The sequence below is a fragment of the Callospermophilus lateralis genome, chromosome 7 (genome assembly GCF_048772815.1).
Source record: "Callospermophilus lateralis isolate mCalLat2 chromosome 7, mCalLat2.hap1, whole genome shotgun sequence".
In the NCBI taxonomy this organism is placed as follows: domain Eukaryota; kingdom Metazoa; phylum Chordata; class Mammalia; order Rodentia; family Sciuridae; genus Callospermophilus; species Callospermophilus lateralis.
The window spans coordinates 10,427,081-10,569,433 of record NC_135311.1 but is presented as its reverse complement, the minus strand read 5'-3'; the positions used below and the strand labels follow the sequence as shown (position 1 = coordinate 10,569,433).

Here is a 142,353-nt window from a genome sequence, read left to right as displayed (position 1 = left end):
AGAGAAAACCATCCGTATCTTTGTTTTGCAATGATGAAACTGAGCTTCCTAGGTGACACAGCTGAAAAGGGACAAAGTGAGATTAGGTCCTTGGGTGGTCTGTTGTGTTACAAAGTCTGTACTGATAAGTCCCAGGCTGTGATGGTTAACAGCTGTACTTCCTCAAAACATTAAATCTGAGTACCTTACTTTTAAAAATTTGTTTTGTGAAACTAAAATATAGTCCCCTAGAGACATAGAGTCAAATTGCTGTGCTTTAAGTTCATTTCAAACAGCACCTGTCTCTGTGGTATGTCACCAACTCAGGAAGCCAGCGGTCCTGCTCAATTTACATTCTCTTTACAAGATTTAGGAATTGATTTTTGCTGGATTTAATTTTAATTTTACAAAATATACATTGCAGTTGGACTTCCAGAGTGGCAGAGGAAAGAACAGGTATCCTTTCCCCAAAACTCAGGGTTAAAACAGGATACAATTCTCAAAATAAGACATCTCAGAATTAAGGAATGAGTGAGGGCGTACAACAAATTGAGAAGAGCTTGCTCAAAAATAACTACCAGAGCCCCCATAAGAACAGTGGGCACTTAACACAGGGAAGTTCACATCCTTCCCCTGGCCAGATGGTAAATCCAGCTGAGGTCTTGCTGGCACAGGAAGGGTAGACACAATTTGGAACTCCATAGAAAGGCCTCTCACCCAGAGAGCTTGTAGAAACAACAGCCACAGTGGTAAAAACCAAAGGTTGACATCACCGGCTGCCAGAGGCTGCAGAACTGGACAAAGAAAAGAAATACCAAGAGAGATTTAACAAAGACATCTGGGAGATGAGACACGCTTAGTGGACTCTGATCCAATGAAGTATTCACGGAATAGCAGCTCCAGGTATACAATCTCCTCATTGCTGAAGTTGCCCTTGGACCAGGTGTGCAGGAATATTATTGTGCCTGATTCACTTTCCCAGCCATGAATCTGCAACCCATCCAGCCAACCTGAGCCTTGATGCTTTGCCCAAGATTGGTTGGCGAAGGAGGAGATCTGGACGAGACGGAATGAGATCCGTTCCTGGACCACTGGGGATGGAAGAATGTCAAATAGTATAAGGCAAACATGAGAGCATAGCAGGATAGGGAGAAGATGGTAAGTGGTCCAGTTCCCAGAGAAAGAACCTTAGCCTTGACCTTCTCCATACACAGAGCAGCACGCCCTGTCACCATCCTCCAAAAGAATAAAAGGGATACTCAGATTGTAAGCATCTTGGTATTAGGGTCCATCTAGGGAAAGCCCACCATGCTCCACCTGGATCCCCCAAGCTGAGCAGCTGGCAGGTTCTTACCATGTGCACTGTCACTGCCTGGGAGGAGGAGAGCCAACGATGGAAGGTACAGAAGCAGCATTTCGTCTGCAGGTGTTTCCTTCTCTCTCTCAGCAAGACTGGTGGTCTTTGATGGCTGATGTCAACAAACCTCCCCTTCCATACTATTCTGGCTTCCTCCTCTCACTCGTCATTTTCTGCACCAGTCACTGATGGCAGCAAAGAAATTCTAGATTTTGCCTCAACACTGAGCCTCCTACTCAATCTCTCATTTCCCCTCCGGCTCTGAGCTAAAGTTATGCCCTCTCTCTGTATTTCAGCGGTTCTCCTTTTCAATAAGCCTCCATCGTATTTCTTTCCTCAAATGCACTTGGACAAAGTAGTGTGTGGCACCCAAGGGTCACCTCAACTCTTCGAGTCTTGCATTCTATCTGTCACATAAAAAGAAGAAACCGTATGGCTTCCTGCTTGTTTGAATGGGTCACAATGTTTCCCGTTTCTGCTCTGAGCTAGGCCTCATGCTCCTTCCTGTCCTCTTCTCAACACTCCCTGCTTCTCTGTCCCTTTTCATTGTCCTCCCAGTTTTCTCTTTCCCATTTCACCCTTTATTCCTCCACGATTCTCATTTCTTGATTTTCACTGGTTCTTTGATGAATTGGAAAAACTGCATTGCCGTGGCTCGTAGGACTTCTCCATTCACTCTCCACTTTTTGAGAGATGAAATTGTAGCTTTTCAAAGTATACAAGAGCTGACTCATGAGCCAACCATAACTCCAATTTCAAGTTCTTACCTCATGTGACTGTCTCATCCTTCCTGCAGCCCTTCAGAGCAAGGAGCTCCATCTCATTGCAAATGGGCAGGTTCTCCATATGTCATTGACAGATTTCCTAGCATAGGTCAAGGTCATAGATGAAAGAGACTTTGGGGACTCAGGCATCAAATGAAGCTGGCTTCCCTTCATATCCTTTCTTTATATTTTCCCATCGAATACACAAAGGACACTTACTTAGTTTACTTGCCACTCAATGTGTCCTTGCCATCCAGATACTAGAATGTGCTCTGAGTCATCACAGCCATGTGGTAGATTGGACAATGGCATAGTTCAGTAATGGAACTCAAAGTGGGCAGTCGGTCTCTTCATCAAGTCACAGAGTGGAGTAGCAGATTTTGCTGGTCATCTGACAATGTAGTTGTCAATTGTTTATGGGCATGACATTTGCTACTCTGGGACCTTGTATTGGAAATTTTTTTAAAGAAATTAAATAAAATATATTTTTAAAGGTAGATAAGACTATATAAGACTATAAATACATAAATAAGTCCTTCAATTGAGTTTAATCCGTACATTCAGCCACCAAAAAGAGTTTCTCAATATATGATTAGTATCATCAATCACAGGCATGTGAACATACAGAGATTAACAATATAATTTGACATATCAAGGGACTTTAAACTACAGAAACACATTTAAATCAAGAACTAAAATGTATAAAATTCATATATAGATTTCCTGAGACAAATCTGTTTTGAACAATATTTTCAAAGGAAGCATTTTGCCTGCCTAAATGTCCATCATTTAAAATCCCGAAGAACATCCTGCATTTCAACCTGGGGGCTAACTACTGTGCAGAGTGTAATTGTGTTTGGGCAGGAGGCTACGTGCCCGGGGAGACCATGAAAATCCATGTTTAAGTTACATTTTGTGACCTAACCAAATTGATTTTTTAAAAAGGCAGTATCTGTCAATGTTTGAATTTATCCAAGTTATTATGAGAGGTATTTAATGATTTGTCAGTAATATTGATTGGTTTTTCTGTGTGGACACATGAAAACAAAATCATTGTGAGACCCAGGCAATACAATTATTATTAAAATGACCTTAAAATAATATCCACCAAATACAGGGATCTATTACTTAAAATCCCATTTGTAACATTGTTCTTCTTACAGTGTATTTCATTGTATGTGCTTATCCTGTAAAACATGATGTTTTCATGTACATTATGTTTTACTTAGATTTTTCAACACTAATAATGAGGCTGGTTGTCACTCTCACAAACTCTTCCTATTATAGCTACAGATATTTGCATTTTCTATGAGATACAAACTCCTTTAAGAACAATTTACAGTTTAAGCCCTACCCAAATGCCTCACCAGTACCAGCTCTCATCTTGTCAATGGCAAGCAAGCTCTTGTGGTTTTAGGAAGTGATAACAGATAAAATGCCATGCATCTGTCACATTTATTTTCTCTGTGTGCCTTCAGGAGAAGCCCAATCCTCCTCTTCCCTTATAATGGAGGTAGAGCCAGGAGAGGGACTTACGGGCACTGACATGAGTAATGCCATTTCCATGCCTGACCTTGTGAAATATCCCATCTGGTCATCCTGCCCTGAAGAACCATCTTCCAAATAGCAGACAAGAGATGAAGGACTCCCAGTTCTACATGGAGTTTGCATAATGAGAAGCAAACTTCACCGTGTTCATCCTCTAAGACTCTAAAGTTTATGTGTAGCTTCAACACAATTGAGCTAGACTGGCTAACATTATACAGTCCTATAAACAGCACCCTTTCCAGAATTTAGAACCAGGTGAGATAAAGATAGCATGAGACAGATGCATCAAATTGCTATCTATTGCTTCAGATAGATATGCTGGAGGATTTCCCTTAAATGTGTAACCCAAGTAATCTTGCTTGTATTGAACCCTAAATGGAATGGCCATACTCCCTGTGTATGGATTGGGTATATTAAAGCCCCAATATCCAGTGTGGTTATGGAAGTAATCACGTTTAAATGAGATCCTAACGGTGGGGCCTTGTCTGATATGATTAGTGCCCTTTTAAGAAGAGACATCAAAGGACTAGTGTTAACTCACCGTGTGTGTATGTGTGTGTGTGTGTGTGTGTGTGTGTGTGTGTGTGTGTACCTACCAAGGAATGACCATGTGAGCACACAGAAAGAAGGCAGCTGTCTACAAACTAGGAAGAGAACCTTAGCAGAAACTGAATCCAGAATCTTGATCTTGAACATCTAGTTTCCAGAACTGTGAAAAAATATAGTTTCTGTTTTTTAAGCTACCTGGCCTACTGCATTTTGTAATAGCAGCCCACACAGACTAACACACTCAGCTTTTGCAATGTCAGAAAATCCCTAATTCTGTCCACCTGACAGGCCATTCCTGTGAGTTTGAGCATGGAGAAGGAGAACAGGGTGAACACTCTGGGAGCACCTTGGTTCCCAAGGTAAAGGGTGGAGAAAAGGTGCTGAAAGGTATATATACCAGTTTCTCTCATGGATTTACCAGTGAGGTAATTCACTCCATTTTCATAAGAGTCAAAGCTGAGAAAAGAAACAACAAATAATTGGGGAAAATTTCCCTCAAGGGAACAAACAGAGTCAGTACCCAGTTCACATGGCAATAACCCTTCAGTTACACAAAACTTGCAATCCTGCTTTCTTGGGAAACTTACCTCTCCTTTACTCCCCACAATTACCACATTGGCTCTCTCCATTTCTAAAATTTGGTTTTTCCTCTCTGGCCTCATTGACACCCAGGTCTGCTCCTATTAAGTGTGACGTAGATTATTGCCCGTGGTACCTTAACTGAGCACCACAAACCTGTGAAATTTGAACTATGTGAAATTTGAACTTGATCATATCAATCCGTTTTTAAAATATTTTAATTGCTCTCATGAAGAAATTCTAGCTTCCTAAGCATGTCAATTTTATTCAAAGAGCCTTTTGTATATTAATTCCCCCAAAGGGAGAGAATGTATGGATCCAGGCATCTGAAATGTATATAAAATTCCATGGTAAGAGAAGAAAGCAGTTATATAGGCTCTCTGGACACACACAACCCTAAATGGATAATCGGGAAAGAGGGGGACACCCTTCCATTAGAACTCAGCCTAAATCGAGGGTCTCCACTCCCACTGGGACATCCCGCACTCCTCCTCTGTCATAGCTCCCAGGCTCCTTCCAGTGTCCTGCTGGTACTCAGGCCGTGAGTGCTTGCCTGTTCCCCTTTGCCTGGTCTCCTGTGTGACATTCCCCTAACTCTGCTCCAGTGGGTGACTTTAGCCTCTGCTCAGGACTCTGATGTCGTGACCTCATGCCTCACAGCCTCTCACTCTGTTCTGTCAACCCCTTCTTCCTCAGAAGCAGAAGTTTTGCTCTCTGTTCACTTCCCTACTAGAGAAACCCACCATCACATGACCCTCTCGGGACCTTTCATTTCCCCTTCAGTGCTCCTTCAAGTTTTTCATTCCGTTTCCTGGATTCTGGCAGCAGTGCCCATCTCTAGCCCATCTCTTCTTCCCTCTCAGATTTACAACAGTGTATAGGTCCCAACCTGAAAACTAGGGTGTACTCCTGCCTGGATCATTTAATAGCAGAATTGATTCCTCACTGTAAGATGACTGCGTTGAAAGAACTCAATATTCTCTAATTCCATTTCAGCTTTACCATGTTTTTACTTGGTCTGTGTACCTATTTATTTCTGCTTACACAGTCTGTCTCTTCACTGTTTCCTCTTCCTCATTGATTTTCTGGGTTCTTATGTTGGTATCTATCCTTTATTTGAGTTTCCTGGACCTCCTTTTTGCCTAGGTACCCTACCCACTCAAGCTAAGCATGGCTTCCATTCTGGTTAAATTTGGAAACCTAAAGAATTATCTTATCTCTTGATTCTTAGATTTCTGTGTGTAAATAAATATATGAACCACAGTCAAGACATTTTTTTTTCTCATTGCAAGGTAGAAGATAAGCAAGCAAACAATTCAAAAGCTACAAAACACAAAGAAATACTAAATAAACTACACTTTTAAAAATTATTTGTACATGCATACAATACCCTCACAAGATAAGGAAATATGCAAGAAACAAAATACATTGAAAACTAGAGAAACATAAAGCTAACATTTGAACTTCCCAAGACATTGTTAAGAATCAATTACCAGCAGCTTTGTCTACAATATCCACCTGATAAATGTGCAAGTTGAACAAGATCCTCCATAATAACCTTGACAAAATTGGTTTAGGAAAAACCTGTCCATCTGGACAGAAAGATCACAAGGAATCTTGTGATTACCTTAAGGTCTATTTTGAATTTTTCAAACTTGTCCTTTCGAAACTTTTTAATCACAGGCTAACCCTTGCATGCTTTTGGAGCTTAAAAAAATAAATGCCTTAACTTTACTATGTACATATATGAATACATGACTGTAAATCTCCACATCATGTCCATCAACAACACTGGTATCCTAATCAGAATAAGATATTCTCCATGTTTGTATAAGTATGTCAAAATTGACTCTACTGTCATGTATAACTGAAAGAAACAAATGAATAACTATAGCAGTATAAATCATAGCAACAACAAATTAGGGCTTTTCTTTGTGCCAGAAATTTAAGGGGAAAAAATGACAGAATCAATAGTCGAAGTGAAAAAAAAAACAAGAATCATGTCAAAATACAGAAGATTATACAGAATAGAAAGCCTATAGATTTTTGTATAATACTTTTATGCTGTCTTTGTTTAGAATTTTGTACTGGAGGTGTCCTATGTGGCATGATATGGGATCTGATAACACCAATATTAGACAAGGGTACAAAGAAAAATGAGTGACAGGGAAAAGCTGTGGGAAAATGTGATTTGATCAAGGCACCTGTCCAAAAACAGAAGCTAAGATAAGAAGCCAAGTAGAGCTAGCTGAGAAAGCAGGTGAGGTGCCTGGAAACTGCAGATGGGTAGCAATCACTACTGCTGAGTGATAACGTGCAGGTTGACATCTCTTGCCTCAAGCTACTTTGCATGAGCCTGGAGTCTGTGGTATCTTATACTTCTTTGGCTGCATTGTGGTTTTTAGGTACTGCCCAGCATTTACCAGGAGAAAGATCTCTAAATTTCTGTGTCTATTATAGTGTCAGAAAGTCACAACATCACGGAAAGTTCTCTCACTTCTCTTTCACATCAGAGGAACAATGTCTATGCTGTTGAGGTACATTTCATTTGATAAGTTTCAAATGTTTTAAGAATCTCTTGTGAAACACCATAAAGGGGAAAAAATTCTCTGTGTTCTGCGCCTTTGTTGTCATAGAAACTATCACCAAGTGAAATTTAATACCACAATGGTCATAAGAAAGAAGAAAGGCAAATTTCTAATTTTTTTTCTTAAGAAAAGCAAGAAACAAATTGCAGAAGCAAATATTGAGTTCATTATTTTGCATATTTCCTCCAAAGGTTTTCATTATACTTTATGGAAATAGGCCTCAAATATTATTTAACTTGAGGAAGATAAATGTTTTATTATTTTTCAAATAAACAAGATTTCAATTTAAAAAATAAATGTCTTAAAATACCCAGTCCAAGAAATTAGCAATAAGAAATCGCTCCAAGGCTGCTAATAGTATTGTGTCATTCATCAGAAGCAAACACAAAATGAATTTCCAAGGATCCACAATTAGTGCAATCTTATTTTGCTAATATAATAATCTTTACTTTGCAAAGTTTCTGTATTCACAAATTTCAGTTGTCATGGCTTAGTTCAATAAAACCAGTCCCCGAACAGTGTGGCTCAAATTTCAGTTGCCCCAGAATGTAACTGTTAGAAATAGCACAATGTACAAATTTTACTACTAGCTGTTTAGTCTATGAATAATGATGGAAATAACAAATGCACACACAACTGGTGATCATGTGCATCCCTATTTTAAAGTTTTCAGGTGACAATTGTTTTGTTCTCTGCAAAGATAACAAACCATGGAGTTGTGTTGCCTCCTTGTATCTCAGTAATAAATATGTGTGACATCTTCCAGGAATGAATAATACAACATAGATTAAAGTGCAGAAAACTGATGATATTAGAAATGAGATTTTTTTATAAAATATAAAATAAGTTTATAAACTTCATAATATCAAAGAAGTTTAGAATAAGTAGCTTACTATAGGAATGCTGATACTGCCACTGTTTGAGATATGAACTAGAGGAACGTAGTAAAAGCAAACACATCAACCTAAATGAGGAAAGTGTAAAGGTATCCAAATGAAGAAATGCTGGCAGACATCTTCACCTTAAAGGAATTCTCAGAGAGTCCCCAGCAATGAAAGCTCAAAGCACAAACTAGTAGAAGCTGGCCCACACTTAGAATGGGGCACAATGCTACATTTTGAGAGACACCATATTCACATAACTTTTATTACAGTATATTGTTACAATTGCTCTATTTTATTATTAGTTGCTAATTTCTTATTGTGCCTAATTTATAAGTTAAAACTTACCACAGCTATGTGTATATACAAAGAGGCAGAGTCTGCACCAGGTTCTCTATCGTCTGCAGTTTCAGGAAGCTGGAGGTCTTAGAATGCTTCCCCTTGAAGTTTCAGAATCAGCATTGCAGAATATCACAGATTAAATTCTAAGTAACATAATGGTATTCACTTGACATCTTTATCATATATTCAAACGATGATTTTAATTTTATATTTATTTATATTTTTCAGTAAAATGCAATGTTTTATGGAGATGAAAAAGTAATACTATTCTTGTACGATGCTTTTAAAAACTATATTGAGATAGACTTTTACATTATTTTACTACCATTTTTTTTACCTTTATTTCACTTATTTGTTTTTATGTGGTGCTGAGGATGGAACCCAGGGTCTCGCGCCAGCAAGGCAAGCACTCTACTGCTCAGCCACAACACCAGCCCCTAATTTTTTAAAAACTAAAGTGCTCACATCAAAAAATGTAAATACCATATTTTTAAAAAGAATTTCAGACCCTGTCATTATATTTTTCATGAGTGGTGGCATTGTTTATCCCTGAATCCTCAAATCAGTTTCTGCCGTATTCATCACTTGTAACTTGTATATCAGTGATTTATACAGTCTTTTCCATTCATATTACACGATAGAAAAGAAAAATATACAAAATGTCTCAATGTGGAAAGATAAGCATTTAGTGAAACACAAATTAATAATAAAGACCTGTTTTTCTTGGCATAAATTCTAATCAACATCAGCAGATTCAAGTGTAAATATTCAACATCTCTTACCTTATTTAAAATTCTTTAATTCATCATAGTGGTCTGAATGTTTGACCTTGTCTTGACAATAACTGAATCACCCATACTGTTTCTACACTCACATGTCAATATTTTCACCTAGTTAATATACATTAAAAATGCATAAATAATTTGGGACCTAGAATAATGTTATCTTCCTCTGTATTCATTTAGGGCATTGGTAAACCAGAACTACTTTACCATTTTTAGATAATTAATAACTGTGCTGTAATCTCTGCAAAGATTACTCTCCTGCTTTGCATTTACACTTAAAATATAAACCTTTAAGTTCCCAACTTGAAGTGAGAGCTCCAATTAGATCTTTGAAAACTTAGAAGTCTGCTGAAAACTTTGCTGCTCAGTATCATAAACTGCCTCTCATGGAATCTGTAGATATATCTAGGGGTAAAGTAGTCACCAGTACAGGGGACTCCATGAATTTCTTCTCCCTGACATTGGTCTAGAAATGCATCTCTCCTTTGTTGGTTCTTCAATACCTTGAGGCAGATTTTATTTTATATTCTTCTTGCTTTTCCTAACTGTCCTTGATAAGATTCAAAGCACACAGTCTATTTCTGAAGGCAGAATCCCTCTTATTTCATTTTTGGTTGTTTATTAGTAGAATTTGCCACCCTTCTATGTATGAAGCCAACATGTTTATCTCAGAAATCTAAGCAATAATGAAGCTAATATAAGCAAATTGAGACTATCTAGTAGGACATGACTATTAAGCATCTGCATAAGGCACATATATTCAAGGTTAGTCCCTTCACAAGTCTCTTTCTTGACCCTGAAGCCAGTTCAAAATAGTATGCAGGAGAAATAAATCTGGGACATCTCCTCTAGCTGCATATCTGGTCTGGAATAAAAGTCAAGGGAAAACTGGCCCTAATTGTTTTGTTACTTAATGTGTTAAAAGAATCTGTGGCTAAGAGATCTCTGGTCCCATACTAGAATCTTTGCCTCATCCACTCCTGCTGAAGCAGTCTAGATGATGTCCATTGTTTATAGAATCCCACACATTTTGGCCTAGTGAACTGTGTTTTCAATACTGACTCTATTTCTGAAGGCTTTGCATTTATTTAAGGTCTGGCAATTATACCCTTACTTCCTTCTGTAAGAACAGTTTTACTCTAGTGGATGCTTGGGTTAGCCATCTATACCCCCTCTTCAAGACACACGTGTTCCATTTCCAAAGCTTCAGGGGATTTTCACTGCTGCCTGCTCAAAATGTGTCCTCTGCAACAATTGTATTCTGTGGAAGGGAGCTATTTTTCATAAGGAAACATCTCCCAACCAAAATAGGTCCTGAAGGTAGGAGGTCCTGGACTCTACCCTTTCCCATTGCCCATGAATCTTGGAAGGAGAAAGTAAACAGTGAAGCTCTGGGTAACAGTGGGTGGCAGAGGACGAAGATGACAGTGAACTATGGTTGAGTTCTGAGCTTTCATCCCTTCCCAGTAACTATAAGTTTCTGACTTTTTTCCTGACTGCCCAAACCAACACATCCTGCTTCAGTCTCTGATGACTGATTCACTCTCACTGTACCCTATAAAACTCAGAGCCCCTCTGTAACCAGCAGCCATTTTTTTATGCAGAAAGTGAGCTCCTCCCATGCCAAATTGATTGACTCTGCTGCAGAATAAAGGAAAGCTTGCTGAAATGTTTGATTTCTGCTTCTTTCCCTGTTATTTGTGTTTTCATAATGGTGCCAAAATTGTGCTGGTTATTTTTGCTTCCATAAACTTCATGCTTAGTAACACAGGCTTTTATTCTGAGTACAACTATGCAGGATTCTCAATTTATTTCATAGGTTTGCAAGCACCCTTAAAAGTTTTATGTTGAAGATATCCTCCATAATTAAAAGTAATGGTTGGATGCATGGATTAAAATAATCCATCCATTTAACAAATATTAACCACTTTCTAGGTACTCTGTTAGGTAGGGAGACAATATATTAACAATATAGAACTAAGACCCCAAGTGAGTCACTAATGTCAAAGCTCAGATTGGGAAAACATCAGTTAAATGTCATCACTTTGGAAAATATTGTTTCAAGCAGGATTTTTAAAGCCTAGAGTCTATATGTCATAGTACTCAGCACACCGAGATGCGTAGTTCTCGGTGTGTTTTTCTCCTTATGTAGACTGAATGCTTCTTTAATAAAGCAATTTCATTGTCAACCACTATGTACTCCTAAGTGTAGCAAGATGCTTCACTCCAGGCACGTGCTAAGAAACCATTCAGTGAGTAAATAAACATCAAAGCAAAAAAGTGAAAAATTTTCTTTATATGTGTCAATGTCCCTGTGGTTTCTGTGATAGCTACTGACTTTTCTTTAAGAACAATGGAGAATTGGTGATAGCTACTGACTTTTCTTTAAGAACGATGGAGAATTGGTGGTAGTTGATGTCCATTTTACAGGAAATTCACAGTTGGTTCTAAAAATGTAAATAAAGCAGCCAACAATGAGTCAGAGATGTGAATGTGGTCAAATGGGGAAGAGAAAAAGTTGGCTATTAATTCAAAAGGGCAAGTAAACAGAGTAATAGAAAATGTTCAAGGCCCTGTGCTCCATCTCCAGAGCTGCAAAAAAAAAAAAAAAAAAAAAAAAAAAAAAAAAAAAAAGTCCCTGGAGGTAAGGTGACTTTCAATCCCATGTGAAAATTGTTCCATAGCAGTTGAAATAGGAAAAGATGAACGGGATACAAGCAGGTGACACTGATAGGACCTGACAGCCTTAGAGGAGGGTCAGAACAGGTGGGGAAATGGAAAGCTGAGTAGGAGGCTCAGGGTTTTAGGAGGGAACAGATTTTCTTGGTTGCAAACAGAAGAGGTTTGTCTGATTGTTTGAGAAGGAAGTCAGAAAAGAGGTCTGTGGGATAGGTTTATTTAGAACAGGAACCAAATACCATCTTTTCCAACAGAAAGAAGTAGCATCTGCAAGTGCCATGCTGTTTCTGCCACTTCCCTTGCTCGCTGCTCTCTTCCCAGGTGGAGACGGTGAAGGTGGTGAGAATTAGGGCAACGGACCAATTGGATGTGTGTGTGTGTGTGTGTGTGTGTGTGTGTGTGTGTGTTGATGATGATGACAGTTTTCCCTGCATATATTTGGAAAGAAAATTCTGGTCCCATTCTGAGTGTCCCTGACTCAAGGGCCCAGCCATCTTCTGGAGGCTGGGACCCTATGGCAAGCAAATGTCTGCTCAAATAAACATGGCTCACCCTTTCTCCCTACTCTGTCACTTTCCGCCCCCCAATTCACTCTTCACCAATTTCTCATTTCTCCTATTTTGTCTTTGCATAGGATTCAAAGAGCCTGTCTCCTCCCATGTCATCAAGATCATAATCTTTGACAACCATTCATGGGTACAAAATCTGTGCTCAGGTTGGTTGAGTGAGGTACAGACTCGTATCTGGAACAGCCAGGCTAATACAAACATTTTCCTGTGTCCCTAATCCAAAGCCAACTTTAGTAAAACGTGTTGATCTATTTGGAAAACTTTTTCCAGGTAAACTTTATTAGATTTGTTCGGGCTGTTCACATTGGTCAATTACAATTCAAAAGTGAGTCCAGTTCCCTTGAGTGAGAGTGAGGAGGTGTGGGGGTAAGGAGTGTCTCTGAAGGAGAGATTCCTCTAGAAAAGAGCCTACTCTCTTTCTGAATCTTACTCCATCCTATGCACCATAAAACTGCAATCCTACTTTTGAGCAGGTTCTATAGACCAGACCCTGATTCTTCAAACATTTCAGTCTTCTGCTACTTATAAACTGCTCTCTCATTGACAGCAACCCTGTTTTTTACTATCTTTCCTTAGAGATATCCCTTGGTCACCCTTTTCCAAGGTCTCTGATCAGGCACCCTCAGCTTCCTCACTCTTCCGCCTTTTCTTTCACCCTGTCCTATCATAGTCCCAGCCCTCTCACACTACGTGCTCTCTCCCCCATACCATTCTCCTCTTCCTCATTTATTCTTCTCTTCCTCTACTCCCAACTCCTACCAATTTGGCTTTCTATGAACCTTGAATCCAGCAGAGCTTTGTCCCATTCCCTTAAATCTCCAAATCTTCTCCCTTTGGCCTCTATGGTCCTTTGCTTCCACTCATTCCATTTTCTTCTTTTTTCCTCTAATTGATTATTTTTCTTTCCCTGAACCCTTTGAGATACAGATGGCAGCTGGTTGTGAGCTGGGCTCTGTAGAGGACTTCATAGACTTCCTACAGATAGCTGTTCAAGGAACTGATTTCTGGAACTTCAAAAATGAATCATGGTTACCATCTCCAAAGATGGAAGAAAGTCTGGTATTTCTGCAGACTACTCAATCAGAACCAAGCCATCACATACAGTGATACCTGTCCACTTCTCACCTTGTCTTCTTAAATGTGAGGCAGTCTCATCTCCAGAGGCAACCTAAGTTCTGTGTCCTCTCCCTAAGAATTTTCTCTTCTCTTCTCAAATCAAAGATGGGAAGGAGACAAGAGAGGGAGAAGACAACAATGAGTGACATTTTTAGGAGATTTTCTACCTAGGCTGATGTGGAGCTGTGAACCTCCCAATCTATATATGGTCCTTGTCTAAATATCTTTTTTGACCTTTGCAGTGAAACCTGAGGCTGCACCGACCAGAGGCCCCAGTCCTAGGCCTGGACATCTATTGCTGGTGTGCCATGTCTCTGGCTTATATTCCCAAAGCCCTTGTGGGTGATGTGATCATGAGGTGAGCAGGGCATTCAGCAAAGTGACTTCCTATCCAACACTGGGACGTGGTATCTCACAGCAGCCTTGGATGTGGGAGCTGAGGAGGTGGCAGGCCTAATCTGATATCTAACCAGGTGGAGCGTGCTAGGACTGTATTCCATTTAGAGTTAAAATTTGAATTTTAAAGTTCCAGAAGTCGGGTCAGAACAAATCCTTTCCAGTTGACATTGTGCATGTGTCCACAACTGATCAGGAAGCAGAGACAAATCACAAGTGTTTCACAAGGAGAACTGAGGGATGCCATCACCACAAGGTGTGCAGTTAGACAGCAGTCTAGGAGGGCAAGGTCTCTTCCTCTATTGGGATGGTAAGACCTGGGTCCCACCTGAAGAAGGAGGGGGGTGATCCTCTAGCAAAGCCTGAGGACCAGCTAAGAAATTTGAGATTTTAAGAAATTCTAGGCCCCTAAAGAGAGAAATTGGTTAGCCCAAGGAATAGAAATATTTAAAATGAGGGATCTGTAGATGCAGCAAAAAATTTGTGGATAGATGGATTCATCTCTGAAGACGTATGAGAGAAAAAATAGGAAGAAAGCAGATTGGTGAGACACTCAAACAAAAGAAGCCAAGTTTAATTCAGTAATACAGAGAGTAAATGGTAAATCAGGAGGTGGCTATAAAGCATCCTCGGTGCCCACTTGAATCTGCAGAACACCATAGTTGCCTGGGCTTGATCTTCCAGGCAATCATGGTGGCTCTGGCTCTTGCATTTTGGTTTGCTTCTGACAGGCCTTGCATTTTGGTTTAGGAAGTGCTGGTGAGTTCTTTGTATCCATTTTTCCTGTGGGTCCCTCCTCCCCACTGGTCTTTCCATCTTCTCTGTCTCTTAACTCACCTTTCCTTCTCCCAGCCCCATTCCTGCGTTCCCCTCTGTTCTTGCCTCCAATTTCTGAACTTCTGTTATTTAATCTGTTCTCCTTTGGTTCACTTTAGACACACTGTGAAGTTCCCTGCAATGCTCTCCCCTCAAAGTGAGGATCCACATCCCAGGTGCTCATCACACACCTGCACACCTTGTGGTGATGACATCCCTCGGCTCTCCTGGTGAAACACTTGTGATTTGTCTCTGCTTCCTGATCAGTGGTGGATACATGCACAATGTCAACTGGAAGGACTTGTTCTGACCTGACTTCTGGAACTTCAAAATTCAAATTTTAACTCTGAATGGAATAGAATCTTAGCAGGCTCTACCTGGTGAGATATTAATGAATCATTAGATGCATTGAAGATGTCAGGTCCACCAGAGGTCCTTCCTAATTCACAGTGGGAAGCAATCTGTCCCCCATCTGAGATCTCCCTGTATTTCAACTGTAGTTTAGTAACCATACTCCTCAATCCCTATCCTCTATGGAAGCTTTGCTTGTTCCTTCCCCCTTTGAATTTGTTAGAATTTTGGGAGCAGAGCACATGCTTTTTTAATATTCATAACCCTGGTGAATGTCTATCCTTGATAAAAATCTGTGATGAACAGATTTGTGAATTTGTTATATTCTCTCCTTTCTGATACCTGTGTTGTAGTTTAAGATATTCGATGCTTCTCTTGTTAAAAGTCTTCTCATTTGGCCAAAAGAAGTCACAGACTATCCTGGTTATATAGTTTCTTCTCTGATCTCTGGGTAGAAACACAAATTTGCTTCTTGCCACTTTTGTTGTTCGTATAGAGAACTATTAGAATGAAACTAATCCTATTAGTCTAAGGATTCCAAACTAAAAAAAAAAAAGCCACATGATAAGATGATGAAGGCCCTTGATATTCAGTGTGGCTCAGGGTCAGGCACTATCACATCAGTGCTTGTTACAAATGTAGAATTTGAGGACTGACCTTAGATTTACTGAATTATTTAAAAAACGGTTAATGAGAGTGTTGCTCCTCAGAGTAGAAGTACTGTCTTGGAGAGGAATGTGTAAACACAGCGTTTTCATTCTTCCCAGCAATTTTTTCCCATACAGTTTGTTATGGTTTAGATAGGAGATGTCCCCCAAAAGGTCGTGTGTGAGGCAATGAAAGGATGTTCTAAGGTGAAATAATTAGTCATAAGAAGTTTAACTCATAATAGATGCATTATTTCACCTATTATTAACTGTGTGTGGGGGGGGGTAACTGTAGGCATGTAAGTGGTGGCTGGAGGAGATAGGTCACTAGGAGATGTGCCTTTAGGTTTGTATTTTGTCATGGATGAACAGAGCTCCTCTCTCTCTCTCTCTCTCTCTCTCTCTCTCTCTCTCTCTCTGAGTGGCTTTCCTCCTCCACACCTTCCCATCCTGATGTTCTGTCTCACTTTGGACCCAGAGCATTGGCACGGGCCATCTATAGACTGAGACCTCTTAGACCATGAGAGCCAAATAAAACTTTCCTCCTCTAAAACTGTTCTTGTCAGGTATTTTGGTCACAGTGGGGAAAAAAAAAAGAAAAATCTGACACATTTACTGCAAACACTGGGTTAGTGACATGAACCATGTTCCAAAAGCAATAAAGGGCCAGGTTCTAGTGAGTTCCTGTTCATAATAATTTTGTTGACCAATGAATATATAACCTTATTTTATATGTATTTGGTTCAAACCTTCTTATTTAATATATATGCTTAGGAATAATTTATCATAAGCAGTATTTCTTTATACTGAAACATTATATGTGAAGTGTCTGATCTGAATAATGTGTTTGTGAATTTCTTTGTGTTTCATTCTTACTACTATGATGAATACCATACTTAAAAAAATCTTTTGTCATCTCAAAAAACAAAATAACATTTTTGTTGTTTTTCCATATCTTCATCATAGCATTTTACACATTATTTTATAAAGTAGCCTCCACCCACAACTTGGAAAATTTCCTCTTTTCCTAATGTACTGTATTGCTGATTCATTAATATCAAACTCAGAGCCATCAGCATTACAACTGTAACACAGATTACCTAAAACTCTTATTTATTCTTAAGTTATATCACAGCAGAGTTTAAGAACAGTAAATAGCACTTCTGTAGTATGTTTTCAGGTCATTTTAACTGGTAAAATCTGTAACAAAGAGCACAAAAATGACCAGGCATGGTGGTGCACATGTGTAATCCCAGTAGCTCAGAAGGCTGAGGCAAGAGGATTGTGAGTTCAAAGCCAGCCTCAAAAAAGTGAAGCAAGCACCAAGAAACTCAGTGAGACCCTGTCTCTAAATAAATACAAAATAGGGCTGGGGATGTGGCTCAGTGGTCGAGTGCCCCTGAGTTCAATTCCTGGTATCCTCCTCACCAAAAAAAAAAAAAAAAAAAAAAAGCACAAACATGTGGAAAACATGGCACTGAACAGACCATACAGATCTCTTTATGCTCATCCTATGGTGAGGAATGAAACCAGAAGTCAGGGCATCTATTCTTGTAACTGTTGTAGGGAATGTGTTCTGCATGTGTCTCAAGTGTCTTAGCACTCAGCACAAATCCATGAATGACTGAAAGCATTGTGAGTATTGATTTGGAGCTACAAATGAATTTCATTGAATAGTCAAATTAGCAAATACAGAAATCTTGATTATGGAGGTTGACCAATGACCCCAAAAGCCAGTATGAGTCAAGATATCCACAATTAAGTTCAATTTCTTTAAAATTCATAAATCAATACAAGAGTTCTTAGGCACTTAATATAGACTTTTTCTGCTGCAGGTACATATTGAGTATAAGGTAATGGAGAGATAAAAAGATCATTACTGGTTTCTGAGCTTGAAAATTTTGTCTAATAAATTTTATTTCCAGTTTGCTGGCAGAACAACTTACTTGAGTGAAACTTGGGGAAAGGGACTTAGCCTCATTTTGCTCAGGGAACTGAGAAGAGGGGGCCCAGGGCAAAGGGAACATCCAGAGAGACCAGGCCTTGTAAGACATTTTCCCATGGTTTTCCTCCTGAAAACTCCATCCATTTATTCATTTGTTATGATTTGGATGTGAGGTGTCCCCCCAAAATTCACGTGAGACCAAGCAAGATGGTTCAAGGGAGAAATGACTGGGTTATAAAAGTCTTTATCCAATCAGTGAATTAATAACTGATGTGGTAGAGTGTGGCTAGAGGAGGTGGGAATTAGGACATGGATTTGGAGTATATATATTTGTATCTCTGTCTGCTTTCTAATCACATGTGAGCTGTTTCCCTCTGCCATACTCTTCTGCCCTGATGTTCAGCCTCACCTCTAGCCCCGAGGAATGGAGCCGGCCTTCTATAGAATAAGACTTCTGGCTGAAACTGTGAGCCCTCCAATAAACTTTTCCTCCCCTAAAATTGTTCTGGTCAGACCCTTTAATCACAGCAGCGCAAAGCTGACTAAGACATCATTCATCACACATCAGGTCTTTACTATTTGTAAGACAAACATTCACTGAGAGTAGTTCCAAAATGCAGGAAAACTTTTGAAAAATGAAGCTGTGATGAGAGAAGAGGAAAACATGAAAAAAATGGGATGCAGGAGAGCAAACAGTGGCACACTTCAGTCTTTCTGCTTAGAATAGACATGGCTGGTTCCAATCTGCCCAGCTTCCAGGTCTGTTTGCCATGTTCATATTGCAGCCATTGGTTTGCTTGGTTGAATGCATTCAACTGCAGCGATCAGCTGAGGGCTCATGAGAACCCACCCTTGAGAAAGTGGTAGGCTAAAGAATGGACCGGAAACCTGTAATTTAATATAATAATTATATGATTCTTACTTATTTTGTTCAGAGGGGCGAGTCTGGGTATGCACCTGTTCTAAGGTGGCTCATTTTATGAGAAGCCTGATTCTTGTGTTTGTTGGTAAGGAGAAACAGAGTTTTTTCTAATACTGATTGTTAACGTGATATCCAAAGCTAGAAACAGTTCCAATTATTTTATCAGCACCAGAGGAGTGAGCCTGTTGTTGAAGTCATACAGCCAAAAAGGCAGAGACAACAGACTCACAGAAGAGTTCATGTTAAACTATATCAAAGGCTGAATGACCCATGTACTTCTCAGCCACGTCGGTCAGTCCATTTCCTTTATCTTTTCAGCTCATTAAGTATGTGTTCTCTTGTGGGTGACTGGAAGGATCCTGCCTAAGGTAAACAGACATCAGGGGACTCAGTTGATTTCTATTTTCTTCTGCAAAATCCTTTTACTTCCCTCTTTTTCCTCCTCTCCTCCTGAGATTGGCTTTTCCTGAGTATTGATTTTTTTTTCCTCATAAGTGTCCTTGTCTTGTTAAACATGTATACTGCTTAGATTTTATTCCTGGCATTTGGATCAGTCCCTCTCCTTCACTCTTCATGCATTTTTGTCAAGATATTTACCAGAAATCAAAGTGGTGGTTGTGGTGCTGGATAAGAGTGATTTGGAAATGTTCCTAGATTTTCATTCTTGTATTTAGTATTTAAAAATTTAGGAAGCAAAATATGTATTCTCTCCAGGATTTCATGAGAGTGACAAGAAAATCTAGCACCAGTATTTAATAAACATTTAGACGATCAACATGTAAGACATTTCCCCAAGGATGTCTGTCCAATTCCAGGACTAAACACTCAAGGTCACTCAAGGTCAAGGTGAACTGAGCTGGCATGAAATAATCACATAGAGACAGAGAAATACCTTTTTCTTTGGGTCCTATGACAGCTCCTCTGACCTTAGGGGTCTGTGGAAAGAGAGAGAGGAACACATGCTGAACCCTTTTATTGGGAAGAAGCCATTCAAATGAGGCAAGGGGTAGGATTACAAAGGAACAGGTGAGTGTAGCTCAACCCCAGCTGGTACACCTGAAGATCCTCCTTGCTGTCGGAGCTGGGACAAAGGCCAAGTCACTACAAAATGTAGTAATTGGTCAGAGCCTCCATGCTTCAGGACTGGAAGGCATGGTCCATCATTCAGAGTGCTCCTGCAGATTTCCTCCTAACAAATTTTATCAATTTATTCTCTGTTCATTCATTCATTCATCATGCATTCAGTTTTACTACTTTTGTGGCAAACATATTGATTTAGTAGTTCTGAAATATAGGAAAAGCAGCCATAGGTTTAAGATATTGAAAATATATTTAATAATTTCTAACTGCAAACTACTTCCATATTTGGTGCTTAGATTTTATCATGTAGAGTCAAATTTCATAAAGTTTTATTGTCTTTTTCCCCCAGGGTTTTACTAAGTAATTTTCTGTAAAATCTCTAAAAAAATTCTTTTTTCTCTACTCTATTGTTGAGCTTTATCAACATCAACATAGGATAAATAGATTATAAATAATCTCCCTGATTTTATATAACAGAATAAATTATATATTGTAATAAATATAATTATGTAATCATATAATCAGATATATAATATAGAGTGTGATGAATATAGAGAGTCTAATTGAAGGATAATTTTACCTTCCTTTCCTTGGGCCTCACCCTAAACTTCTCCCGTTACCTGGCCCTTCCCACCAAGAGGGTCAGCCCAAAGTAACCAGCCCCTCAAATGACCTGGCTCTGTAAAGGCCATATAAGACCCAGATCCTTGAGGTGGCCTACCACCATATGTCCCCCAAAGATTGCCCCTTGAGATCTGCCTCCATTTCCTTTTTTCTTTTTGTATTCTCTTTCTGTGCTTTCATAAATAATCTCTCTGATTATATATTCATGTTCACTTCCTAAGCAAGCTCCCTGCTTCACAACAGGGGGCTCTTGTTTAGAGAACAGAAATTTTCTGTAAATAGAAAAAAAAGGATGGAACCTTCAGCTACAAAATGTGAAGCTGGCTTGCCCTGGCTGACATGTAACCTCTCACTGAGATTTCACAACTGGAAGGAATTGGCTGTATCCTCAGAATTGTTGGGCAGGCTGGGGAAGTGGGGAAGTGAGTGAGGAGGAAGCATCTCCATTTGTGAAACCATCTAAGGAGCTGGGTATTGAGCCCCACTCCTCCTTGTTCCATCCCCTGGATATGTGATGGAAAGTAACTTGAAAGATGATATTTTAAAAATATGAACTTGTGTTGAATTATAAAAGAGTGTGTTTTAGTATTTGTTATGTTTTTGTAATTTATTGACTAATTAGATTTTAATTTTGCTCTAAACTATTTAATGAGATGAAGAGATTTCCTTGATGTTAGAGTACTGTTACTGTTAGCACAAAATGACCAAGTTGGGCATGAACTTCACAGATCACCACAGCATTTATTCAGTGATAAAATCATGCATCTGGTGGACCCACTTCCCTGATGGAAAAATGAGCCACAGTCAAAGGAGAAATCTGTGCTCATATAAGTTACATTGAGAGGTGACTTAATTATTGACAGAGCATGTTAGTTTGGGCACTAAGGAAAGAAGTTTGTGAGAATTTGAAATTTGTTTTTACTGGGCAGTGTTTTTACTCAGGGAATAATGGAGGGTCTGGGGTCAGCATTCAGTGCTTAATTCTTTCCCTTCAGGGTCCCACTGTACTGTCACCGGGAAAGAATTTATTTGGGGAAGGATCCAGCTTTGGCTTCCTCCCAGAGACTGCCATTTCAGGCTTGATGGATAGCTCCTTCCTTGTCTTGTCACTGGATGATTTTTGCTTCTTTCCAGGGATTGTCTGTCATTAGGAAAGGTGTATGGGGAAAGGATCAATGTTATCAATCTGTTCCTTCTTTCTCACTCCCTCTTCCTAGGCCACACTGTTTTGGGGTTTGTCATTTTCCATATCCTGTAAGTACAGTCAGGTGCCAGTGATGAGTTCTGCTTCCCCAAATGTTGAAGTTTGAACACCAAAGAAGCTCCAGGGCAAGTGTAGCAAGCAAGTTTTATTTAAAGAATAGTAACACAGACTTCTCCCAGGGGGAAGAAGGGGCCCTAGCTGTTATCCTGGCATCTAAAGAGTTAAGAGCACCCTGCCCCTTTCATACATTTTAGATTTTTTTTGTTCTCTTGCCCCCTTCCCCACTATCTCCCCCCATCCTGCATAGGTGACTAGGCCCAGGAGATCCCCAGAAGGTGAGAAACAGATGGGCTAGAATAGTGGAGTGATCCCAGCAGGAAGGGAGTGGCAGCCCAGGAGGCAGTAATTACAACACTTACAACTCCCTGCAGGGAAGGACAATTCCAGGGGACAGGTTACCCTAGCAACAGGTTGGAGCAGGAGCAGGGGGAAGGGCTTTGGAAGAAGGAGGAGGGAAAGGGCAGCACTTGATTTTCTTTCCAAATAGCCTCCACCTTTTGGATCAGACCCAATTATTTATAATATATATTGATCGTCTTTTTGTCCCCCCCCCCGACTAAGGACTTAGATTTGTAAATATGAGATTTAACAGATTATTGCATAAACAAGGGACACACTGAGTAATATTAATAAGAAGACATCTAAGAAATGGATTTGGAATCATAAAAATGAAATTGGTAAATACGCACATACTTTTATGGTACTTTTGCATATACAATAAACTATATATACAATATTTAGCTATATATATTATATACAATATTATACATATGCAATATTTTATACCATATACATAATATTTTATATATAATATATTATATATACAATATTTTATTTATATAAATAGGTATATAACACAAACATTTTAAAATTTAAATTAATAAGAAAAGGAGAAAACACCTAAAAAATTACAAAATGAACAAAGTATGTGTGCAAACCTTTCACAGATGATAAGCATATGAATGATACTCAAACCCACTAGCAATTCAAGGAAATCAAATGCTCAGCAGTACAGTGCTTGCCTCATACGTGTGAGGCACTGGGTTCGATTCCTAGAACCACATATAAATAAGCAGATAAAATAAAGATCCATCAATAACTAAAAAATGTATTTAAAAAATTAAAACAAAGTACCTTTTTTTGGTGGGGGTGAAAAACCAGCTTCTACCTCAGAGCAAAGCCTGTCCAAGGAAGGGACATGGCCTTTGTCCTTGGAAAGACCCACAGAGCACTGTAGGCACATTCCCACCCTTCTAAGCTGTTTTTCTACAAATAACAGGAGAGATCTGCGGAGTCAGGTGTCCCTGACTCAGTCAGGCTAGGTGGAGACCCATAGTAACCCCCTAGCAGCCACCAATCAGCATGAGACAGGGAAATACCTGGGATGCCAGATGACCCTCCCAGTAGTTTATGGTGGTTGATAACGTGTTGGGAAACCATGTAGTTCAGCATGTACACCCCTCTTGGCTTAAACCAATCAGTTCAAATGAATTCCCCTCTTGTAGTAACCAATCACCCCTCCCCAACTTGTTCCCGCCAGTCAATGTGCTAATCATGTTTTAGAGTTGTTATTTGATTTTTCCGTGGTGTGTGATGATTTGCTAAGAGATGCTATGATGTATGTGGGGGTCCCTGCCTTCTCCAAAGAATGTATAAAACTGCTGCAAACCCTGGGCTCGGGCCTCTCAGCGTCACCAGTTGCCGTGTGTGTGTGTGCGCGTGGAGGACCGAGCTAGCTCGCAATAAACACCTCTTTGCTGTTTACATCGATCTTGGTCTCTAGTGGTCTTTTGGGGGTCCTGAATTTGAGCATAACAGGGGTTGCGTACTAGGAATTGGGCACTCAGTCACTGAGCCACATCCCCAGCACTATTTTGTATTTTATTTAGAGACGAGGTCTCACTGAGTTGCCTAGGGCCTAGCTTTTGCTGAGGCTGGCTTTAAACTCACCATTCTCCTGCTTCAGCCTCCAGAGCCATTGGGATTTCAGGAGAGCACCACCACACTGCATCAAAGTAGCATTTTATATTACCTACTTGGCAAAATCAGAAAGCTGGAGAGTTTGCGGGCAAGGGGCATAAGTGGAAATCTCTCTGATCTGATGGTGGTGAAGTGATTCTGGAGAGCTTGTGGCAGTGTCTTATCGAAGTATGTACATTTTGATCTTACAATTCCCATTCTGAACATATCTGCCAAAAATATTTACACAGTTTCATGAGGAAATATACCTAATAGTGTTTATCATGACAACTGAATGATACTAAGGTGTTGAAAGCACAAGATATTCACTCCTATGGGAACACATGCATAAAATGTGGTAACAGTCCTCTGTGGGAGCCTATGTGGAAGGTAGATACAGGTTAGACATAGAGTGATATGGGAAGGTTTTTACGGAGAGTCCTGAGTGAAATGCATTATGAAAGAGTATACTTTCTCTTTTTGCAGTTAAAGTTGTACATAAAAAAGAATACTGTAACTTAGAATAACACATAGAATAGAAAGATGGTACATTAATGCATTAAAATGTGGAGAAAGTAAAATGGGGATAAATAAATCAATTGACATATCAAGTAGTTTGATCAATCAAATAGAGAAAGCCCTATCATCCCAAGTGATATCTTGAAATGGCCTTGAGGCCACTTTCTGTGGTTGAAGCCCAGGAGTTCATAAGGAGCATTATCAGACTGTTCCTGCATGTGCCTGCTGTGAGATCTAGAGTGTGCCTGGCAAGATGCAAGTGAAATGGGCACAGAAAAGATGTAGCCAAGGGGACCTAGGCTGGGGATATGAAGCAGAGTGTGACTCTCTTTCTGTTTGTGTCTGGCAGTTCACAGGACTAGCCAGACAGAGTCCAGAAATTGGACAGGTGGGCACATTTGCACTCAGGTTCTGATACTGGGAGGCCCATATTTGTGGGCAGTTGGATATGTAAGAGCTGCAGAGATTTGGTCGCTTTGCTCTAAGAGTAGACCCAGACAACCAGCAGGGATCTACCTAGAAATAGCATAGGGGGGCTTATTCTCTGGAGAGCAGATACCATCCAGCAAAACTCCAAATGTGGATCAGCGCTCAACAACAGCTGTCAGATCTTTATATTCAGAACTCTGAAACAGCCCTGCCCTGGGAGTACATCTTCCTAGTTTAAACAGACAAAACTCCAATTATCACTAGTTCCCATTCTGTCTTACCTGACACCGCCTGAGAAGAAAAGCTTAGAGATATGACACCAGATGTGGTTCCAGGATACTCCCGCTGGCAGCTTAGTGAGTGAGCAAGAGGATGGGTTTAAAACCCCGGTTCTTGCTCTCTCTGAAGAGTATTTTGCCAAAGCAGAAACATAAAGTAGGATAGTATGGTATAGGCAGAGGACATTGTTCCTTCTCAACAGTTCTGGTCACCTCCATGGAGACAGTCCCTTTGTTTTCCATCAAGATTGTGTTTGACTTTTTTTCTTTTTTTTCCATGGAATGTGTGTGTGTGTGTGTGTGTGTGTGTGTGTGTGTGTGCATACTTACTGTGCTGATTTAAGATATAAATAGATAGATATTCATCTTTTTGTCTTGTTGTTATCAAATTTTCCCTTTCTTTACCCACTTGTCTTTTTGCCTTGTTTCAATTTTAGATAAAAATAATAATGATAATAATGAACAAATTGATTTCCTGGAAAATAAAGATATGATGAATCCAAGTAAAAATTAATTTTAAAGTATCACCAAATGATTATATTGCATAGGGGAAAAATGATTTCAAAGACAGGGTATTTGAATTGAAACAGTAGGTCATAAAGAAAAAAAGAGAGACCATGGTCAGAATATTTATATATACAGAAACTCTGGGACTCTTAAGAGTCTTTATGAAGTCTTTATGAGAGAAGAAGGAATAGAAATTACAGGTTGATGGCATTAAGAACCATTCTAGTGACACAATAGCAAAAATAAATAAATAAATAAAAGAAAAGAAAAGAAAAGAAAAAGAAAAAAAAAATCCAAACCTTAGAAAAGGAATAGATATCCTCATATGTGTGTCATGTAGACTCCAAATAAAAATGATCAAAAATAACCCAAGACATATCATAACCAAAACATCTAACACAGAGAAAATGTTACTACACACGGAACAACAACAAAAAAACAAATCCCAGAGCTCTCACATGAATGAAGCATTTCACAGCAATTAAGTAAATGAGAATTAACAATGAATAAAATATATGAAAAAAACAGAATAGCTGGAAATAATAACTCTGAATGTAAATGGATCATTCCAGGGATACAAGGTTGGTTTGATGTACAAACATAAATCAATAAAAATAATACATCATATAAATAGAATCAAGAACAAAAAAAAGATATCTCAATAGATGCAGAAAAACCTTTGACAAAATTAAAAACTCATTTATATTGAAGAGTGAAGAGTGATGGGAGAAACTTACCTCAACATGATAAAGTCTATATGTGACAAACCAAAATCAAAGGACACTTTAGAATATGGAAAGACCAACCATGTTCATAAATAGGCAGAATTAATATCTTCAAAATGGCCATAGTACCAAAAGCAATCTGCCGATTTAATGCAATCTTTATTAAAATTCCAATGACATTCCTGACAGAACTAGAAAAAAAAAATAGTCCTAAAACCCATATGAAAGAATAAAAGACCCAGAAGAGTCAAAGCAATCCTGAGCAGAAAGAACAAGACTACAGGCATCACAATACCTGATTTCAAATTATAGTACTGACTTATGGTAACAAAATTGTATAGTATTGGCCCCAAAAGAAATATGAAAGTCAATGGAGTAGAATAGAAGACAGAAAGACAAACTCATGTAAATACAGTCATCTGAACTTTGGCTGAGGTGCCAAAAATATGTTGGAAAAAATACAGAATTTTTAACAAATGACACTGGGAAAACTGGATAACCATATTTAGAAGAATGAAATGATCCCTACCTCTTACTCTGCACAAAAATCAGCTCAAGTAGATCAAAGACTGGGAAATTAAACCATAAAAAGTGAAACTTCAAGAAGGAAAAATCAGCACAACCCTTCAACTCATTGAGGAACTGACTTCCTTAATAAGACTTCTAAAGCTCAAGAAATACAAACAGAAATTAACAAGTGAGGTGACATAATTGAATTAAAACTTTCTGTGCAGCAAAGAAAACTTTAAAAAGCATGAAAACAATGCCTAGAGAATGGGAAAACAAATCTTTACCAGGTACTCTTCCAGCAGGGGTCAATAGCCAGAATATATAGAACTCAAAAAATAACAAGCTAATGACCCACTCAGTTAATGGGCAAAAGATCTAAACAGACATATCTCAAAAGAAGAAGTAGAAAGGACCAACCAATATAGGGAGCCCCCTGTGTTCCTGCTTTGCTAGGGAAACAATAAGACTTCTTTTTCCTTCTCAAAACCATTATTATTGGATTGGCATTGGGGACAAGAAGAGAGTTTTTTGTATCATATGTACTCTTATAAAATCATATTTGGAGTCAGTGTAAATGTTTACCTTATATCTTTGGAAAGTCCAAGAGCTTTCGTCAGAGCAATTATGTCAGCTTTCATGTCTGATGTCCACAGGGCTAAAGCTTCATCTGCCAGCACCTGTTGCTCTGTGACCGCAGTTTATTTGGCTATCCATGGGCCACTCTCCATGAAGCTGCTCCCTTCTATGAAGAGGTCCCAATATGAATATGTGATAGGCTGACCAGACAAATCCGACCTGATGACGTCACCAAGATCTCTGAGGAGTCATATTGGCATTGCCCATTACCATGTACTAAAAGCAGGGATGTGGGTTGTAAGATGGACATAGTTTTAAGGTTGTTAATATTTGTGCAGTAGAATGAATGGCCTGGTATGGCTTCATATCATCAGCAGTCAGATAATGGTCACCCTTCTGTTTTAGTAGGACTTCCTGAGGCACATCACAAAGGAAATACCTAAACCTAGGAGTTGGGCATGTGTTAAGAAAAGCCTTCTGACACACCATCCTCAATCTACAAGCTAACTAGTGCTAGAGTCCACCATGCGGCCAGCGCAATGGTTTCATTAATGAGGTTCTTGGCATAAAAGTTCACTAGCAGAGATCAAAATAAACACACAGACTCAGTTACCTTTTTCTATGACCAGGTCCGAGACGGCTCCCCTCTCTGGTTCCCTCCTCTAACCGCCCGGCAGGGCAGCAAGGATTACTCAGGGCTAGCAGGAGAGAGAGAGAGGGAGCACGCCAGGGAGTAGCCTTTTATTGGGGAGCAAGAAATTCAGGGGATAATTCCATCCAATGAAGGTTGAAGGGGGGCCGCACTCCAAGGTCAGGGTCAGTGATTGGGCCTCCGGGGTCAGTGGTCAGTTACACCCCCACACGGACAGGTTCTCTCATCAGGAGAGGGCCGGGAAAGCTCCGACACAGCCAGAGCGCCTCAGACCCAAACTGGGAGTCACCCAGTCACGTGTGAGAATGGCTTCCGACACTAGAGAAACTCGAAGACTTGAAACAAAAGCAAATTACAAACCAAGTTAACTGTAGAATAGATTGCTCAAGCGCTCACATTATAAGCTTAGTAAAAAAGAAAGCATATTTCTTTCCAGGCCAAAAATGAGGTAACCCACAATTTTCATTTATACAGTTCAGTCTCTATTAGAATGATGACACCATTGGCATCAATATTATTTATCATCTAACATGTCTGCATTTGGGCAAAAAATTACTAAAACACATACCAAGAAAATCAAGCTTTGTTCAAGAAACTAAAATTTAATAGAGTTAAAATTAGAAATGCTTCATATGTTGGAAAAATCAGAGGGAGTATTTTAAGTCCTTTTGTTTCATGTATTAGTGGTTTCAATGAAAAAGAAACTTTCAACAACAGGAGGAATTTTAGCAAGCACGTGGAAGTTTTTTTTAAATGTTAAATAATTGTTTTTAAAAGAGTCATCATCCAACTATCAAAACACAGTCTTCTGAACAGAAATCCTACAGACCAGGGGACAGTAGGGTGATATATGCAAAGTGCTATGGGGGAAAAAAAAAAACTACTAACCAAAAATGCTTTGCAAGAAAATTTGTCTTTGAGAAGTAAACACCTTCCCAGACTAACAGAAGTTAAAGGAGTTTGTCATCATAAGTCTGCATTATAGGAAATACTGAAGGAAATTCATACATAAATTCAAACATAAAGCTGCCAATTAATAATATAAGACTCTGTAAAAGCACAACCTAACAGTATAAATAATGCAGAATAATACTCTAAACACTCTAGGACTATAATGGTGAGATGCAAAGTAATTTTATCCATAGTGCAAGGATTAAAGGACAAAACCATTCATAATAACTACACCTAAAATAAACTGTCAAAGGATAAGTACAGATAAATGATGTAAATTCAGACACCAAAACATCAAAGGGGGGAGGCAAATGTGTAGATTTTTTTGTATGCAGTCAAAATCAAGCTTATGTCAGCTTAAAATGGACTTTTAAAAGGGGTCAGACGTCCTAAGTAAGCACCATGGTAATCAAAACCAAGTCTATAGGAGCCACATACAACAGGCAATGAGAACAAAAGGATCTAAAGTACCACTTAAGAAAATAATCAAATCACAAAGAAAAACAGTAAGAGAAAAGAAGAAGCAAAGCACAGAAAAGGAAAGCACCAATTCAATGTCAGTAGTAACTGTTCCCTATCATTAATCACTTTACATGTAAATGGATTAAATTCTCCAATAAAAAGATACAGATGAAATAACTGAATAAAATAAGAAGGGTCAACTGCACGCTACATACAAGAGAATACATTCCCTTTTGAGAACCCATGTAGACTAGAAGCAAAAGGATGGAAAAAAGATATCCTATGCAAATGAAAACTGGTTCTGAAATTTCAGCCCTTGTTTCAGATGCCCATCCATTAATGAGGACAAGTTCAACCACCACCACCACCACCACCAAATAGAAGTCTCACAGCTTTGCTACCAAAGAAGAAAGTTGATGAACTAACATCACAGAGGCTGCCATTCTAACTGTTGGGTGAACAGAGGGCTATAAAGGGGGATACCAGATTACTGTTATCAATATATTTAATTATTTTTTAACTAATGCCCTTAAAAAAGCCATTTTTCCAATTTTCACATCCAGAGTTTCTTTATTCTTGTGAACAGCAAGCAAAAGGGCAAATAGCTTAGGACAGGAAAAATGTTAATATTGCTTCCACTGTAGTTGCCAAGGGGAAGAGAGAGAATAGGAAAAGGGGGGGCGGGAATCAAATCTCAGCTTTGGAAAAAGCCCCCCCATTCAAAAAAAAGGTGGTCAACCAGCAAGTGTCTATTCAAAACATAAAGTGGACCATGTTACCTGAAAGGGATCCCTGCTACATTTTCCCCACTGGCAATTTCTTTTTTTTTATTTTGGTGGAAAAAGGTTTGATGACATTTCCAAACTGCTTCCTACTGAGAATGGGCAATGAAAGGGGTCCCTAGAATGGAAGAGTCTTAACCTGTTCTTAATTTTTCTTCTGGACTTTTATCTGGAAGAGATAAAGAGGTGATTTCAAAGTTGGTAGAAACTGCAAGAAGCATAGGCACGTTCAGCAATTAATGTTTGTCAGACTTATTGTACATACTGCTTTAATGTAGCTCTTTCTGCAGTGCCAGACTTTTCCCTCTCCCTCAGTCTACCCGGAAGGTCTCCCATATACTAGTTTTATAGGGGCCAATTTAACCCCAATTTTGAGCTTTTCCCTCTCTGGAGGAGAGCAATTAACAACACATTATCTCACTACAAGTGGGTTTCTTGGTAGAATAGAGTGAATTTCTTTTTAAGGTAGGATTCATCTCTTCCATATTCCCTGTGTGTTGGGGTCTCCAGTTTCCATTAACTTACATTGTATATCCAATGCTTTGCTTACTTGTGGATTCACATTCGCAGTCAAATATGGTCAATTGTCACTTTGCTTGAGGAGGGGTGTCTATATCTTGGGATCATCTCCTCCAAGAGGATTTGAGTTATTTCCAAATAATTTTATTTTTCTTCTGGTGTAATAAGATTCATCCCCCGAGAAGATATCTACCAGTATAAACCAATATCTGAAGTTTTCCATGACATGGAATATTTGGATGAGATCTATTTTCCAATCTTCAACAGATTTTATTCCTACATGTTGTGTTCTTTTTACAGTAGGCTGCCTTTCTGTCTTCAGATTATTTCTGGTGCAAAATACGCTCTCTTGAGTCACCATCAGAATAGTGTGTTGGAGGCACGCCCCTCAAAATGGGACTTGGTGGGGCTGGGGATGTGGCTCAAGCGGTAGCGCGCTCGCCTGGCACGCGTGCGGCCTGGGTTCAATCCTCAGCACCACATACAAACAAAGATGTTGTGTATGCCGAAAACTAAAAATAGATAAATAAACATTTAAAAATTCTCTCTCTCTCTCTCTCTCTCTCTCTCTCTTAAAAAAAAAAAAAAAAAATGGGACTTGGTGAACTTTACCAAGGCATCCCTCGCGTAATGAATACTCTCAAGGAGCACCAGACCAGTTCTTCAGGCAGGAAAAAGAACACATGGGAATTCCATATCCACTAGACAGTGCCATCCCAGGAGTCAAAACTCTACTCTTTGACATATTTATCATCCTCTGTGGCTTCATGAGACTTTTCCTCAGTTTCCTGAACAGGGCAGTAAGAGGTTTGGAAATAAGACAAATAAACGTAAATATAGAGATGGCAGGATCTAGTGGATCAACAAAACTCCTGATAGAGAGATGGACCACTAGCAGGCTCTGCATGTTTATGACATAGGTTTAAACATCAAAAGGATTTACTGTGAGAAAGCTTCTTTAAGATAAACAAAAACTAGGTTCTGAGCAAAAACAGCCCAATTAAAGCTTATCTGCTTATGCCCATATCTCTTCTACCTCTGGGCACCTGGGGTTTGAACTCAAGGCTATTGAACTAATAAATTCCATGACAGACACAGAATTTTTCCTCTAAACAGAGGCCACCTCAAATGGGCAGTGTTCTCAGCACCTTCCCACCAGATGTTACCAAAGGAGGTATCACCTCTGCCCAGGACAGTTCAAAGCAATGATTCATTCATGGCTCCCAACAGTCCTCCTCAGTGCAATGAAGTTTGTATTTGTCTGATTCAAGATGAGGTATTAGAGCCTTGATAAATCATTTGTTCATTTGTTCTTCACAGCCATTTTGGATGCCCTAAAAGAGATCTTAATTTTATGATCATATAAGTGTCAATCTTTTAGTGACCTGGACAGTAGATGGTTGCCACCTGCTTTGGATTGGCCACAGCCTACATTAATAGCAATATTTTGAGGACATGCCGAAAGTCCTTATTCTAAGCTCTGAAGATCCCTCCTTCTTTCCACCTGTGGGTGTTCGATCATGAAAGCATATTTTGAGTCAGTGTAAATGTTTTACTTCTTCTCTTTGGACCAACTGAGAGCTTTTGTCCGAGAAATTAGAACAACTTTCCATTCTGATGTTCCCAATGGCACAGTCTTAGCTTCCAGCACCTGTTGCTCTGTGACCATGGTATCCAGCTCTTCACTGACCATTGTCCAAGAAGGTTTAACCTCTGGGAAGAGGTCCCACTCTTGCTCTATGATATGCTTATCAAACAAATCTAAGCTCCAAGATCTCTGAGTCTTCCTATGATATTGGCCCACTTATCACCTCGTGGTAACAAGGCTGCTGGATTTTAAGTAGATTTGGGTTTTCTGTCACAGTGATTTGGTATCTCTCATATTTTCAGCTTCTTCAAGTCAGCCAGTAGCTACCCTCCTCTTTTAGTTGGTAAGGAATAAAAATAGCAGTGGGTTGTCCTAGGGTATACGTCTCAGTCTCTTGAAGTCAATCACAGGAGCATTTGTTGTCTGAAATCAGGAGAGCTATTTTCTTGACACGTGATCAACCCATTTTGACAAGTAGGCTGCTGGTAGTAGTGAGCCTCACAAAGCTTGAAAGAGAATTCCAAGGGCTGTGCTGGGCTTCTCATGCTCATTTTTATTGTAAGTCAGACAGGGGCTAAAACAGAGGCTGTCATGAGATTGTGTTTTAACTTCTCAAAGGCAGGTTGGCTCTCTAGGGTTCAAATCAAGGGCCCTGGTTTTATTTCTGTTAAGGCCTAACACAGGGGTTTAGCTATTAGTTCAAAATTAGGGATCCAAATGTGGCAATCCTATCATTTCCAGGAACCCACAGAACTGGCTCTGGCTTCTGGGTTCTCTAAGGCTAAAGACAGTCTCCTCTGATCCGACAGCTAATTTCAGTTCCTAGCCTGATCTGTAATTCCAGATAGGTTACTTGTTGTTTACAAATCTGAGCCTTATTTGGGGGGTACCTTATAACCCACATGAGGTGAGGTGGTTCAGTACAGTGATAGTATTGGAAAGGCTGTGTTCATAGCCAAGGCTAGCTATAAGCATATCATCCACATATTGCAAAAAGGATTTCTTTCTTCTGTGATAACAGACCAACTTTAATTTCAGCACCTGATGGTATGGATATGCTCTATAAAGGTCATGCGACTGTTGTATACATTCAGTAAAGTGACACTGAGCAATACCACTTAGTATCTCAAAACCAGGAACGTACTTTTGAATTGCTTAAACATAATCCACAAAAGTAAAAAAAAAAAAAAAAAAAAAAAATCAGAAGTCATCCCCAGTTACACTAATTGTCAATTAAAAGTTTTACAATTAATACTTGATATAACAGCCAATATATAGCAGAGAATATTGAAAGTGATTTCAGAGTCTCATCCAGTTGTATTTACTAGGGAAGTTTTCTTGAATGTGGATAAAACTGTTCAGAGATAGATACAACCAGGATCAGACCAGCAAGTAAAAGTTCTACCACAATTTCTGTAGTTTCCATTTATTTTTCCTTTATGCGTTTACCTAGACAGGATATGCTGTCAAAGCATATTTGCTTATAAACATATAAAAATACTTGTTAATTAGTTTGTATAGCAAAAACATTAATTATCTCTGATTCTGGAAAGATCAATTCCATATTTTATATTACATCAAACAAAAACAGCCTTAGTTATTTGAATTCCTTATCCAGAAAACTTGAAAAGGAAGATAGAAATTATTCATTGTGCCCTTAGCATGGCTGTGGAAGACTTAAATTAAGAAATCAAGTACACATTGAGATGACTAAGTGCAGAATGAGTCCAAATATTTGACCACATAGAACATTATCATCTTCAAGAGGAGCAGTAATAATAGGTTTTATAAGCAGTGTTTAATCCATAAATACAATAGGCATTTTGGTATTCTGGCCACTGGGGGGAAAAATAAAGCTGTAGCATCAAAAAAGATCTGAAATGTCTTATTTGTGCAGATTCCATTCAGTGTATTTAAGGTTAACTAAAGTTGACATCAATTTTTTTAAAGATAGGCCAAAAATTCACATTAAAAAAAAATCCCTATACTTCTATTTAGAGTAACAGTAGGTAATGTGATTCCAAAAGTTAAAAAAATTATTTTATAACATACAAGTTCAGCTTCGCAAACCACTTAGGTTCCAAAATGGATTCATCCCTATTAAAATGTAAGCCCTTAAAAGAAAGAATCTGTCTGTATACATAGACATATACACAGGAACCTTAGTATGAATTTAAAAGGAATCAGCAGCCTAGTGTTTCCTTTAAATAGGTCTGGAAAGAATTATATATTAGCTTCATGGAAAGGATCAGTTGGCTTCCTGGTCTAAGGTAACATGGGTGATCTCTCCTTCAAGGCTAGAAAGGTACCAACATGATTTAATCCATAAGGAGAGAGGGAGGAGATGGGGGCTTTTCCTGGCAGTTGGTAACTCAAGGAATGCTCAGAAAGTGACAGAATGGCAACTTTTCTTGTCTTTTTCTTTCCTAGTTGGCTCTGGTGAAGAAGCACATTCTTGCTCTTAAAACGTCCATCTTACCTGGACAAGTTCATGAAAAGCTTGATTCACGATCATCCTAACCTTTTGCTGAGACTCCAGGTACATTACAGGTCTGATGATCCAAGTCTGCTTTAATGCCAATTAAAATGCTTGGAAACGCATCAAGATCCTTTACTCTGAGAATCTGTCTTGGAAACTTCCAGATTTCTTCAAAACTGCGTCTGTGACTGAAAAAACCAAAGGAATCCCTCACCAGTCCTCATGCACCGTTCCCTCAGGGCGCCAAACTCTTCTTGTCGCAGTTCTATCCAAAATAGCTAGCCAGATGCAATGTCATCTGTCACACACAGTTTTTTGTGTAGGAATCGCCAATGGTTGGATCATAATCTGTTACAAAGTTGGACACTTGAAGCAGACAGATCCGGCTGTAAACGCGCACCACAACCAAGAGGATACCAAGATCCCAACAATGCAGGGACTGCTGCAGCCAGCAGCTGATCTACACACACGGGGATCCTCTCTGGCAACCAAAGCCCTGCCCTAAGAGCAGGAAGCCGGGCTTGCAGCTCCCAGTGGGCTGGGCCTGGAATGAAAGGATAAGGTGGAATGGCGCTTCCACTCTGCTAACTCCGCCCTCCCAGCCACATTCCTGAACCGGCAGACTCCAGGGACAGGGACAGGGACCTGGAGGAGCTCTGTGCCCCGCCACAGCTTAGGAGCTCAGAGACAACCTGGTCTAAGGTAACATGGGTGCAGCCTCCAGCTACAAAAGGATTTCTTGATCCAGTCATAATCTTCCCATGGCTTTTGCTAGATTCTTATTTTAATAAGAGGAGGAGAGTTTTAGTCCCTGAAATAGGACAGCCCAACAATTACTTTGCATGATTACTTTAGTACTGGAGTCCTGCCATACAAAAGCAGTCACTGGGACTTCCTTTCCTGTGGAATACAGAAGAATGCATAGAGCCCAGCACTAGGAACCACCATAGTAACTTGACACCACAGTCAGCAGAATGTAGGGGTTTGATGCTGTGGGTTGAATATCTTGCACAATATTTTATAAAGCTTGCAAATCTTGCACAAATCAGTACTCTCAGTGTGAGGTTTCTTACAGGCAGAATTGGGGTGTTGTGGGGAAACCAGAAAGGCCACATCAATCCGTGTTTTAAAATTCTGACTAAAAGAGTCTGGATCCCTATCAATATCTCTTTCCTAAGAGGGTACTGTCTCTTTTTGAGGCAGGTTAGCTACTCTTTGAGTAAAATCTTGATTGGGGTAGTGTTAATCATCTTTCCTGGGGCCCATTGCTTCAAGAATCTTATACACACTCTGACAGAACTCCAGCAATATGGATTCAGCTTCTTTTTCCTGGTTGGAAAGTGAAAGCTAGAGACAGGTTGCATTTTCCAGTGGCACTTGCAAATAGACTCATTGCTTTTAGATGAAAAGGTTATTCGAGCATTTATTTGCAAAACAAATCTCATCCCATGGAAAGAATTGGACAATCTGGCATATACAAAAAGCTAAGGCTTTGCTTGATCAGTTTGCATTCAGGAGGTTGAAGCAATTGATGCTGCTGAGCCTGACCCATTGCTCCTACCACTGCTAGGGTGCTATATATAGCTCTTCAAAAGGTTAATTTATAATTTAAAATAGAATAGCTTGCACTAATGTCAATCAAAGACTCAATTGTGTTTCCACTGTCAATTTTACTGGGGTTACGTGTGGCTATTGGTATAGGAGCCTTCTCTAAATAAACCTAGATACTCCAACCCTGTTACTTCTCAGCTGAGCCTTGAATTTAGGAGGAGTGACATGATCCTGGGGATCTTGGCTTGGCTTCCATGGACAATCCTTTTTCCAATGTCTTTCCTCCTTTGTAGGCACAAAGATCTCTCTCCTCTCTCTCTCTCTCTCTGTATATATATATATATATATATATATATACACACACACACACACACACACACACACACACACGGCCCCTTCCAACCTTGTGTTAATTTTCCTAGAGGTTCTCTTTGCAGGGGATGCCAGTAAAACACTTGGTGGCTTTAGTTTCTGTTCCTCCTGAGCATATATACCTTAAAAACAATATCAACCCCCAATGAGGTGTTTGTGTCAATTGTCCCCTGCTGAAGCTTTCTCCTTGTGTCTGGACACTTTGCCCAGTAAGGGTCATGTTGACCATTCAGAGATTTTCAGGGGCTCTCTGATCAGGGTTAAAATGCAGGTGCCTCCACCATGCGGCCAGCGCACTGGTTTCATTAATGAGGTTCTTGGCATAAAAGTTAACTAGTGAGATCGAAATAAACACACAGACTCAGTTACCTTTTTCTATGACCAGGTCCGAGACAGCTCCCCTCTCTGGTTCCCACCTCTAACCACCCGGCAGGGCAGCAAGGATTACTCAGGGCTAGCAGGAGAGAGAGAGAGGGAGCACGCCAGGGAGTAGCCTTTTATTGGGGAGCAAGAAGTTCAGGGGAGAATTCCATCCAATGAAGGTTGAAGGGGGGCCGCACTCCAAGGTCAGGATCAGTGATTGGGCCTCCGGGGGTCAGTGGTCAGTTACACCCCCACACGGATGGGTTCTCTCAACAGGAGAGGGCCGGGAAGGCTCCGACACAGATTAGCCAGAGAGCCTCAGACCCAAACCGGGAGTTGCCCAGTCACGTGTGAGAATGGCTCTCCACAGGGGCCAACACACACAGAGGCTCTGGGGGACTCTTACATCTGCTAAGCCTGGTGGGTAGATTGCACCCCCAATTTTCCATACAATTTCCTTGTCAGAAGAGGAAGGCTGACAGATAATGCCCTCCAGATAACACTGGGTTGAAAAAGTTTAAATGTTTTGAAAATTTTTCTTCCAATGTTCTTCTATCTTTGCACACTGGTGGATTTGCTTTTCTTTGCACCACCAACATAGTTCATGGCCATTCATACTCATTATCATGTTATCTGCAAAACTTACCTCTGATAGACCAATTCCAACTCTGGATCATATGATATTTCAAAATACTATAGAATAGCCACCTTTCAAAATATATGTTAACCAGACCATTACAGTAAAATACCATTTTTTCCATTGTCATAGTCAAGTGGCACCCCCTTTCTCCACAGAGAAGCCGTCTTCACCATGGCTGATTTTAGGAGTGTCAGCAAAAGAGTCTCTACAAAAGAGTCCAATGTAGGTAGATTTCCTATTTTTGTGTCACCCTGTCTAATTGGCCACTGGCCGAGAAGATACCAGGACTCCAGGTGCTGGACACCCCTTACTAGTTTTCACAAACATATCCTGTATAGTACTTTAAAGAAATGTGCAAACAAGGCCTCTGACCTTGAGCTGAGCCTCACAGAGATGTCTACATTTTTAAGATAAGTTACAATTGGGCTCCATGATAACAGCTGGCAGGGGAGGAAAGAAAGGGGAGAAGAAGCTCTCCCCTTCTCAGGTGTTGTCCTTGAAGAGTTAACTTGCCCAGAACAGTGAAAGAAAAAGCTGCTTTTATGTGAACTTCTGCAGACTGTGAACTTCTGAGTCCCTCCCCTTACATGCTGGGTATAAAACTCTGAAACTCCCTGAACTCGGGGTTCAGGGGATTGATTGATTACAGCAAAAGCTGTGCCCTCTGAACCTGGCTGCAGCCAAATAAAACTGTTTCCTGCTGTCTTTGGTGCCTTGCCCCGTTTGTCCCTACAACAATAGATTTGTAGCTTTACTTGGCCTATTCAGCCAAGATCTTCCCTTCCTAAGACATTATAGGCAGGACCTGACACTGTGTTGCCTTGTCTTAAAGATAAAATACAACAAAAACACAGAGACAGACAACAAAAACCAAGACAAACAGATTGGAAACCTTTGAAAGGACAGATCAAATATGAGGTAAAACCCCTTGGTGCTCATTCTCATTTAACCGTGATCCTGTTATGCTCAAATTCGGGACCCCCAAAAGACCACCAGAGACCAAGATCGATGTAAGCAGCAAAGAGGTGTTTATTGTGAGTTAGCTCAGTCCTCTGTGCACACAGCCACTGGTGACGCTGAGAGGCCTGGAGCCCAGGGTTTGCAGCAGTTTTATACACTCTTTGGAGAAGGCAGGGACTTCACATACATCATAGCATCTCTTAGCAAATCATCACACACCACGGGAAAATCAAACAACAACTCTAAAACATGATTAGCGTAGCAAGTGGCGGGAAAGAATCTGGAAAGGATTATTGGTTAGTTCAAGGGGTTGAGGCACTTAAAATTGATTGGTTTAAACTGTGAGGAGGATGGGGGGTACGTGCCAAGCTTCAGGGCTTCTAGTTTAGATACTGGTCACCACACCTAGATGGGGGCCATCTGGAATTTCAGATATTTCGATATCTTGGCCTATCTTAGGTGATCACCATTTGCGGCTTTTCCGAGAACTGTTTCCACAGGGCTTTTCTGTGGTATTTTCCTGACTTTAGGACTGCAGGTGGTCAGAGGTTGAGTTTCAGAGCACAATGAGGTTCCAAGTAGAATGAGGTTGCTTAGGTCTTTCAATCCCTTCACCAGCAGTGCCACAGATGTCCCCAAGAAGAGAGACCAGATGTTTCTAGGAAGGGGAACCAGTTGTTTCTATGAAAGAGTTTTGCAGTGTGGAACCAAAGTTCTCAGTGTGAACACCAGGAGAGCTTACCAGATGGCCAAGGTGTCACAACTGTACTGTGTTCAGCTTCATGTTTATGAAAGAACTCCAAGTGGTGGAGCAAATCATACTCACTTGGGGGTGGGGGGAAGCAGAAGTTCCCTGAAGCAAAAAGAAGCTTCAGCTGCCCTGGGGCAGTCCCTTAGTCCTTCCTTATTTCTTATGGGAACACAATTCTCCACTAGTTGATTCTCAGCAAGCTCACACCAGAGTGCCAGACCTGACCAAGAAGTCCAGAGCAGGGTTGTTCTCAGGTCCCATCTGCTCAATTTGATACCAAAAGCTCAGTCCTTGTTCTCAATCCAATTCAAGAATGAGGACACGTTTTAAAGAAAAGGGAAAAATATCTTTTTTGCTTTTCTAGCCAAAGAGAAAGTCAACAGACTCATGTTAGAGAGGCTGCCATTCTGCCAGAGGGAGCAAAGGCCTTTAAAAAGGAGACATTTGGACTGTTCTCCAAATATTATTATCAATAGATCTTAAGTTATATCACTGGGGAAAGGAAAAGGCAAAAGAAGAAATTTTAAAAAGTCATTTTTGAAATAAGTCCCCAGTGGTCAAGCAGCAAGGTTTATACTTAAAGTGCAAAAAAGTACCCCTGTTTCAAAGCCACTGAATACCAATATGGTCAAGAATTCATGTGGTCTCACCTAATTTCCAAAGCCAAAGGCTGCTTAAATTGACTCTGCCAACAAATCTATGACACATTGATTTATTCTGCATAATTGTCTTATAACAAAGGCCTAGTATCCTGAGTTGCTTGCTTTCAGAATTCAATGTATTCCACTAAACTCCAGACATTCCCCTTTCAGCATACTTAAAATTATAGAAAACACATGCCAAAGATTTATCCCACCTCTTATTGTAGCTTGTAAATCCTTCTTGGGATTTAAGTTACAGCTATTTCCTAGATTCAGTATGGATGAAGTTACTTCTGCTTTGGATTTAACACAGTGAAATGAGTTGTGAGATAATCTCACTCTACCATTTCCCCAGAAGTTCACTGTGATTTCTAACACACTTCTTTTCATGTACATTTTAGAATGGCTAATTGAATTTTTCTCCCTTGCCTTTGAAAATACAGAGATAACTTGAGTGTGATTGTCAAAAGTCTGCTTTCGCTTTGACAAAAAATAAGTAGGCCATGTGGGTCACTAGAGTGAGGAGAGCAAAGAGCTGCAGGTGAACATTTCACAAAACCACAGCTGTCAGTCATTCTTGATGTTCAGATGACATCTGGATCCATAAGCATTAAATTTGGCTGCACGTGACAGAAAAATTAAACTGACAATAATGTCTAAAAGGTATAGTTATATTTCTTACTCTGAGAAAGATTGGAAGCAGGAAAGAAAGGGTTGTTAAGGGATTTCATTGTCTCAAGAATTTGGTCCCCAGTTTCCTTTTTAGTTTGGGGGAGATTTTACTGTTTTGTTATTCTCTGTTTTGTTTCAGACTTTATCATGCCTGGTCTGCATTCTGAAGGTCTTCTCATGGTTGGAGATGGTTGCCAGAGGTTGTGCAAGAAAGGTCGCTTTCAACCAGTAATAAGGAAAAATGTGTTGAGCTTCTGAATGTTCTTTTTATATTATCATTGATACATTATTAATATTATGTGCACTTCTGTTATTTTAAATTTCTTTTAGAACTATAAGTTGTTGTAAAATCCAAGCACAGATATGATGATTTAAGGGCCTAAGGCTTCAAATTTTTAGATTATAAATAAAGATGCTGAAGCTTTGTTATAATCTCTACTGCCACCAACTGGTAAATATACAAATTTATTCCACTCTACAGTCTTCAATAATAATCCTAAAAACCCTGACATTTCATGTAATTTTGATGTTGCAGACATCTTTATTCATTACTTAGAATCTAAGTATTTTATACAAAGTTACACATGTTTATCTGAAAAAGGTACCCATGGTGCAAATTTTTATCCCAATTCAGTATATATTCTATAGAGCATAATTATTTCCAATCTGCTTTCTTTTATTTTTTTATTTGTTCTAAATAGTTATAAATGACAGTAGAATGAATTATGACACATCATACATAAATGGAGAATGACTTCTCATTCTTCTGGTTGTGTCCGAGTCCAGCTCCAACAGGGGGTCTCAGGAGACGAATGGATGGTGAGGAGTCGGCAAAAGGGGGTGGAGAAACAACACAAACACCATAGTGAAGGTGCTGAATCCCCATCTTTACTTGTGAAGTTAATCATATATACTTTTCATTTTGGCAGGCTCACAGTACTTTGTGGTTACAAAACAGGAATCATTATTCAAAGAAACAAAATATTACATAGCTACAATTAGAATAGAAGAATGTATCTTGGCTTATGCATAAGCAAGCATTTTTCCTTTCAGTTCTCGTTTTGCTTTGAGCTGTTTCTGTTTAGTTAACTTTTAACAATAGTTAGAAAAGTCCCAACTATTGGCCTATACTTTGACTATTCTTTCTTGACTTACTGACTGGAACCGGTGCCATGGTTATGGCAAGTGGTTAACTTGTTATTGATTTTAATCAAACAAGAGTAAGAGCACAAACCATTGTGCACAGGAACAAGAACAAGTTGCTCAGTACTAAGCACTAATCTGTCTTCTTAACATTAATTCTTCTTCTCTAGATTTTAATTTAATTTCTCAAAAACTTCATTGACATTAATACAGGGAGTTTTTCATTAGACATTAACAATTTATGCTCCACAGCTGAATCATTGCATTTAGAGTAAATAGATCTATTCTTAGAAGTAGTTGCATTAATTGGGAAAGTCATGTTTTTTCCTTCATACTTAATGGTCATATGAGAAATTGCAACTATACTTATTAAAGGAATACAAAAACAAACCAGCCCATTCCCCGAAACATACTGCGCTCCTCTAGAGGATGGACGCCTTGCGCCATCCACCTCAGTAGGGCCTTGCCATTGCCTGAGTCAGGGGAGGGGCGCAGCGTGGTTGTACAAGATGTAGAGTTATACCACTCCTGTAATCACATATGCACATAGGGTAATAATGTCCAATTCTTTATTGTGTTGTGTTTTGTCTTTGGAATCTTTTTAACTGTATATTTTTGAGCTAATCATTCTCCTTTACTTATATAATCATTAACACACATTTGTCAGAAATTGGCTTCTGGGCCAGGCATGGTGGCACATGCCTGTAACCCCAGTGACTCAATGAATATCATTTGGTCTGATCAGCCTTCTTTTTGATAAAACTATTTGATTGATTGATTCTTTATACCAATTTTTTCTTTTCTCCACATTATAAAGTGTCATCCTTCTATTTCTATGTGTTCTTCTAAACTGCAGTGTTTCTTTGTGTGTGCAACAAAAGGTAGTATTTTATGTATTTCATGCTGCACTTGTAAAGGTAAAATTTCTAAGCTGATTCTAAGCCGCAGAGCCAGAGTTAAAGTGCAAAAGACCGGACATTGTGAAGTCTCTAACTGCAAGGCTTGGGTTAAAGAGTAAAAGATTAAGTATTGTTACAATTCCTCTGCTACCCCCGGAACCTGTAATCTCGGTAGCTGTTAGGACAATACCCGAACTGCCCAGTAAACATTCTCACTGGCTCCTCTGGTTGTCTAATAACTTGGGGTTCTGTGAAGCTGGCACATAGGCACCTCGGGCCCCAGAACCAATCAGTTTAAATGTTCACCCCACTTAGAAGTAACCAATCACCCCCGTCCAATCTGTTCTCGCCAACAAATGTGCTAATCAGGTCTCAGAGTTGTTGTTCAATTTTCCCACGCCCCGTGATGATTTGTTCTGATGTATGCAAAGCCCCCCGCCCTCTCCAAAAAGTGTACTTAAGCTCTGCCTGACCTCTGCTCGGGGCTCTGGGCTGCTCTATCTTCCTGAGTGAGCCTGGAGCCTCAGCATACTGAATCAATAAAACCCCTTTTGCCAATTGCATGGAGCCGGTCTCTTGTGATCTCTCCCTCCGACGCTTCGCAGGTCCCTTACACACTCTCTTAAAGACCTTCCCATACCAGTCCATATCTACATTCTGCACAGAGTCCCAGAATATGTAGCTAAGATAATTTTTATTTTTTGACTAGAGGTGGAGGTGAGTGTAGGGGCATGGGGAGTGTACCTGGGATTTAACTCAGGGGCACTTGACTACTTGACCCTAGCCCTATTTTGTATTTTATTTAGAAACAGGGTCTCACTGAGTTGCTTAGCACCTCTCTTTTGCTGAAGCTAGCTTTGAACTCAATCCTCCTATCTCAGCCTTGTGAGCTACTGGGATTACAGGAGTTCCCAGTCAACTACCATATTTTATGAATGTGTTCCATAAGGAGTGAACATTTAGTGTGCTTCCAACAGCTTAATACCATTCAATTGTCATGAGAAACATGATCAATTATGTTCCCTCATGGAACTGCGTAAACACTTTTTGGAAGATAGGCTTAGAAATGGATTGCAAGGTCTACATATACAAACTTAGACAAGAAACTGCCACAAGCTTTCCTGAATTAATTCACCACCATCAATGCATGAGAACTCCCACCTCTGTTCTTCCCTGAGGCACAGGTTTCTCACCCTTCAAGATTTTGCTCATTAGGTAAAGTAAAATGATACCTACTTGATTACAAGTTTTGTATTTCTCTAATTAATAATGAGTTTGAATAACATTTATATTCTTTTTTTTTTGAGAGAGGGAGAGAGAATTTTAATACTTATTTTTAATTTTCAGCGGACACAGCATCTTTGTATGTGGTGCTGAGGATTGAACCCGGCCGCACGCATGCCAGGCAAGCGCGCTACTGCTTGAGCCACATCCCGAGCCCCAACACTTATATTCTTTAGTTTTTTTATATCAACATCTGTGAATGGTTTGCTCACATACTTTGCTCATTTTGCAATCCTTAAGGTGTAGACCTTTTTCCTTATTAATCTGTGTTTTTATTGAATATGTATGTAATGTTGTGTGTATGTGATAGTAGAAGCAAATGTGACTCCATTTTGTTTTGTGACTTCATCCTGTAAAACAACCAAGTCAAGTAGAAGGGTCATGACTGGGGCAAGATGTTCTTTTCCTTTTGCTATAGAAACCTTTAAGAACACGGAACTACCTAATGGGGCTCTGTTTCTGTAACTGGGGTGACTGGGCTAACTGTGATTGGTTAGGCTTCCCTCCTCTTGACTGCACTGTCCCACTTCTGTAACCTGGCTTGCTTGCATTGGCTAGACCCCCAAACATCCCTTTTGCAGTTTTCAGGCTTATAAAGAGCGCCCTTACAATTGTTCAGGGCTGATCAGGGGAACAGCTTTATGTTCTGGTCAGCCACCATGGGTGTGCTTCAAAAAAGGCTTGATTCGATTATACATGAGTGATCTGGAAGTCAGTTTATGAAACCCCGGGACGAACCTTTAACTATAACATGTATATACATGCAAATGTACCATATATGTGTGTATACATGCACATATCATTTTTAGAATTCCAAATCCACTTTTCAAATTTTTATTTATTACTGTTTCTCAGTGTGTCCTTTGTTGTTGCAATGATTCATTAAATCATCTCTTATTTGCAAAGCCATTCAGTCACACATCTGTATTCCTTCAAGGAAATCTTGTTGTTGTTGTTGTTTTTTTTTTTTTTTTTTTTGGTACTGGGGATTGAACTCAGGAGCCCTTGACCACTGAGACACATCCCCATCCCTATTTTGTATTTTATTTAGAGACAGGGTCATTGAGTTGCTTAGCACATGGCAGTTGATGAGGCTGGCTTTGAACTCAAGATCCTCCTGTGTCAGCCTCCCAAGCCGCTGGGATTACAGGCATGTGCCACCATGTCCAGCATAAGGAAATCTCTTATTCCCAATAAAAATTTACACCAAAATTGAAACCTGATTGTAGGTGTTCTGACCATGGAAATAGACAGGGAAGTGTTCCCCTGGTGAGCAAACTCCATGGGGTGGGGGTGGGGTAGCTGGCGCCCTGATTCCCACTATTGGAAAGCCCAGCCTCCTCCCTCTGAGGGAATAGACAGCTATGTAGGCTCTACCTGGTTTCCTTAGCAAAGTCCTTGGAGAGAAGGGCTCTGTGTTTGTATTAGCCTGGACCTTATCTCAGCTAGCTAGCACTCAAGAAATACTAATTCGAATACAGTCATGGTAACGAAGGTATGTGTTCTTAAACTCCCAGGCAGCGGGGAGTGGACACTTCACTTCTCCACCACTTCACCTCACTCCTCTCTGCTCCTCCTGTCTGTCTGCTTGCACTGTGTGTGTGTGTCTGTGTCCATTCTTTTGTATGCCTCCTGCACAGGCATTCTTCTACAGGTGTTCCTTTACAGCTAGCACCCAACATTGGGGCACTAGACCCCACGTGTCCTCCCAGTCCACGGAGAATTTGGGACAAGGAAGTCAGCCCAGACAGAGACCCTTCCAGACATTCGGACAGATAAGGGGTGGGGGGAGTGGCTCATGACGTGCATCTTTACAGGAGCTGGTTCAGATCCCTTATCAGATGAGTCATGGGGAATTCTCTACTGCACAGTGGCGTGCCACAGAGCACAACTTTCCTTTCTGTTCTGCAAGGCTGGACATACTGTAAGTGATAGTGATCTGGCTGCCTTGCTAACTGAGATAAGCTCTTGCTGTCCCTTTTACCCAGAAAGTGGATGACTCAATTTGAAAGACTAGGAGAAGTAGTAGGTAAAATAATTCATGAAAAGCCACACATTTGTATACCCGTGTTGCAAACTTGGTGTCTTTGTAGGGATGCAATTGATAAAACCTTAGATTCTCAAACTTCATGCTCTTCTTTTTCTGTGCCTGGCTGCACTGTCCCTTTAAGGGACCTGCCTGCACCTCTCCAGACACTCCAGGACACTAGGTGATTTACTGTCTTTGTCTCAGGCCTGCCTGGAGCAGCTGCCTCACCTACAACTAAATCCAAGTTAAGTAAGTGTTTGGGACAAGCTGAGGAGGAAGGGGGATTTCATGATTTAGCTGTCTGTTGCACTGGGTTAAATTTCGCAGGTCAGCCAGAGCATAAGCAATTACCTTCTGCTCTATTCAACGAGTTGAAATGTGCCATTTTAAAAAATCACTAAATGTAACTCATAAAGCTGCCTTGCTTGCCACTGCCTTAAAGCCCCTGACTCAGACCAAAAGGAGGAGGAACTAATTGCTCTAATCCCCTCAGGATCCCATGACACAAGTGTTTCCAATATACAGAGAGACCTCTCAACCTCATTTCACAGATCCTTTTATGCTACCAGAGGGAGAGTTGGAATAGGTTTGATTACTACTAAAGACATCCAAGTGAGGGCTCCCAGGACTGGAACCAGAGTTCAGTTGATGAAGTGTTTGCCTCGCATGGACAAGATCCCAGGTTCAAACCCAAGCAATATTATTTAAATGAAAGGAAAAATAAAAGATTAGACTCTTCTGTTACTGAACATAACAACATGTTTGTCAATTACTGAAAGTAGACTGAAGTTCACCTTGTTTAATAAGCATTCATATTTTTAGGCTTATTGGACACAAATACTAATGTCATGGTCATAAGACATGGTATGTCTCTACACATGGCCTCAAGAGGCCACCCCAGTTTGGGGAAAATAAAATAAAAACAAACAAGTGTCCATTCATTCATGGCTTCAAGGGGTCACCCTGGTTTGAGGAAAAGAAAACAAAAACTGAACAAGGATCCAAAACCTCCCTGTGGCTACCACCTCTTCCCCTTTCAAACCACACAAATAATTGCTTATGTTCAACCATGTGTGGAAACTGTAACAAGATTTGTTAGAGTCTGTAAACAAGTCAAGATGGCACCTGGCATTTTGCCAGAGAAATGTTAGAGTCTGTAAACAAGTCTGGATGGTGCCTGGCAAAATGCCAGAGGGAGTGGTTTGTGAAGAAACACCAGCGAGTCATTAAGAGTGGAGATTTCTTATTGGTTGACTGCTGTATCTAGTTTATGCTAATTAAGATAAGCTGTGTGAAATGTATAAATACCTCTGTTGTCCTACAATAAATGGCTCCTACTCCTGCTGTATCAATCTACACAAGTTGCTCGTCACCCCCCCTCCCAAAGATTTGCAAGGTTTAAGGCAAAAAGAAAGAAAGAAACAAACAAACAAATAAAAACTTTCCAGAAAGCATATAAATTGGAGAGAAATACTCTTATAAAAGAAAGATGGGTTACAACATTTTTCCTTACTTTTCAACTTCTGCTGGATTCCTAACTTTCCTAGCCTCATATTTCAATGTGAATTTCATTCCCTATATGATTTACTAGAGTTGCAAAAAACTAGTTTAGACAAAAGAAGAAAAAATGTCTCTTCTAAATCTACACTGCTTGGCTGACTCTCCTAACTGTTTTTACCCAGTTTTCTTACACAGCTCCTCCCCCTTCTTAATGTTGAAGCACTAATAGAAAGGGAAAAGTAGAAAGATTCCAAATGTGCAAGTTTTCTTTTTCTTTTTCTTTTTCTTTTTTTTCAAAAAAAAGTTTTGTTTTACCTTATTTTTTTTCAGAATGTGACAGGCTTCCAACTGATTCTTGTCTGAATTTAAGGTATACTCTGACCCGATAAAAAATGTTGATATTACTGCAATGTAAGTTTTTAAGTATTCTATGTAAGTTGATGTGTTTTTCTGATTAGTCTGTTTTTATCTAACTATACAGATTTTTACATTCTGCCTTTACACAAAGGCCAATTTCCCCGGAGTTAACTCTTAAATACATTCAAAGATTTCTTTTAATAAATCCTAGGAAGATATAAACATGGCTGTGTTAGGGATAAGTCTTAATAACTATAAAGGACAAAAACGCTAGCTATATGAAACCTTAGATTTCAATGTCCACCATGGTTGTTGGATCTTGTACCTGACATTTCCAATTTCACAGGCCTGTCTTATGTCTATATATTATTATTAAATTGACATTTAGACAAACGAAGGCTCATAAATTAAAATTAAAAAAAAATAAATGGATCCAGATAACTTAATTCAAATCAAACAATTAAATAAATAAATAGATGTTTTTAAGGTGATGGCTCATGAGTGTTTATAGGTGGCCAAATAATAAAGTCTTAATTCCTAAAAAATATGTAAAATATAATATAATATTCATTACTTCTAAAATTTTTCTTCAACAGAAAAAGGATGATCAATACTATTAATCATGTTTTTATTATGTTTTTGTTTCAATTAAAATGAGTAAATTAAATTTAACATAAATGATATTAGCCTTCATAGTATGGTTTCTCAAATAAATAAATTAAAAATTAGGGCTGATGCCAAGCTGGTCTCTCCCTTTGTTTCCAGTTGTTAAAAACAAACAAACAAACAAACAAACAAACGGGATGCCACCCCATTCCTTTATTTGACTCCTTCTTTAAAACAGGCTTTACAAAGAATTCATGAAAAGTTATTGACAGTGATGAAGGAGCAACTTCCTGTATCTAATTCTAATGTGCTATTATCATTGATAGTTCTTGTTGGAAAGCCTTATGCTTTTGAAGCAGTAGTTGCTATTCTTAATAAGAAAAGATATATAACAAAATGGCTATATTCTCCTCATTTTTCAGGCTGTAATATTTTGCCTTTTACTAATATGTATGCTCAATTAATTGCTGATGGTCATATTAAAATTTTATCCTTAACAAGCATGGATATTCATGTTTTGTACCTTATGAAAAAAACTTTATATCTCTAATACTTACCATTCATCCTATTATCAAGCTGTATTAGCTAAAATTTTAGTGCTCATTGTGTTTCACAGGCCTCAAGATGAACAATTCTCTTTGTTATATCAGGTTCCTTAATTCTATCCATTTTCCTTAATTCCTACTGTTCCTTTGATAGATGAAATAATGGTGTAAACAAACAGGTAAACAAAGAGGAGTAATATCTGTTTTTATTAATGGTGAATGGACTATTATACTCTACCTCAAAATTCTCCACAGTGAGCTGAGTTAGCTATCTTTATCCTGATGCTGAAATTGTTTTCTACTATTTTAAATGTTATTACAAGTTCTCAATATATAGTTAAGCTTGTGCTTCATATTTCCATGGTTGGGTTATGCCCTCGTTTGGATTCCAATTCACTGTCTCTTTTTTAAACCCTTTAAACTCTTTTACAGCATCAAGCATCTCCTATCTTCCTTGCTCATAGATACAGCCACACCATGATTTCTAAACTTTTGGTGGAGGTTGACGCTCACACAGATGAAGATATGAAATCTGCTTATCCTTTTGTTTTTCAAATGCTGTGAAATCTCATGGATTTTTTTCATCAAAATACTCGATCACTAATGAAAATATTTTCCATATCTTCTCAAAAGTTTCATGCTATAGTTAGCAATTGTTCCCACTGTGTATACTTATGAACCCTATATAAAAATTTGTGAACCCAGGGCCTACATTTTAATGCACAATGGTAAATGGATGTTATTCATTTCGCTCCTTTTTTTCATGTTTTTATTACTACCCATTCTGGATTTATTTAAGCTAGTGCCCACAGGTATAAAAATGTATTTGCTTGCATTTCTCACTTATTGCTTTGCTTTCCACCATGGGAAAGCCTGCTTATTTAGAAAATGGATAATGCCCCTGAGTATACATCTTGTGCTTTTGCACAATTTTGTAATCAATGAAATATAATTTTAAATTATAAAGTTCCTCATAATCCTACTGAACAAACTTTGGTTAAATGAGTGCATCATACTCTTCAAACTTGCCTTTTAAAACTAAAACAAAAAAGGGGAAATCTAGCCTCTCTCATATTAATAATGCTTTAAATATTGTTTTATTTACAGTTAATGTGCTCAATATGGAATGCAAAGTTAATATTCACAATTGGTTGTCTGCTTGGATAGACATTTTATTCCTAAACAGCCATTACTAAGAATTTATGTAAAATATAGGGTTCCACCAGACCCAGGATGACAAGACCCTATGCCTCTGACCACATGGGGAAAAGGATAGACTGCTGTGCTCACACCAACAGGTCCTGCTTGGACTCCAGCTCCATGCATGAGCTCTATCCATTGTGAATGGACATCAGGAACTTCACACCTTGATTCCCAAGTTTATTTGATCCTGGATGAGGAGAGGCCCAGCAAACAAGAGGACAATGATCACTCTCCTCCAAAGAAAGGCAACATTAAAGAAGGATAATAAACATTAAAAGAGGATCCCAAGCTACTAGACTTCCACTGACTTGGGGATATATAAAATCATTAACAGCCTCAGCTCAACAGCTTTGGCTCAAATGGGCTTAAAATGTACTATGGAAAACTTAGTTACTGCTTTGTTTGCTAAACTCACGCAAAACTCTGTAAATGTTTTGATCCTTATGGTAATGTTATTCTGTTGTTGTACCCCAGTTGTGTGAAACTTAGTTAAGTCAGACTCCTGGACTTCTAGGAACCATTATAATATTTAGGTTTGCTTGGCTGAAATTGTTATATACCTGCAAGAATGTTGCATGGTACCCATTGTTGTCTCAGCAGATTAACTGTGTTCTCACCATCCTCACAGGATTTAATGGGCCACCATCCCACACAAAGTATTCATAAGAGGTCTATTCCCCTTGATGAAAACTATGATGATTCAGCAGAATTTGACGCTTTGACATGTTCCTTAATGGGTTTCCCTGAACTAGCTGTTGGGGCTTACAAAACCACTATGAACCTGGCCTGTGCTGTGGTAAAAAGTACTAATCCTACCTCTCTGGCCATTAATATGCTTAATGAAGAACAAAAACAACATCACCAAGCCCTTCTTGATAACAAGGCTGATATTGATTATTTGTTGTTGTTACATCATACAGGATGTCAGGATAAAACACATAAAGGATGTGTTGCTTCAATTTAAGTGACAGCAATAATTCTATTTTAAGAGCATTAGATTACCTTAAAGATATCATTAGAAGGTCCAGCAAGATGATGGTTTAGACTTGTTAGATTGGCTAATTTTGTGGTTACCCAATTGCATCTGGCTCAAACAATTATTCATAGGTGGAAGTTTGCTGCTATTGGGATTGTTATGTTGCACTTGCTGCTTGTCAATGGCTGACCTATTTTTGCCCTTGCTAGTATTAAGAAGAAAACAGATATTTTTCATCCAGAAGGCCTTAAAAAACAAAGGAGAGCTGTAGGTATCCAGACCATGGAAATAGACAGGAAAGCATTCCCCTGGTGAGCAAACTCCCGGGAATAACTGGGATGGGGGGTAACTGGTGGCCTGATTCCCACAATTGGAAAGCCCAGCCTCCTCCCTCTTAGGGAATAGACAGCTATGCCGGCACCAGCTGCTTTTCTTAGCAATGTCCTTGGAGAGAAGGGCTCTGTGTTTGTATTAACCTGGACCTTATCTCAGTTAGCTAGCACTCATTAGAATACAGCCATGGTAATGGGCGGTATGTGTTCTTTGAGTTAATAAACTCCCAGGCAGGGGGGAGTGGACAGTTCACTTCTAAACTTCTTCTTCACCACTTCACCTCACTCCTCTCTGCTCCTCCTGTCCGTCTGCTTGCACTGTGTGTGTCTGTGCCTGTTCTTTTATGTGCCGCCTCCACAGGTATTTCTCCACAGGTGTTCCTTTACAGTTAATTAATCAATAAGTTAGAAAAACACATCAGATAAAAAGTTACACTCTTACTATTCAACAACATTTTACATTTTGAGTGGGGGGACTGGGATTGTGGCTCAGTGGTAGTGCCCTTGCCTAGCATGCATGAGGCACTGGGTTCGATCCTCAGCACCACAGAAAAACAAAATAATGTGTCTTCCTAAAATTAAGATAAATAGATATTAAAAAATTTACATTTTTAACATCATCTTTCAATTTGTTCAAGTTACTTTCCATCACATGTCCAGGGGATGGAACAAGGAGGAGTGGAGCACAACACCCATCTCCTTGCATGTCTTCACAAATGGAGATGCTTAACCCTCCCCACTTCCCCACTTCCCCAGCCTGCCCAGCAATTCTGATTATACAGCCAACTCTTTCCAATTGTGAAATCTTAGCAAGTTAACATGTCAGCCAGGCAAGCCTGCTTCATATTTTGTAGTTGGGGTTTCCATCCTTTTTTTTTTTTTTTTTTTAACTTTATAGGAAATTTCTGTTCCCTAAACATGAACCTATGGTTCCTGGAGCACAAAGCTTGCTCAGGAAACCAACAAGAATATATGATCAGAGAGAAAAAGCTCTCTATTTATTCCATGTTGTTGATCAAGCCCAGAAATAGAGAAAGAAAGAACGATTTTTTTTCAGAGATCTTTATAGAAAATGATTCAGTAAGAAGAAAATCTGGGGAAAAGTACATAAAACTGCATGAAGTTTGACTCTGTATGATGAAATCTAACCATCAAAGATGGAACTAGCTGGGAACTAGAGATTATTAATTATATGTTCAATATCTTGGAGCTAGGACTGATTTTATAAATGTTGGAACTACTCTCAATGAATATGTTCCCCACACAAAAAGTTGAACTGATGAATAAATACATGGACAAATGAATAAATGAATAAATTTTGTCAGGAGGAATTCCATGAAAAATATCTTACATGTTGAACTGATGTTTTCATAACATTAAAATGGTTGTGCTAGATTATCTTTTATCCTTCTGAAGGCCCTGAGAAAGCACATTTTTGCCTATATTTAGATGGACAAAAGAATGAAGATCAAGAAAATGTTTCAAAATCACTCACTGACCCAGCAGCATAAAAAAACACTTTGGTTTCTGGGCACTGGTTGACAAAAACACATGAAGAGTACAGGAGGGGTATGGATCCAAGTGTCACAGTTAAAATCAAGTTAGTATAAAAGTGTGTAAGAAGAAGCAAATGATAAGAATCAATTTTAAGTAATATCCAATCTTAGAACAGAGAAGAAGGAAGAGGGAAGTAGAAAAATAATTTGCAACCAAAAGTAGAAATCGGCTGAGTTGCCCGATGCCTGGGTGCATTGGGCAGGATGCTTTTAGTCATCAACAAGAGGACACCATCACAATGAGCTGAAAATACTAAGGGAAATTTTACTGGGTGACATGACTGAGAATTCCAGGGATCATTCAGGCTTTGGATACTGTTTAATCTAAACTCTTCTGTGAGTCTGTTGTCTCCACATTCTTGACTATTTGATTAATACATAGACTTGCTGTTCCGGAGTTGAAAAAATAATTTGAGCTGGTTTAAGTTTTATATCCTACATGATAACATTCGGAAAAAAAAGAGAGTATCACTTTCCCCTTACTAACATCACAGATTTAGGCTCCTTATAAACCAAGCCAGCTTAGGACAGGTACATACCCAGACTCATTTATCGAACAAAGGTAAGTGGAAACTATAGAATGACTACCTTGAATGATACGTTGCCTGTCCATTCTTTAGCTTATCACTTTCTCAAGGATGAGTTCTCAAGATTGTCTTAGGCTGATCACTGCAGTTGAGAGTGGAGTTAATCGACCAAACCCCATGGCTGCCATGCAAATGTGGTAAAAAGAACGGGAAGCTAGACAGACTGGAGCCAATCATGTCTGTTCCAAGTAGAAAGTCTGAAGTGTCCCAATGTTTGGTCGCCCCCTTCTCCTGCTTTTCATGTTTGCCTTTTCTCTCATGACAACTTCACTTCCCAAAAGTTTGATTACATTTTGGATCTACTCTCAGTGCATATGTTTGCTATGCAAATAGTAAAAAATTGAATTGTGATGAATGAATGGATGGATGGATGAATTTTGCAGGAGGAAAAAAAACATAGGAAAATATCTTACATGGCCTGGTCTCTCTGGATATTCCCCTTGCCCTGGGTCCCCTCTTCTCAGTTCCCTAAGCAACATGAGGCTAAGTCCCTTTTTCCAAGTTGAGCTCAAATAAATTGCTCAATGAGAAAACTAAGAAAGGCCAAAAATATTAAAGAGCAGAATTCAAATTTTTAAAGAACATTTTCAAGCTCATACTTTGTGTGTGTGTGTGTGTGTGGTGCTGGAGAATGAACCCAGGCCTTGTCCATGCCAGGCAAGCACTCTACCAACTTAGCTACTGAACTGTATCCCCAGGCCCAGTGATGATCTTTTTTCTTTTCTCCATTATTTTATATTCAATATGCACCTGCTGCATAATAGATATATAGTAGGTGCCTAGGAGCTATTGAACCCATTTAGGAATTTTAAAGAAATTGAAGTTAATCATGGATATCTTGACTCACACTGCCACTTGGGGTCATTAAGTCCACCTTCACAATCAAGATTTCTGTATTTGCTAACTTGTGTATTTATTGAGCTTCACTTGTAACCCCAAATCAATACTCAGTTTTTTATGGATCTGTGCACTGTGGTGTGACACTTGAGTCACACGAAGGTCATGCTCCTTGGGCCCGTGAGTTGGGAAGTGGCCTACGTTGCCTATGTGAGAGGCTCTCCTGGTTCAGCACCCTGAATCTGGAAGTTGTGGTGAGCACACTAACCACACTCAGCCCCATCTCCGTGGTAACCTGGCCTCTCTCAGGTGCACAGCATGTTCTTTGCCTTCTGCTTTTCTGCCACTGACCTACTTAATCCATTGGTTACTGCTTGTAAGTATGTTGCTGGCTCTTTGGATTATTATAATCCTCAGATAAATATGCCCAGTGATAGGCTATGCTTAAAAGCTTGCCTATGCAATAATAAAGTGGATCAAGCTCTCGAAAACTGGTCTCCAGCGGTCTCTTTCCATTGCCACACCCTCCTCAGCTGTTCGGAGGGCTTCTGCAGGACCGAGTGAGCCCCCACACACTCCCTAGAAAAGTCACAGGAGGTGATGTTCTGCCTTCTGGTTTCACTCCTCACTCCAAGATGAGCATCTTTCTGTGGTCTATTCAGCACCATTTTTTTTCCATATTTTTGTGTCCTTTGCTACTAATTTTGTGAATTAAAATGACCCCAACATACTGCTGAAGTGATATCTACTGTTATTCAACTCAAAAAGGCTGAAATGTGCCTTAAAGAGTAAATAAATGTATTACATGAACTTTGGGTAACAGAGTGCAGTTGACTGTGACTTCGATATTAATGAATAAACAATATAGAACACCGGGGAAAAGAGGAAATCTGATGAGTAAGTGAGGATATTTTTTATAGTAACAGATATAATAATATGATTAAGCTTTGTAAAAGCAGCTAAATTTATCTTTTTCTTGAGACAAAGTAAATTTTTTGTAAGTAGAGACCATTGTAGCAAAGCTGAAAGCCAAAAAAATCTACAAACACATTATTCAAGTCAGGAAGTTTCATACACTTTTCAGGTGGTGTTTTAATACAAAGAAAAACTGCACATAAATAATCATTTGCAAACATATATTAAATAATATATTTTAAAACAAAATATACAAAAATCAAAGTTATTTATTTAATGTTTAACAAAAACATTATAAACTTCTAACCCTGTTTTTACCTTAGTAACATGGCTCATTATTCACTAATCCAGTATTTGCAGCAGCCACTGTATAGAATATAACTACGATGAATAATGACAACAATGTACTGTATGTACATTACTTACTTGGACCCTGTATTAATCCTGAGGAACAATACTCTCTTTTTGATTCTTTCCTCTTCAGTGACACACTTGTACCATATTCCAAATACCACCTATATCAGATGCCTTTCAAGTTTTAATGCACCCAGTGAATCTACTATTGATTTTTTTAAATGTAAAGAATAGTTCATAAGTCTAACATTAGAGGCCAGATTCTACCTTTCTACCAATCTCCAATGTGATCAATCTGCCACTTGACTATCAAAGCATTGAATATTGAAAAGCTTCATTCTCCCCAGCCCCTTCAATTTAAAATCTTTGGAACAATAGTTCCACTATACTAATTCTCTACAGTTGAATAACAAAAGGGGAAAGATGCAAAATTGTGTTTCTTCTCAGAGGCTCAGAGAAGAAATTGTAAAACTAGGATAGCTTGAAATATCTTGGCAAAGTGAGAAGACTTTTAATAAGAGGCACATCAAATACCTCAACTGTAACACAGATGTCAGGAAAGGAGAAAATGTTAAAAGATTAAATATTTGGCTTAAAGTCAATGCTGTTTTTATTAAGAACATGTTATATGCAGGCAAGACACTTCCCCAGGGATACAGACATTAAAAAGACATACACTTTGCTCTCAAGTTTCAAATATTAGAAGGGGGAAAGAACCTACACAACTTCCAGAGAAGCTAGGGAGTGAGGGGTATGGTTAGCAAAGTGCAGGTGAAATGTGGGGGAACATAGATGAGAGACAGACTGCTTTCCACTGGGAATCAAGGAAGGTCCTGGGAAGGATGTAAGCTGTGAAGGTGTGGGAATGCACCTAATGATCAATTAATATCTAACAAGGTGGAGTTAAAAATTTAATTTTAAACCCCCAGAATTCAAGTGAGAACAACAAATCCTGCAAGCTTACACTGAGCATTTCTTGGTTAACTGTTCATGAAGTAGCAATAAATTATAAAAGTTTCACGAGGAGAGTTGAAGTGATGTCATCACCACGTGGTGTTGAGGTGTATGATGAGCAGCTGGGTCACTGGGTCCTCATTTCAAAGGGAGAGCACTGCAGAGGTTCAGGGTTTGTCCTAAAGTGAACCAAAGGAGAACAGAGCAAATTACAGAAATTCAAAAAGTGGAGGTAAGAACTGAGGAGAAAAAAATTAAGGGGACTAAGGAGGAAAGTAAAAGTGAGGAGAAAGAAAAAAATGGTAATAAAAGTGGGGAATGAGGGAAGAATAGGGAAAAAAATGAATACAAAGAACTCACCAGAGCTTCCTAAACCAAATGCAAGACCTATCAGAAGAGCCAGGGCCACCACCATGGCCAAGATCAAGCCCAGGAGACTGTGATGCTCTGCAGATTCCAATGGACACCAAGGATGTTATTTTAAATCCATGCCCTGTTTGACCCATCTGCTCCCTGATTCATTGTATTAACCTGGGCTTCTCTGGTTTGTCTACCTCACCAATCTTTCTCCCCACTTTTTCTCAAATCCCTCTTCAGAGATGAATACTTTATCAACCCACAATATCCTCCTGCATCTACTCACCTCTCGGTTTTTAACTCTTCTAATTCTTTGATCAACTTACTTGTCTTTTTTTAGGTCTGGAATCCCCCAATCCCAAATTTACAGATTGTCCTTCTGGTCTTCTAGAGGATCACCTCCCCCCATCTCCAGCCTGGGTCCCACTCTTACCACCCCAGTGGAGGACGAGGTCCTGCCCTCCTAGGCTGCTGTGCTTCACCCTGCAGGCCAGTCCAGCCACCTCCCCAGCTGCCACATCCAGGGTTGCTCGGAGATACCACGTCCCATCACCATTGGGCAGGAAGTCACCTCTCTGAGTGCCCTGCTGCTCCTGGTCACCTGGCATCCACATCACCCACACGGGCTTTGGGTAGAAGCCAGACACGTGGCACACCAACAGCAGACGGCCAGGTCCAGGACTGGGACCAGTGGACAACTAGGCACTGGGCTTCACTGAAAAGGACAGAAAAGAGGTTCACAGGTGGACATGGAGATACCTGAGTGGTTCAGATCCCATCACCTTTGATAGGTCCATCTTTCCCACTTCTGAGCATGCCACTCACCCTCCTCTCCTTTGTGTCCCCTTCTTATTCTCAATTTGCTTTTAGATTACAAAGTTCTTGGAGAATGGGTACAGTACTGACCTTGTCACTGGAGATGAGCCTTCCCTAAATCAAGAAGATCCAAGATGAATCCTGGGTAGATGTCACTGAGAAGCCTGGGCATCCTGTGTGTGAGGGCTGGGTTCAGACTGAGTAGTCTGCAGAAATCTTGGGCCTTTCTTCCTCCCTCTGGAGAAAGCAACCATGTTACATTCTGAAAACTCAGGAAATCAGTTCCTTGAACAGCTAACTGTAAAAAGCCTATGAAGTTCTTCCCAGAGTGCATCTCACAGCCTGCTGCCATCTGTATATCAAAGGGACTTAGGGAAGAGGGATTCAATGAATTAAAGGACAAAGGGAATTTTGAAAGGATAAAATGGAATGAGTAGAAGCAACACAGAATAGAAGTGGAAAGAAGTTTCGCAGATTTATAGGAATGGAACCAATTCTGGTTGGATCACGGGTGCACAGAAAAGGGAACTAGTAGGAGTTGGAGGTAGAGGAAGAAATGGGTGATTTGAAAAAAGGGAAAATTGTTCAAAGGTACCTAGAACTGTGTGGGAGGGGAAAGTTGTGAGTCTGAGATTGTAACAAGCGAGGGTAAGTGGATCCTGTGGTTACAATGACTGTGCAGACAGGGAAGGCTGAAGAGATTCAATGGGGCAGAAGAAAATCGCACTTTAAAGAGTTAACCAAAGAGTGAGGAGGCTACCTAACTAGAGATCTGGGAAAAGGGTGGCTACAAGATATATCTCTAAGGCAGGATGATAAAATATAGTCCTGAAATCAGTGAGAAAGCAGATCATAAGTAGCAGAAGACAGAAGTGTTTGAAGGATCTGGTTTATAGAACTTGCCCAACCGCGTGATTGTAATTTTATGATGGAGAGAAAGGAGTAAGATTCAGAACAGAATATGCAATTTCCTAGAGGAACAAAAACTCACAGAGAGATACCCCATGCACCACCTTCCCAATTGAGGGAACTGAACTCACAATCAAATTGTAATAGACCAGTGTGAACTGCCTGAGAGACACTAGTGAAGTAGTTTCGTAAATATGTTTCCAGTTCACTCAACTCCTTGTTGCTGAATTTGCCCCTGGACCAGGGATACAGGAAAATGATAGTATCAGAGCTGCTGTCCCAGCTGCGAGTCTGCAGTTCATGCAACCCAACTGAGCATATGTCTTGAACCCAGGAATTGCTGTAAAAGGATGCAGTCTTGCTGATATGGACGGTAATAGGATCTTCAAACCCTGTATGTAGCAAAAGAACAGAAACAATGGGGAGAAATGAGGCACTTGGAAGGAGAGAATTGGGAAAGAAAGGCATCAGAATGGGAAGACTCAGAATGCGAAGCACAGAAGGAGCTCATTTATCTTAGGTGGCATTTGCTTATTACAGGGTCCCTGCTCTCTCTGTAGACACCCTCCAGAAGACTACAGGGACCTCCAGTCAAGGGCTTTTATGATAGCACCACCATGGCACTCTGACTCTCTAGATATAAACTACCAACACACACACACACACACACACACACACACACACACACACACACACACATCCTCTTGCACCTAACTGGTCAATTGCCCCAGTTCTTATCAATTTCACTGTCACAGCATGGCACTTGCACTTGTTATTGTTTTCTCTCTGAAAAGTTTTTCTTTGATTTCTGTTCTAAACAAGACCTATCCCCGCAGAACTCTCTTCTTACTTCCTTCTCCAACCAGCAGAAAAATGTTTACTGTCTGAAACAAGAAAATTCTGCTCCCGGCCAAAACCCTGAGCCTCCTACTCAGTTTCCCATTTCCCTTTAGTTTGGGCTTTCTTCTAAGATTCCAGCTTCTCTCACATCACCAGCTTCTTTCTATCCCATTGATCTTCTCCTATTTTGACTGCCATGGAACAAGTTTTATATGGCACTGAAAAGTCACCTTATCAATAGGAACTTTTTTGTTTTTGTTTTTTTTCAGTGCTGAGGATTGAGCTCCGGATCTTGTGCATTTTCTGTTACTCTGTCCACTTGCCCCTTTGCATTATTCCCCCAGGTGTTCTCTTCCCTTTTTGTTTTGCACATCTGGGCTGCCTCCCCAGAACTCTCAGTTGCTGGCTTCCCTGTGACCCACACTTTTGACCTTAGTGGTCTACTTTTTTGTCTTCAATTTTATGACTCCAAAGCCCAAATCACTAGGGTCCCAATTGCTGTCCACCCGCCTCCTCTGCTGTAGCAGCTTCAAGATCATATGCTTTGTGTAGTTTTTCATTTGTTCCTATTTGCTTTTGAAGGAGTACAGCTGCAGATCTACCATTTGTGAGTCAAACCCTAGAGAATGTGTGTCGTCTGTGCTTTTTCTGCAGTAGGACCTCTTAGGCTCATGACAGAAAAACAGAATCCTAGATTCCAGAGTTTTAAACATAGCTACACTTAAAAAATAAAAATAAAAACTTTCTACCTACCAAGAGATAATTACAAGCTTTCCAGTGTTGTGTCTCCCTTTCCTAACCACTGCGGGTCCTCACCCCTCGCCCCATGTTCTTACACAGTGTCCTTGTCCTTAGTAAATGTTCTAAGACCCCATATTAGACAGTATGAGATCTGGAGATACTTGTAGTTTGGTTACTAGAGCAGAAAATAAGGATAGAATTCCTTAACCTTAAGCCCAAAGCAGAGAATCGAGAAGGTTGGGCAACAGAGAGAGAAAGGAAGATGAAAATGACAAAAACTCACTACTTGAGCAATAGCTGGAAAAAAGCAGGCCAAGTTGAAACACAACAGGAACAGCAGGATCATTGAAGGAGATCCAGCAGTTGAACTCAAATTGTGGACTGAGTGCTATGCCAGGCATGACAGTCTTTTGGGCATAACAGCATCACCCCTCCTTCAAACAGCAACAAATACAACCAGGGGAAGTTCCTTTACAAGGAACTTGTAGAGGGATAATTACCACCTGAAAGTGGCTGAAACCCTCAATACCCCCCCATTATAAATAAGGGGAACGGGTTGAGGTAGGCCCAAGAGCAGGGCACTCCTAGGAAGTGTTTGGCTAGCCCAGCAGTCTGCACATGATCCATGGGCGCCTGGCAGAGATGGTGGCAGGAAATGAGATCTCAGAACCCAGCAGGGAAGGCAGTCTCTGTCCTCGGCAGTTGAGGGAAGTGGCACCCATGGTTCACAACCTTAACGCTGTGGGAACTAGAACCTAGGGGAACTGGCTGAGCCTCTTTCCTGGCAGCAGGAACAGTGCTCTGGCAATTTGTGTTGGTCAGGGGGATGCCTCTGTACCCCCCACCACCCATAGAGAAACACAACCACAAGTCTTACACTTGCAGACTGTCACCAGCCTCTTTGTCACTTTGAAGAGGACCCTGTGGAGAGGAACAGGTGTGTGATTACCTGCAGCAATCAAACCAACAGCCCAGAGCCCCGTATTCTGAGCTCCTGCACACAGAAAGAGCCAACAGATACAACACCACATACTCAGAGCATCCAGACTTTGGGCTCAAATGAGAACTGGCTGGTAGAGAGTTCATAGCAACTAGGAGAGTGGCTCCTGTACCCAGAATTTCTGGAGGAATCCAAATCTGAAGAGTGATGGACACTTTCTAAATCTCTCAGATGCTGATGAAATCCAAACTGGCATTCAATAAGAATTCTCTTCACCTGGCATGGTTTATCATAAATAGCTGAAATGTCAACTTTGATCATATATCACTCTTCCTCTTCATTTGACAGTTGTTACCCTACTATTTGATATTGTACCATCAGCCCATTTGATTGTATTTCTTCTAATGTTTTAAGGCATTATTTTGAATAATTCTCTCCTTGTTTTCCTAGCTTAGGTTCATATTTGCTTCCCTTACCTCCTTTTCCCTGTTATATTACCTGTTGATTTTCAATCTCCTCCACCCCACCAATTTGCTTTTCTCTTATTTTTACTTTTGGGTTCATCTTTTTTTCTCTTATATTTTTTTCTTTTTCTCTTCTTTCTCTCTCCTCTTTTGTCCAAATTTCTCTCTTCCCCTTTCCAACCCCTACATAATGTTTTAGCAGTTTGACTATGTTTGATTAGTAACTTTTCAACATATTCCAGAACTTTACAACAAGTTTATATCTGGGTTAGAGAAACTGTTGAGAACACTATCAACAAGTTTTTGGGTTTTCCTAAGATTGAAGAGTATGTGGATTTGCTCCGAAGGATTGCAGTAAATAGGGATCTGTGGCTTCTCTCCAAGTGGTACTGAACTGGGAACCACAAAGGACACAAATTGAATAAAATTATCAATACTTACACATTTATATCCTGGGCTCTTAAGAGGAAGAAGTTTACTATATAATCCCTTATGTTAAAAAAAGTGATAATCATCCCAGAAGATGGACAGACATAAGAGCCATATGAAAAACCAAGGGAACAAACCACACCAAATAGCCAAGACATTCCAACAACTGGTCCCGTTGATTCAGCAATGAGAACATATCAGAGAAAGGATGTAGAAATTTCATAGTTAGAATGTTCAACAAGCTAGAAGACGATGTAAGGCATGAACTTAGAAAACACAGGAAGTGAAAGGTAATTTCTATAAAGAATCTGCAGAAGAACCAAATGGAATTCCTGAAAATGAAAGATTGAAAGGAAAGCATCATCAATAGATTAGATGACATTGAAGACCAATCCTGAGGAGTTCAAGACAAAGTATATAATCTTGAAAATAAAGTGGACAATAAAGAACAGATGTTAAGAGACCATGAAAAGAATGTGTAAGACATCTGGGATAACATTAAGAGACCAAACTTAAGAATCATTGAAAATTATCATATAAGTGAAATAAGACAAATTCAGAAAGCCAAGGGTCAAATGTTTTCTCTAATAAACTGAAACTAGTCCAAAATAAGGGGGAAAAGGAGAAAAGAAAATAGAGTGGTAGAATTCCATGAAAATAGGATAAATATCAGTGGAATAGAGGAAGGGCATTGAAGGAGAGAGAGTAGGCACAGGATAATGGAAGACAGAGGAACAAATCGGACCTTAACATTCCTATTTACATATATGAATATACCACAGGGAATCTCACCATTATGCATATCCACAAGACACTAAAAACAAACAAACAAACAACAAAGAAACTGTAAGTAAATAGCCAGAAAGATCAATAGACTAAAGTCTAGAGGAAAGAGAAATGGGGAGGGGAGAAAGGAAAGAAGTAGTGGAGAATGAACTATAATAAAACATATCCTATGATTCTATAATTATGTCAAATTGAATCCTACTGTTATATATGACTAAAAATAACCATTTTTTTAAAAAAATATAGAACATTTATACAAAAATAACAGGTAGAATTAATGAATAAAATAAAATTTAGCTCTAAATAAATAAATAAAAAGGGTGCCAACCACGGTAGTGGTGCTGGGAAAACTGGATGTCCATATGTGGAAGCATGAAAGTGGACCCCTCACCCGGCCCACAAGTCGATTCAAAGTGGATCAAAGGCCTAGGAGTTAGACCAGAAGCTCTGCCACTGCAAGAAGAAAATGTAGGCTCAGCACTCCAACATATCGACACAGGCATCAAGATCCTTATGGAGACTCCTAAAGTTCAAGAAATAAAACCAAGAATCAATAAGTGGGATGCCATCAAACCAAAAAGCTTATGTAAATATACAATATCCCCCAGTGAATTTCACCTGTATGTGTATCTATAAAACACCAAGTATAAAAACAACAATAAATAAACAAATAGAAGAAATGCTAGTAAAGAAGACAAAGAGAAAAAAGGGAGAGGAAAGAGGGAGGGGAAAGAGGAAGTACCTGAGACCAAAATGAAGCAAATTATATTTCATGCATGTGTGACTATGGCAAAGTGCACCTGTGTATTATGATGACTAATATGCACTGAAAAAGTCGTTTTTGCAAATATGCTTGGAGATATTTTTAAACATATCTTTTGTTAGCAATTGACAGACAAAATGTCTAAGATCTGTATACAGAAGATTGGAACCATAATATCAACCAATATGACCCAATATATAACTATCAGACATTACACCTGAGCAACTTCTGAATGTGTTTTCTTTCAATGTGCACAGAACACTCACTGTGCCATTAAAGAAGTTTCATTCAATATGGAAGATTGAAACCACTGAATATGTTCTCTGATCACAATGAAAATGAACTTGGAATCAATAACAAGGAGACATCTAGAAAATACCCAACTAGTTGAAAATTAAACACTTCCTCTAAAGATTAATCAAGTTGATGTATCCCTAACAAGAATGATGAATAAAAAAAGAGAAAAATTATCAAAGTACCAGTATCAACAATAAAAGAAATAATATTAGTACAAACTCTATTATTAAATTGATAAGATGGGCATATAATTAAAAACTTGATGTCAATACATTTGGTAATGTAGATTAAATTTTTAAAAATTCTTAAGAACATAATTTACAGAAATTGAGAGGAAAAAGTAAAGATTGTAATAACTTTATGGTAATTTGTTATTAAAACAATAAATATCAAATAAAATAAATTAAAAATAAATATTAACATATTTATTTTTTCAACCCCACCAATAAAGAGAAATTTTGAGCCAGAAGGCTTAGTGAATTTATCAATGATTAAAAGGGAAAAAAAAATGCAAGTAATACATAAAATCTTTGACAAATAGAAAGGGAAACAGCTCTCAATTTATTTTATAAGTACAGCATATGCCTAACACTGAAACTTTACAAAGAAATTATATAAAATAAATTACAGACATATGTTATTCATAAACGTACACATAAAAATTCTTAACAAAAGAAGACTGGAGGAACTTTGATTGTTTAGATTAAAAATGCAGCATCTGGATCTTATTTTAGGCTGATCATAACTATGGAACAAAATAGGGGAGAAATTGCCCAGAGGCAGATAATCAAGTCTTCCATTTACAGCAAAATATCAACTACAAACCTCCCCACATGATTACAGTTTACTTAAAAATACCAAATTTAGTTTGTTCTTCTTAAAAATAGTGAGTTAAGATAAGGGTTCTAACAATAAACTTCAGGTTAGCAGTTCTACATCAGGCACCAGAATTTCAGTTTGAAATGGTGAAACAGCAAATTTTCTCTTTAAACACCTGATGATGTTTGTGAATGTCTGTGTTTTACCACTAGGTGGCGTGGAGTAACTAGGAGCTTCGGTAACTGTTACTGAGCATTGAGTATTTAGTTACTGAGTGTTGGAGGATTAAGACTTTCTTAGGAAAATAAGATTGATTTTCGGTTTTACATATATTTTTTGTTTGTCAATGTAAGAAGATAGTAGCAAGACACCTCTTTTACCCTGCCTTACATCAAGGCCAGCTCTTCCCTCCATCCCTAATGAAGCATTGTGACAGGCTCATTTCTGCAGCCAGGAACATCCTCTGTGCATTTGACCCAAGACTTTCTCATGATGTGACTGGGACACCTGAAGAAGCTACTTAGCATGTGTGAACTTAGCACTCAGAACTCCGCCTGTGGGGAGGTAACATCCCATGGGACCATCCTTAACTATTAATAGTGTGAGGTCATGAATATGTGCTCCTCCCAAACCCCTCAGGTGAATAATAAGAGGCACAATCGGTATGGAGGGCCAGGAAGTCCCAGCAAGATCAGATCCCAGTTTTTCACACTGGTGAAAGGCTGATAAGCACCGCTGTATTTCCTGTTTTACCCTTCTTAGTGTCCCCCCACCCCTGGTATCATGCCCCCAAATAAAGTTTTACCCATAAAACTTCTTTTGGCTTTATCTTCTTCCTGTTTTATGGTATTATTCCTGAAAGAAGCCCAGGTAAGATCCATCACCCTGAAAAATATTTTTAGCACCCAGAAGACTGAGTCATGGTTCCACTTTCCAGTCAACAACCTTTTAAAGGCAATCAATTTTCTGATCTCTATCATATTAGGTTAATTTTGATTCTGTTTTTGAACTTTGCATTAATAGAATCTTAATGCCCGTTCCTCATAGAACATTATTTCTGAGATCTATCCATGTTGTGATGTGTAGCAGTAGTTCAATCTTTTTCTTTGCTGTGTAACATTGCATTGTGTGTGACCATACAGCAATTTATCTATACATTTGAATTGTCACCAGATTTTAGTTATTTTGAATAACTAAAAAACTTTTAAATACTTTTAGACAAGTTTTTGGTTGGTTGTTTGTTTTGTCAGCCCTGGAGATTGAACCCAGGGCCTTTTGCAAGCTAGGCAAGTGCTTTCACGCTGGGCTACATCCCCAGCCTTTTTGAAATTTCACTTTGACATAGAGTCTCACTAAGTTTCCCATGCTGGCCCTGAACTTGAGGTTCTCCTGCTTCAGCACCACCACAACTGGTTTGTAAATGTCTTTATGAATATAAACACTCACCTCTTAGGATACACACAGAAATGAACTTTCTAGGTTAGAAGTTACAGATATTTTTTAGATTTATCATTTTATTAATTTTTACATTTTATTTTTACTTTTATGAAAACATATGAATTATACAGAATAGTGGGGTTCAGTGTGATATTTCCACACATGAACATAGCTTGCAAAGATCCCCTATCCACCCTCCCTCACACACACACACCCTTCCCAACTTCTCTTAATCACTGTTCTACATGACGTTTTTTAGCTTTCACATGTGTGAGGGCATATATAGTTTTTGTTTTTTTAGTGTCTTGGCTCAACATAACAGTGTCACTTAACATAATGTCATCTAGTTTCATCTATTTTGCTGCAGAGCACAGGATTTTCTTCAAGACTGAATATTCTATTATGTATATATGCCATATTTTTAGAACTTGATCATCTGTTGATAGGTGCCTAGGTCAGTTGCACATCTCAATATGGCAGATAGTGCTGCACAGAATGGACATGTAAGTATATTTATGGTATGCTGATTTAATTTCCTTTGGATATATACACAGAAGGAGGAGAGCTGGATCTTGTGGTATAGTTATTTTTTTTTTTTTAGTTTTTTGAGGAACCTCCACACTGTTCTTAAAAATGGCTGTACTAATTTCTTTTCCCACTGATAACATGTGAGAGTTTCTTTTTTCTTCACAACCTCTCCTACATAAGTTGCTTTTTATTTATTTCTTTTTGGAAATAGATATTCTAATTGAAGTGAGATGGTATCTCATTGTAGTCTTGATTTTGCATTTACCTGATGGATAATGATAATTGAGAATTTTTTTATATATTTGTTAACCATTGGTACTGTTTTAAAAACTGATTTCAGATTTCTAAGTGAATTACCTCTTTCATTTTTTGAGCTCTTTTGTAATTTAGATACTGACCTTCTGTGAGATAAATACTTGCAAAGATCTCCTTCCATCCTGTGGACTGTCTTCCATTCTGTTGACTGTTTCCTTTGATATGAAGAAGCTTTCTGTTTGACATTCCCATTTGTCAATTTTTGGTTTTCTTTCCTGTGACTTGGAGGTTCTCTCTAGAAAAACATTGCCTATACCAATATTTTGAAATGTTTTCTCTACAATTCCTTCTTTTAGTTTGAGGATTTTAGTTCTTACATTTAGGTCCTTAATCCATTTTGAGATATTACATGTAGGGTTAGAGATAAGGGTTGAGTTCATGTCTTCTGCATGGGGATATCCAGTTTTGCAACACTTTTTATTTAAGATACTGCCATTTCTCAACTATATGCTTTGGGGTCCTTTGTTGATAATAACTGGGGTGTGCAAATTGTTTGTTTATTTATATGAGATATCTATTCTGTTCCACTGGACCGGGTGTCTTTTTTTTTTTTTTTTTAATGCCCAAACCATGCTGTTTCGATTATTGTTGTTCGGTAGTATGTCATGAAATCAGTTAGTATTATGTTTCCAGCTCTGTTCTTTTGGTTGAAGACAGCTTGGGCTAGTCAGGGTCTTTTGTGCTTCCAAAAGTAAATTTTAGGACTTTGTTTCTAGTTTTATGAAGAATGTCATTGGAATTTTGGAATTTTAAATTGAATCCATAAAACATTTTGGCTAGTATGGTAATTTTAATATTAATTTTTCTAATCTATGAACACGAGAGGTCTCACTGTGTGTGTGTGTGTGTTCTTTAACTTGTTTAATCAGTGCTTTGTAATATTCACTGTAGAGGTCTTTCACTTTCTTGATTTAGTTTAATCTTTGGGATTTTGTTTTGTTGGTGGTGACATTTTGTTTCTTTGTTAGTTTGGTGGCTAGAATGAATGAAATTGATTTCCTGGTTTCTTTTTCAGCAAATTTCTTATAGGTGAATAGAAAAGCTATCATTTTTTTCATGTTGGTTTTATGTTCTGCTACTTTACTGAATTTGTTATCATTTCTAATAATCTCTTGGTGGGGTCTTTAGACTTCACCATATGGAGAATTATATCATCTGCTACTAAGGGTAATTTGACTTCCTGCCTTCCTGTTTGTAGGTATGTATTTTATTTCTTTCACTTGCCTACTTGCTCTGGCTCAAAATTCTAGTATTGTTGAATAATGACAGTCTAGTTCTGTCTTTTTTCTGATTACAGAGAAAATATTTTTAGATTTTCCCCCTTCAGTATGATGTTAGCTGTGGGGTTGTCAAATGTACCCCTTATTAGTTGAAATACATCTAGCTATTTTGTTCAAGGCTTTCATAATGAAGGGATTTTGAATTTTTATAAAATACTTTTTCTGCAACTATTGAGCATACCACATGGTTTTGCCTTTAATTATATTGACATGAAATATTATATTTAATGATTTGCACTTCTTGAGCCATTTTTGAGATTTTTACATATTGAATCATCCTTGTGTCCCCAGATGAAACCAACTTGATAACAGTGAATTATTTTTTGATATGGTATTAAATTTGATTTGATAGTGTTTGGTTAAAAGTTTCTACATCTAAAAAGAAAAAAAAAACAAATAAGTAAAACAATTTTTTCACCCAAGCTCACTGTGGCTATTGAACCATAGTTAGTTTCTTTTGCTGTTGTTATTGTTGCCATGTCCTTGCCTGGTGTTTGTAACAGAGCAATGTTTGTTTCATAGAATGAGTTTGAAGGGTTTCCCTCTCTCTCAGTTCTATGGAATATCTTGAGAAAAACTGGTGGTACAGTGGGTACAGTTTCAAAGTGGTGCCCAATGATAGCAGCTTAGATCGTGGCACACAGAGGGCACAAAATGTGGGCTGGTAAAATTGTCTGAGGTTTGTGAGTTCTGTGGAAGTCGCCTGTAGAGTCATCTGTGGTGGCAATGGGGACCATTGGGGATCTCCAGCTTACATTTTTTTTTTCCATAAAAAGTCTGTCTTGGCCAATCCAGGTGGGGAAGACTGTGGTGCTTCTAGAGTGTTCATCCTTTCTATAGTGTCACCTTGGGCTTTTCTGTACTGGGGGCATCTTGTCACTTCCCTGCTGCTCTCTGGCACACTTCCTTAGTTACTCTCTCAGAACATATTCGTTTATTTGTCGCTGTGTTTCTTTTTGTGGAGAAGAATAAAGACAGGACACTCTACTTGGCCATCCTATTGTCATCAAATTTTAATTGTTTAAAATGACTGTCAACTAACTAGTACCACTGATATGTAGGACCAACATTCTTCTAATTTGAAGAAATGTACACACACACTCCCACCTAGATTGGTTTAGAACCAACACAGATGTCTCCTTATGGGGAAAATGCAAGCTAGAGATCCCCCATGGTCCATTGCCACAGCAGATGACTGTGGACAATGTTATATATATGTTTTGAGCCTCTAAAGCATTTTTGTTTTCTTTTAGTTATCACACACACACACACACACAAAAAAAAACATAGGGGTTACTAAAAGGAAACTAAATAGGAAACTCCATATTACAGGCATGCCAGTCCCCTCAAATTCAACTAGAAAACTGTGAATACACACACACACACACACACACACACGCATATGTGTGAGAATATATATATATATATATATATATATATATATATATATATATATATATATATATATTGCATTTTTTAAGTACATCTTGGATATTCATGTTCCTTTCCTTGCTCACAATTATTTTGAGTATGGCTTGTTGAGTTCCGTGGGAATACCTGCTGGATTTGATTCAGATTTCATAGTTGTCTAGTTGAATTTGAGGAGACTGGCTTGCCTGTCAAATGGAGTTTCCTATTTAGGTTCCTTTCAGCAATCCTTGTGGTTTTCTTGTGTGACATCACTAAAAAAAAAAATGTTTTAGAGGCTCAAGGTAGAAGAATACAAAGGAAGAGTCCTGGCATCCATGTCTTGTATTGTTGGGAAACAATTTGCATCTTGGACACCATGCATGGAACAATTCTGGGCACAAAAATCTAGTAGGGATTGTAAGAGAACAAGTGAAAACAAGGGCCAATAATTCTCATCCCTATAAAAATATGTAACAGTTTGAAGAAGTGAGTAGGAAACGCTGTGGACCCTCTGTACATCATCCTAAAAGTTCATAAATAGGAGAAAATCTGATCAGTAGAGACCTATTTGAGATAAGAACAGAAAATAGGTTTTCAGAAAAAAAAAGGACTACAAGTCAAACCAAAGAAAATTTTCTTTCCTTTTCTTTTTTCCATTGGTGGTGGTGGTGCTATTTTTCAAATTATTTTATTGTGAAATATAAAAAGAGATAAGGCATAAAACCATTATACAAAATTAATTGAACAATTATGCACTCAACTCCAGTGCAGCAAAGTTGATTGGTTTCTTGAAATCATGTCAAGAAACACATTATTGCAGTGCTGTGATTTGGTGTGGTTTGTTCCTCAAAGGCTCATGCGCTGGCATCTTGGTCCCCAATGTAAAGTATTGAGAAGTGACAGATCTTCAAGGGGTGAGGCCTAGTGGAGGGAGATGAGGTCATGGGACACACTGTAGTTTGGATGTTGAATGTCCCCAAAGGCTCATGTGTTAAATGTTTGGTTCCCAGGGTGCAGTTAATGGGAGGTGGTGGGACCTCTGGAAGGTTAAGTCCTTGGTCATTGAAAGCTTGTCCTTGAAGGGGGTTGGAGGACCTCTGCCTCTTCCTCTTTCCTGTCTTGCTCCTCTGGGCTCCTTTGGTTGTGATGCATGCTCTGCCATGTTCTCCCACCATGATGTGCAGACTTTCCGTAGACCCAAAGTGACGGGGCCACTGATTGGGGACTGGAACCTCTAAGACTGTGAGCAAAAAGAAAACAAAGTATTTTATTTTTCTTAGAAGTTAAAAACACCAGGTAACTCAGGTTTTTCACTATATTGATGGAAAAGTAGCTAACACAGAGTACCACCCTGTGTTAGTCTCTTACTGAGGAGTTAGGAGAAGCTGATACCTGAACTCTGAAATCATCATGGGTGGCATTTAGTATGTCGGTTCAATTTCAGTCTTTTCTGATATCTTCATAAATTTCTGAATTAAAAACACTTGAGATGTATTCTCTGCGTTGGCCATATCTAATTTTTTCAGCCAAAATTCTAGTGGTTACTGTAAACAAGGTCATGAAAATAGTAAATATAAATAAAATATATTTATTTAAACTCACTTATTTCTGAATGCTTTCTCTCAGGTGTTATATATATGCTTGGTTTATATGTGTTCTTCTCTAGCTTATGAGTTTTTATTTCTCTACTCTGTCTAATGTTACCATGGATGTTATTTATCCCTTGGTGTAGAGTAGACATTAATTGAATGCATATTTAAGAAATGAAAAATGCCCCCAAATAATTTTGTTTTTCCTTTGCTTATATTCTGAGTTACCTATATCTCTTGAGTTTTTTCTTCCCTATGAAAAGCGAAGATTATTTTTCATAATTATCAATTTTACTTTGGTGTTTGTGTGTCTTTTCTAAATCCCAAAATACATGTTCTGAAAATTCTCAGTCACAATTGCTTGAAATATATCCTTTTCCCATGTTCTGCCTCCTTATGAAATTCCTGCTGCTGAAATCTCAATTTAGTTTTGATTTGCATTTCCCTGATTGCTAAAAATGTATTGGGTGTTTGCCTTTCCAGTAGCCTCTATTCCAAGTCTGACCTTATTGACCCAGTACTGAGTCCTTGGAAATAAGAGATCACTGTAGCCAAACCCCTGAGAACCCATGTACAACAATATGTTGTTTGTAAGGTATCAGATTCTATTTTTCTGGTTTAACATTTCTTCATCATTGTATTCCCAAGGGGGCTTCCTTAAATTCACTGTAAGTGTATCTCTGTATTTAGGAAGAGTTTATTATTTTACACTTGGTGCTGTGTTTTTTTAGCAGTATGTCTTTTTAAGGTATGCAGGGTGTCATCTGGGCAAAAACAGAATTCACAACTGTGTCTTCTATATTTACGCGGAGAATTCCAAGGATTGGGTGATGAACTAATGTCCTAGAGAGGGGAGCCCAGCAGTTGTCCAGAACATCACTGCCCCAAGTGATCCTGGCCCGCCGTCCCTTCACGCTCAGGGTTACATGGAAGGACACTGAGGCCGCAGGGATGACATGCTGTTTCACTTCAGCACAGGTGTCCCCTGCAGGAGAGCACCATGACTCAGTCTGAAGCTCCTTTCACTGCAAGAAATTTGCTGTGAGAGAAAAAACACACAGGTCATATGTAGGGGGAAAAAAATCCCGAGGAAGTGTGGGAGGGGGGAGGAGAAGCCAGTGCAGGCAAGAAGTCCTGACAGACAGTGGGTTTCCCTGGGAGGGAGACTGAGGTTGGTGTTGGTGAGGTGGGAAGTCGGAGGGCACAGTGAGATCGTGTGGGGCGGGCAGCTCGCATCTGGGTTTTGAGGAAAGCCATGTGGGGAAGGAGACATTCGGGAGTCCTGGTGGGGTGAAGGGGAGCAAGTCTTAGACATGTTAGTGTTAGGGCACAGATAGGTGACAATAGTGGGAACATGAGGTTAAGAAGAGCTTTCTACAAAATGGGCCCACAGTGTGGCTCCCCACATGCTTTCTTTGCCAAAAAAGCAATTCACCTGCAGCCCTGACTGGCCTAAGTGGACAGGATAGGTCACCTTCCTAGGCAAACTGAGGCAGGGGCAAAGGTCAGGCAGTCAGTGGAGGTAACAAATGGTGCAGTCCACAGAGTGACAAAGTGGTTATCAAAGACAGAACTTCCTTCCATAAAACTTGCTCTCTGCTCCTGCCTTGGCAACCCGCAGGTGTTGATTCTTCAACACCAGGTAACAAGAACCCATTCCTGACCTCCAACAGGTGGGTATCATTAGGAGGAACACAAGCCAGTTTGTAGCCTAAGCAGCAATGCTTCAAGAAGAGGAATCCTGAAGGAAGGTCTTGTGATAAAGGAAAGAATCCTGGGTGCCCCTAGGAGAACCTAGACACCCTGCCCAGCTGAGCTTTAAGGGCATATATCTTATTTGCTCAGGCTTTTCCTCATGATTTCCTATGACCAGGGAGGAACTAATCAGTGAACTGTATAACCATCTCCTCCCTCAAAGACTTTCTTTTTTTCTGGTCCTGGTCACCTCCCCAAAAGGTCAAAAGACCTTATCCTACAGTCTCCACATATATTTAATGATGCAATTCTAATCCTTAATTCTATTTGTGTGGTGAATTAATTTTTTAATTTGTGTTGAACAACCTTGCATCACTGAGATGATGTGCAATTAATCATGGTGTACCATCATCCTCATATGATTTTAGTGAGACTTCTAACGTTTTATGTAGAATTTTTGTATCTATGTTTATCAAGGAGATTAGTGTGTAGTTTTCTTTACTTAATGGATCTGGTTGGGCATGAGGGTGATACTGGCTTTCTGGGATGATTTTGGGAATGCTCCCTCAGTTTTAATTTCATGGAACAATCTGAGGAAATTGGCATTAAAAAGGTCTACTATAACTTGGCTAAGAATCCATCTAGTCCTAGGCTTTTCCTTGTTGGAAGTTTTTAATTGCTTCTACTATCTCATTTCTTGATATTGGTCTATTTACATTTGATGTATCCTTTTGGTTCAATTTTTTAGGCCACATGTGTTTAGAAATCTGTCAGTATCTTCTAGATTTTCTATTGCATTTAAATATAAATTTTCAAAATATTACCTAATGATTCTCTGGTTTTCTGAAATGTCTCTGGTTATATCTCCTTTCTTATTGCTAATTTTGTGGTCTGTTCCCTCTTTTGGTTAGTTTACCTAAAAGATTAAAAATCCTGTTTACCTCTTTAAATAATATTTATTTTATTCCTTCACATTTTTATTTATATTATTCCTTCATATTTTTACTCTCAATTTTATTAATATTATCTCTGATTTTAATTATTTCATGTCACTAATTTGGGAATTAGTTTCTTCTTAATTTTTTTAGGGTTGAATTGCAAAATTAGATTTTTTAGGGGAATAATCTGTTACTTTGTTAATGCAGATTCTTAGTACTATAAACTTTCCACTTAGAACTTCCCTCATGCAGAGTTCAAACTATACCTAATTGCCAACAACATGATTCTATATATAGTGAACTAAAAAAAAAAAAACAGAAAACTTCTAGAATTCATAAATAAATTTAGCAAAGTACCAGAATATAAAATGAACACCCACAAATCAATTGCATTCCTATACATCAGTGATGAATCAACTGAAGAAAACATCAAAAATTATCCCATTCATAATGACCTCCAAAAATTATATTTTGGAATCAATCTTACAAAAGATGTGAAAGACCTCTACAATAACAAACACAGAACACTAATGAAGGAAATTGAAGTCAACCTTAGAAGATGGAAAGATGTTCCATGTTTTTGATTAGGCAGAATTAATATTGTCAAAATGACCCAAAGTGCTACATAGATAAGGCAATTCCCATTAAAATTTCAATGACGTTCTTTCTAGAAATAGTAAAAAACAGTTGTGAAATTCATTTGGAAAAATAAGAGGTCCAGAATAGTGAAGGTGATCCTTAGCAAGAATAATGAAGCAAGAGGCATCACAATACCAGACCTTATAATACACTACAGAGTTATAATATCAAAAACTGCACGGTATTGGCATAAAAATAGACATGAAGACACATGGTACAGGATAGAAGACACAGAGACAAACCCACATTAATACAGTTGTCTCATATCACACAAAGGCACCAAAACACTGATCAGAGAAAAAAATAGCTTCTTCAAGAAATGGTGCTGGGAAAACTGGAAATCCATATGAAGTAGATTAAAATGAAACCCCTATCTTTCACCCTGCATAAAATTCACTTCAAAGTGAATAAGATAAAAAAGCATTAGAATACAGACTCTGAACTTATTGAAGAAAAACTGACCCAACTTTCCATTATGTCAGCTCAGCAACTCACTTCTAAATAAGACTCCTAAAGAACAAGAAGTAAAAACTAAAATGAAAAAAAGGGGAGGTTTTCAAACTAAAAGGCTTCTTTACATCAAAGGAAACAATAAAGAACATGAACATAGAGCCTACAGAATGGGAGAAAATCTTTACTACCTGCACCTCAGAGAGAGCATTGATTTTTCAGGATATATATATAGACAACTCAAAAAATTAGCACACATACATAAGGAAACAAAATAATCCAGTCAATAAATAGGCAAATGAATTGGACAGATATTTCTCAGAAGAAGAAATATGAATGGTCACCAAATAAATGAAAAAAATTTTCAACATCTGTAGCAATTAGAAAAATTCAAGTAAAAACAATACTTAAGATTCATCTCACTCTAGCCAGAATGGCAATTGTCAAGAATACAAGAAACAATAAATGTTGACGAAGGTATGGGGAAAAAGGGTACATTCATACATTAATGAAGGGATGCAAATTTGTGCAACCACTCTGGAGAACGGTGTGGAGATTCCTCAGAAAACTGGGAATTGAAACAACCATTTGAACCAGTTATAGCATTCTTTGGTTTATAACCAAAATACTTAAAATTAGCATAGTACAGTGATGCAGCCACATCACTGCTTATAGCAGCTCAATTTAATTCACAAAAGCGAAACTATGGAACCAATCTAGTGGCCCTTCAGCAGATGAATGAATAAAGAAAATGTGGTATATACACACAATGAAATATTGCTCAACTATAAAGAAGAATGAAATTATGGTATTTGCCAGTAAATGATTGGAACTTGAAAATGTCATGCTAAATAAAATAAGCCAGTCCCCCCCAAAATCAAAGGCCAGATGTTCTCTCTGATATGCAGATAATGTTTATGAATTCTTTAGTTTCTGCTTATCATGGAATTTTTTCTTAATTTCTTTTTCAATTCTGAAAGATATTTTTGCTGGATATAGCAATCTTGGTTTTCACCTATTTTTTTCAGGACTTGGTGAGTATTATTCCAAATCCTTCTGAATTTTAAAATCTGAACTCATAGCAACAGAAAATCTATTGTTTTTTTCCTAAGTGTGACATGCCCTTTTTTTTTTCTTTTATGGCTTTTATTGGTCTATCCATTGATAAAACACAATAAATGGTAGGGGGGTAGGAAAAAATAGAAGTACTTTGGATTACAGAAAGGGGAATTTTAGGGAAGGAATGAGGAATGGGCATAGGAAAGACAGTAGAATTAATTGGACATCAGTTTTCCATGTTCATATATGAATACATGACCAGTATAACTCCACATAATACACAACTACAAAAATGGAAAGTTATACCCCATGTATGTACGATATATCAAAATACATTCTAGTGTCATGTATAACTAAAAAGAACAAATAAAAAATTGTAAAATACACCCCAAAATTAAATAATAAAAAGATGATATAGTAATGAGCTAAAGATAAATTTGCTGGCTATGTTCTCCTTAAACACATTGTCTATGATAAGTGATAGTTATATTTCTTCTGCTTTACTACATGTCAGTTACTGACCTTCATCACATATTTTTTTCTATGATGTTGACTAACAATGGTGAGAGAGGATATCTTTGCCTTTTTATATATCTTCAGGGGAAATCATTCAATCTTTTGCCACAAAGTAGGATGTTTGGTTTTGTTATCAATGCTATTTATCAGGTTTTGACAGTTTATTGATATTTCTTGTTTGCTAAGTGTTATTTTGTGTTTTGTTTTTTTTTGGTTGTTGTTATTTTGGTTTGGTTTGGTTTTGCTTCTGTTTTTTCTTTTAGTCTTAAATGTGCATTAAATATGTCAAATAAATTTTATGCAGTAATTCATGTAAAAATGTTTATTCTTGTTCTGTATATTAGACATTTTTATTATAACATATCTTGGAGAGTATTTTTTTAATCTTTTCTACTTGGGGATCTAAATGTATCTCATATTTGGATTTTCATTTTATTTCTAAATTTTGGTGAATTTCCTGATATTATTTCATGGACGAGTGTGTGAAATTCTTGGTTTGTTTCTCAGAGCTTTCTTTTATGTCAGTGATTCTAAGATGTTACCTGTTAATGTTATCTAAGATTTCTTGAATATTCTGATCCTGATCTCTTGACATCTTTTCTTTATTGCTGATTTTATTTTCAAGACTATATATCAAGACTTGTATTCAAGGCCTACAAAAAATGGCTTCTATATAATCTAGTATATTGCTAATGTTTTCAAACAATTTTTACTTGATTTATTGAGTATTTCATATGTAGGATATCTGTTTCTTTTTTTTTAAGGAACTTATATCTCTTTATTGAAATTTTCTTTTACCTCCTGTTTTATTTCAGTTCATTCATTATTATGGAGAGTGGTGATAGGGAATGGGAGAGCAGTGACTGAGATTGGGGGTCTCTGATGACTTCATTGCTCTGGCATGCCTGCTGCCTGTGAATGTTTCTGTGCAAAGGCACAATATACTTAGCTGCTATGGTAATGCCCCCCTCCCCCGACCCAAAGAGGCTCTGTGCAAGAGTCCAATAATCTTTTACATTGATTTCAGGCACATACTTCTCAGGAATAGAGGAATTATAATGCAAGACAACAATAATGTTTCACCAGCTCTGCTACTCCTCAGCCTGCCTGCTTAACAGTAACTTTAAACAATGGACCACTTTGAATGGTGCACAAATCTCCTAACATTGCACATTGCAACTGTGGAAAAGCTGCATAGATGTTTCTAGTTCTGTAACTTTCCTGAGTACAAAGAATAATACTTGCATAGTATTTAACCTGATAATGAGACATATACAAATAAAAATTGCTGCTGTAACTCTTCAGATACTGCTTCTCCATCAGAGAGCAGCACTTTACCTAATCTCAGCTATTTATTCTCATATCTCTGTGTGTCTTTTATCTAATCCCCCATCACCCCTTGCCAGTACTACAGGTGTGGTCATGCAGGACACAGCACACATTAAATCTTATTTTAGTTCATTGAACATTCAAATCATAAACTTACTAAATTTTGTATCCAATATTTCTTTCACTTTTGTGTCAATGAGACCAGCTGTTTAAATTTTGGGGACTGTTTGAAGAGACTTGTCACCTTGATTTTTCATATTGTTTATATTTTATCTGATGTTGGGGATGATTATCTCTTCTACTTTTATACAAGGGATTATTTAGCTACTTTTTTGCCTTAAGTTCCTCAGGCTGGGTGAACATCTCCTTTTGATATTCTCACTCAAAATTTCCCCATTGCTATACCTAGCACCACTTTAAGAGAATATATTTAACCCTACTAAGACTAATCATTTCAGAGCAAAGTCATGTACTAATAAAAATAAGAGGGTAAAAAACTACTTAAAATATTCCTCACAATTCCTCTAATTCAAGTATATATTTAAAGTCCTTGAATAGTTTGAGAAATTAATTGTTAATGATAATATAATTTCTACCTAAATATATATGAATTGAAAGGGGAGAAAAGAAAATGATTAAAAGAAAGAAAGAGAAAATTAACACAAATCAAGATGAAAAGAATTAAAAACTGAGGTTGTAGGATTTGAAGCAGAAGTAGATATTACAAGAGGGAAAAGACAGACGAAGAGGAGAAAGTATAAACCTGAGCTAGGACAGCAAAGATAGAAAGAATGAGTACAGTCAATAATTTAAAACATCAGAATAAATGCAATTGATTGGGTTTCAAACTGCAACTTTTAATAGTAAAAGAACATTATTAATCCAATATAAAAAGTAGTATTTATAAGATGAAAATTGACATTGGGCTATTTATGATATTCCATGCTGAGTTACTGAAATTGGAGTTTCTGCACTTCTGCTGGAGACTGCACAAATTCCATGACTCTGCAGCTGAGAAACATGTTGCAACTCTTAATGGAGGGCTGTGCCTTCCAGGGTTGCAGCAGACCTCAGAAATTCACCAATTTCTTCTTTCTGGGTTTGTAATGGGGGTTCACATGATGCTTTGACTGTATTCCTGTGGCTTTGAAATTTACACTTTTTTTCTTTTTCCCAACCTTTTTCTTTCTGATCTTCTCCCTGATTTTCTTTTCCCTAAACTTCTCCTTCCTGGTCTTCTCTTTTCTGATTTTCTCTCTTCTAATCTCTTTTCCTCATTTTCTCTGATCTTCTTTTCCCTAATCTTCTCCTCCTTGATCTTCTTCTTCTTGGACTTCTCCTTTCTGATCTCTCCTCCATCATCTCATTTTCTCTGAATCATCTCTATAAAAGCCCCCTGTTACTGCTGAGGGGAAGAATCACAGTCTTTTGGACAGGAGTCCCCTGTGGTTCTTCTTTGCTAGCAAGGCAACACATTCTTTTTTTTCTCCTTTTTCCCCAAACCATGTCCTCATTATTAGATTGGCCTCGGGGACAAGGACCAAAGTTTTGGAAGCAAATCCAAGGAATTAAACTCATGGGTGATGGAAGGCGAGAGTGAAAGGAGGAGAATGTATTCAAGAATAGAAACATAAACAGAACTCTCACATGGGGAGGGAGAACCCATAGCAGGCTTTTGCTTGAGTGTGCAAAATCTAGGGATTTATAGGGCCCTGATATGGGCCAGGCTATATGGGCAATGACCAAACAGACTCCATTTACCCTGATATTCCATATCATGTAAGAAATGCTTCTCCCATGGGAAAGTCCCACCTCTGTACTCATTAATAATTGCCTAGCATAGTTATACGTGGCAACACAAAACAGCATTTTTTACACAATGTAAAATTGTTCCCTTTGGTTTCTATTAGCATCAGATCAATATTGGCTTCAGATTCACTGTTTAAGGTCAGAAGCCATTTTATCTAGAGGCACCAAAGTTTCAATTTTGAGGCAATGTTGCTTAGCTTCCCGTGAGAACATGTGCCTGCTGAACAATCAACCTCCCTCCAGCTTAAACTTCTAAGCAGCTTATGGAATTCCTCTTGTGAGCTATGCATTTTATTTGTGAGTTCCGACATGCTGCTGCTCTCCTCAGAGGGACAGCCTTGTCGGTTTGCTTTGTGTTACCGACAATAAATCTCTTGCATGAAATTCTGGTGTGTGGTGTGGTCTTTGGACTTTGTATGTACTCTACAAGTGTCCTGTCAGTTTCCATTTTCTTGCGCAATGTACCTTGTCAGAGATTGATTGTCTAGGCGTTAGTAAGCATTCCATAACCTGTACTCAACTAGGGTCATTTTGATCCACTTCCCTTCTGCTTGCTTGCTGCTATGCCAACCTGGAAAGTCCTGTGGGAAATACCAAGGTATCCATTGCATTGTGTTGCTAACTGCCTAATTCAGCTTCTGTACCTGCTTGCTTGTAGCTAAGTCAACTGGGATGTATTTTTTCTTTCTTTCTTTTTTTTTTTTTTTGTCTTTAAATGCCCTAAAATGTTGAGACTCAAGACTGTTTTCTGCAGAGATAACTTGGTCTTGTGTGAAGCAGTCTTGAACAGTTGAAATAAAAACTTTTCAATTTGGACAAAACTGGGAGTTGGTGTGTTTTCTGAATGACCTGCTCCATAACGATACAACATATGGGTCAATGCTGTTTGTCCAAATTTATGCTAATCAGGGTTTAGAAAAGCACTGGAATTATTGGTTCACTCTTAAGTCTGAGCTACCATTCAGGTCTTTCTTACTTCAGTTTCCTCGCTGCTTGTCTGAAATTTCTCTTTTCCAGGCAGTTGAGGCCAGAGGATCATACATGCTCAGGGGTCTGAAGCTGTAGCATTGCATGAAAGGGGTGTCTGCATCTGACCAGCCAGGCCACCATGGATGACTGTGGGCCATGTCCTGACTTACCTTGGCCCTCACTTGTCATGCCTCTGGCCTGCACCAGCACAGCAGATTTTGTGTGGCTGGTGGCCCGCCACCTATCTGTGCTTCAGCCTTCCCAGGCTGACCTTCTAGCACTGCACCACTGCTTCTCAGTCGGGGTTAGTGGGCTGACTCTGAAGCTTAGCAACTGGGGAATCATGTTTGAGGTGGGAGGTTTCTTATTGGATCTTCTTGACTTGGATCTCATCAGGACTTGGGACCTGATCACTTCTTGGCTTTGCCTCTAATTTTCCCTGGGTGTGGAATTAGTGATCATACCAGCTCACCTGTGACATGATTCTAGAAGTTCCCTCCAATCTTTGGAGTGTCTAGGTACCTACTAGCTTTCTTCTGGATCAGAGGGTATTGGTCCTAATTGTCTGTGAATTACCATCCAGGTCACTTCCTCTTAGATGACACAATCTAGTGTGCCATCCTGAAGAAAGGCTACATGTATCCAACACTGTCAAATCCAGTGTGGGTTCCCTCATGTATATTTTGGAGTGAGTGGGTTGGGGAAGTCTAAGGTAGAATTATATATTACCTCTGGTTAAAGTGACACTGGGTGGCCCATGGGAGGTGTAGGGCTAATACCCTTGGAAGTGCATATATGGAAGATAGGTAACTTGTATCTAGGCACATCAGGTGGTGGCTGGTGTCTGTGGGACACTCCTCTGTATACCCTTTGTGGAGTGTGTTGTGTTGAGTATGCATGAGTTTCTCCACTGGCTGTTGGAGTTATTCTCAGGAAATGCCTTCTGTGTGTCCATGGATTTGTATGAGAATTAAGTTAACTGGCAATTTGAGAATTCATAGCTGTGGACCTTCTGAGAGGTGCTGAGGCACAGAAACTACTTCCCTTGTTGATGTGTCTCTCTCACTAGTCAGTGCTTTTTAGTCAGCCCATAAGCCCAAGTCTGCATTTTTTTTGGTGGGTACTGCATCTGGTGGTTATTCCTGTTGGGTTCAGGGGTGCTTGGCACAGGGTTTATGGCTGCTGCTCTATGCTGTAGAGTACTAAGTACCTGATTCCCTCTTCTGGGGCTTGTTTTTAGTGGTCCTAAGCAATTAGTGACTATCTGAAACAGGAGTCATAAATGCAGGCTCTCTCTGTGGCATAGAAGCCCCCACCCTGGCTGATGCCGATCACCAGAGTATCATCCCCATGACTATGACAAACTGTCAGCTGGCCTGCCTTCACCTGTGTGCCTACAGTTGGCAGTTGTAAATTGCTGTTGCTCCCCTCTGCTGAAGATCCTTTGTGTTGGTACTATCTAAGAACTTGGTGGCTGTCTGCAACTGTGAGCCTCTGAGTGCAGGTTCTGTCTGGGTGGTCTGTGGCACAGAAACCTCCACTGTGGCTTCTGCAGATCACCAGGATTTTACCTGTCATGTGATGGGGCAGCGTGCCCCATGGCTCCTTAAAGGCTGTGGGGAACACTGGGATGGGATAAGCACTCTCTAGAGGTGATTTGTTCTTGGTCAGGCCCTCCCCCACTCCCCTTATGCATGGTAAGGGGAGGGTGTTTCAATGAGCTCCAGCGGACAATGATCAGGCTACAAGTTCCTTCAACATAAATTACTAAAACAACCCATATCAGAAGTGTTTCCTGTGGAATTATTGGTTGCTATTTATAGTAGGGAAAAGCTAGATTGGTGTAAGTTTTTCTAGGGAGACTTGCTAGCTGTGAACTAGAAAAAAAAGAAAATGCCTACCTTGCCCAACAGTTTTCAGCAAAAGATGTGGGCTAAATTATGTAATTTCACTCATCATCTTTATTGTCTTCTGGCTCATTTTAATGTGGATTGTTTTTCTTTCCAGCTGTGAAGGAAGTAAGTTTGACGCTTTCCCTCTGTTTATCTCTTTATTACCTCTCTCCTTACCATACCAGGATCAGGGCTAAAAGTCAAGAATTTTTTTTTTCATATTTTATGCTCTATTAACCAAACTTCAGGTCCCTCCCAGCCTCGGGCTGTCCAGTATATGTTTGAGATAACTTATCCTGTCACCCACATGTCTGGTCAGCTGTCTTTCACTGCTTCATTTCTGAGCTGTGAAGGGGTCAAGGATGGCTGCCTGGATCTGCTCCACCATCTGGAGAAACAGTTCCTTACATACTCTCTACTTTAATCATTTGTCAGATAATAGTTGGCAACTAATTTCTCTGATTCTGTTCAGTTTTTCCTTTACTCTGTTAAATGTCTCCTTTGTTGTGCAGAAGGTTTTTAATTTAATGTAATTCCATTCATCCATTTTTACTTGTTTCCTAGGCTTTGGGGATTCTAACCAGAAAATCATTGTCTGTATCAATGTCTTGAAGTGTTTCCACTATGAATTCTTGCACTAGTTTGAACGCTTCAGTCTTACATTTAGGTTCTGATCCTTTTAGAGTTGGTTTTTGTACAGGGTGACAGGTGGGGCTCAAGTTTCAATTCTTTTGCATGTAGATATCCAGTTTCCCCAGAATCAGTTATTGCCTTTTCATCAAAATATATTTCTGGAGACTTTGTTGAGAATCTATTGGGTATGGATGCACAGGATCATTTCTAGGGTATTTATTCAATTCTGTTGATCTAAGTACCTGTTTTTATGCCAGTAAAATGCTGTTTTGGTTACTATATCTCTGAAGTATGTCCTGAATCAGGTCTTGGGATGCTTCAAGTTTTGCTCTTTCAGTTAAAGATTACTTTGTTATTTGGAGGTCTTTTGTGCTCTCATACAAATTTTATGACTGCTTTTTCTAGTTCTAAGGAAAATTTCAGTGATGTTTTGGTGGGGAATGCTTTGGATAGTATGGATATTTAAAAAAACAACAACTAAGTCTTCTAATTCATAAACATGAGAGATCTTTCTATTTTTTGGGTCCTCTATCTACTGTCATTGTTTTGTAATTTTCACTATATTTTTGCTTCCTTGATTAAATGTACTTCTCAGGAATATTTTTAGTACTTATGGTGAGTAGAATTGTCCTCCTGGTTTCCTCCTCAGCAAGTGTGTCATTAGTATGTAAAAATCCTAGTGATTTTTGCATATTGACTTTCTATCTTGCAACTTTGATGAATTCATTTATCAGTGCCCGTAGTCTTTTGATGGACTCTTTAGATTTTTCCATATATTATCATATGACCTCCAAGAGGGATAATTTGACTTGCTCCCTTTTAATCATAGATTTATAGCTTTATGGGCCTCAATGAGCTAAAATTTTTCCTAAGAGATTAGAACTGGAACCTGACTGAGTGTTGCGCATGTCTTAAAGTGTGATTACCTGATAAAACACACACACGCACACACAACCACAAACACAGAAAGGATATTCATAACAAGTCCAATAGATTGGAGATCTTTAAGATGAACAGAGAAGATGGAGGGAAATCCCCCTTAATCACGTTTCCTATATTAGCAGAACCACAGATATACCCACAAAGGGGGACCAAATGTTCATGAAGGGGACTCAGATGTTCTCACAAAGGAATACCAGATGTGTGGAAATAGATTCTAAGCATACTCACCAGGGGAGCTTACCAATGGGCCAAGGCTTTGCAACTTTACTATATTCAGTTTCCTTTTTCTTAAATAGACCAGATGGAGGAGTGTCCTGCACCTATTCAGGAAAATAAAGAAGGAAATCTCCAAAACAAAGGGAACCTTGGCAGCTTCTTCAGAACCCCTCAGACTCTCCACCTGACTTATGGAAGCAGCTCCTCCAGTCCACCCTGAGGCTCACAATCAGAAAGCGAGACTTGCCCAGCAGAGAGCTGGGGTCTCTCTGAAGTACTCTCGGGGTGCCAAAATTGAAACAAAAGCTCCGTTTTTATCCCTGATGCTGATTCTATAATGAAGGCAAAGTTTGGGGGAAAAGGAAAAAGCAAATCATTGCTTTGCCAGCAAAGGAGAAAGGCAACAGAATCACCCCACAAAGGCGGCCATTCATCACACTAATACTCTGCAGGGGGAGCACAGAACTAAAGAGGGGGACACAAGAGCTGTTTTCTGAGTATTATTGTCAGTTAACTTAATTAATATTTAACTTATATCCTTGAAAAAGCTGTTTTTCCAGTTTCCAGGTCCAGAGTTTCCTTATTCTTGTGGGCAGTAAGTGGAAGGGAAGATTAAAGGTTGTAAGAATGTCCTTCTTCTTGTCCCTTGGCTGGGAACAGGAGAGAGAGATGATGAAAGAAAAAATAATAGTCAGTTTTAATATAAACTGCCACGTGTTGAACAGCAAGGTTTATACAGCAGAAAGTGGGCTCATGTTTCAAGACCACTGCATACCATCAAGGTCAAAGATTCATGTGGTCTCACCTAATTTCCAAAGCCAAATGTCATGTAATTGGGATCCACCAACAAATCTTTTACACATCACTTTAATCTCCATAGTTGTCCTCTAACAAAGGCCCCCATAGCCATTACCGAAACACATTCTTTTAAACTGAAAAAATTTTCCACTTGTCATAATAAAAAATATAGAAAATTCATGCAAAAATTTTATTCCATCTCTTATTGTAATTTTTAAATCTTCTTTGGTTTTTGTTTAGGTTCCAGCTCTTTCCTAGATTCAGTGTAGATGGAGTTACTTTCTCTACTTTGGATTTAATTCAATTAAAAGAATTCTGAAATATTTTACTCTACATTTTTCCCAGAAGTTCACTCTGAATTCTAACATGTTTCTCTTCATGTCAATTTTGGAATGTATGGCTGGCTGCATATTTCTAGCCAGCCTTAGAAAATAAAGAGATGCAAATTAATTAATATACATATAACTGTGGTGTGATGGTCAAAATTATGCTTTTGCATTAGCAAAAATTAGGTAGGCCATGTAGGTAACTATAAGGAGAAAAACAAAGAGCTGCAGATGAACATTTCACAAACCACCACTATCAACCTTTCTTGATGTTCAGATAAGATTCTGAACTTTTTAGCATTAAGCTTGATTGCACAAGGCAGAACACTCAAATTAACAATATCTTCTAAAAGATGTAGTTATGTTGTCTCTCTTGTGAAAAGACTAGAAATAAGTGAGAAAAGGTGGTTAGGGCATTCCATGGCCTCAGGAATTTGTTTCCTTTTTCCAATTTTTCTTTGGGTAAGTATTTATTTTTCAATTTTGCTTCATTTTGCTTGGTTCTTTACCATGTTTGCTTCCATTTCCAAAGTGTTCTCAGACTTTGAGAAAGTCTCCGAGTTCCTGCCTTCAAAATGTATTGTCAGTCTGCAATAAGGAGAAACAGAAATGTTAAAACACACCTTCCTCCCCTGTCTTCAGATGTGTTTTGCAGGAGTTCTGCACCCCACCGGTCAGACTGAAGTCATGTGACCATAATGGGTTGAATGATTTCCTTTATTTGATTGAATAAACTGAGAAAGGTAGTTTGATTCATCCCAGATAATAATTAGGAAGGAAATGGAGAACTTATTCTAAAGGAAGTGGTAAACAGATTCTAGAAAATAATGAATGGGCTGTCATATAACCCCATTTTCCCCAAGTCTAGTATCCATTTAGGTATGCAGGTATACAGTTGGTAACAAGTTTCATCTGAATGGGCAATCTGGAAATAATGGCTCAAATATGGCTTATGAATCTCATTACTCTAATCATGCTTTCTTTTTACATTTTTATTGGTTCTTTTTAGTTATACATGGCAGCAGAATCCATTTTGATATAATTAAACAAGCATGAAATATATCTTCTTTTAATTAAAACCCCTTTTAGTAAATAATAAATTAAGTGTGAATGACACTTTGGTGAGATCCACTGTGGCATATTCATATATGTACACAGAAAAATTATATCAGATTCATTTCACTGTCTCACCTTTTTCTATCCCTGCCAAACATGCTTCTTTTATTTAACTGTCCAAACTATTTGATTAATTTTTTTATCCCAACTTTTTCCTTTCCCCACATCTAATATATTAAAGTATCATCTTTTTATATCTAAGTTCTTCTAAAATATGTTGCTTTTTGTGTACAAATTTAATTGTAACAAAAAAGTAGAAAACTATGCTTCATGCATAATGCATTTCACTCAGCATCCACTTACACACCTTCCCATATCAGTCTATGTCTAGCTTGTATCTTCCCTCTGTGTAGGATCCCATAGTGTGCATCTACCACACTTCACCAATGTGGTCCCAATGGGGTAAACATATCAGGTGTGCTTCTAACACCTCATTAACATTAAATTGTTGTGCTCAACACCGTTGTATGTTTGCTCATGGAACTGTGGTGACATTATGTTCAGAAGTGGGATTTCAAGTTCAATGTGTACATACTTAAATCAGACACTGCCACAACTCTCCCTAATCACTTCACCACCATCAGTGCATGAGGTTACCCAACTATTTCCCATCCCTGCAGACTCTGGGTTTCTCTGGCTTTCTGATTTTCCCAAGTTAGTAATGTAAAATGGATACTACTTTCTTCTAATTTTTATTTCTCAAATCACTAGTGGATTTGAGTATCATTCATATGCTTTTATATTTGGGGGTTTTCATCTGTGAATGGCTTATTCACATACTTTGCTTATTTTGTAAATACTTAATCTTCTTATTAATGCCTGTGCAAAATTATGTTTTCATCCCTGAGAGCACTGACAGGATATATCTTCAGTTAATATATCTTTAAATGAAGAAAAGAAGATAGGAAACTTTTCAAAATCACTCACTTATTCAAGGAACATAACCATCACTTTGATTCCTCATCAGTGGTTTGACTAAAACCTCTGAAAATCCCAAGAGGTGCTGATCCATATGCCACAGTTAAAATCAAAACAGGTTAAAAGTTTCACAACATAAGGACTGGTATGAAAAAATAAAAGAGATAAGTTTTAAAGAATAGCTGGTTTCTGGAAGAAAGGATGAGGAAGAAGGAAGTAAAATAATGTTGCAACCAAAAGTAGAGATCAGCTGAGTCCCCCCAACATCTGTGTGCAGCAAGAAGGATGCTTTCAGTCTCCAACAAGAGGACACCCAATTTGATGATCTGCAAAAACGCGAGAAAGTATATTGACCAACAGGACTGAGAAGTCCAGGAATCATTCAGGCTTTGAATGTGGTTTGGACTCTTCAGTGAGTTTGTTACCTCTAATTTCTTGTCCATCTGATTTCATCCGTAGAATTGTTTCTCTGGTGCTGAAGAAGTAAAGAGCGATGTATACCCACCAGGATAACATCCAGAACAAGATAGACCATCTCTCTCCCTCACCATCAAACATGAAAATCAGGCTGCACATAAACTGGACTAGCCACATTAGGACAGGTGCATACCCTGACTCAACTCTTCAAGCAAATATAAATGGATCTCTGTGATGTCTATCTTGAATTAGAGGATAACTGTTCATTCTTTAGCCCATCACATTGTCAAAAGAGGGATATCATGATTGCCTTGGGCTGAGCATCACAGCTGAGAGTGAAATCAATCAACTGAAACCATATTGTTCATAAGCAAATATGGAAAAGTGAACTGGAAGCTACATGACTGGTAACCAGTCATGTCCCATCCAAGTAAAGACACTTCAACTGTTACCTCGTTTACTCTCCTCCATCTCATGTTTGTACCTTTTCCTCTGCTCTTCTTTTCTAATTATTCCCCTGTATTTTGGAGTTATTCTCAGTGAATACGTTGACCACACCAACAGTCATAGCCAGATGTGTGATGAATGAAGGCAGGACAAGTGAATGCAGGAATGTATTTTTCAGGAGGAAATCCATGGGAAAATTTTCAACGTGTGCTGTCACCTGCACCTGGTCTCTCTAGATGTTTTCTTTTTCCTGGGTTCCCTCTTCTCACTCTCTAAGCAAAATAAGGCTAATTCCATTTCCACAAGTTCACCTCAAGTAAATTTTTCCATGAAGCTAAGAAAGAAGCAATGAAAATAATAAATAAACTGCAGAATCAAATTGTGTAGACAAAATTTTCAAGCTCAGAACACAGTGATGATCTTTTTTCCTTCCTTCCTTTACACTCAATATGCACCTGCCGCATAGTAAGTGTATAGTACGGGCCTAAGAACTGTTTGTTGAATCAATTTATGACTTTTAAAGTAATAGAGTCTGGACATGGAGGTCTTTACTCACACTGATAGTTGTGGTCATTAGTCAATCCCATTAGTCAGGATTTCTGAATTTTCTGATTTGTCTACCTATGGAAATTTATACCCCAAATTAGGTACTCACAGTGTTTCGCAATCATTTATAGATATGGACAGAGTGGAACAAAATGTAAGTCAAATGAAAAACACATTTCCAATGAAATATTTAAAAAAGTGATGCTCTGTCTTCAGGTTTCACTTCTCACTACAGGATGAGCTGCATGTTTCATACTTTGTGCTCTTTGTTACTATTCTTGCCAATTAAAATGACCTCAAACATCTCTAAAATGCTACCTAATGATCTTAAAGTGAGAAAAAAAAGTTGCAATGTGTATTACAGAGCAAGTATGTGTTTTAGATAAGTTTTGTTACAGTTATAATACTGTTGCCTGAAAGTTCAATGTTAATAAATGAACACTGGAAAAAGAAAGATGAAGTTTGATGATTAGTATGTGAAGCTACTTGTTATGGAAAATTTATGCTATGATAAAGTTACAGGAAAAAAAACCTAAATGAGTGGTTTACTGAGATGAGAACTAATTATTTTACATGTGGTAAACAGCATCGTAGGAAGAATAAATGCCAAGGAAATTTGTGATCACATTAATCAGCATCAGGAAATTGTTAAAAACACTTCTCTGATAATATTTTTGTTTAAAGAAATACTGCATACATTGATTTACCTGCATACAGTGATTTACTTGTAAGTATATATTAAATAAGATTTTTAAACAAAACAAAAATATTGTGAAAAGACACTCAAAGGAACCTATCCTTCTGTTTACCCTAGGAGCATGGCTCAGTGTTCACTAATGCAGTATTTGCAGCAGCAACTGTAGAGAACATAACTCCTGAGAATGCACCTTACTCACCTGGACCCACTTCAGTCCTCAAGAGCAGCACTTTGACTCCTCATTTTTGATCCCCTCCTCAGTGATGCACTTGGGCCATATTTCAGGTATCACCACCATGAGGTGCCTCTCAACCTTAAAATGCATCTGTGACTCTTTCTGATGATTTTGTCAAAACAAAAATTATAATTCAGTAAGTCTGAGACCCAGGCCACAGAGTCTACCTTTCTACCAAACTCCAATGTAATGAATCTGCTGAATATGGAAGAAAGACCTTCATCCTTCCCTGATCTTTTAATTGAGAGCACTTGGAACAAAAGTTTTATTCTCATAGTTCCATATAATTGAATAATGGAGTGGGTAAGGAGCAAAACTGTGTTTCTTCTCAGAAGCTCAGAGAAAGCACTGTAAAACTAGGAAAGTATGAAGTCTCTTGGCCAAGCAAGACTTCTAACAAGTCAAGCATCAAATGTCTCAATTACAACATGGGTGTCAAGAAGACAGAGAATACAAGGTTGGGGGGGGACCTCCAAGCCTTACCTAAATTCAACACAGGTTTTCACTGAGGACATGTCACCTGCAGGCCACACACTTCACCAGGGATACAGATATTTAAAAAGCATGTGCTTTGCTTTAAAATTTCTAAAACCTTAAAAGAAAAAATGAATTTACAAAACTTCCACAGAGGGCAGACAGTAAAGGGTATAGTTGAAATGTAGGAAGTTGCACACGTGAGGAGAGATTGTGTCCCACTGTGAATCAAGAAAAAACCCTCTGTAGGATGTGACATCTGAAACACATCTGATAATACATTTATATCTAACCAGGCAGAGCTTGTTAGGATCCTATTCCTAACAAGGTCACACATCCTGCAAGATCTAACTTTAACAAGGAAGCGATGTCATCACCACGTGGTGTCCAGGTGTAGGCTGGGCACCTGGGTAGCTGGGTCCTCACTTCCAAGGGACAGCACTGCAGGGAGCTTCATGGTGTGTCCTAAGTGAATCAAATGAGAACACACAAATAACAGACCTTCATAAGGTGGAGGTGAGAAGTGAGGAGAAAATGGGAATGAGTTTGGAAGGAGAAGGAAAAGTAAGGAAAAACACAAAAATGAAGGGAAGACCATTGGGGAGGAGGGTCAAACAGAATAGATGGATACAAAGAACTCACCAGTGTTTCCTAAACCAAAATCCAAGACCTGTCAGAAGAGGCAGGGCCACTATCACAGCCCAGAGGATCCAGCCCAGGGCACTAGGAGGTGCTGCAGATTCATGATTCAAATCCACTCCAGGTTTTACCCCAAGCACTCCCTGTTGGCTGTATTAACCTATGCTAGTTTTCTTTGAGTTTCCACCTCACCAATCTTTCTTTCTATTTTTATCTCATTCCTTTACACAAATGAATCCTTCATCTATTCTACATCTTTTTGCTTCTACAGAGCCCTCATTTTTTTTTTTTTTTGAGCCTTCATTTTCAATCCTTCCATTCCTTGGATTAAAATATTTGTCTTCTTTTTTGGTCTGCAATCCCTAAACTTTTAATTTTTTAGCTGGTTCTCATGCCCTGCTAGAGGACCACTCCATCTCAATCCTGGGTCCCACTCTTACCACCCCAGTGGAGGACGAGGTCCTGCCCTCCTAGGCTGCTGTGCTTCACCCTGCAGGCCAGGCCAGCCGCCTCCCCAGCTGCCACATCCAGGGTTGCTTGGAGATACCACGTGCCATCAGCATTGGGCAGGATGTCACCTCTCTGAGTGCCCAGCTGCTCCTGCTCACGTCGCATCCACATCACCCACACGGGCTTTGGGGAGAAGACAGACACATGGCACACCAGCCACAGATGGCCAGGTCCAGGGCTGTAACCACTGGATAGCCAGGCCTCAGGCTTCACTGCAAAGGACAGAAGAAACATTCAGACACAGACTGACATTGACTAAGGAGGTTCAGAACTCCACATGAGACCACATAGGTATATTTTTCCCCCTTTTGTAAATGTCACTTGGTCCTTTTTATCCTGAATTTGACTTTAAAATCGAAAAATTCTTAGAGTTGGGCTACAAGACTGACCTTGTCTCTGGAGATGAGCCTTCACAGCATCAAGAAGACCCCAGGTGAAACGTGGGCAGGTGTCACTGAGGAGCCTATGCACCCTCTCTGTGTTGCCTTGTGTCAGACTGAGTCATTTGCAGACTTTCTGGACCTTTCTTCCACCCTTTTGGGATGGTCACCATGTTTTGTTCTAGAAGCTCATGAAATTATCTTGTCTATGAGTGAGTGATTTAACAAAAGCTAACCATGGAGCATCCAAGTAGGACCAATGAGAAGGGAATCCTGGATAACAGATTTGAGAATACTTTATTCATTTTCACAAGTTCTGACTAGTTTTTTTTTATTATTATAAGCAATAGTAAATTTAGCAGAATTCTATATGTAAACCCACACTTAGAACCACATGCTTTTATCCTAAGTCAAACTGTGTAGGATTCTCATTTCATCTTGGAGAGTTGTAAGTATCCTTTATACATTACACTTTATACATTACACTTTATACATTACATTACATTATACCTTGAACAAATATTTACTAAACACCTACTCAGTGCCAGGCCCTCTGTTAGGTGGAGATACAGGATAATAAAATATTAAAACTAATACCCCAAGTTGATCACTGAGGTAAAAATATAGATTAGACAAACACCTATGAAAGGTACCACATTAGAAAATATTTTTTATATTAGGATATTTTAAACTAGACTCTGCCCTTTAAACTCAGCACACCAAACTTTATAATTCTCCCTACATAAACTGAAAGATCCTTGAATAAAGCAATTGCATTGCCAACCACTGTGTACTCATTAGTGTAGCAAGGTGCTTGGTTCTTGGCAGGTGATAAGTGAGTGAAAATATATCAATGAAAGTCAAACAGAGGAAGTTTTTCTGTATATCTTTCAATGTCCCTGTGGTTTCCGTAATGGCTGCTGCCTTTTCCCTAAGAACAATGGAGAGTTGGTGATAGTTGATACTGTTGTAAAGGACAATCATAGGGGATTCTGAAAATGTAGATAAAGTAACGAGTGATGTCAGAGATGTGAACGTGGTGGAGTGGGGTATAGGGTAGAGAAGAGGACACATCGGGGGATAATTCAAAATGTCAGGAGGACAAAATACAGAAAATGCTTAAGACCCTGGGTTCAATCCATAGCACTGAAAAACATGTCCCTAGTGGTAAGGTGACTGTTCATTACCACACAAGACTTTTCCCATAGCAGTTGAAATAGGGGAGGATGAACAGGTTGGAAGTTGGTGACAGTGAGAGAAGTTGGAAGACTGAACAGAATGAATAGCAGGGTAAAGGGGAAACAGTAGGTGGTCTGTGTTTAGGGAAGGAGCAGATTTTCTTCATTGCAGGGAAGATAGGTTTGTCTGATGGTGGAGAAGGAAGTCATAAGAGAGGTCAGTGGGGTAGGTTTGTTTAGAACAGAAATCAAAGGACAGCTTCTCTGAGACAAAGAAGTAGCATCTGCATGGGCCATGCTGTTTCTGCTACTCCCCTTGCTCGCTGCTCTCTTCCCAGGAGGTGGCAGTGATGTTGGTTAGAACTGGGACGACTGACCAGAAGGGTGTGTGTGTGTGGGGGGAGGTGATAGTTTCCCCTGCACACACCTGGAGAGAACCAAGCAGGCCCCATTCTGCATGTTATTATTCAAGCCCTCTGTGCTCTCATGGAGGCTTTGGATAGATTATAGGATCCTGGGGGCCAGCAAATGTCAGCTAAGATAATGGCAGCTCTCCATTTCTCCAGATCCCTTTTCTTAACTAGGGGACCTCCTTGGATCTCTATCTGGTGAGAGAACCACCAGGATCCCTGACCAAAAATCTGAATGAGGCAAAATTGATCTATGGATCCTGTATCCAGAGCTGGCTCTGCAGGTCACATAACCAGTAGAGTAATGCATTTAATGCTCCATGATCACCACCTTGGATTTTATTGAATTTGTGTTTCATAAGTGATGTTCAATGAAACTTGTGAGAGAGCTCACGGGAGCCTCCTCAGCTTATCTGGGGTTCTTCCCCCCACAACCTCATCTGAATGCTCAGCACTGTGCCACCTGCTCCCCACTCTCTGGGGCCATAACAAGTCTACACTCTACCTCTCCACCTCAATCCTGCCACTACTGCAGTGACCAGGTCTCTTTGCAGGGCAGGCCCCTTCACCATCAGCCTCTGTCATTATCTCATGTTGGCAGGCACAAAAGGAGAATTGGCCATGAACTCAACAGTGTCTGGACAGAACATAGCTGCAGACATCCCATCCAGTCTGTACCAACTTGTTTTGTAACTACTCAGGGTGAGCCTCTTGTCCACCCTTGCTCTGCGTATCACATGCATCTCCATGTATTTGCAAATTTTCAGTGGCCACCCATGTACCAGGTGTTGGGCTGATCACTTTGGGAAGGAAGAGTAACTTCCCACTTCAGTCCAGCAAAGGAAAAGATCGTTTGAACACCTGGAGCAGCAGCAACCAGGCGGCCAGTGGGTAGCTTGCATGTAGTCATGGAATGGGGCCCCCAGGTGCCCAAGAGTTCCTGCAATGATCCTGTGAGTATCCCTGTGCCCAAGGGATGCAACATTAGGAAACTAAATAAAAACTTCCACAGAAATGAATGTTTTATATTTTAATACCTTTAAAAGCACCCCCCAGCCTTTGAAGAGATACCTCCTAGAGCCTGAATTTTTAAATTTCCCCAAATTCATATATTGGATTTTTAATCACCCATGTGATGGTGTTAGGAAGTGGGGCCATTGGGAGGTGATTGATTGACGCAGTTTTAACCCTCTGAGATAAAATTACTGTCTTATAAAAGGGACCCCAGAGAGACTCCATAACCCTTCTACAATGTGAAGACATGCTCTGAAGGTGCCTTTGATTAATCAAAACTCAGGTCCTACCAGAAAACAAATCTACCTTTATTTTGGATGGTCCAGCTTCTGGAAGTGTCAGAAATCAATTTCTGGTATCAATAAACCACCCTGTCTATGGTATTCTATGATAACAACCACAACACGATAAAACAAGGCTCCACATTTTCCACTATGCGACCAGCGCACTGGTTTCATTAAAGAGGTTTTTGGCATAAAAGTTAGCTAGTGAGATCAAAATAAAACACACAGACTCAATTACCTTTTCCTATGACCAGGTCCGAGACAGCTCTCACCTCTCTGGCTCACACCTCGAACCACCCGGTGGGGCAGCAAGGCTTACTCAGGGCTAGCAGGAGAGAGAGAGGCAGAGCACGCCAGGGAGTGGCTTTTTATTGGGGAACAAGAAATTCAGGGGAAAATTCCATCCAATGAAGGTCGAGGGGGGCAGCACTCCAAGGTCAGGGTCAGTGATTGGCCTCAGGGTCAGTGGTCAGTCACACCCCCACACGGACAGGCTCTCGTACCTGGAGAGGGTGGGGAGAGCTCCCACACAGTTTAGCCAGAGCGCCTCACACCCAATCCGGGATGTGCCCAATCACGTGCGAGAATGGCTTCCCACAATTTTTTTCTGTATATTTTCCCACAAAATATATGACTGCTGCTGTTGACTATGAGTCAGGAAAGCGAGGAGAGAGCAGTTGGTTTGGGGTAGGAAAGAGAAGTATAAAAATTAACTAAATAAGGAACGAGACTCTGGGTTCAGAATATTGTAAGCTGATGGGAGACTAGGGCATAACAGATGCTGAAGAAGGAGGAAGGCTATTTTAGTCACCTTTTCTTTGCCTGTATGACCAAATAATATGACAAGAACAATTATAAGGAGGAAAAGATTATTTGGGGGCTCAGGGTTTCAGAGCTCTTAGCCCATAGATGGACAACTCCAAATCTCAGGGCCCAAGGTGAGGCAGAACATTATGGCAGAGGAAAGCAGGTCTGGACATGGCTACCAGGAAGAAGAGAGAGAGCTGGACTCATCAAGGACAAAATATGTACCCAAAAGGAACAGCCCCAGGATCCCACCTCCCCAGCCACATGTTATCAGCCTGCACTCATCACTCAGTTAATCCCTATCAGGGGAATTTATTTCCTGATTGGGCTAAGGCTCTCAATCATTTCACCTTGAACCCTTCTTTCATTGTCTCACTCATGAGCAATTGGAGGGCTCCTAATATGTAAACCATAACAATAGAAGAATGAAGGGAGTAAATTATAAAAAGAAATAAAGAAAAACCCCAAGTACCTTTCCCTCAATCTTCCTCTGGTAGGCTGGCTTCTGGTCAGGAATACAGATAGCAGCTGGTGCTTGGGTCAGAGTCCCACTGAGGATCTGCAGCTCCCCAGTCCACTGCACCCCTGAGTGAGCTCTCAGCTGTGGAGGGTGGAAGACAAGGTCTGAGGAGGAGAGAGGAAAGGATGAGACCATTGGGAGCTGCCTGGGGGAGGCTGAGATCTGGGGGAGCTGAGAGAGAACAACACTGTAGGAGAAAGTCAGAAGACAAAACAGGTGGGAAGTGACCAGAACCAGAAAATTGTGTGCTCCCAGGTCACAGGAAAACATGCGTAAAAGCCAGCGTGAGTAAGGTATATGCTGATTAGAATTCAGCCATGCAGGGCGTCCCAGCCACCCTAGGGTCATCTAGGATGCATTTCATTATCACTAAACCCACCTTTCAATTTCTCTTCTTGGATCATAGCTGCTTAGGTTACCAACATGCTTGTGTTCTTCCTAACATGCTAGACATTGCTCCCCTGCACACCACCACAACTCCTGAATTTCTCCCTTCCACAGCTAGATTTCCCCAGAACTCAGATGTGAGCTGCCCGCCCCACGTGATCTCACTCTGCTCTCTGACTTCCCCACCTCACTGACACCAACCTCAATTTCCCTCCCAGAGAAACCTACATGCCAGTCATGACTTCCTGCCTGCACTGGCTCCTGCTTTCCCCTCCCACACTAATGAATGGAACAGACCCTTCACAGAAGAAGAAATACAATTGATGAAAAAACACATGAAAAAGTATCCGACCTCTCAAGCAATTAGAGAAAAGCAAATCAAAACTGCACTAAGATTTCATCTCACTCCTGTCAGAATAGCAATCATCAAGAAAGAATACAGGCAACAATAAATGTTGGTGAAGGTGTGGTAAAAAAGGTACACTCATACATTGCTGGAGGGACTGCAAATTGGTGCAACCACTATGGAAGACAGTATGGAGATTGCTCAGAAAACTTGGAATGGAACCACAATTCGACCCAGCTATCCCACTCCTCAGTTTATACCCAAAGGCCTTAAAATCGGCATACTACTGTAATGCAGCCAAGTCAATGTTTATAGCAATTCACAATAGTTAAACTATGAAACCAATGTCGGTATCCTTCAATAGATGAATGGATAAAGAAAATGTGGTGTGTATATACCCAATGGAATATTACTCAGCTTTAAAGAAGAATGAAATTATGGCATTTACCAGGAATTGGATAGAATTGGAGAATATCATGCAAAGCAAAATAAGGCAATCCCACAAAACTAAAGGCTGAATGTTTTCTCTAATATGCAGATGCTAATTCATGATAAAGTGAGGGGCATTAGATAAGAATAGTGTTACTTTAGATTAGGTAGAGAGAAATGAAGGGAGGAGGGGTGAAGGGATATAAGGATAGAAAAGATAGAAAAATGAAACAGACATTATTTCTGTATGTATATATGTGACTGCATGACAAATATGATTCCGCAGCATGTACAATCAGAAAAATGAGAAATTATATTCCATCTATGTATGACATAGTGCATTCTACTGTCATGTATAACAAATCAAAAAAAATTAAAAAAAGAATACCTATGAAACTAAGAGAAAAAAAGTAGTTCACTTCAAAATGGACAACTGATCTAAAAACACATTCTCAACAAAAACAAATGGCCAATAAGTAAATGAAGAAATACTCAATATAATGAGCCATTAGGGAAATGCAAATCAAAACTATAATGAGAAACCATATCACCCCATTTATAATGACTGGTTGAGTGCAGTGGCACAGACCTTTAGTCCTTAACTCAGGAGGAGTTCATGTTCAAGGTCAATCTGGGCAATTTATCTGGACTTGTCTCAAAATTAAAAATAATAACAATAATAATAATAATAGAACTGGAGATCTAACTCAGTGGTAAAATTTCCCTGGGTTCAATCCCTGGGACCAAATAAACAAATAAATAAATAACTTACAGTGTTGGTGAGAATAAGGAACTCCTACACACTGCTGGTGAGCGTGTAAATTAGTACAGTCACCATGGAGAACAGTGTAGTATGGAGTTCCTCAAACAAATTGAAAATAGATCTACCACATGACTCAGCCATTTCACTTCTGGGTGTTTATCCAAAGGAAAGCAAAACATCATGCAAAAGAGAAAGCTAGACAGTCATGTTTATGCAACATATTTCACAAGAGCTACAATATAAAATTGTTGTAGGTACCCATCAGCAGATGGATGGATTTAAAATCTATATGTACACAATGGACTCTTAGTAGACCATATAGAAAATCCTACCATTTGCAGCAAAATGGATGGAACTGGAGGACATTATATTAAATGAAACAAGCCCATAAACTGAAAGACCAGTAGTTCATATCCCCTTTCATACATGAAAGCTAAAAATTTTGAATCTTAATATAGAATAGTAATTAATAGCAGTTGTGAAGGAAGGGGGCGATAGATAAAGGAAAATGAGATTGGATTTTTGAATGCTATATGCACATGTAGAAATATCCCACCATTAATATGTGCAGTTAGTATGTGTTAATAAGTAAAAATAAAATGCAAAATAGAGAAATTTTTAAAAATACACATTATCTCTGACCCAGAAATCTCATTTCTATGTGTATTCCCAAGAGAAACAAGTGCTGATGTTCACAAAGATTTGCATAAATCAGTAATCTCAGCTATTTCGATGACTGAGGCAGGAGAATCACAATTTCCTGGCCACCTTGTGCAACTTAGTAACAAGACCCTATCTCAAAATAAAATTTAAAAATAAAAGGGGATGTGGCTCATAAATAGAGTGCAACTGGGTTAAATCTCCAGTGTCATCAAAAAGGAAAAAAAATCTATATAAAACAAAAATTATAAAAGCAGTAATGTTCAAAATAGCTAAAATTTAGCAACAATTCAAATATCATTCATAGCAGAATGGAAAAAATATTGTAGAACAGCAACAAAAAATGTTGAACTGTTATGGAACAACAAAGAAAAATGTTACAGAAATAATGTTCAGCAAAAAATGCAGATACATCATAGTACTTACCATTAAGATTCCAGAATGTGAGTTTCAAAAAACTGAATCAAAACTACTCTAGGTTGGTAGAGATCAGAGTATTGGTTGCCTTTAAGAGGTTACTAACTGGAAAGAGAAGCCACAAGGGAAACTTCTAAGTGCTGAAAATATTCTTCATAAGAGTAGTGGATGATGCATGGGTTTTTTCCATAGTGGAGATCATAAAACAGAAAAGAAGAGAAAGCCAAAGTAGGGTATAATGGCATTGGGAGCTTTAAATATAAAATTTTATTTGGGGACATGATAACATGACCATGAGTGGGAAAATAAGAAAGGTAAAACAGGAAATAAGAGAAGGATTATGATGTTATCAGGCTGGTCGCTGCTACAAAAAAACTGGGATCTGATCTTTCTGGGGGCTTCTGATTCTCCACACTGATTTTGTCTTTGAATATCTACCTGAGAAATGAATGGAGTACAAACTCATGACCTCCCATCCATTAATTGTCAAGGATTGTCCACGGGGTGTTACACACTGACACCTGCAGTTCTGAGCATTGGCAAATGCTAAGCAGCTTCTCTCAGGTGTCCCAGTCACACTGCAGGAAAAGTCTAGGCACAAAGGCACAGAGGATGTGACATGCAACTGAAGTGAGCCTCTGCCACAATTGCTTCACTAGAATTGTACAGAGGTGTCAGCTGCTGTCATGTTCTGTTGTCACACATGTACACAAAATTCAAAAATCAATCTTTTTGTTTATTCCTAAGAAAGTCTCAATACTCCACAGCCTTACAGCCTGGGTTAACTGTTTAGCTCTCCACGTGACCTAGTGTGAAATATAAACATTGACTATTGTCAGCAGGTGTTTAAAGAGAAAATTTGCTGTTGCACTCTGTTCTAAATTGAGATTCTGGTGCCTGATGTAGAATGCTCACCTGCAGTGACAGCTGTTTGTCTGTTGGAAATAATTTTTTTTTTACCCACTACTTTAAGATAAACAGGCAAATTCAATTTGATACTTTAAATAAAATACATTGGTGTAGGGAGCTTTGTAGATGAAACTTTGCTGTAAATGGAGGATTTTATCTGAATCTGGGCTACTTCCCTCGTATTTTCCCCTAGTTCTGGTCAGCTTTCAATAAGATCTGCACACTGTAATCTAATCAAGCCTAATTTTGTTTTGGAACTATTCTCAGTGAATATGTTTGACATACAAATAGTAAAATTAGATGTGCAATGAAATTAAGAAGGACAAATCAATGCATGAATGAATTTTTCAGGAGGAAATCCATGGGAAAATTTCTTACATGTCCTATCACCTGCACCTTGTCTCGCTAGATGTTCTCCTTTCCTAGGTTCCCGCTGCTCACTCCCTAAGCAAAATTAGGCTAAGTACCTTTCCCAAAATTCATTTCAAGTAAGTCCTTCCAGAAAGCTAAGAACAAAGAAACAATGGAAATAATAAACTGCAGAATCAAATTGAGTAGGCAAAATTTTCCAGTTCAGAACACAGTGATGATCTTTTTCCTTGCATTATTGTATACTCAATATACACTTGTTGTAAAGTAAATGTATAGTAGACGCCTAAGAACTGTTTGTTAGATCAGTTTATGGATTTTAAAGTAACAGAGTCTGGTCATGGAGGTCTTGACTCACACTGCCAGTTGGGGTAATTAGTCAATCCCCATTAGTCAAGATTTCTGAATTTCTCTACCATTTGTAATTCTGCAATAAGTACTCACAATGCTTTTGCAGACATTCATAGACATGTACAGAGTGGTACAAAATTAAAGTCAAATGAAGAACACATTCCCTATGAAAGTAAAAAAAATAAAATAAAAAGTGAAGCTCTGTCTTCAGGTTTCCCTACTCACTACAGGATTAGCATCCTGGGTGGCCTAGTGAGTGCCATGTTTTTCACATTTTTGTGCTCTTTGTCTCTGATATTGTCAATTTAAATGGCCCAAACATATCTCCACAGTGCTATCCAATGTCCTTAAACTGAAAAAGGCTGTGATGTGAATTATATAGGAAAAAGGTGTTTTACATCAGCTTTGTTGTAGTTATAATGCTGTTGGCTGTGAGTACAATGTTAATGAACAAGGAGATACACTGCAAAAAGAAAGATGAAATTTAATGACTATTAGGTGAAGTTATGTTGTAAAATAACATCTATTCCATGATAAAACTATGACCAACAACAATATTTGGGGTTTCTTGAGATGATACCTGACTTTTTTACATATGGTAGACAGCATTGTTGGAAGTTTAAAAGCCAAGGATATTTGTGATCACATTAATCAGGGACAGGAAATTGTTAAACACTTCTCAGATAATGTTTTTGTTTAAAGATCTACAGCAAAAATAAATTACTCGTACATATATACCAAATAAGATTTTCAAATAAAATACACAAAAACAAACTTATGTATTCATCAGGTAACAAAAAGGTAACTGAGGACAGAAACTCAAAGGGACCTACCCCTCTATTTGCCCTAGGAGCATGGCTCAGTGGTCACTAAGGCAGTGTTTGCAGCAGCAGCTGCCATTTTCCCACCCAAGAGCCTTTCCAGGAAAAGCTCACCACTCCCTCACACCAACCCCACCCTTCACTGTCCACATTAGAACCCACCTGGCTCTAATTCCTGAGCCTCCCCCATAGAAGTCTTGAAACCCAAGTCTGTGTTGCCTCTCTCAGTCTATGGAGATATGGTCTTCATTTGTCAGCTCTGACAAATAAAATCTCCTGTGTATCTCTGCCTGGTCTCCATCTTTCATTTCTTACTTGTCTGGCTCCTGGCCCCTCACTTTCCTTTCATTGTTGCCGAAATCCAGGATCAGGATCCCCAGTGTACTCGCTCCCATCTTTGAGGGTCACAGAGCATCCCCTGGCCCGATCCAAACTCCATTGTGAAACCAGGCCCTCCATTCTGCCCAATGCCCTCTCTGCACCCACCACTTGACATTTCAGGTAAGACTCCTGTCTTTGGTCAACTTAAACAACTTAAGGGTCCCAGAAAGTGACTATCAATTGTCCAGCACTCCCAGGGTTACCATGTGGTTTGGGGGACACCCATCCATGATTTTCACAGCTATGGCTGATCCCTATTCTTGACCAGGTCTATAGGTGTTTTTTACTCCTGGGTTTTGAGAAAAACCACCAAGGATGATTGGGAGTGGTCCTGATGAGACCTCTTGGTCTTGGGTTACATCTCAACATGGTCGGCTTCTCATCCATTCCCTCCCAGGTCTCTCAGGCTGCCTCCTGGCTATCCTAGGGACTCTCTCTCACCCCAGACTTAAGCTCCCCAAAACTTATTAATTTGTGAAATCAGATCTGGCCTCAATATCCTTTGGATAATGACTCTAAATGGCCACTTAATAGTACTCTAGATCCCAAAATTGTCCAAGATCTTTTCTTTTTTTTTTGCCCTTCTTTTTTTTATTGATTGTTCAAAACATTACAAAGCTCTTGACATATTTCATACATTTGATTCAAGTGAGTTATGAACTCCCATTTTTACCCCGTATACAGATTGCAGAATCACATCGGTTACACATCCACGTTTTTACATATTGCCATACTGTTGTATTCTGCTACCTTTCCTATCCTCTACTATCCCCCCTCCCCTCCCCTCCTATCTTCTCTCTCTACCCCATCTACTGTAATTCATTTCTCTCCCTTGATTTTTTTCCCTTTCCCCTCACATCCTCTTATATGTAATTTTGTATAACAATGAGGGTCTCCTTCCATTTCCATGCAATTTCCCTTCTCTCTCCCTTTCCCTCCCACCTCTCGTCCCTGTTTAATGTTAATCTTTTTCTCATGCTCTTCCTCCCTGCTCTGTTTTTAGTTGCTCTCCTTATATCAAAGAAGACATTTGGCAGTTGTTTTTTAGTGATTGGCTAGCTTCACTTAGCATAATCTGCTCTAATGCCATCCATTTCCCTGCAAATGCCATGATTTTGTCATTTTTTAGTGCTGAGTAATACTCCATTGTGCATAAATGCCACAGTTTTTTAATCCATTCATCTATTGAAGGGCATCTAAGTTGGTTCCACAATCTAGCTATTGTGAATTGTACTGCTATGAACATCGATGTAGCAGTATCCCTATAGTATGCTCTTTTAAGGTCGTCAGGGAATAGTCTGAGAAGGGCAATAGCTGGGTCAAATGGTGGTTCCATTCCCAGCTTTCCCAGGAATCTCCATACTGATTTCCAAATTGGCCACACCAATTTGCAGTTCCACCAGCAATGTATAAGTGTACCCTTTTCCCCACATCCTCGCCAGCACTTGTTGTTGTTTGACTTCATAATGGCTGCCAATCTTACTGGAGTGAGATGGTATCTTAGGGTAGTTTTGATTTGCCATTTCTATGACTGCTAGAGATGGTGAGCATTTTTTCATGTACTTGTTGATTGATTGTGTGTCCTCCTCTGAGAAGTGTCTGTTCAGGTCCTTGGCCCATTTGTTGATTGGGTTATTTGTTTTCTTATTGCTTAATTTTTTGAGTTTTTTGTATACTGTGGATATTAGGGCTCTATCTGAAGTGTGAGGAGTAAAGATTTGTTCCCAGGATGTAGGCTCCCTATTTACCTCTCTTATTGTTTCTCTTGCTGAGAAAAAAACTTTTTAGTTTGAGTAAGTACCATTTGTTGATTCATGTTTTTAACTCTTGTGCTATGGGTGTCCTATTAAGGAATTTGGAGCCCAACCCCACAATATGTAGATCGGAGCCAACTTTTTCTTCCATCAGACGCAGAGTCTCTGATTTGATATCAAGCTCCTTGATCCATTTTGAGTTAACTTTTGTGCATGGCGAGAGAAAGGGATTCAGTTTCATTTTGTTGCATATGGATTTCCAGTTTTCCCAGCACCATTTGTTGAAGATGCTATCCTTCCTCCATTGCATGCTTTTAGCCCCTTTATCGAATATAAGATAGTTGTAATTTTGTGGATTGGTTTCTGTGTCCTCTATTCTGTACCATTGGTCCGCCTGCCTGTTTTGGTACCAGTACCATGCTGTTTTTGTTACTATTGCTCTGTAGTACAGTTTGAAATCTGGTATCGCTATGCCGCCTGATTCACACTTCCTGCTTAGAATTGATTTTGCTATTCTGGGTCTTTTATTTTTCCATATGAATTTCATGATTGCTTTATCTATTTCTACAAGAAATGCTGTTGGGATTTTGATTGGCATTGCATTGAAGTATGGAGAACTTTTGGTAATATCACCATTTTGATGATGTTAGTTTTGCCTATCCATGAACAGGGTATATTTTTCCATCTTCTAAGATCTTCTTCTATTTCTCTCTTTAGGGTTCTGTAGTTTTCATTGTATAAATCTTTCACCTCTTTTGTTAGGTTGATTCCCAAGTATTTTATTTTTTTTGAGGATATTGTGAATGGGATGGTTTACCTCATTTCTAGTTCAGAAGATTTGTCGCTGATATACAGGAATGACTTTGATTTATTCGTGTTGATTTTATATCCTGCCACTTTGCTGAATTCATTTATAAGCTCTAGTAGTTTCTTTGTAGACCCTTTTGTGTCTTCTAGGTATAGGATCATATCATCCGCAAGTAGTGATAATTTAAGTTCTTCTTTTCCTATCTTAATGTCTTTAATTTCTTTTGTCTGTCTAATTGCTCTGGCCAGTATTTCGAGAACTATATTGAATAGAAGTGGTGAGAGAGGGCATCCCTGTCTTGTTCCAAATTTTGGAGGGAATGCCTTCAGTTTTTCTCCATTCAGAATGATGCTAGCCTGAGGCTTAGCATAGACTGCTTTTACAATGGTGAGGTAAGTTCCTTTTATCCCTAGTTTTTCTAATGTTTTGAACATAAAGGGATGCTGTACTTTGTCGAATGCTTTTTCTGCATCTATCGAGATGATCATATGGTTCTTATCTTTAAGTCTATTGATGTGGTGAATAACGTTTATTGATTTCTCTATATTGAACCAGCCTTGCATCCCAGGGATGAATCCTGCTTGATCATGGTGCACGATCTTTTTGATATGTTTTTGTATCCGATTTGCCAGAATTTTATTGGGGATTTTTGCATCTAAATTCATTAGGGATATTAGTCTGTAGTTTTCTTTCTTTGAGGTGTCTTTATCTGGTTTGGGAATCAGGGTGATATTGGCCTCATAGAATGAATTTGGAAGTTCTCCCTCTTTTTCTATCTCCTGAAATAGATTGTAGAGTATTGGTATTAATTCTTCTTTAAAGTTCTTGTAAAGCTCTGCTGTATATCCATCCGGTCCTGGGCTTTTCTTGGTTGGTAGTCTTTTGATGGCTTCTTCTATTTCCTCACTTGATATTGGTCTGTTTAGGATGTATCTTTTCAATTATTGTGAGTGTTCAGGAAAATGGAAAGAGATGTCATACATTCAGGCTTTCTCCTCTCTCTAAGTCCTCTCTCTGCAACTCTTGATGTCCTGCACAAGTTCTCTTAGCTCTTACCTCCCCTCTCTGTCTAATGAAGTCTCTACAGCAACTGTACCCTTGGCCCCTCCACCCTTCTCTCCTCCTGCCACATGCTCATGGGCTACCACTGCCCAACCCATATTTCGGAGTCCTCTATGCAAGGTGGCTGGAGTAGATGGTGTAATCCATGTTCGTATGCCTTTCTCTTTGTCAGATCTTTCACAGATAGAAAACAAGCTTGGGTCCTCTCTTGTCTAACACCCTCCTGCCTGAGGAGTGTAGGCAAGTTTGGGAGAAATTATGCTGATGAAGTAAAACCCTTCACCAGTTTTAGATCACCCGACCAAGACTTTATTACAGTACACTAATCTGGACCCTGAGACTCCAGATGGGAGACCTATTTTATCTCCAATATTTTCCCCAATATTAAGGCCAAACTAAGGCACCTTGAGAGGAGTCCCCTAACTCCCCAAGCTGAGGTTCTGGAAGTAAACTTTAAGGTGTATAACCAGAGAGATGAGAAGGCCCAGAAGCAGAAATATCACATGCTTCTTAAGCCATCTGTACAGCCTCAGCATCTGTGCCTGGGTCCATTGGGCCATGGAAGGTTCCCTCATGAACACCTGTTAGAGATGTGGTCACTTGGGTCACTGGGCTCCTTTATGTCACAAGCCTCCAGGCCCTTGTCCTAAATGCCATCAGAAGGAACGCTGGGCTGCTGAATGTCCCTGAGCTCATAGCAGGCCCCAGCCATCCAGCCTTTCTACTTCCCCTTTTCAACAGTTGGGACTGGCTTCAGAGGACGAATGAGGCCCAGGTCTCCACCGGGAACTCAGGGTAACTCAGCGTATTTCAGGTAGGCCTGTCTCCTTCCACCTAGACACAGGGGCTACATATTCAGTCCTCAAGGAGTTCTGGAGGCCTAGTACTCATTCTATGAAACCTTAGCAGCCGTGCAAACATCTAGCCTTGTTTGGGCCTTTGGTTCTCTAGTTTTTACTAACTCCATTTTGGTCATTCCACAGTGCCCTGTCCCCATTATCTGAAGGGACGTCCTCACAAAGTTGGGAGCCACACTTTCCTTCTCCCCTCATATATGCTTCCATCTAGATATACCTGTTGCTCCCTTGATCCTCACCCTTACCTTAGGGCCAATCCCTGTGTTCCATCTGCCAGTGCCTTCCCATTACCCTCTGCCAAGGTGGACCCTACTGTCTGGAATATTTCAAGTCTTTCTATTGCCTGGCAACATGAGCCCATTCATTGCATCAACACATGGATAAGCATATAAAATAAGTAAAGAGAATAAGGAGCCAGACCATAGAGATAGAGAGATACAGATAAGATATACTATGCTTGGGGGCCTGTGAGTTCTGTGGAAATGTGTGCAGCTGTATGCTGTGACAGTAGAACCTGCAAATCTCCACTTACTCTTCACCATAAGGAGAAATCAGTCTCAGCTCTGAGCCAATTTGGGACAGAAAATATATATACACACACACAATAGAAGAAAGTGGTACTGCATATCAATGCTATAATTTACTGTCATATTGTCATATAAAAAAGAAAATTTTAAGTCAGTAATATAGCCAAAGAGAGCAGCCTATTACTACTCCCCTGAAACCCACACAAAGAAAACACAACTATATTCAGAATGGAATGACTAAGGAAGTAAGACAGAGATTAGCAGGGAAGTAACAGGATCCATGTAATACACAAAAACCGAGGGTAGCAATGTAAACCACTGTGTCTCTCCCACAATCTCTCCCACCTGGATTGACCAAGACAGACTTCTTATGGGAAAAAAAGTGAGCTGGAGATCCCCAGTTGTCCCAATTATCACCACAGATGACTGCACAGGAGATTTCCACAGACCTTACAGGCCACAAACAAAATTTAGAGAGTTGCCCAGAGTTCAAATGATTGTACTTTCACAGAGTTTGAGTCCACATTTTACCTTCTGTAGTCACTATGATCTAGACTGGGTGTCATCTTAAATTTGGACCCACTGCTGGAGTTTGTCCTGTCTGCATCCTACTAGTCACAGTGTATTGGTACACTTTCAACTTTGCCATCATTTCCCCATGATAACAAGGGTGATTACAACATAATCCCATATGCTTGGAGACCAAGCAAGAAGAAAGTCCAAGACTTAGGCTTTCAAGCTTTTCAAGTTAATAAGTAAAAATAAAATGTAAAATAAAGAAATTTTAAAAAATACATTATGGCTGACCCAGAAATCTCAGTTCTATGTGTATTCCTAAGAGAAGTAAGTGCTTATGTTCATAAAGATAGGCACAAACCAGTAATCCCAAGTATTTGTATGGCTGAGGCAGGAGGATCACAAGTTTCTGGCCACCCTGTGCAGCTGAGCAAGACCCTATCTCAAAATAAAATTTAAAAGTAAAAGTGGATGTGACTCAGAAATAAGGTGCTACTGGGTTAAATCTCCAGTACCATCAAAAAGGGGGAAAAAGTGATATGCACAAAAATTCTAAAAACAGTATTGTTCAAAATAGCTAAAATCTGGCAACAATTCAAATATCAATTTACAGCAGAATGAAAAAAAAATATTGCACAATCATGTGACATAATAGTACACAACACCAAAAAGGTTGAACTACTGCTATGGAACAACATGGATAGATGCCACAGATATAATGTCCAGCAAAGAAAGGCAGGCATATCACAGTAGTTATCATTAAGATTTCAGAATGTGTTGGAGATATAGCTCAGTTGGTAAAGTGCTTGCCTTGCATACACAAGGCCCTGGGTTCGATCCCCAGCATCAAGAAAAAAAAAAAAAAAGATTTCAGAATGTGAGTTTCAAAACATTGAATCAAAACTAGTCTAGGTTGGTAGAGATCAGAGTATTGGTTGCCTTTAAGAGGTTACTAACTGGAAAGAGAAGCCATGAAGGAAACTTCTAAGTAGTGGATCATGCTTGGGTTTCCTTTTATAATAGAGATGCTAAAACAGAAAAGAAGAGAAAACCTATGGCAAGTGTTGCAGCTGAATGATTTGCATTCTGTTTCCCATGGCTGACATCACTCTCTTAGTGACCTGGACATTGCCCTGGTCCTGGAACTAGATAATGCATCTTCAGGCATAGGTGTGCCATCCTGCAGCCCCTTGAGTCAAATTACACTCACCACTCCTTCATAACCCCGCCCCTCCTGACCTTTTTTGGATGGAACTTTCTAAGAATGAAGTTTTTCCCCAAAAAAGCCCACTTCTGAGCATGCTCACTCTCTCTTGCCAGCCTCTCGTGACTTTCCTTGCTCTCCCACTTGGGGAGCTTGATGCCAAGAGCAGAGGAGCCATCCTGAAACTTGATTTAAAGGTAAAGTGTGTGTCTGTGTTTTATTTGGTGTCCCAGGAAATTCCCAGGAGCGACCTTAAGTTCAGGTGCCCTCACAGGTAGAGGGCAGCAGGTGGCACCCGGAATGAGGGATCTTGCTAGGTGTGCCCATGGTTTTGTTAGCAAGACACACCAGATTTATGTACTTGGGAGAGACTAGGTAGAAAACTATATAAAGCATGCTTCTCTGCCAAGCTTCTAAAATTACAATAGAGAGTGTTTAGAAGGTCTGGACTGCTTTAGAAATGTTTATCTTTGATGACCTAGATTAGGACCAGTGGCCTGTCCCCTAAGGACCTGTTGAATGAACTTCAGAGACCAGTTAGGAGTCTGGAGCAGGAGAAACAGCCCAAGGCTCCTTCAAAGCGATTCTCTCTTTCCTTGGTGGGACTGAGGGCAGAGTCAATTTTTGCCCAATCTGCAGCTTGCCAGGGTCTCAGGGCAAGACCTAAAATCAAAAGTTTAGTCTCCCTGAGCTGAACAAACTCAACAGCCTAGAAGACCACCAAGGGGCATGCTCCAAAGAAGAGACTAATCCCAATCAGAATTCTGTGAGGCAAATTCCAAATGGAGAGGAGCAAGATGGACAGCAATACACAGACAACAAAGAATCACAATCTGAGGGGACTCAGTCTGAAGGTGAGGAAGACCTAGTGGAGAGTTTTGCTAAATTACATTTAGCTGAGCTGGCACCCACCATCTGAATTCAGCCACTCTCCTCCGGGAGAACGGGGTTCAGTGATTACTCTGAACTGGTGGTTGCCATGCTTACGGCGCTACAACATGGCCTTAGAAGAGCACAGGAGATGGGGGAAGACATTACAGGTTTTCAGCTTTTTCCAGTCTTTAAGCAGATTAATGAACAAAATCAGCATGTTTGCATGCACACTGTAGTTCCCTTTAAGACTCCAAAGGAGCTCAAAAGTGCTGTCAGTACCTATGACCCTAATTCACCTTTTGTGCAAAGCCTGCTTGATTCATTATTCCAGGAGCCTTCATCCCCAAATAATTGGATTTCAATGGCAAAAACATGCCTTTCTGGAGGTGATTATGTCCTTTGATGATCTCACTAGACTGATTATTGTACTTAACAGGCTGAGAGAAACAGGAGACAAGGTTTTGAAGCTCCCTTAGAAATGTTAACGGAAACTGGAGAATTTGCAGACGTAGAGAGAAAATTAAATTATGATTTAGCCATCTATGATCAGATCACTGCATATGTCAAAAAAGCCTGGCTCCAAATATCTTTCTGAGATCAAATAAATTTAGCTTTCAGTCAGATAAAACATGGAACAGAAGAACAATTCTACAATTCCGTAGCATGTCTGTACCGGGAAGCTAAGAGGTCAATCGGGGATTCAAGCACTTCCAAATTCATAGTTACTGGAAAATGCCAATAAAGTTTGTCAGGAAATTCTCTGACCTTTTAAGAAAAAAGGAGCAGTCTCTAAATTTATTTGCCTTTATGCGGATGTTGGTTCCATATTATTACAAGGTTTTACGCTCGCCACGGCTTTAAAGCAGGTACTTCAGCCCCAATCCCAGAGATGCCATTCTTGTGAGTGGTATTTTAATTGTGGTAGGACTTAGCATTTGGCATGGGACTGCAAATCTTTGCACAATAAGTCAGATACCTTTCCTGGTTAGTGCTGGCAGCATTACAGAACAAAAAGCCAGGATGGAAACAGATATAGTGGTGGCCCACCTCCATTTATGACTTCACTTATGCCTCCTTTGGGGCCCAAAAACAAAAGACAGGCCCCACCCCAGGCCCGACAAACAATCCAGGTGGAGGAGGAGTTAGAGTCACAGGCTTTGATGTCATCACAGCCAACCATGGCAGATTGTCATTATTACTAGTCAGCTCCACCCAGACAATACTTCTACAAGCAGCCATGGTAATAGATTTAACACCTCAAATGGGACCACAGTGAGTTCCTACTAGAATCCATGGGCCATTACCCCCAGGTACTATCGGTCTAATTTGGGGACATAATAATTTTAAAGAGGGAATCCAAGTAATGCCAGGAGTTGTTGATCCAGATTTTAGAGATGAGCTAATAGTCACTGTGAAATCAGCTCATGCTATTCAGCTCTCTAAAGACATGCTGGCACAATTAGTATTTTTACCTTGTCACTCCATGAATAGCCTGCTTAAAACCTCAACTTCAGGGTCTCCATATCCAGCATATTGAGCTCAATTAATCTGGCAGGAGCACCCTCCATTGGAACTTAAAATCATTCATAAAAAATTTTGAGGTATCATAGATACCAGAGCAGATAAATCTATTTTATCTTGCTGATTTTGGCCACCAAATGGGCCTTTACATACTGTGCCAGCCAATTTAAAAGGCATAGGGCAGATCTCTCAACCTGCCCAGAGTGCCAGGTATCTTTGCTGGGAAGATCAAGATGGTAATACTGAAATTTTTAAGCCTTATATTTTGGACACATTACTGGTAAACCTATGGGGTATAGCTACTCTAAGCAGCCTAGGATTATTATTAGTAACTCCAAATTCTTTCAGGTTATTTGAGGAACTTAATCAAGGATCTACTCTTAGGGAAATTGAGAGAAATTTACAGGACAAATACCTACCTATGACCCAATCTTCTAGACAGAGAAGAGATTAATTAACACATTCAGCTAAAATTTTTGATAGGGGCCCTGACTTTTCCCTGACTCAAAAAACAGCAGAGAAAAATAATTGGCTCTCAGAAGAGCCAATCTGGGTTAGTCAGTGGCCCCAAACAGGGGAAAAACTTAAAATAGCCAATATGTTTGTTAAAAAAAAAAACAGCTTCAAGCTGGTCATTTAGAGCCTACACTCAGCCTTTGAAACACACCATCTTTGTAGTTGAAAAAAAAGCTGGTAATTGGAGATTATTACAAGATCTTACAGCTATTAATTGGGTCATGGAGCCCATGGAGGTATTACAATCTGGGCTTCCTTCTCCCTCAGCTATTCCTCTAGATTATAATTTGATAGTAGTAAAGCTAAAAAATAATTCTCTATACCTTTGCACCCAGATGACTGTGAAAAATTTGCCTTTAGTGTCCCAGAAATTAACTTTAAAGAACCAGTTAAAAAGATATTGCTGGAAAGTGCTGCCTCAGGGAATGTGGAACAGTCCTACCCTATGTCGAAATTTTGTGACACAGGCTATCACGCCTGTGAGGGGAAAATTCCCTGATGCATGTATTATTCATGTTATGGATGGCATACTTTTAGCTCATGTTATAATTTTTAATTCTTAAATTTTTTTCTTAATTAAAGACTTCACTCATAGCAATTGGGTTTGTGCATAGCACCTCAGAAGGTGCAAAGAGCAACTCCTTTTCAATATCTAGGTCATGTGATTGAAGGACATACAATCCATTCTCAAAACATACAAATAAGAGTCAAGGAGCTGCACACCCTAAATGATTTTCAAAAATTATTAAGAGATATTAATTAGCTGAGGCTATCTTTAAAGTTAACTATTTCAGATTTATGTCCTTTATTCCTGATATTACAGGGAGATCCTTCTCCAACTTCTTCTTGTCAGCTCATGACAGAGGCAAGAAGGGCTTTGAGGAAAGTTGAAATTGCTATTAAAAATGCTCAACTTACTATTATTAATTCTCAAGAGCCTACATATTTATTGATATTTCCAACTGCTCACACTCCTACGGGGTGGTATGGAAAACATTGGGAGTTATTGTGTGGATTCATTTAGCCCACTCTCCTCAAAACTCCTTTTCATGATTTTGTTGCTCAATTATTGATAAAGGGCAGAACAAGAGTTTTACAGCTAGTTGGATCAGAACCTAATATTATAATCATTCCATTTTCTGCTCAACATAATGATTGGCTCTTTCAAACTTCTAATTTATGGCAAGTAGCTTTTGCTAATTTTCCTGGTCAGATAGGGAGTCATTATTCTTGTGATAAAATTATTCAGTTTGCATTGATAATGCCATTCATTTTCCCATGGATTGTACATGCACAACCAATAAATGGTGCACTAACAGTATTCACTGATGGCTCAAGTTCAGGTAAAGCAGGTTTTTATAGTCATGTTCATACATTGGTAAAACAAACCTCATATGCTTCTGCCTAATGAGCAGAACTACAAGCTCTCATTTGTAGTTTAAGTTATTTTGCAAATGAGCTCATAAATATTTATTCTGACAGCATATATGCAGTTGGAGTTACAAAAAAATTGAAACTTTAATTATTGGATATATATCTTCACAAGAGTTATTCATTTTGATTCATACCCTACAGAGGATGGTGCAAATGTGAAAGCACCCATGTTCTATAGGCCACATATGAGCCCACACTGATCTTCCAGGACCCTTAACATCAGGTAATGAGAAGATTGATAAATTGGTTGTTGTTTGTCAGCAAATGTCTTTGTATGGCTGTGCACAAGCTTCACATTCTTTACATCATCAAAATGCTTCTAGCTTACATTAAAAAAATTAATATTACTAGAGAACAACATCATCAAATTGTACTTCACTGCCCCTAGTGTGTTATACACACTCCATCTTTACCATCTGGGGTACATCCCCATGGATTCAAACCAAATCAATTACGGCAAATGGATGTAACTCACATTCCTCAATTTGGTAAACAATGTTATTTACATATAATTGTAGATACTTATTCTAGATTTATCTTTGCTTCAGCCCATGCAAAAGAAAATACTCAGCATATTATCTCTCATTGTTTAGCTGCCTTTGCAGTATTAGGATATCCTTTACAGATTAAAACTGATAATGCACTGGCTTATGTAAGCTCTTCTTTTCAACAATTTTGCCAAGAGTTTCGAATTGACGATGAAACAGGAATTTCTTATAACCCCCAAGGTCAAGCAATTGTGGAACAAGCTCATTTATCTATTAAGCTACAATTACAAAAACTAAAAGGGAGAGATAGAACTATGACTCCCCCAAAATAACCTTAATCATGCTCTGTTTAACTTTTTAAAATTGTGACTCAGAAGGTCACACTGCAGCTGAGTGACACATGTCTTCCACAGCAAGAGGCCCTTTAGGCCGAGATTGTTGGAAGAACTTACAGACTGGTCAATGGAAAGGACCAGATCCAGTGATTATGTGGGGCAGAGGTCATACTTGTATTTTCCCAGAAGGTGCTTTTCATCCTATTTGAGTGCCTGAACACGCAATCAGACATAGAGGAAAGAGAACGAAGATTCAAATGACTGAAGGTCAACCCAGAGAAGACTTCCCTCAAAAGGAAGAAATCCCAAAAGAAGAGAAGAAGAAAGATGGCCCCAAGAAAGTAAATGAGGCAGCTAATCTCGTGGAAGGACCTGAAGAAATTGATACTGCAGGCTGCACGAATGATTCAATAGCAAAGAAAAGTCAAATCTCCAGTGATGATGCTTGCTGCAAAAATAGCTCTATTGAGCTGTCATATAAAAGGGAATCAGGGGGAAACTTAATGGATATATTTATCCAGATTCACCTCTAGTACACCCAGCAGTGTGGACTGGAGAATCCTTCCCAGTATTTACTAATGACTCATTCATGATGGGAAGATTTACAGACACCCATATTACTCCCAACCATTGGACTGGATTTAATTATTCTGGCTGTAGTGCCCAATTACCTTTGTGTTGGTCCCATGATAAACACGTTGGCTGTCTAAGAGTGTCACTTAAGGGAAATACAGCAACTGGGAGACCTAGATCAACTAATTGTACTGTTATTGGAGACTCAAAACCTTATATCAGATGAGTTATTAAAATGGGACTTTCTCATAACAAACCAGTCATCTCAGCAGAATGTCTATAAATACCTCATTGTACTAACCATTCTGTGATACAAATTGGCATTTTTCCTAAGCGGATGTATTGTATAAATATTTTCCAATACAACAAAAGGTGCCTAGTTGGGTATATTTTGGACTGGTCTCCTATAATTGACAAAAGACAGTTATGCAAGAGTACTGCCATGACTCCTGGAGGATTTGTTAGCAACATCTTGACTTTCAGCGAAGGTGGTATTCAGAAAGATGTTTGGTGCTTAATTGTTGCCTCAGAATTGTTACATTTTACTGACAAATCTTTACCAGACTTTGTAGGCAAGAACTGTAAGGAAGGTTCTTGCTATGACTTATGAGCCTGTGTTCAATCTCCTTACATTTTAATTACTGGAAATGTAAAAGTTAAAAGGGAAAACAATAAATATCTTGTAACAAGTAGTAAGTGTAATTTAACTAACTGTATCACCAGATATAATAGAGGTAAAGGAACACTGATACTTCATTATCCCCCCTTTTGTCTTATTGCCAGCTAATATTTCAGAGCCTTGGTACACTGATGCTGGTTTTCAAGTCTTACAACAAATACATGCCCAGCTAGTGAGACCTAAATGTGCTCTTAGACTCACAAAAGTGGGAGTTGTTGCCTTGGTTTCTTTTATTGCTTCATTGGTCACAGCTCTGGTGGCCATATCTCAAAATATTAAACAAGCAAATTTTCTTAATAATTTGGCTCAAAATACTTCCAAGGCTCTTCATATTAAAATTAATATTAATGAAAGGATTGAGACTAAGCTAAATACTTTAGAGGCTACTGTCATAAATATTAGTAATGAACTTTTGGCTTTGAAATTCAAGGAAAGACTTAAATGTCATGCTAGTTATAAGTATGTGTGTGTTACTGCTGCCAAATACAATGCTTCACAATGGGATTGGGAGAAGATTAAAAACCATTTGTTGGGTATTTGGCAAAATAATAATAACAGCTTGATCTTTTGGAGCTCCATCATTATATTCAAGATATACAAAAGAGTAAGATTGATGTCTCATATCCTACTTCTTTAGCTGATCAAATCCTGAAAGAACTGAAGGGCTTTAACCCTGGAAACATACTTAAATATTCTGCATGGTATATTCTTGTATATTTCTCATTGTTACTAATTTTTCTCTTGTATTGTAATTATAGGATGGCAGTCCTCAAAACAAGGGTTTGGGGATGAACAGGCAAACCCAATTTAGTACTTTTGAGTAAAATACATTGGTGTAGGGATCTTCATAGATGAAATTACTTTGTTGAAAATGGATGATTTTATCTGCATCTGGGCTACTTCATATTTTTTCCTATTTATGGTCAGCTTTAAATAAGTTCTGCACACTGTATTTGTAATCTAAACAAGCCTAATTTCATTTTGGAACAATTCACAGTAAATATGTCTGCCAGACAAATAGTAAAAACCAGACGTGTGATGAATGAAGGCAGGACAAGTGAATGCAGGGATGAATTTTTCAGGAGGAAATCCATGGAAAAATTTCTTACATGTGCTGGCACCTGTACATGGTATCTCTAGATGTTCCCATATTCCTGAATTCCCTCTTCTCAGCAGCCTAAGCAAAATGAGATTAAGTCCCTTTCCCCAAATTTATTTCAAGCAAGTCCTTCCAGGAAGCTAAGAACAAAGAAACAATGAAAATAATAAAGTGCGGAATCAAAATGGGTAGGCAAAATTTTCAAGCTCAGTACAGAGTGATGAACTTTTTTCTTCCATTACATAATTCTCAATATGCACCTGCTGCACAGTAAGTGCATAGTAGTTGCCTAGAACTGTTTGTTACATCAGTTTATGGATTTTAAAGTAACTAAAGTCTGGTCGTGGATATCTTAACTCTCACTGTCACTTGTAGTCATAAGTCAATCCCCATTAATCAGGATTTCTAAATTTCTAATTGTCTACCTGTGGAAACTTTTATAACCCCAAACTAAATACTCACAGTGATTTTGCAGTCATTCATAGATATGTACAGAGTGGTATAAAATGTGAGTCAAATGAAGAACACATTCCCTATGAAAGTCAAAAAAAGTGAAGCTCTGTCTTCAGGTTTCCCTTCTCACTGCAGGATGAGCATCCTTTGTGTGGTCTAGGGAGTGTCATGTTTTTCACACTTTTGTGCTCTTTGTTACTGATTTTGTCAATTTAAATGGCCCAAAACATATCTCTAGAGTGCTATCCAATGTTCTCTAACTGAAAAAGGCTGTGATGTGTATAACAGTGTAAGAAGGTCAGCTTTACATCAGCATTGTTTTAGTTATAATGCTGTTGTCTGAGAGTTCAATGTTAATGAACAACACAATGCATGGGAAAAAGAAAGATACAATTTGATGATTGGTAGGTGAAGTTACTTTGTAAAGTAACATCTATAATGCTATGATAAAGCCACGATAACTAAATTTGTGGTTTCTTGAGATGCAGCATTTTTTAAAAAAAAATATATTTTTTATTAGCTACACATGACATTACAATGATCTTGGCATTTCATTCATTTAAATCATTGGGGTATAATTTCTCATTTTTCTAATTGAACACATTGCAGAATCACACTGGTCATAGAGTCACCTATATACATACAGCAATCATAATGTCTATTCTATTCTGCTGCCCTTCCTATCCCCCCTAAGCATTTTTTTTTACATATGGTAGACAGCATTGTAGAAAGATTGAAAGCCTAGTAAATTTGTAATCACATTAATTAGGGTCAGGAAGTTGTTAAACACTTCTCAAATAATGTTTTTGTTTAAAGATATACTTTATACAACGAATTACTTGTAAATATATATTCAATAAGATTTTTAAACAAAATACACAAAACCAAGGTTATGTATTCATCAGGTAACAAAAATATTGTGAACAGAAATTCAGCAGAAACTAACCCTCTATTTACCCTAGGAGTATGGCTCAGTGTTCACTAATAGTGTTTGCAGCAGCAACTGTAGAGAACATAACTCCTGAGAATGCACCTTACTCACTTGGACCTACTTAAGTCCTCAAGAGCAGCACTTTGACTCCTCATTTTTGATTCCTTCTTCAGTGATGCCCTTGGGCCATTTTTCACGTATCACCATCATGAGGTGCCTCTCAACTTTTAATGCATCTGTGAATCTTCTGATGATTTTGTTGAAATGAAAACTGGAATTCAGTAAGTCTGACACCAGGCCACAGAGTCTACATTTCTACCAAACTCCAATGTAATGAATCTGCTGCTTGACCATAAACCACACTGAATATGGAGGACCTTCATTCTCCCCTGCTCAATTGGTTTAGAGTTCTTGGAGCAATAGTTTTATGCTAATATTTCCCTAAAATCTAAAAACAGAATTGGTAAGAGGCAAAACTGTGTATCTCCTCAGAGACTCAGAAAAAAAATATAGAACTAGGAATGCATGAAGTCTCCTGGCAAAGCAAGACTTAACAAGAAGAGCATCAAATGTCTCAACTACAACACGGGTGTCAGGAAGGCAGAGAATTTTTTAAAAAATAAAATAAACAAACAACAAAAACTACAAGCCTTGCAGAATCCAACACAGGTTTTATTGAGACTTTTCATCAGGGATTCAGATACTCAAAAAGCATATGCTTTGCTCTAAACTTTAAAAACTTAAAAGAAGAAATGAACCTACACACCTGCCACAGATGCTAGGCAGAGAGGGGTCCAGCTGAAATGTGGGGATGCATAGATGGAGGAGAGATGGCTACCAACTGTGGATCAAGGAAGGACCCCTGGAGGATGTGACATCTGAAATGCATCTGATGATCCATTACATCTAACCAGGCTGACACTGCTGACATCCAACCAATCCGGCAAGATTACATTGGGCATATATTGGTAAATGATCATGGAGCAGAAATGAATGGAAAGTTTTAACAAGGAGAGCTGAAGTGATGTCATCACCCTGTGGTGTTCAGGTGTAGACTGGGTCCTCAGTTCAGAGGGACAGCACTACAGGGAGCTTCACAGTGTGACCTAAATGAACAAAAATATAACTGATCTTCATAAGGTGGAGGTGAGAATGGAGGAGAAAATAGAAATGTGGATGAGAGGAGAAGAAAAAATCAAAAAAAGAAGAGAAGACCATTGGGGAGGAGGTACGAACAGGAAAGATGGATACAAAGAACTCACCAGCGTTTCCTAAACCAAAATCCAAGACCTGTCAGAAGAGCCAGGGCCACTATCACAGCCAAGAAGATCAAGCCCAGGGCACTCTGAGGTGCTGCAGATTCAAGTGGACACAAGGATGTTGTTTCAAAATTAATCTACAGATCCTTTATTTTAAATCCTTTCGTTATTTGAATTACATATATATTTTTTTTCTTTTTTGATTGGGAATTTGTTAATCCCAATTTTTCACCTGGTCCTCATGCTCTGCTAGAAGAAAACCACCCATCTCCAGCCTGGGTCCCAGCTCTTACCACCCCAGTAGAGGATGAGGTCCTGCCCTCCTAGGCTGCTGTGCTTCACCCTGCAGGCCAGGCCAGCCGCCTCCCCAGCTGCCACATTCAGGGTTGCTTGGAGATACCACGTCCCATCAGCATTGGGCAGGATGTCACCTCTCTGAGTGCCCAGCTGCTCCTGCTCACGTCGCATCCACATCACCCACACGGGCTTTGGGTAGAATCCAGACACATGGCACACCAGCAGCAGATGGCCAGGCCTAGGGCTTGGGCCACTGGACAGCCAGGCCTCGGGCTTCACTGCAAAGGACAGAAAACACATCCAGACACAGACTCTAACATACACTGAGAGGCTCAGAACTCCACAAGAGACTACATGGATATATACTTCCCCCTTCTGGAAATGTCACTCGGTATCCTCTTTTTATTCTGAATTTGACTTTAAAATAGAAAAAATTCTTTGAGATGGGCTACAAGACTGACCTTGACGTTGGAGATAAGCCCTCCCTGCATCAAGAAGAGCCAAGGCGAAACGCGGGCAGGTGTCACTGAGGAGCCTATGTACCATATGTGTAAGGACTTGGTTCAGATTGAGTATATTGCAGGCTTTCTGGGCCTTCCTTCCACCCTTGGGAGATGGTGACCATGTTTTATTCTGGAAGCTCATGAAGTCAGATCCTTGGATAGCTACCTGCTTCAAGCCTAGGAAGCGCTTCCCAGAGTGCAGTTCACAGCCTGTTGCAATCTGCAGATCAAAGGGATCTGGGGAAGAAGAGTAATGAATTAGGGGAGAAAAGAAAGAAAAGGGAGAAAATGGGATGAGATGAGAGCAAAAGACAATAAAAACAAAAGGGAGTTTTTTGGAGTTTAAGAGAAAAGACCCAAGTGTGGTTTGACCAGAGGTTCACAGAAAGGGGAACTGGTAGGATCTGGAGTTGGAGGAAGAGATGATAAGATGAGAAAGAGAGGGAATTGTTAAAAGATGATAGCGATGGTGTGGGGGAGAGAGGCCTTAATGTGAGAGAGCTGAGACTCTAACAAACCTGGGAGAATGTGTCCATGGCCACTCTGACAGTTTACACAGGGAAGACTGAAGAGATTAAATGGGAGAGAAAATCACCCTTTAAGGAGTCACCCAACAAGTGAGGAGGCTGAAGGTACCTGATTGAAGATTGGGGAAAAGGGTGGCCACAGGATGCCTCTGAGGGGAGATAATGAAACACAGACCTGCTGTCAATCACAGAGCAGGTCACAGTGGCAAAAAACAAACAAACAAAAAAAAAACCCTGAAGTTTTTGAAGAATCTGGCTCTGTTTATCACATGTACCCAGGGTGTGATTGCAGTTTTATGCTGAAGAGAGTAGAATAAGTTTCAGAGCTGAGTAGGCTGTTTCCCTGAGGAATGAAAGGTCACTAAGATACCCACCCCTCATCCCTTTATTCTCCCCATAAGGGAAATTAAACTCACCTTTAAACATTAATTGAGAAATATAAAATCCTTGATGTTCAAGGAAGTATGACTGGTACATCCTTTCCAGATCCAGCCACTCCTTATTACTGATGTTGCCCCTGGACCAGGGATACAGGAAAATGAAGGCACCCGAGCTGCTGTTCCAGCTGTGAGTCTGCACCTGCCCCAACCAGCCTGAGCTCAGATGTGCCCAGGAATGGTTGTGAAAGGTTGACGTCTGGAGGAGATGGTAGGAGACAGACTTCTCAAACCCTGTGGCAAAATAATAGATGGAATAGGCAGAAATATGACATTGGGAGGGAGAGACTTGGGAAAGTAGGTGCCCCCATGGGAACACTCAGAATCTGGAAAAGTGGAGAGCCACCGTTACCTTAGCTGATATTTGCTGGCCCCCAGGGTCCCATGCTCTTTCCACAGCCTCCATGAGAGCACAGAGGGCTTGAGTAAGAACATGCAGAATGGAGCCAGCTTGGTTGTCTCCAGGTATGTGCAGGGGAAACTACCATTCACACACACACACACACACACACACACACACACACACACACCATCTGGTCAGATGCCCCAGTTCTTACCAACATCACTGTCACCTCCTGGGAAGAGAGCAGCTAGCATGGGGAGTAGCAGAAACAGCATGGCCCTTGCAGATGCAGATGCAGATGCAGTAGTTGTCCTTTGATTTCTGTTCTAAATAAACCTACCCCCACAGATGCCTCTTTTGACTTCCTTATTCAACCAAAAGACAAAGCTCTTTTGCCTGAAACAAAGACAATCTGCTCCCTCCCCAAACCCTGAGCACCTACTCAGTTTCTCATTTCCCCAGCTATTCTGACTCCCTGCCCAGTCTTCCAACTTCTCTCACTGTCACGAACTTCCATCCTGGTCATCTTCCCCTAGTTCAACTGCTCTGGAACAAGTCTTGTGTGGCTCTGAAAAGTCCCTTACCTCTAGGAACACTTTTATTGCTAGGTATGGAACCCAGGATCTTAAGTGTTTCTCTTATTGTAACAACTTTGAATTATTCCCCATGTGTTCTCTTCACTGCCCCATCCCCCACTCCACCTCATTCATATCTCTGACATCACTGGTTACTTTATTTCTTTTTGCAAAAGCCCCTATGATTGTCCTCTGAAATAGTATCACCTACTGAGTTTGTGGATCATGTATCCAGGGCTGGCTCCATGGGACATTCAGCCAAAGTAGTAACACATTTAATTCTCTGTAATCACCACCTTGAATTTTATAGTAATTTATTTTAATATGGGTTTCAATGAAACTTGCATGGGAGCTCATAGAAGCCTCCTCAGCTTATGAAGGGTTCTTCCTCCCACAGCCTCACTTGCATGCTCAGCCCTCCTCCACCTGCTCCTCAGTGTCTCAGACCATGGCAACTCTAGAGTCTCTCTATCTACCTCTATCCTGCCACCACTGCACTGACCATGTCTCACTGAAGGCCCCTTCTGTCATCAACCTCTACCATTACTTTATGCATTTCAGGCACAATTGGAGAAGGGGACATACACCTAACAGTGTGTGGGCAGAACTTAGGTGCAGCTATCCTATTCAATGTCTGTACCAAATTGTCTTGTAGCCGGTCAGGGTGAGCCACTTGCCCCCTCTTGTTCCAACTATCACATGCATCTCCATGTAATTTGGTTCCAATTTCTCAGTGGTTACCCATGAACAAAGTATTGGGGTGACCATTGGGAAAAGGAAGATTAACTTCACCCTTCAGTCCAGCATAGGCAATTAGAATAGCTGCGGCAGCAGGAACCAGGCAGCCAATGGATAGCTTGTCTAACGTCATGGAGTGGAGCCCCCAGGTGGTAAGAGTTCCTGCAATCATCCTGAGAGTATCTCTGTGTCCAAGGGATGCAACACTGGGAAACTAAATAAAAACACAGAGACATAACCTTCCATATAAATAAAGAAGTTTTGTATGTTAGTACTTTTAAGAGCACTCCCACCCCTACCTTTTGAGCACAAACCTGCTATGATCTGAATCTTTATGTCTTCCCCAAATTCATATATTGGAATCCTAACCACCCACGTTATGGTATTAGGAGGTTGGCCTTTGAGAGGCGATTAGGTCATGCAGTTTCAACCTCAGAAATGAGATTAATACTTTATAATAAGGATGCCCAGAGAGACCAAATTACCCTTCCACCATGGAAAAAAATATTCTGAAGGAGCCTTTGATGAACCAAAATGCAGGACCCTTTACAAACAAAATCTACCTTGATTGTGAACTGTCCAGACTCCAGAAAAATAATTTTCTAGTGGTTATAAACCATCCAGCATGCTATGATAGCAGCCAGAATGAATAGGACAAGTCTCCATATTTTCATTTTTCCCTGGATCGTACAAAATATATGACTGCTGCACTTGAGTGTAAAAGTGGAGAAAGCATGGAGAAGACAGGTGGTTTCGAGTAGAAAAGAGAGGGAAAAAAATTAACTAAATAGGGAATGCGGATCTGGGACCAAAATGTAGTGAACTGATAAGAGAAAAAAAGGATATTACAGAAGCAGGAGAGGGAGGAAGAGGTTAGTGAGCATTTTGCTTCTGTGACCAAAGGACCTGACAAAAAAAAAACAATTTTAAGTAGAAAAAGTTTATTTTGGGTCTCTGTTTCTGAGCTCTTAGTCCATAGATGGTCAACTTCACTCCTCAGGGCCCAAGGCGAGGCAGGACATCATGGCAGAAGAGTGTGGCTAAGGAAAGCAGCTCTGGACATGGCCACCCAGAAGGAGAGAGAGAGAGAGAGAGAGAGAGAGCTATACTCATTAAGGACACAGTATATACCCCAAAGGCACGCCCCAGGAACCCACCTCCCCAGCCAAAGCAGATACACTCAGTCCCTATCTGGGGATTTATGCACTGATTGGGTTAAGGCTGTCATGACCCAGTCATGTCACCTCCAAACCTTCTTGTACTGTCTCACACATGAGCATTTGGGGGACACCTCATACCTAAACTAGTGGAGGGGTAGAAGAATTCAAAGTTACTTTCCCCTTGACTTTCCCCTGGCAGAGTGGCTCCTGGTGAGGATGCAGGTAGCAGCTGGTGCTTGGGTCAGAGTCCCACTGAGGATCTGCAGCTCCCCAGTCCACTGCACCCCTGAGTGAGCTCTCAGCTGTGGAGGGTGGAAGACAAGGTCTGAGGAGGAGAGAGGAAAGGATGGAGACCATTGGGAGCTGCCTGGGGGAGGCTGAGATCTGGGGGAGCTGAGAGAGAGCAACACTGAAGGAGAAAGTCAAGAGACAAAATAGGTGGGAAGTGACCAGGACCAAAATGAAAGAGAACATCTTTGACAGAGGAGATGTTATAAAGATCCCTGAGAGTGGTGTGCTCCATTGTCGCAGGAAAAGATGAGGAAAATCCAGGTGATTGGGACACATGCCAAATAGAACTCAGCCAGGTGGGGTGATCCAGCTATCCCAGGGGTATCCAGGATTCTTCCCTTTGTCACAAGCCCTTCCCGCAGGATTCTTCTTCTTGAATCATCATTGCTTAGGGAACAAGCATGCTTATGCTCTTCCTAAAATGCCTCACATCTCCTGATTTTCTCCTTCCCCACACAGCTTTCCTCAGACCCAGACATGAACTCCCCTCCCCACACAATCTCACTTTGCCATCTGTCTGCTCCCACCTCATCAACACCCACCTCAGCTTCCCTCCTGAGAAACCCCCTGTCTGACATACCCTTTGTAAGGTCATTGCTTAGCATCTGGGCAGCCATCTTAAGTGACAGCCGCCATTTTTCCATCCAAGGGCCTTTCCAGGAAAAGCTCACCACTCCCTCACGCCAACCCCACCCTTAACTACGCACATTAGAATCCACCTGGCTCTAATCCCTGAGCCTCCCCCATAAAAGTCTTGAGCCCCAAGCCTGTATTGCCTCACTCTTTTATGGAGAGATGGCCTTTATTTGTCAAATCTGACAAATAAATTCTCCTGTGTATCTCTGCCTGGTCTCCATCTTTCATTTCTCGCTCCCCTGTCTCCTGGTCCCTCACTTTCCTTTCATTGTTGCTAAATCCTGGGATCAGGTTCCCCAGTGTGTTTGCTCCCCTCTTTGAGGGTCACAGAGCATCCCCAGGCCCTGATCCCAACACCATTGTGAAACCAGACCCTCCATTCTGCCCAATGCCCTCTCTGCACCCACCACCAGACATTTCAGGTAAGATCCCTGTCTCTGATTGACTTAAATGACCCCATAAAGTGACCATTGATTGTCTGGCACTCCCAGAGTTACTGTGTGGTTGGGGGGATCCCCAGCCATGTTTTCACAGCTGTGGCTGATCCCTACTGTTAACCAGGTCTACAGGTGTTCTTTCATTTGGGTCCTGTGTTTTGAGAAAAAAGCCACCAAGGGTGACTGGGAGTTGTTCCTGGTGAGACCTCTCAGCCTTGGGTTACATCTCACCAAGCGCGGGTCCTCATCCATTCCTTTCCATAGTCTCTCAGGCTGCCTCCTGGCTATCCTAGGGACTCTCTTTCTCACCCCAGAATTAAGCTCCCCAAAACTTATTCATTTGTGCAATCAGATCTGGCCTCAATATCCTTTGGATAACAACTCTAAATGGCAACTTAACGGCACTCTAGATCCCAATGTTATCCAGGATCTTTTCAACTATTGTGAGGGTTTGGGAAAATGGAAAGAGATGTCATGCATTCAGGCTTTCTCCTCTCTCTAAGCCCTCTCTCTGCAACTCTTGCTCTCCCACACAAGTCTGCTTAGCTCTAACCTCCCCTCTCTGTCTAATGAAGCCTCTTCAGCAACTGTCCCCTCAGCCTCTCCACCCTTCTCTCCTCCTGCTGCGTCACATGCTCATGGGCTGCCACTGCCCAACCTGCATCTCTGAGTCCTCTATGCAAGGTGGCTGGAGGAGATGGTGTAATCCAGGTTCATGTGCCTTTCTCGTTGTCAGATCTTTCACAGATAGAAAACCTGCTTGGTCCCATCTTGTCTAATACCCTCCTGAGCAAGAAGTACAGGCGGGTTTGGGAGCAAGCTAGAAATTATGCTGATGAAGTAAAACCCTTCAGCACTTTTAGATCACCCGACCGAGACTTTATTACAGTACATTAATCTTGACCCTGAGACTCCAGATGGGAGACCTACTTTTTTTCCCAAGAGTTTCCCCAATATTAAGACCAAACTAGGGCACCTTGAGAGGGGTCCCATAACTCCCCAAGCAAGTTCTGAAAGTAACTTTTAAGGTGTAACAGAGAGATGAGAAGGCCCAGAAGCAGAAATGTCACATGCTTGCTCAAGCCATTGTACAGCCTCAGCATCTGTCCCTGGGTCCACTGGGCCTTAAAAGTTTCCCTCAGGACCACCCTAACCCTGTTAGAGGTGTGGTCAGATGGGTCACTGGTCTCTTTCATGTCACAAGCCTCTAGGGCCCTTGTCCTAAATGCCATCAGAAGGAACACTGGGCTGCTGACTGTCCCTGAGCTCACAGCAGGCCCCGGCCATCCAGCCTTTCTGGTTCCCCTTTCAAACTCATGGGACTGGCTATAGAGGACAGATGAAGCCCAGGTCTGCACTACTGGACCACTACCATCACTTCGCCGGAACTTAGCCTCTTTCAGGTAGGCCTGTCTCCTTCCACCTAGACACAGGGGCTACATATTCAGTCTTCAAGGAGTTCTGGGGGCCTACCACTCATCCTGTGAAACCTTATCAGCCATGAAAACATCTAGCCTTGTTTGGGCCTTTGGTTCTCTAGCTTTTACTCACTCCATTTTGGTCATTCCACGGTGCCCTGTCTCTATTATGGGAAGGGACATCCTCACAAAGTTGGGAACCACACTTTCCTTCTCCCCTCATATATGCTTCCATCTAGACACACCTGCTACTCCCTTGATCCTCACTCTTACTTTGGAACAAACCCTGTGTTCCATCTGCCAGTGCCTTCCCATTACCCCCTGCCAAGGTGGACCCTACTGTCTGGGATGTCTCAAGTCCTTATATTGCCTGGCACCGTGAGCCCATTCACATCCATCTCAAAAACCCCTTCCATTTTCTGGCCCAATCACAATACCCGCTCTCCTGACAAACACTCCTACCCTGACAGCCTATCATTGAAGCCCTCTAGCAAAAGGGATTCCTTAGACCTACTCATTCCCCTTGCTTTCCCTTCCTCTGCACAGAGCAGCCCCTCAGACTTCTGCTTAGCCCAGGTATGTGTTGATTAGTCCTGGCCACCTTTCCTTCATTGGTATCCAGGCCCAGGCCCTCCCGTTGGTCTTGCCTCTGGGGATTTGAGCTCCTTTGGGACCCTGGCCTGAGGGCCCAGGATAATCATCACATATCTTCTTCCATTCACCCTGGGCTTTTACTGGGACTTGTTCCTGGTTTCTTCTCCCTATGCCTTCTTCCAGGCCAGGTGACCAAGTGACTCTTCTTGCCCTTCCGTACACCCAAGTGCCTCTACAGGTGCTGCCCCTGACATCTGACCATGGATGGCTTCTCATCCATCCCTTCTCTTTGGCAAGTTCACTCTCTGGTCTTGGTTCTCAGCTCCTTAGCTGAGCTCATGAAAGCCCTGGCCAGGCAACCGAGATGCTCTACTGGGCAAAGCTTGGGACTATGGAAGTAGCAGGTGATGACCCCCTTCTCTCAGTCCCCGCAAGGCTTCAGCCCTGGGGACAGTGAATCCTGTGGTGATGACCACTTTTCACTCCTGTCCCCTCTATAGCTTCTGCCCCCTACTCTGGTTTGGCCTAGAGATGGGAACAACTACCTGTAGCCACTCCTACATGCCAACTCACCATGGGGAATTCCCAATCCAAAAATCCCACCTTCAATCTCCACCTACGTGTCTTCTCTTTATTGAGCCTCCCCACCCCACTCCAGTCTAATACTTCCCATGTCTCAAAGTCTGTAGCTACGGCTCTCAACATCTCCTGGCATTTTTATATCCCTTACCATCTGCAGTCCTCTGGCAAGGAGGACATTTAGATTGGACTAAACTCCTTTCCTTGCCCTTTCTTAGAATACAGGCCCTCCAAAGAAGCCACTCAACACCTCCCCTTTTCAGCTTCTATGTGGATGGTCTATCTCCCTGCTCAGCTCACCACCCTCTGATTCTCCACTACCTCTAGTACCTCATCTTTTCTGTCCCATTCTTGCATACATTAAGAACATTCTTTGTGAAAACAGCGAAGCTGTTCTGGCAAAGCCTAGTTCTGCCTCTTCCCCTTCTCCCACTGTGTCTCCTGGTGCCCTGGTACCTTTTTACACTTCAACAGGTCCTCCCTCCTCCTCTCAAGTCTTTACAAAATGGACTGGACCCTATCAGGTCATTCTTACCACTCCCTTGGCATCCCACCTTGAGAGCATCTCATATTGGGTTCATAATTTCCATTTTAAATGGTTTTCTCTGCCCTTTACACAATGACACCCACAGGTCCTCTCAAGCTGCATTTCTCCAAGGCCAGAACCCCCAATCTTCCTTCAATCTCTGAGAGCCACGAGGACACTGCAGAGCCATGAGTGCCCTCCTTCCCATTTTTGTGTTTGCCCTCCTCCTCATTCTAACCATACAATCCCAGCTTCATTCATTAGCTTCTGCAGAATCAAAGGGGCCTTGATCTTCTTATTGCTGAAAAAGGAAGACTTTGTCTGGAGGGCTATTTTTATGTCAATCAATCTGGCATAATAAAGGACAAGATAAACAGCTCCAACAGGATCTTGAACACCTGAAACAACAGCTCTGCTCTGCTGAAGAATGGCAGCTAAGTAACCCCCTTCTACAGTGGGCACTTTATTTCCTGACTTCTCTCCTTGCCATAGACCTTCTGTTAATGCTTTCCCCTGCATCATTAGACTTATTCAAGACCACATTCAAAGGATTTCTGACCAAACCATGCACCAGCATCTGTTATAGGACTTTCAACCCCTCACCCAAATTGGGCCATCCAGAGTCAACATCAATGGGCGCCTCCTGACCATCACCAATGCCTCAACCCATAACAAGGGTCCAGACTCTGCCTCTTCTCAGCAAGAGGGAGCTACAGAGGATTGATGTAGGCTCACCTTTCACTGCCCACATTCTTTTCTGCCCAAGGCTGTTTCACCACTCTCTCACACCAACCCCTCCTTTAAACCACCTGCATTAGGTCCCACCAGGCTCTGATTCCTGAGCCTGGCACAAAACAGTCCCCAAATTCAGGCCTGTATTGCCACTCTTTGTCTATGGAGAGGTGGCCTTTATTGGTCAGCTCTGACAAGTAAACTCTCATGTGTTTCTCTGCCTGGTCTCCCTCTTTCATTTTTTTCCTAGCCTTTCTCCCAGTTCTTCCCTTTCCTATCACCCTTCCTGCCTTCACTGGGCTTCTCCTTTCCCCTCCCACACTTCCTCAACTTTCTCCCTTGTCCTTCCCTACATAGGGCCTGTTTTTTTTTTTTCTTTCACAGAAAATTTCTTGCAGTAAAAGGATATTCAGACTGAGCTTCATGGTGATCTCCTAAATGAGACACCTGCATTGAGTTACCCTGGCCTCAGTGTCCCTGTGTTTAAAATGATTAGAGAGAACTAAATATTAGCTATTAAGCCTTGTGACTCTGATGTTCTGTGTGACTTGCTGTTTTTCCATCCCTTCCCATCCACATGTCCTCTTTTACCTGTATTTCTCAGGGTTTCAGAGCTCTCAGCCCATAGATGGCCAACTCCAGATCTCAGGGCCCAAGGTGAGACAGAACATTATGGCAGAGGAAAGCAGGTCTGGACATGGGTACCAAGAAGAAGAGAGAGAGCTGGACTCATCAAGGACAAAATATATACCCCGAAGGAACAGTCCCAGGATCCCACCTCCCCAGCCACATGTTATCAGCCTGCACTTATCACTCAGTTAATCCCTATCAGGGGAATTTATTTCCTGATTGGGCTAAAGCTCTCAATCATTTCACCTTGAACCCTTCTTTCATTGTCTCATACATGAGCAATTGGAGGGCTCCTAATATGTAAACCATAACAATAGAAGAATAAAGGGAGTAATTATAAAAAGAAATAAAGAAAAACCCCAAGTACCTTTCCCTCAATCTTCCTCTGGTAGGCTGGCTTCTGGTCAGGAATACAGGTAGCAGCTGGTGCTTGGGTCAGAGTCCCACTGAGGATCTGCAGCTCCCCAGTCCACTGCACCCCTGAGTGAGCTCTCAGCTGTGGAGGGTGAAAGACAAGGTCTGAGGAGGAAAGAGGAAAGGATGAGACCATTGGGAGCTGCCTGGGGGCTGCTGAGCGCTGGGGGAGCTGAGAGAGAGCAACACTGTAGGAGAAAGTCAGAAGACAAAACAGGTGAGAAGTGACCAGGACCAGAAAATTGTGTGCTCCCAGGTCACAGGAAAACATGGGGAAAAGCCAGCTTGAGTAAGGTATATGCTGATTAGAATTCAGCCATGCAGGGCGTCCCAGCCACCCTAGGGTCATCTAGGATGCATTTCTTTTGAATTTCTGTTCGTGAATCATTGCTGCTTAGGTTACCAACATGCTTGTGTTGTTGCTAACATGCTAGACATTGCTCCCCTGCACACCACCACAACTCCTGAATTTCTCCCTCCCCACCCAGATTTCCCCAGAACTCAGATGTGAGCTGCCCGCCCCACATGATCTCACTCAGCCCTCTGACTTCCCATCTCACCAAGACCAACCTCAATTTCCCTCCCAGAGAAACCCACATGCCAGTCATGACTTCCTGCCTGCACTGGCTCCTCCTTTCCCCTCCCACACTTCCTCAAGTTTGTCTCCCCTTGCTGGCTCCCTGCATGAGGCCTGTGTGGTGTTGGCACTACACAGTAAATTTCTTGTAGTGAAAGGAGCTTGAGGCTGACAGTCAGGGTGACCTCCTGATGGGACACCTGCTTTGAATTGGCCTCAGTGTCCTTAGATGTAAAAGGACTAAAGAGAACGGGGTATCAGCTGGTATCCCTTGTGGCTCTGATGTTCTTTGTCACCTGCTGAGCTCCCTTCTCCTCCCACCCATGTGTCCTCTTCCCCACTCTGCTCCTCCCTCCTCCCTTCCCACTCCCCCAGGTTTGCAGTGACCTTCTTCACTTTGCTTTTACCTCAGCTCCCAGGGCCTCATCTCTGCTCTCTCACTCCCTCCTCTCAGTTAAGTCTAACCTCCATCTTTCCTCCTTGACTCACTTTCCAAACCTACAATGTTAATTTATCGCATGGCTCTTGGAATCCTCTGTGTCAATAGAGAAGACACAGGGATGATATTCTTTGTCAGATGGCCCACGACACAGCTTACAAGACATGCCAGTAGAAAACTCCTGGAAACGTGAGATGATATTTTAATCTCTTTTAAATGTAGAGCTGCATTTAGGATGAAATAAGGGAGGTCCTCTTGGGAACAAAGCAAAGAATAATGTAAATCAGGAGGGGCTACTAGGATTTGATACCCCGTGTAGGAAAGATATTGTCATCTCTGGGTTTCCTAGGGGTTGGGCTGTTTTGGTCTCTTGAATCTGAAGTTAAGTTCTTAGGACACAGTTGGAAAGGAGGTTTCTTGCATACCCATTCTGTGACAGAATGAACTCGAAAAACATCACCCAATTACATGGGAAAGGAAATTTGTCTATCAACTTATGCAATGTTGATCTGCTTTGCTTTTTCTTCTGCTTCTCTCATTCTGAAAATTACAAGTAACTTTTCTGAGTATTGGGTTTTGAAATAACTACTTACATAATATTGGGACAAAATATGTAGTGAAATTTAAAAAAAAATTAAATTTGCAATATTTCTATGATATTTGATGAAATTTAAAGCAAAGCTCATCAAGAGAACTCCTTCAAACAAACTGTGAAGAATACCCATACAGAAAGCCTTTCTTAACATTAGGCCACAGTGCCAATATAGAGGAAAAAAAGCTAAAATATAATCTAACATGAATGGAGGTTGTCAGACAAAACAAATATTTTATTTCCCCCTAAAAAAATCTCACAGGAAGGAAATTACATTTGAAATGCTTAAAGTTATGAAAAGAAATCATACCAAAAAGGGAAAAGACATCTTTAAAAAAAAATAAAATACCATGTTTATTTGTAAAGCAAATTTAACCTTGAAAATAACTCTTATTGCCATAATTATATTAAAAATTCAAAAAAGTAAATTAAACAAGAAAAAGTAAAATAAACTTGAAATATTTCTGAAGCAGATGATCTGAAAAGTTTCTTCTAATGTAATACAAGATAAAAACCTATTGAAAATGAAAAAGTATCAAAAGATATGAAGCTTAGCTAGGTGAGGTAGTCCTGCCATTAATCCCAGCCACTCTGGAGACTGAGGTAGCAGGTTTGCACATTTGAGGAGCATGGGCAACTGAGTGAGATTCTGTCTCAAAAGAAATAAAGTGAAAATGTAACTCAGTTGTAGTCTGCCAATGGGTTAAATTCCATACCAAAGAAAAAAATAAATTGAAATAAAAAGATTATTGGGAATTCCATTATAAGTACAATAAGGATTTCATAAAGAGACAAAATACATAATACTTAGAGGATATATTTAAAGAAATTTGACAGAAAATTTTTCAGAATTAATGATACATGTGAATCTCAAGATTTAAAAAAAAGGCATTCATTATAGAGGTCATTCACCACTTTTGCTAGATTGAGGCACAAGTTTTTTTTTTTTCTGAGAAATTAGAAAAGCTACTCCATTCATAATAGCCCCTGCTAAAAATAAAATACTTGAGAATCAGTCTAAAAAAAGAGGTGAAGGAACTCTACAATGAAAACTACAGAACACTAAAGAAAGAAATTTAAGAAGACCTTAGAAGATGGAAAGATCTCCCATGCTCCTGGATAGGTGGAATTAGTACTGTCAAAATGTCCATATTACCAAAAGTGCTATAAAGATTTAAAGTGATTCCTATTAAAATCCAAGTGATATTCTTCATAGAAGTAGAAAAAGCCATCATAAAATTCATTTGATAAAATAAGAGAAAAGAACAAACATAATCCTTAGGAAGAAAATTGAAATGGAAGGCATCACAATACTAGACCCTAAACTTATATTACAGAGCTACAGCAACAAAAATGGCATGGCATGGGCACCAAAACAGACATGTAGAACAATGAAGCAGGATCAAAGACACAGACACAAACCCACATAAATGCAGTTATCTCATACTAGACAAGGGTGCCAAACACATTCACTGGAGAAAAGATTGCCTATTCAACAAATGGTGCTGGCAAAAGTGGAAAACCATATGTAGCAAAATGAAATTAAACCTCTATCTCTCACCCTGCACAAAAATCAACTTAAAGTGAATCAAGAACCTAAGAATTAAACCAGAGACTCTTCCTCTAATAGAAGGAAAAGTCGGCCCAAATCTTCACCATGTTGGCTTAGGAACCAATTTCCTCAACAAGACTCCTAAAGCTCAAGAAGTAAAATCAAGAATTAATAAATGAGATGGATTGAAACTAAAAGGCTTCTTCTCAGCAAAGGGAATGATTAATAATGGTAAGAGAGAGCCTACAGAATGGGAGAAAATCTTTACCACCTGCACATTAGCTAGAGCATTAATCTCCAGTATATATAAAGAACTCAAAAAGCTTAACAAAATCAACAACAAAATAACCCAATCAATAAATGGGCTAAGGAACTGAACAGACACTTCAGAGAATAAAAATTACAATCTATCAACAAACACATAAAGAAATGTTAAACACCTCTAGCAATTAGAGGAATGAAAATCAAAACTACTTTAAGATTTCATCTCACTCCAGTAAGAATGGCAATTATACAGAATACAAACAACAATAAATGTTGGCAAAGATGTGGGGAAAATGATACAATCATATACTTTTGGTGGGACTACAAATTGTTGCAGTCAATATGGAAAGTATTATGGAGAATCCTCAGAAAATTGGGAGTGGAACCATCATTTTATCATATTCCTCAGTTTATATGAAAAGAACTTAAAATCAGCATACTATAGTGATACAGCCACATCAATGTTTACAGCAGCTCAATTGACAATAACCAAGCTATGGAACTAACCTAGGTGCCCATCAAAAGATGAATTGACAAAGAAACTGTGGTATATAAACACAATGGAATATTATGTAGCCTTAAAGAAGAATGAAATTAAGGCATTTATCAGTAAATGGATGGAGCTGAGACTCCAATGCTAAGTGCAATATGCCAGTCCTAAAGAACCAAAGCCTAAATGTTTTTACTGACATGTGGATACTAATACACAATAAGCGAGGGTGGCTAGGGAAGATTAGAGGTACTTTTGATTAAAGGGGAGTTAATGAAGGGGAGGAAGTATGGGGGTAGAAAAGATAATAGAAGAAATCAGATATTATGATCATGTGTGCATACATGATTACATGACCTATGAAACTCGACATCATGTACAAGCAGAAGAATATGAAGTTATATTCCTTTATGTATAACGTGTCAAAGTGCATTCTATCGTCATGTTTATCTAATTAGAACATTTTTTTAAAATAAAGAGAAAGAAAATGTGATACATATAAATATTTATGATTGATTTTTTATGGTAAGTTCCATTCGATTTCATATGACTCATTCTAAATATAAAGGCTTTCAAAATAAACAAAATAAGTGAACATATCAAGTTATGAAAACCATGTGATTAAAATCTTCAAAATAGACTGTGGTGTCTCCATCAAATCAGCTATGAACTTACAAACACATATCCTACCATGAGCTTCTCTCATCTTTTAATACTTTCTTCAATCTACATAAATTATAATATTTTGGAATCTCTAGTGGATCACCATTCATTCTATGTCAAGAGAGAAAATAGCTGTCTCTTTAACAAAAAAGCAAAACAAAACAATAAAATCCACTTAAACAAACCACAATGGAAATAAATGATCTACAAATATATGCAACATTATGGATGAACTTTTCGAATTTAATAATTGACAAAAGCAAATCCCAGAAAATAATAGACTATATAGTCCATTTAGAGGAATGAAAATCAAAAATTATGCAATTAAATATCAGAATAGTGTTTAACATTCAGAACAGGAACAAGTTGAAGTTTTGGGGGTGATCATAGTGTTCTGTTTCTTTATCTGTGAATGATCAATTTATGAAAATTCAATGTGGTGTACATGACTAATTTTGCATCATTTTTATACCTCATTAAAACATTCAAAATTTTGACAAAAATAAAAATAAATTTAAAAAGAAAACAAAGAAAAAAGTAAAAGCTTCAAGGTAAAGTCAATGATTCTGATAAATAATTTTAATCTTTAAAAGTGAAGAAAGAATGTCAAGACACCTGGAAATTAAGAATGTAAGAAAAATGTAAAACAAAGCTATTGTTTGCATATTTATTTCTTAATAGCTTTCAATCTATGTCTACTGAATACCAATGATTAAATTCAACACAAGATTAAAAGAATAGAAAGATAAAAGGCAAAACTCTAGAGAAAAGTACATACTAACCAACCCTAAGTATAGCATATTAGAGAAAGTGCAGAGGAAAGAATGAGAGCTCCACTGAATATGTTTTATTTACATGATGACTGTTTACATGCCTTGCTCACTGTGAGCACCAGAAGTTGGGCTGAAGTAATCAGGTATAGCCAAGGTAGTGAGAACACATACACACTCGTGAGAATATCTCAACTGGTTTTTAATTCAGAAATTTATGAGAATGTTAGAGAAGATTGAAGTTGAACCTACACACTAAACACCACCTATGATACCTTCAGAGTTCACGTATTAACTTCTAACTCCTCAGTAGAAAGCTGATGAATATAGGCTAGTATCCTGTGTTAGCCAGTTTTCCATCACTATAGTGAAATACCTGAGATAATTAATTGTCCAAGAGAAAAAAGTTTCTTTGGCTCAGAGTCTTAGAGGTTCTAGTCCACATCTGGTAGCCCCATCACTCTGGGTCTATGGCAAGGCTGCACATCATGCAGGGAGAAAATGGCAGAGTAAACTCCTTACATCACAATCCAGGGACCAAAAAAGAGGAAGACAAAAAAGAGAAAGAAACAGAGGTCCTACATTCCCCTTCAAAGGCAAGCTTTCAAAGACCTAAGGACTTTACCTCCCAGAAGTTCCACCACCTTCCCCATTAAACCCATCCCGGGAATCAAACATTTAACACTGGAGCCTTTGAGGACTCACCCCTTGAAGATCGACCACCTCTCAATATCTTTACATTGGGGACCAAGATTCCAGCACAAGAGCCACCAAACCTCAGCACTGCAATGTTCTTTTTCTTGACTTGGTTTCAAGAAACCAATCAACTTTGCTTCATTGAAGTTGAATGTAAAATTGTCTTTTTAAATTTTATATATTTGCTTTATGCCTTATCTGTTTTTATATTTCACAATAAAATATTTTTAACCAGCACCACTGGAAGAAAAAAAAAAGGAAAATTTCAGTTTGGTTCTGTCTTGCACTACCATTTTCTAACCACATATTTCTGGTCTTATCTCAAATAGGTCTCTCCTGGTCATGTTTTCTCTCACATTCCTGGACTTTCTGGATGACATACAGAGGGTCTTTATCAATTCCTGTGCACTTGATATTGCTGAGATTTTACTCCAAATGTGCTCTAGAAAATCAGTGACCCTTGGTTTCACTTACTCTCTTCAATCCCTGGAAGTTTTCATGCATGCTGTACAAATAAAAACCGTATTCCCAGCAATAAAGAACATGAATGCCAGGAATACTCCGTTGTATTCTACTACCAATAGCCTCTAAGAAAAATGTTAATGATGTCACAAGCAAAACCACACAGGTTTCTTTAAAAATTAAAAACCAAACAAACCAAAAAAACAAACAAACCCCTCAATATTACAGACATCATTCTCCTCAAATTCATCTACATATCTGTATGATTTAAATAAAATTCAACAGGTAGGTATTTCCATGAAAGTTGACAAATGAATTCTATAACTATTTAAAAGCAAAGAGGGAATCAAGAATATCCAATATATACTGGAAAAAATACAAAGTAGCAAAGGTATTCTAATGCTTATCAAGATTTATTATAAATCTAAGTAAGTGACACAGAGTTTCATCAATAAATGTACAAATATACAAAATAAGCAAAGAGAATAAGCAGTCCAGACCATGGAGATATAGAGATAGATAGAGATATGCTATACTATGTCGGGGGCCTGGGGGTTCTGTGGAAATCTGTGCAGCTGTATGCTAGGATAATAGATTTCCACTTGACACTTTCATCATAAGGAGAAGTCAGTCTTGGCTCTGAACCAATCCGGGTGGGAAAGAACCACACACACACACACACACACACACACACACATTCATAATACAAGAAAGTTGGTACTGCTTATCAATGCTATAAATTACTGTCTTGTTATCATATAAAAAATTGATGTCAGTAATATGGCAAAATAGAGCAGCTTATCAATTTTCCCCCTGAAACACACACACAAAGAATATACCACTATATTCAGAATGGGGTGACTAAGGAAGTAAGCCAGAGATTAGCAGAAAAGTAACACGATCCATGTAGTACACAAAAACCAAAGGTAGCAACGTGAGCCACCCTGCCTCTCCCACACTCTGTCCCACCTGGATTGACCAAGATAGACTTCTTATGGGGAAAATGTAAGCTGGAGATCCCCAATGATCCCATTGCCACCACAGATGACTGTTCAGGAGATTTCCACAGACGTCACTAACCACAAATAAAATGTGGAGAGTTGCCCAGAGTTCACATGATTGTATTGTCACAGAGTGGGAGTCCCCATTGTACCTTCTCCAGTCACTATGATCTAGGCTGGTGTCATCTTAAATTTGGACCCACTGCTAAAGCTTGTCCTTCCCTATGGCCTAGTAGTCACAGTGTATTGGTGAACTTTCAAGTTTGCCATCATTTCACCATGATAACACAATCCCAGCTACTTGGAGACCAAGCCAAGAAAAAAGTCCAAGACTTAGCCTTCCAAGCCCAGGTGGCACCCTACAACCTAGGGAACAACTAGCCTTGAAATTAAAGAAAACACACAAACAGGAAAGACTTCCCATGCTGGTTAACTGGAAGAATTTAGGTTGTTAAAATGTCCAAAATGTTCAAAGTAATCTACAGATCCAATGTAGTCCCCAGTAAAATACCAATGGACATTCTTCACAGAGCTACAAAAAGGAGTCCTACAATTTATATGGAAGCAAAAAATACCCCAAAGAGCCAAAGTAATCTTGAGCATAAAGAAGAAAGCTGTAAGCATCACATACCTGATTTCAGGACACACAATAGGGCTGTAGTAACAAAAAACAGTTTGATATTGGCATAAAAACAGACACCCAGACCAACAGAACAGAGTGGAGTTCCCAGAAATAAACCCATATACCTACACCCACCTGATTCTGAAAAAGGCCCCTAAAACACATATTGAAGAAATGCTGGTCTCTTCAATTAACAGTGCTGGAAAAAGTGGATATCCACATGTAGAAGACAGAAACTGGAGCCCTCTCTCTGAGCCCATAAAAACTCAACTCAAAATGGATAAAGGACCTGAAATTTCAAACTAATAGAAAAAACAGGAGAAATATCCCAGGACATTGACAGACACAATGATATTCTGGTTAAAACCCCTCAAATTATAGAAAACAACAGCAAAAATTGACAAATAAAATAACATCACATTGAAAAGTTTCTGTACAGCAAAGGACGCAATCAACAAAGTGAAGAGACAATGTACAGAATGGGAGAAAATACTTGTCAACTATGTACCTCACAGAGGGTTAGTATCAAGAGCTGTAGTAAAAACATGGCATGGTATTGGCAACAAAACAGAGTTGTAGACCAATGGTACAGAATAAAAGGCATAGAGACAAACCCACATAAATATGGTTATGTCATACTAGACAAATGTGCCAAAAACATTCACTGGAGAATAGATAGCCTATTCAAAAAATGGCGCTGTCAAAACTGCAAATCCATATGCAGCAAAACTAAATTAAACTTCACTCTGTTACCCTGCACAAAACTCAACTAGAAGTGGATCAAAGACTTAGGCACTAGAACAGAGACCCTGCACCTAATAGAAGAAAAAGCATGCCCAAATCTTCATCATGTCAGCCTACGATCTGACTTCATTAACAAGACTCCTAAGGCATAGGAGTAAAATCAAGATTCAATAAATGGGATGGATTAAACTTAAAAAGCTTTTTCTTGGCAAAGGAAATAATCAATAAAATGAGGAAAGAGCCTACAGATTGGGAGAAATTCTTTACCACATGCACCTCTGATAAAGCATTAATCTCTAGGATATATAAATCAGTCAGAAAACTTAATACCAGAAAAAAAAACAACACAAATAACCCAATCAATAAATGGGCCATGGAACTGAACAGACACTTCACAGAAGAGGAGACATAATTGATCAACAAACATATAAAAAATGCTCAACATCTCTAGCAATTAGAGAAAAGCAAATCAAAACTACGCTAAGATTCCATCTCACTCCTGTCAGAATTCCAATTGTCAAAGAATACAGGCAACAATACGTGTTGGAGAGGATGTGGTGAAATAGGTACACTCATATATTGCTGGTGAGACTGAAAATTGGTGCAACCACTATGAAAGCAGTATGGCAATTTGTCAGAAAACTTGGAATGGAACCACCATTGGATTCAGCTATCCCACTCCTCAGTTTATAACCAAAGGATTTAAAATCAGCATACTATATTGATACAGCCATGTCAATGTTTATAGCAGCTCAATTCACAATAGTTAAACTATGGAATCAACCTAGGTGTCCTTCTATAGATAAATGGATAAAGAAAAAATGGTGTCTATACACATGGAGTATTACTCATCCATAAATAAGAATGAAATTATGGCATTTACCAGTAAGGGGAGGGAATTGGAGAATATCATGGTAAGTGAAATTAGGCAATCTCAAAAAACTAAAGGCAGAATGTTTTCTCTAATATGAAGATGCTAACTCGCAATAAGGCAGGGGGCACTAGAGAAGAGTAGTGTTACCTTAGAGTAGGTAGAGGGAAGTGAAGGGAGGAGAGGAAGAGGGATATGGGGATAGGAAAGATAGTAGAATTAAACAGACATTATTACTGTATGTATAGTGTACATGACCAATATGATTCTACAACATGTACACTCAGAAAAATGAGAAGTTACATACCATCTATGTATGCTATATCAAAGTGCATAAATGTATTCTACTGTCATGTATAACTAAATAAAACAAATGAAAAATTTGAAAAAAAAGAGTACATATGAAACTAAAAGAAAAAAATATTCCACTTAAAAATGGTCAGTGATCTAAAAAGGCACTTCTCAAACAAAAACAAATGGCCAATAAATAAATGAAGAACTACTCACTAATAATGAGCCATGAGGGAAATGTAAATCAAAACTATAATGAGAAATCTTCTCACCCCACTTATAATGACTGTGTGAGTGCAGTGGCACACTCCCTTAATCCCTGACTCAAAAAGGGGGAGTTCAAGTTCAATGCCAATCTGGGCAATTTATCCAGACTTGTCTCAAAATAATTTTTTTTTTTTAAAAAAAAGAACTGGAGATATAACTTAGTGGTGAAATTCCCCTGGGTTTAATCCCCAGAGTCACATAAATAAATAAATAACATACCAGTGCTGGTGAGAATAAGGAACTCCTCTACACTTCTGGTGAGAGTGTAAATTAGTGCAGTCACCATGGAAAAGAGTGTAGTATGGAGTTTCTACAAACAAACTGAAAATAGATCTAGCACATGATTCAGTCATTTCACTTCTGGGTGTTCATCAAAAGGAAAGCAAATCATCACACAAAAGAGAAAGCTAGACAGTCATGTTAATGCAACATTTTTCACAAGAGCTAAAATATAAAATTGGCCTAGGTACCATCAACAGATGAATGAAATTATAATCTATAGATACACAATGGACTATTAGTAGACCATAAAGAAAATCCTTCTATTTGCAGCAAAATGAATGGTTCTGGAGGATCTTATATGAAATCAAAAAAGCCCAGACACTGAAAGACAAGTAGTGAATATTTTCTATCATACATAAAAGTTAAAAAGATTCAACCTGAATATAGAATAGTAATTAATAGTAGTTATGAAGGAAGGAGGACTTGGATAAAGGAAAAGGATATTGGATTCTTGAATGCTAAATGCACATATAGAAATACCACACCAAACACCATTAATATATGCAGTTAGTATGTGTTCCTAAGTAAAAATAAAATGTAAAATAGAGAAATTAAAAAAAAAATCATGTCTGGCCCAGAAAACTAATTTCTATGTATATTCCCAAGAGAAACAAGTGCTTATGTTCATACAGACAATGCCCAGAGAGGTTATCCCAGCTATGTGGATGGCTAAGGCAGGAGGATCATAAGTTTCTGGCCACACTGAGCAACTTAGAAATACCCTATCTCAGAATAAAATTTAAAAATAAAAGGGGATGAGGTTCAGAAATATTGTGTAACTGGGTTAAATCTGCAGTACCAACAAAAAGGGGGAAATAGAAATGAACAAAAAATCTAAAAGGAGTATTGTTCAAAATAGCTAAAATCTGGCAAGAATTGAAATATCCAATTATAGCAGAATATTGTAAAATAATGTGACATAATACTACACAAAAACAAAAAGTTTCAACTACTGTTATGGGACAACATTAAAAAATGCCACAGAAATAATGCTTAGCAAAAAATGTATTCCAGGGCTGGGGATGTGGTTCAAGCGGTAATATGCTCGCCTGGCATGTGCGGAGCGCTGGGTTTGATCCTCAGTACCACATAAAAATAAAATAAAGATGTTGTATCCACCGAAAACTAAAAAATAAATATTAAAAAATTATCTCTCTCTCTTCTCTCTTTTAAAAAAATATATATTCCACTTGAAAGTGGGCAAGACATATCATAGTACTTACCATTAAGATTCCAGAATGTGAGATTCAAAAAACTGAAATGAAAATTTCTCTAGGTTGTTAAAGATGAGAAAATTGGTTGCCTTTAAGAGGTTACTAACTGGAAAGAGAAGCCATGAGGGAAACTTGTAAGTGCTGAAAATATTCTTTATAAGAGTAGTGGATCATGCTTGGGTTTTATTTACAGTGGAGATCCTAAAACAGAAGAGAAAACCAAAGTAGTCTATATCGGCATTGGGAGCTTTAAAAATGAAACTTTGTTAGGGGACATGATAACAAAGACCATGAGTGGGACACTAGAAAAGGTAAAAGAGGAAAGGAGGGAAAGCCAATACATGATGTTATCAGGCTGGTCACTGCTACAAAAACCTGGGATCTGATCTTTCTGGAGGCTTCTGATTCTCCACACTGATTTTCTCTGAATATCTACCTGAGAAACGAGAGGAGTATATATTCATGACTTTCCATTCATTAATTGTCAAGGATTGTCCATGGGGTGTTACACACTGACACTTGCAGATCTGAGCATTGACAAATGCTAAATAGCGTCTCTCAGGAGTCCCAATCACATTGCAGGAAACGTCTAGGGACAAAGGCACAGAGGATATGACATGCAACTGAAGTGAGCCTCTGCCACAATTGCTTCAGTAAAATGGCACAGAGGTGTCTGCTACTGTCATGTTCTGTTGTCACACATGTACACAAAATTCAAAAATCAATCTGT

General features: G+C 39.5%; 1 protein-coding gene and 2 pseudogenes across 1 annotated transcript; all 3 read right to left on the bottom strand.

Moving 5' to 3' along the window:
* Positions 1-34,621: 34,621 nt before the first annotated feature.
* LOC143403377 (ras-related protein R-Ras2 pseudogene) lies at positions 34,622-39,615 on the bottom strand (annotated as a pseudogene).
* Positions 39,616-56,507: 16,892 nt separating this feature from the next.
* Positions 56,508-96,671, bottom strand: LOC143403370 (T-cell surface glycoprotein CD1a-like; annotated as a pseudogene).
* Positions 96,672-118,988: 22,317 nt separating this feature from the next.
* On the bottom strand, positions 118,989-121,371 carry LOC143403364 (T-cell surface glycoprotein CD1a-like). Its single transcript, XM_077109915.1, has 5 exons — positions 121,311-121,371; positions 120,733-120,987; positions 119,748-120,026; positions 119,286-119,564; positions 118,989-119,083 (listed from the first exon to the last, which is right to left on the bottom strand). Exons 1-5 carry the CDS (start codon positions 121,369-121,371, stop codon positions 118,989-118,991), a joined length of 969 nt encoding a protein of 322 aa, XP_076966030.1.
* Between the last annotated feature and the right edge of the window lie 20,982 nt (positions 121,372-142,353).

Excerpts from the sequence above, each read along its gene's own strand:
- LOC143403364 (XM_077109915.1), bottom strand. The coding sequence starts at position 121,371 with ATGCTGTTTCTGCTACTCCCCATGCTAGCTGCTCTCTTCCCAGGAGGT. Across the intron at positions 120,027-120,732 it reads TTCTCAATTAATGTTTAAAG|ATCCCTTTGATCTGCAGATT; the intron begins GTGAGTTTAATT and ends CTTCTTCCCCAG. Across the intron at positions 119,084-119,285 it reads GGACCTCATCCTCTACTGGG|CACCTCAGAGTGCCCTGGGC; the intron begins GTGGTAAGAGCT and ends TTGAATCTGCAG.